Source organism: Mauremys reevesii, linkage group 2, assembly GCF_016161935.1.
Source record: "Mauremys reevesii isolate NIE-2019 linkage group 2, ASM1616193v1, whole genome shotgun sequence".
In the NCBI taxonomy this organism is placed as follows: Eukaryota; Metazoa; Chordata; order Testudines; family Geoemydidae; genus Mauremys; species Mauremys reevesii.
Window position 1 is genome coordinate 55,641,971 of NC_052624.1, and position 144,179 is coordinate 55,786,149.

General features: G+C 41.5%; 1 protein-coding gene and 1 long non-coding RNA gene across 3 annotated transcripts; one reads left to right on the top strand and one right to left on the bottom strand.

The window, feature by feature from the left end:
- Positions 1-9,680: 9,680 nt before the first annotated feature.
- Positions 9,681-25,953, bottom strand: AGR3 (anterior gradient 3, protein disulphide isomerase family member). Its single transcript, XM_039521138.1, has 8 exons — positions 25,826-25,953; positions 22,314-22,459; positions 18,671-18,734; positions 17,227-17,279; positions 16,474-16,550; positions 16,258-16,321; positions 10,707-10,790; positions 9,681-9,816 (listed from the first exon to the last, which is right to left on the bottom strand). The coding sequence occupies exons 2-8, from the start codon at positions 22,417-22,419 to the stop codon at positions 9,767-9,769; spliced, it is 498 nt and encodes a 165-aa protein (XP_039377072.1). The 5' UTR covers positions 22,420-22,459; positions 25,826-25,953; the 3' UTR covers positions 9,681-9,766.
- A 5,220-nt stretch (positions 25,954-31,173) lies between these two features.
- On the top strand, positions 31,174-100,580 carry LOC120396360. Of its 2 annotated transcripts, XR_005593078.1 has the most exons (6): positions 31,174-31,419; positions 32,692-32,827; positions 37,436-37,671; positions 38,572-38,820; positions 99,994-100,123; positions 100,463-100,580. It is a non-coding gene; the product is annotated as an uncharacterized LOC120396360 (long non-coding RNA). The 2 variants fall into 2 exon arrangements; XR_005593079.1 differs by lacking the exons at positions 99,994-100,123; positions 100,463-100,580 and adding an exon at positions 52,781-52,868.
- Positions 100,581-144,179: the final 43,599 nt, after the last annotated feature.

Genomic DNA, 144,179 nt, shown 5'->3' on the forward strand with positions numbered 1-144,179 from the left:
ACCCATGCTGATGCCCTAGCAACCAAGCTGGTGCATCCAGGAGCACCAGGGAGGGGGAGGGGCAAAAAAAAACCTGGTGGCCTCATTGAGAAACGCTGCACTAGAACAGACAGCACTAGGAGAGACTCTCTTATTACCAGTCCTGGAAGCCATATAGACCATATGACTATTAGCATTGTGTATGTTGGCATATTACCAGTTTCTACAAATATTTTTGGGATTTACCCTTTCCTAATGATATTGTTAGTGCTCCTGTTTTTTTTTTTTAATGGCTCAGTAGAGCATGTTATGAAATTATACACCACAGAGGGAATTTTTTTCTCCTCTCTCGGAGAGTCATCTTTTCTCTGTTGGAAGAACACACATCCCTTGAGGTTTTAGTGCAAGAAGAAAGGCCTTATGGCTCACTGCACAGCAACCCGTCTTCAAGACCTGAGTGCCCCTCCCCTTACTTGTATGGTATAACACTTAACCTTTTTTTTTTTAAATTCAAACATAATCTAGGTCCAGTAGTGTACATATTTGTGTGCCCAGAAATAAGAAACTCTCTTTATTTTTAGGCATTTTACTTTGTATATGTGGTACAGACAAATTAAACACATTACATTGTTGTAACACCTAGTATATGCCTAGGTTCATATGCATCATGAAGACTTAGTGGGCAAGGTGCTAACCTGAGAAGTGGTAGACTCCACTTCAATTCCTTGCTCTTCCACAGGCTACCTGTGTGACCTTAGGCAAATCACATAGCCTCTCTGTGCCTTGGTTTGCTATCTCCAAAAATTGGGTTAATTGCACTTCCCTACCTCATGGGTATAGTCAGGATAAATACATTACAAATTGTGAGGCACTCAAATATTATGGTAATGGAGGCCTTGTAAGTACCTAGGATACATACATGCTCACCCTTGCATCTTCTCATTATTCCCCAGAAGATGCAAATAATCTTCATACATTATAGCCTATCTTTTACTTTCTGTACAAGATGAAAATATTTTTTGTATCTTACATCTTTAGACAAAGAGAATTGAACAACCTAACTAGTACTATCGAATCATTAGAGTGTAATGTAGAGTATTTACACTCCCTTTGATTTTAACTATTTATTAAGTAAACTAATGAATGAATAGTGAAATCCTTACAAGGAAGAAAACGTTGAGCGAAATGCCAGACCTACAGCAACTTCTACTTTGAATTCCTTGGGGTCTGATTTTGTGTGTTGAGAACGTACAAGTTAATAAGAAATTAAGCATAGTCTATCCAGTAGAGGCCACAAAAGACTCACTTCTAGAGATAGGCTGATATTCCTTTGAATTAGCCAGTCCTTGACTGTTGCTTGATGTGACGTACATGAGAGAATATTTGCTAAAGGTCAGCTTCCTTAGAATGTGGAATTGCTTTCCAAGCTGGAGGAGTGGCAGGTGCCTCTTCCAAGCTACTCTAAAACAGAGTCCATGCAAAGTCAAAAACTCACCACTTTCCGGGGCGTTAACTTTATTAACAAAGAAAATAACAATAGCATAAATTTCAGCTCAAGATTTCTCCCCAGTTCACATCCTGGATATAGCTCAGTCCATACTCAAAGACCTTTTCCCCTAGACAATCACTCTCATCTTCCTTATATCTGGGTAGAGTATCAAGCCACCTGCCAGGAATAAATCAGCAGAATTCATTTGAACCTCCCACATGAGAATGAACATTTATTTGGCAGGGTAGGGTGTTTCTGAGAAACACTACAACTGGAGTATGCAAAGTACTAAAATACGTAGTGTAGGGAACAATCCTGCATGAATGTGGTGCCATAACAGATGACCCAAGTAGGTCTTTTCCTTTTTTATTTCTTTAAATGTGTGTAGAGACTTGCCTGAACCAATTCGCCAGATTGCAACACCAGGAAGCTGGCATTATTATCTTATGTGGGATGCCTGCAGGTATATAGAAGAAATGATACCTCACACAGTGGCTTCCCCCTTCTTTGAGACAAGTGGAGCACAATTCTGGCTTAACATCTACTTAGCGGATTCCATGGACCTGGGGAAGGAAGGCTGGGGGAAATGTAGAGGCACCCTTTCACGTGGTTCTATGATTCAAGGAACAGTTGCACCAGACCAGGTGCCTTCTGATCACTTAAGGAGATAGAACGCTTTCTCTATTCACGTGTAGCATCTCTTTATCCTAAAGGTTCACAAATATATCTGCCAATAACAGGAAACACTGCATAAGCTACAGCTATTTAACAATGACAGTAGCAGCTTGGGACACAAGTGAAGAGCATCATGTCCAATTGAAACAGCAAAGATAATGTGGTAGTTAATCTGAGTAAACAGATACTGGAGTTGTCCAGACACCAGTACCAATATTCCTACTCTTCTCAAAAGTGCTACAGGATTTTTAATTGCCATGAGGATTTCTACTTTCCATTTTATACTGACCTGAACAAGCCATTACCTCCCATGAAGGAAGGAAAAGAAAGCAATAAGTCTTGATTTGACTGGTCCCCTGGGGGTACAGCTCAGCATTTGGAACTTTCCTTTCACCAGTCTTTTGATAAGAACAGGTTTAGAACATGAAACAATTGAAATCAGGATCGGAGCTCATTCATCCGGTTCACGTTGCTTAAATGCTGAGGTGTCCCAAAGTCTCTGGTTTCCATGGTAAACAAAGCTGCAGTGTTTTTTCTTTTGTTCCGGTTCAGTGCAAATATTTGCACGCTGGGAAATGTTCAGCTCCACAGACTTATACATCAGCCATCTGCTTATAAAAGCCAACACCCTTTTGCTCGAGACGGATATAGGGGAGTATCCTGTTCCGTCAGTTTCCTAATTCCTGGGCCTCAGTTCATTGACTTTTAAAAATCCAAGTTCATTAGACCTTCCCTGTTCAAATTACAGCTGATAAGTCCAGAAAGGAAAATGTGTGAGAGGCAATAGAGGCTGCTGTCACAATGAAGCAAGTCTGTAGCAGCGCTAGAAGAATGCCAATGATGTAGATGCGTCCTCTTATACAGGCTTATAATATACATGTACTATATAGTATAAAAGGACGCATCTACATCATTGGTCTTCCTGAATGATAGCTCTGCTTTCCTGCTATTACAAACTTGATTCAATGTTTTTTAAAGCAGCTTTTATTGTCACTCTCTCTTTTTTTCCTTCCTGGCCTTCTCAGCTGTAATCTAAACAGAGGAGACCAAACAAACCTGGACTTTCTAATGTCAATGAATTGTGGTCTAGGAATAAGGAACTTGAAGGAACAGGATCCTCCCCCATATCACAAGAGAAGGAAATAAAAAAACATTGATAAATCGTTGTTAGCAATGAATAAGTAGAAGATGGGTTGGTAGAGCAGCAGCCAAGAGAGCGGGGGAGACAGGAGGGAGCTTTCTCCCTCTTCTAACTATTCCGTCCCTATCTTTTCAGGGCAGCATCAAAGGGGGAGGAGAAAGACACTGCTGGTCATGTCATGGACTACCATGTTGTTTAGCTTAAAACACATCTCTGAGAAACTACATAAATCTGAGATTTCAGCTTCTTGTTACAGCACCAAGTCTGGTACATGGAAAAGTAAATCTCAAGGAGGGAGAAGGGGCAGGTCAACTGTTCATTTAAAGAGACTTTAAAACTGAAGAGAGAGGAACACGGTGAACTCTACAAATACACAATGTGTTTGTTTTCTGAATACATAGCTCCACCCAATGGACTGGATCTGAAATCTCATTATCTTAAGGCTCCTGAAATCTTTTCTTTTATGCCATCATTTCAGGTCTCTAAATCCTCTCATTTTTTCTACTGCTATGCTCCCTCCTAGACCCTCTAAGTCACAGGTATTTTGATCTACTTGTGTTAATATTTATGGCATCTGATCTGATTCCTAGCCACTTTGTCTTCATGTCCAAGGAGGCTAAATTATCAGCAGTGACCATGCTTGTGATACTGCCTACTTCTCCACTATTGACTGCTGTGCTGGTGATTTGTTTGGGTTTATGCTGGGTTTTAATTTTCATATTCAAACTCTTTAGGGCAGAGAGTATGCATTCTTATGTCTTACACCATTTAGCACATATGCAGGTGCTGCTGTAATATGAATAATAATAGCCCAAAATCTTGCTTCCTGTGTAAATGTCCCGTTAAATATAGCTGATAAATTTTAATGGACATCTAGTCATATCATCAATACATGGAAGAATTAAAGATCAAATTCTGTCCTTGGCTGAAGTTAATGAGCTTTCCATGACTGAATAAATGAGAGAAGAAAGAAGGTGAAATCACAAATGGGATCTTCCAGCTAGTAGGCCCAATAAAGCTAATCAGATATAAAACTAAAATGTTGAAAAATGCTTCATTTTGTGTTGATCAAACCAAAATGTGTTTCAAAGGTTTTTTTGTTTTTTTTTAAATGTTTTAAAAGCAAGGGACATCCTGAAATGTACCGTCTTTCCGAGATAGACATCAGAATCTTTTCTTTCAGAAATGCAGATACAAACTTCTTCAATGTCTGGTTATTTTTCTTTTTCTGCAGAAAAAGTTCATCAAAATGGACTCAAAATCATGAATTGCCTTGGTCAACCTGAATCTGCATTTTTCTGCAAAAAAGTTTTCAGATTAAAAGTTTTGTCTAGCTCTAATAATGACTTATTTCAACTGGGTGAAGTGAGTATTATTGATGAGAAAGGTAGGGTTGAGAGAGGGGGGTAGGGAATTTGAAGGGTTACTCAGAAAGGGAGGAATGGCTTTATACCTAATGAGATGCACCTATAACAAAAATAAACTGTTTCATAAAGTGCTTTTAAAATGCAACAGTAGGGGTTGCAAGGCACCCTAACCAGCAACATGAGTGATTATTGTTTTAATAATCATGGACCGGGAATAGATGAGCCTGTTAAAGCTCAGGAAGCCCCTTGTTGTACAGACAAAACTACACAGGATCTTTTCAGGGGGCAAGACAAAGATGCCACATTTATTATGATAATTTGATTTATGACCAATAACTAATATCTTAATCCTTATACACACACATTATACCTATATATACACACACATCCATCAGATGTTCTGCAGCTGCTGCATAGTTACCAGTCCTGAAGATAGCTTGAGTTCGTGGCTTGATTTTGCAGCTTGGGTTTGTAGCTTATGGCGGCTAATTGGCCAGGAAAGCCAGGCACAAGGATGAGCTGGGTCTCTGTTGGGCATGCACTGATGCCCTTCCATGTTGGCAGTAGAATGTTACCCTCCAAAGTTTTCCATCTTACCCATCCTTTTTGTAGGCTTTAGTTTGAATCCAGAGTCTATAGATCTTGCTGTGTCATGCTGCCTCTGGGTTTGGTGATTGATCACCCATCAATTGCAGGCGTGACTTTCAGCCTCGGGCTTGGCTTTGATCTTCCTTCTATTGTACCTTTTCTTTTTAGGGTGGACTCTTCTTACTTTGTTAGGGCTCTTGTCTGCATCTTCAGCCGATGGTGTTTGAACTCTTGTTCACTTTATCAATATAACTTCTGTTTACTGTTTGCCATCCACTACACTTGTCTATATTGTAACTTCTGTTCACCGTTTGCCATATTGTAATTCAAACCCCATTTTAAAACGCTCACTCCATTTTGTAAAAGCTTCCTCCAACCTTCATTTTTGCAAATCCTGATGTGTGACTGAGATATGTATGGATGATGGAATCAACCTCCAGCCCCAGTCTGTCCTGATGAAATAGAGTTACGAACCCAAGCTGCAAAATCAAGCCACGAACTCAAGCTATCTTCAGGACTGGTAATTATGCAGCAGCTGCAGAACATCTGATAGGTGTAGGGGTGTGTGTGTGTATGTATAGGGATTAAGATATTAGTTATTGGTCATAAATCAAATTATCATAATAAATGTGGCATCTTTGTCTTGCCCCCTGAAAAGATCCTGTGTAGTTTTGTCTGTACAACACCCTCTCCTGTGTCATGACCCTTGAAGAGGCCAGGCTCACTGGGATTCTTTGCATTCAGGGAGCATAGAGTCTCTGCACAGCTGCCATCACTATTAGCACTAGCCTTTGTAAAACAGGTGGATCATGTCCTTGACCCACTACCCCAAATTGGCCACCAGCACTGGCTTGGAGCAGAGATTGCATTGTGGTGCACTGTCTTCTGGGGAAGAGCTTGCTTTAAGCTTAGCACCTGCTAGTGCTGCTTCTGAGGCACCTGACCTCCTCCCCACTTCCAGTATGGGGCTGATACTATATTCCATAAACCAGTCTGAGGGTTGTGCAACTGAAATCTGTACCAAAAATGTGTAACAGCAAATGTTAATCACTTGGCTGCATTGCATGTTTGTGCTATTAGGAAAAACCTTGCTGTTACCAGTTCCATTATTAAATTATGATATAAAACATACAAAGTGTGAAATGTAGCTGAGTTAACAATGCAATTGGAGTCTTAATTGGTGCAATTCTTCTGAAACTGCCCAACCTTAATGTTGCATGAATGCCTTCTTGTATGCATTGGATTTGGGCCCCAAATGTTTGCTGGCAAAATGACAGATGTAGTCTGTGTCCAGAGCTAATGCATATTTTAAGGTAAAATTATACAGATACCTGTCTCTAAACATTCCATGTATGCCCCAGTGGAATGTTTCTGCCCTGCTCCTGCGTGCACCAGTTGCAGGTAGTGGATTTCAATGACATGTTTATGGTTGACTGACTGGAGCACTGAAGGTGTAGGGGAGGTTTGTTTTTGATGGTGTTGTAGCCATGTTGGTCCCAGGATATAAGAGGGACAAGGTGGGTGAGGTAATATCTTTTATTGGATTGGCTTCCAATGTTGGTGGAGTGCACAAGGGGAGCATTAGTAGTCAAAGGATTAATGTTGCAAGGTCTTTGATCTTGGACTATGTGTGGGGGAGGAGTTCTCTGTTTTTTAGTGCTAGCTGTTGTAGCTTCAGCCCTTGAGAATGAAGCTGACAATGCCATTCAGTTTGCATTTAATGGCTCCAAGTACTTGCCCTATAGGAAGCATAGTTATAAAAATGTTACCAAAGACTGGGGGGAGGGGGGGAATTGCCTTGTTTTTGCCTTAACATCCTTGTATTCTTAAAACTGGCTTTTAATGTAGAACCTGAGGATATCCCCTTTTTCAGGATTCTGTTTTGGTTTTGGAATTATGCAAAATTCAGTATACACAAGGTAGGCCTGATTCTCCTTTGACTTAAAGTGGTGGTTTGTATTTTTAAATCATGGCAGAGTTGCTTAGAGCTAGAGATAGGAACTTTTAAAAAATTCTTTATAAATCAAAATAAATAACACCATTGACTTCAGTGACTTTCCTCTCCTGAGGAAAAAAGTGAATAAGTGTCATTTACCCTTTCCCACAATAGAAAAATCAGGGTTCACCCAATGAAATAAATAGGCATCAAGTTTAATATAAACAAGAAGTACTTTTTCACACAACTAACCTGTTGAACTCATTGCTATGGGATGGTGTGTGACCAGAAGTATAACAGGGTTCAAAAAAGAGGTAGATATATTGATGGAGGATAAGTCCATCAATGGCTATTAACCAAGATGGGCGGGGATGCAACCCCATTCTAAGGGCAACCCTAAACCTCTCACTGCCAGAAGCTGGGAGGGGAAGACCGGGGTAGATCATTCCAGCTGCCCTGTTCTGTATACTCCCACTGAAGCTCTAGTACTGGCCACCGTCAGAGACAGGATACAAGGCTAGATAGACTGTTGGTCTGAGGCAGCTTGGCACTTCTGATGTTCTTATATTCTGAGTAACACTGGTGTGACCAAATTCATGTTCCGTGGCTTTCTCCTTTTAAGTTGTATCATTATAACATTCGGTGGAGATGAGTTGTCTGGGTTTATTTTCAACATACACGTGTTTTTGTATTTTTCCAACAAAAGGCAAAGAATAGAATGTTCATACATTTATAAACTCAAATCAGTCTTGCAGCTCAGTGTAGCTGTTTCCTTTATTACTGTATGTATGATGAATGCCCTTTCCTTACTACAAGTTTTACACAGTGTCTGAATACATAGAGTACAAGATGAATGTATGAGTCATTTATGACTGGCCCAGTCACCCTTACATTTACAGTACCAGCTTAAGTAGAAGGCAAGGAAATAAGATTTTTTTGTTCAGACTCTTAAAATACAGTAACATCAAGTCTTCAATACTTGGTTTAAGAAGCCATGCTCTTCTGTTTATTTCATTCACAGCCTCTCACTGTATTTCCAATCACTGTGGGAGTGGAAATCATTATGATTGCTAGGCATATGTCTTGCAGTCCTTGGAATGGTAGGTGGATTTTTGGACTTGAGCAGAGACTATAGAGTATTGTTCTGCACTGAGGAGTCAGTCCTTGATACATGAAGGACACCAGGACTCACAGCTAGGGCTCATTTAAAAATTGAAATTTCATTGAATAATTTAGTTTTAACCGGGGGGACCCAACTGCCCCCCATTCCAGCTGGTTCTAATCATGAGACTTGAAAATTACAGCAAAGTGATCCCCCTTTTATTCTGGCTAGTCTCTGGATTTCCTATGCCTCACACAATTTGAATTGTGTATCAAATGAGTAAACCAAACAGGGTTAGGAGGGACATACTTGACAGTTTATTTTATTTTCAGCATCTTCCTACAGGTACAAAATTCATTTCATTGGGTGTCAAGATAATATACTATTAGTGACTGATGTAAGAAATTGAATTTTTCTTTAAGCATACAGATAATTTCTCTCCATATCTCTCTCAAACTCTGTTATAACAGCAAATCTTTTTATGAACAACATTTTACTTTATAGCTAGGAGTAACTTAATTACTTCTTAACAAATGAGTGTTCAAAAGAGAACTAGATAAGTTCATGGAGGATAGGTCCATCAATGTTAGCCATTGGACAGGGATGGTGTGCCTAGCCTCTGTATGCCAGAAGCTGGGAATGGGCGACAGGGGATGCATCACTTGATGATTATCATTCCCTTTGGGGCACCTGGCATTGCCCACTGTTGGAAGACAGGATACTGGGCTAGATGGATCTTTGATCTGACCCAGTTTGGCTGTTCCCATGTCTGAGTGTTATGGCCCTGAAGTTTATGTTGAAGCTGAGAATTCCTTCTTTCTAATCCATTGCATTAGTATATTTTCCTCAAAGTCAAAGGCCTTTTATTTAGGTTTTGCTGAATTTTATCTGACAGAGCCCATAGTGGTCACTTAGCTCCATTAGCTCCATATTCAGCATCAAAGTATATCTTCTCCTTTTAACAATCACATAGTCGTACAGAAGAATGCTGGACACAAAGACGAGCCACTCCTACACTGCCAACTGAGCTTCTCTTGAAAAGTTACAATGAACATATTATCCTTTTCTGCTTCAACCTCTCTAGGAAATGTCTTCTGATCGGATCCTCTCAGCAAAGGTTATTAACTGGCGCAGGCTACCAAGCAGTCATCAGATGGGATGGGTTACAACTTCTGGTCAAGCTTTACTGGACCAGATTTGAATCAGTGACCTAGAATTCAAAGGTTTTTTTGCATCGTTTTACCATCCCCCATGAATATATCTGTCCAGCTAAGGTTTTACATGTTTTAAACATTCAGTTCACTTTCAAAAGTGTTATATATACCTGGGAATATATTTTTTTTCTTATGAAATTCTGTGTACCACAATTGATTGCTATAAGGTTTAAATGCTAATACAGACAAATCAGCTAATGAGTATATTTCAAATGTGGAAGGGTTCCTTGTACCATTTCACCTCGTAGAGGTTATGGTGATTTCACTGCCACAAGTTACAGTTCAGTCTGAATGAGGCGTAATGCTTTCTTCATGTTCTCTATCACTGGAAGAAGAATAAACCGCAAATTAAAAAAAATATTTGAAGTACACTTCTATCTGAAAATAAAATCTCAATTTATCAAGATGTTTTGCTTGTGAATTAATTGATGTATATTGGGGCACAAAATATACTGTAGATCTTTTATTGTGGGATTTTTGGCACCATTTACTGAAACTGAGGGTGTAGAGTTTCATGGTTCATCACTACTAAGAACTTGACAAGCTCCATTTCATCACTTTTCACTTCCTTTCATTTTTCATATTTTAAAACTGATCCTCAACAGTAAATCTTATAATCATACTTGAAGCACTAACATACAAATCAGTGGTCTTCAGTACATCTAATATTCTATTTGGAGTAAGAAAAATGCTATACATTCTTATAGATGCTGTGATATGAAAGGGACAAGGTTAACTTGAAAAATTACTTTTCTGTCTGACAATGAGTAATCCTAGGTTGTACTTAACAACTCTAAATTTAAAAAGTTGAGAGAAAAATATTTTCTCAATTTTTTCCCTAGGCTGTTTACTTTGTGCATTTGACAGCCCTTTTGTGGATAGTAATTTTCACTGTTCCAGTTACACCCTGGTCCTGTAAACTTTTGAACACATGCGTAAATTGACTCACATTGAGTAGTCCTACTAATTTCAGTGGGAGTATTTGTGTACTTAAGTGCTTTGCTGGATCTGGACCAGAGTGTTCGACCCCTTGCAGGATCAAGCTCCTAATCATATTTTTATAGACTCTTTTAAAGAATTTCCCTAGGTATTTTTAGAGTGCTGAGCAGGAAGGACAATGAAATGCTGTCTGATCCTCAAGCATAGATCAATAGGTAGGGTATCTCTCACTGGTCACAGTGTGAAATGCAAAGCATTCACAATGTGGATACTTACAGAATGGTATGTCTTGTGGTTCATAAGTATAGAGTCGATTAGAATATCTTCCAGTGATATCAGCTCTTACTGTGAGAGAGGGGTCTGAAAAAGTAGAGACATTATACAATTATCCCATTGCATTCTCAGTAACAGCATCTTCAATATCTACTGGTTGTGAATATGAGGCAGTCAACTTAAATATAGTTTTGGATGATACTAATTTAGAGCAAATGGAATAATTACATTCTTTTCCACCCAGAGTTCTTATTACATTGATATGTACTGAACGAGTGAGAGATTTATTTTAAATATTATGTATTAATTGTTAAATAGGGATATATGTTATGTTCACCAGTATGTATATTCTATTGCATGTTTAAAGGAAAATATCTCAAAAAAGAGGCCAGTCTGATTGAATATATATTCAGTAGGGCTATCAAGCAATTAAAAAAGTAATTGCGATTAATCATGTGATTAAAAAATTGTCATTAATAACGCAATTAATCGCGTGTTGTTAATAGAATAACATTTATTTAAATGTGGATGTTTTTTACATTTTTAAATATAATGATTTCCATTACAACATAGAATACAAACAAGTTTGTTTACATTTGCAGGAGATAATGCTGCCAGCTTCTTGTTTACAATGTCACCGGAAAGTGAGAACAGGTGTTTGCTTGGCATTGTTGTAGCCAATGTTGTAAGAAATTTACATGCCAGATGTGCTAAAGATTCATATGTCCCTTCATGCTTCAATCACCATTCCAGAGGACATTGGTCCATGCTGATGATGGGTTCTGCTCAGTAACAATCCAAAGCAGCACAGACGAACACATGTTCATTTTCATCATCTGAGTCAGATGCCACTAGCAGAAGGTTGATTTTCTTTTTTGGTGGTTTGCATTCTGTAGTTTTCACATTGGAGTATTGCTCTTTTAAAACTTCTGAAAGCATGCTCCATAGCTCATCCCTCTCAGAAGTTGGAAGGCACTTCAGATTCTTAAACCTTGGGTCTAGTGCTGTAGCTATCCTTAGAAATCTCACATTGATACCTTCTTTGTGTTTTGTCAAAGTTGCAGTGAAAGTGTTCTTAAAATGAACACCACATGCTGGGTCATCATCCAAGACTGCTATAACATGAAATATATGGCAGAATGTGGGTAAAACAGAACAGGAGATATACAATTCTCTCCCAAGGAGTTCAGTCACAAATTTAATTAACACATTATTTTTGTAATGAGCATCATCATCATCATGGAAGCATGTCCTCTGGAATGGTGGCCAAAGCATGAAGGGGCATATGAATGCTTAGCATATCTGGCATGTAAATACCTTGCAATGCTGGCTACAAAAGTGCCATGCAAAAGCCTGTTCTCACTTTCAGGTGACATTGTAAATAAGAAGAGGGCATTATTATCTGCCGTAAATGTAAACCAACTCATTTATCTTAGTGATTGGCTGAACAAGAAATAGGACTGAGTGGACTTGTAGGCTCTAAAGTTTTACATTGTTTTTGAGTGCACTTATGTAACAAAAAAAATCTACATTTGTAAGTTCAACTTTCATGATAGAGATTGCACTATAGTACTTGTTTGAGGGGAATTGAAAAATACTATTTCTTATTTTTAGTCAATATAATAAAAAATAAATATAAAGTGAATACTGTATACTTTGTATTACGTGTTGTAAATGAAATCAGTATATATGGAAATGTAGAAAAAAATCCAAAATATTTAATTAATTTCAATTGGTATTCTATTGTTTAACAGTTTGATTAAAACTGTGATTAATCGCGATTAATTTTTTTGAGGTAATTGCATGAGTTAACTGCGATTAATCAACAGCCTTAATATTCAGTATGTAAAACTATGCACATACTTTGGATAAGGCATTCATATAATTTATGTGGCGCTTTCAGAGCCAGAATCATGTATTACTGTGATTCTCAGACTTTTTTACTTTCTGAGGGCTGACTTTTATTATCCTCTCTTTGAGAAAGGAAGTGAGCCAAGCTTTCTGACTAAAATTCTCATAACTTGACTTGTATGGTCCGATCACCACAGTATCTGAGCGCCTCACAATCTTTAATGCATTCATCCTTCCCAGAAAAGAAGGAAAATTCTATTATCCTCATTTTACAATAGGGGAACTAAGCCATAAAAAGATTAAGTGATTTGCCCAAGTCATTTAAGGAGTCTATGATGGTGGAGGGATTTGAACTCAGGTCTCCGCAGGCAAAGTTAGGGCTATAGCCACTGCACCATTTTGAAACTTGAAAATGATTTATTCTGAAGACCACCAAGAACACCTTGGATTCCTGGTGATCTACAGATCAGGGGTTTAAGAGCCACATTGAGCTCATCCATCATTGATTCTATATGATTTCTTTCTCTTTGTGACAGTTTATTTTAAAAAAATGAAAATTCCACCTTTGCCATGAAGATATAAAGCTGTGTGTTTGTAACTGTCGGTTTATATCCCCCTCATTGGCCCTTTCCTGAAGGAGGCAACTTGTTTGAAAATAATGACTATAGGGACCTGTCAACAATACTGTGATGTTGCACTCTATATGATTTTATGAAAGTATGCTGATGAGTGTGAATATAATGTAACTAAAATATACTTCATGCAAAAGGTTTCTTGTAAGGTATCATTACAAAACTTCTAAGCTACTGAATGTGTTCATCCTATTTGTATGAATGCATCATTCTTGTATCTGAAATTAGAAATATGAAATATAACTCTGAGGGCCTATTGTAATTATGCAAAGTGTGGGCCATTAATGGTGGTTTGGAATCTTGATGGCTCCCATCAGCCAGGACAATTGACTATAAATGGCTCTGTTTTACTTGTAAGTCTTCCTGTATATGTGTGTGCTGGCAAGTGGGTAATGAAGTCTTACAGTGACATGTGCTCATGTCTCCTGAACTGGAATCCATCTTTAACCTGGTGCTTTTCCATTTAGAAGGAGGGGTGGGAACGAAGAGAGGGAAAAAGGATTCCCGCCTTATGCAAAAGATATAAAGGGGGTTGACCAGAACAAAAGGGGTGGCCATCATGAGAAATCCCTTAGCTACCACCTGAGCTGGAACAAGGGCTGTACCAGGGGAAAGGATTGTGCCCAGACTAGGAAGGTGTCCAGTCTGTGAAAGAAACTTATTGAAACATGTCTGAGGGTGAGATTTTATCTGTATTCAGATAAAAAACTTGCGTGGTTTTTATTTTATTTTGCTTGGTAATTCACTTTGTTCTGTATCGGGGGTAGCCATGTTAGTCTGTATCCACAAAAACAACAAGGAGTCTGGTGGCACCTTAAAGACTGACAGATTTGTTTGAGCATAAGCTTTCGTGGGTAAAAAACTTCACTTCTTCAGATGCGAAGAATTGAAGTTTTTTTACCCATGAAAGCTTATGCCCAAATAAATCTGTTAGTCTTTAAGGTGCCACCAGACTCCTTGTTGTTTTTGTCACTTTGTTCTGTCTGCTATTGCTTGGAACCACTTAAATCCTACTTTCACTTTTTACTTATGAATTAACTCAGAGTATGTATTAATACCTGGCAGGGGCAAACAGCTGTGCATATCTCTCTATCAGTGTTATAGATGGCAAACAATTTGAGTTTACCCTGTATAAGCTTTATACAGGGAAAAACAGATTTATTTGGGGTTTGGACCCCATTGGGAGTTGAGTATCTGGGTGCTAGAGACAGGAGCACTTCTTAAGTTGCTTTCAGTTAAGTCTGCAGCTTTGGGGCATGTGGTTCAGACCCTGGGTCTGTGTTGGAGCAGACGGGCATGTCTGGCTCAGCAAGACAGGGTGCTGGAGTCCCAAGCTGGCAGGGAAAGCAGGGGCAGAAGTAGTCTTGGCACATCAGCTGGCAGCCCCAAGGGAGTTTCTGTGATCCAACCCATCACATCTTCATCCCCCATCTCTCATCCCCCACATGGGGCTTATGGCAGCTGTAAGGGCTGGCACTTAGAAAGAGGGACCAGGATCGACGGGGGTGGTGGTGGTGTCAAACACTCACTAGCATAATTTCCCCATTTACAACCTCTTCGACTTGAGCAGCCCTGGGATTGCATTGCAGCTTCAGAGCACCCCTGTCCCCATGTGGCATTGGATTCAATTCTTTTTGGGATCAGCTGGCCTGGTGCAAAGCTGGGTTATATTGCAGGCTGACATATCCCTTTTTTACCAGCCTAGTGACGAGCACATTAAAAATACACACTGCACTACTGTGAGACTCTTTGCAGGGACATACTATTGTAATGCTGTATGAGCAATTTATTAGACATTCATGGAGATTTCTTCCCAATTAGGCAACTCAGTAAACTCCTCCTCTTACCAAACTTGCCAATAGCTGTGGCTCTGCTTGGTTTTGGAGGGTCAGGGAAATATGTATATAGCATTGATTTCTTTTGTGGACAGATCTGTGGAGAGCTGCCTGGTGGACTGATTTTAAATCCAAGTTGTTTGTTTAAATCACTTCTCTCTCTCTCTCTCTCTCTCCTCTCCCCCCACCCCCCATAGCTTGTGGATACCTTCCCCTTCTGCACTATCTGCCAGTGCTGCACCTTTCATTTATTATCCCCTTTCCAGGATGTGGAATCACTGGCCCCTGCTGTCTCCCTCACCCGAGGGGCCGAAGGAGTCTACACTAAGTGGCAATGTTTTGAAAATGTCACACCATGTTCAAGCTCAACCCAGGAGTGGGAAGAGCCTATGGTAATGGAATTCTAAGATTGAAGGGGGGGACTCAAACCCAAGCTACTTTCACATACACTTCATCCCCAACTCTCACCTATCCCTTACTCCTCTAGTGTGCTGGATGAGATGACCCCTGCTCTTTCTGTGTGCATGTGCGCATCTGTCTGTCTGTGCTATCCCCTGCTGGAGGGGATATTTAGAATTTTCCCTTCTCTAAACTGTTAAGTCTTCAGATATGTAAAAAGCTGTTATAAAGAGGAGGACGATCAGTGCACATGGAGAAAAACTGAAGGTAGGACAAGAAGTAATGGGCTTAGTCTACAGCAAGGGAGATTTAGATATTAAGGAAAATGTTCTAACTATAAGGGCAGTTAAGCTCTGGAATAGGCTTCCAAGGAAGGTTGTGGAGTCCCCATCATTGGAGGTTTTAAAGACAAACACCTGTCAGGGATGATCGAGGCATATTTAATGCTGTCTCAGTGCAGGCGAGTGGACTAGGTGATTTAGAATATCCAAGTTGGAAGGGACCTCAGGAGGTCATCTAAATCCAAGCCCCTGTTCAAAGCAGGATTAATCCCCAAATTGCTCCCTTAAAGGCTGAACTTATAACCCTAGGTTTAGGGGGGCTAATGCTCAAACCACTGAACTATCTGATTTCTCAAGATCCCTTCCAGCCCTACATTTCTATGGTTTTGTTTGATGCCTTGAAGGGGGAAAGGGTTTGTTCTATACCATGCTAACTCAAAAATTAATAAATTAAAATGTTAAATATCCTGTACATCATGAGGAAGAAAATTCCTATAACACATACATACTATTGAAATGAGGTTTTATTTTTAAAGAAGATGTATATTGTGCATACCTACAAACATGATTCGAGGTACATATTGTCCATCAGGTGACAAGTTCTTATCTGTGGTTTCATGCTGACAGGAAAATTAAAAGCAAATTATTAAATATTCATTTGCACTTTGTGAAACTAGCATATAGGAGCATATGAAGCCATGGTAGATAATACTAAAGTGACAACATATGCTGAAATGCATCCATTTAAAATGTGCAATATATATCTCCTTACCATGAGGTTTAGCATGATGAAGTTATTTTGAGCCATTTCTTGTATTTCCTCATTTTCTGCAAAAACCTTCTTCAGTGCTAGAAAAGATGTTGTGATGGTTTTAAAAGCTGTTCTCAATCACTGCTTCCAAAATCTATTTTTCCTTCTATACTGTGGCAACATATGCATGAGACTTTCATGCTTTGCTTTGCTTTCTCCACATTTCTAATGAGACAGGTCCCAGATCTGTCACCACATTTTGGTTTTGTCCTGTGTCGGGACAACCTTCAGCTATACAAATGGAAGCTTTCTCCTGTTATTTCTGAAGCCTTTCATTTCAATGGGTGTCAAGCAACAGCTTGACAAAAGTGTATTATTCTCGGTAAATTCTTCTTAGGTCAATTTCAGCAGTCATGCCCCAGTCTCCTTCTCTGGTTACCAGTTCAGGAGGAAAGAACAATATTAAATCTGTTCAGTGAGTGAGGAGTAAATTCATGCATCTTAATTTAAACCGTCTAATACTGCATCAGGCTTTGCAGAACAGCTTTGTAAGGTATTTTTTCATGTTCTCTGTTGTAAAAGGCTTGTGGTGGGGTTTGTGAGCAGCCTGTTTTCATTATTTACTTTTTGGAAATACTTTCTATTGAATATGCAGCACATCTGAGAAAGTGTTGCAGATAACTATAGTAAGGGGCCATATAACAACCTAGATATTGGCAGATATATGTTCTAAAAATCCTCAAATTAATTTAACGATCAGACAATTGAAATTACCTTGGCAGTATTGACAGTCCTCCAGATGATGAATGACCATCAGTGGTTTGTTACTTTAATAACAACAACAACAAATACATAATTAGATCATCTGATGAGTATCCAAGAGACTCTAATTTTACAAACAGGCCTGGATATGCAACTGCTGTTTTATCTTATGTTACACCTAACTAATAACTAGACTGAGGCATTGGGAAGAATGGAGCATATTTCTGATCTTAGAAACAATAGTGTCATGCAACTCGTTCATAAAAAGGAACGCAACAGAATAGAGGCGCAAGATATATTGTAAACTAAGAAGTTCTCAGCTTGGAGACTGTAGAGGCTCATCTTTTTATTATTGCTTAATATATAGTTCCAGGAAGGCTTACAAAGAGAATCATTCTCTAGCCCAGTCTTGTGGACACTTACTACTGAGTAGAGCTAGTCAAAATTTCCTTGATCTGGTTTTCTACAAGGTTATAGATTTTTTTTTTATGGAAATTTTTTTTTTGATTAAACTGCCCCTCCTTTGAAAATTATCTATGAAAAGTTTCATTGAAAAATTGGTTGGGGTGGGAGGGGGAATTTGAGCAGCTACGAAATTGGCTTAAATTTTTCCCCAAATGAAAAATGTTGATGAAATTTAAAAATTTAGATATCTTTCAACATTTTGGGAGGGGGGAAAGTAATTAAAAAACCCAAATCTTGTGAGACAAATTTTTATTCTTTTTTTTTTTTACCAGTTCTTGTGCTCAGCACAGTGCTTATTACTACGTGTTTTGCCACTATGGCCAATAGCACTCAGTAGGATTTTCCTCCTTGCTTTCACAAGATATGCATCAGATTAGTTGCCCCTTCTTTTAAATCTGAGTTGGCCTGGGACTGTGCTTTCTTGCTGTAGAAAGAAGTGGGTTTGGAGGAGTAATCTGGAGGAGAGTGAGGTTATGAGGTGTACAGGAATCCTCAAGTGTACTTCCCACTAAATCTCAAAATGAACTCATTCTAGACGAGTTGTGAACAGTGAGGAACTGCCCATGTATTTAATACTATAAGCCAAAGGGGAAAGCATTGAGATAACAGTTAATGCAACAGATTGTTGCCTGAGGTTCTATTACTGGCTCATGCTGTTGTGGTAAAGCTGATGAATTAATCAGAGATAAATACCATCATGAAAACAAGTCTGTTTACTTTCTGATAATAGACATTTTTCCTGTGGCAATTTTCTATTCCATAGCACACGCATAAATGCCAACATCTTGTCTAACAGTGCTTGATGCAGTAAGCCACAGTGCGATTACCAAAAAGATGTTGCTTTTATTGATAGAATTTACAGTTTTGTTTTGTTACAAGATGCTTTCTAGATTAGCTAGAGTGGGATTTTTTGTTTTGCTTTTTCTGTACAGTATTTTGACTAGATAGTTCAGCTGACTTGACAACTTTATTTTTTCTAAATGTTCTTTACCTTTTTCTTGCTTGAAAAAGCCCTTCTTCGTAGGTTTGCACCCAAGTAATATCATCTCCCCAGCCTGTAATCACAATGGAGGGATTAACCAACAAAGTCTTGAAAATAATTTACGTTTTGGGCATTTAGCAATATCTTGCACAGAGATAGGATTTTTTTTTAATCTATGGAGCCTTCAAAACTCCATGTAGGTATTAAGTCTCTGAACTTTTGAGTATTACACTAATTTAACAGATAAGTAAACTTAGGCACAAAGGACCAGTGAACAGGTTTACAAAGGTATTCAAGTTTCTAAAAAGGCAGATAGGCACCAAGTTGGAATTTAAAAACACCTAGCCAATTACTTGCCAAATGTAAGCACTTAGGCAAGCACCTAGTGGAATTTACAGTCTTCATTGGTCCTCAGTGAATGTGACTGATCTGTATCTGATGCAGAACCTGAAGTCAGAAGACAAAAGTAGCATGAAAAAAGAGTTCCCAACCCTCATAGTTGTGGAGAAAAGTTTGAAAACGTGACCCCTAAAATTTCAAATACCAGAAGACAAAAGCATTCCAAAATCAGTATTTAAAAAAAGCTCAATTTTTAATCTAAATCTCATAATTTTGGGGCCTGAATCATGATTGTTGAACATTCGGAGTTGGCAGCACTAAATCTGTTCATGCAGTCTTTATCAAGAATTAATATTAAAAATATTTCCAGATGAATTACCAGCCTCTCCACTCATCCCCACCTAGTCATTTTCTGGTCTTGAGGAGGGTATTGTCCAATTGATTCATGTGCCTTATCAGAACCCCAATGTGTAGGTGGTTCTTGTTTAATAGGTTCAGACTCCTCAACAATGTTACTCCCTACTAAAGTTGTGGTGGGAGTACTATTGCTGCAAGGGTTGAATGCCAATTGATTTGGATTTGGAGCCAGCTCAAATCCTGCCTGATTCTTCTCTGCTGAGTATCTTGGTCAATCTCAACCATGTAGGATCTTGTCATAAAGCTCCACCTAGTGACAACAGCCAATATTCAATCTCTTTCCTTACCCAGTCTTGTCAGTATTTGATCTTTGACAAGATTCGGGCTGCATTCTAATGGGTTAAAGAGGAAAGCCTGAGATGTTCTAAATCTGGTATCTCTTGGCTTCCTATCATTTAAGGAGGACCATTTAGGTTAACGATGTATCTCACAGGTTGGTAATATTATTCCGATCTGTTTGATCAATAAGTAGCTGAGCTTGGCTTGATTCAGTGACTGAGGTAGGGGGTTGTTTTATAGCTAAGAAGAGCTAATATAAGGTCTCTTTATTGTAGTAGAGATTTCTTAGCAATCTGGACTGCTGGAAAGAGCAATATATTCCCTTATGAGTTCTGGGGCTGCAAGTTACATACTTAAACTTATACTGTGTCTCAGAAGCTTGGAATTCAGAGCAAGCAAGCTGTGACACGCTGTCAGTGACTATTTCTTCCACATTTCCAAAATAAGGAATTGCAAATTGCTGCAAAATTCAAATGATTCTAACTTCCATTTTCAATCCTGTCCTATGTGGAGTGACATATTAGGGCTTGGTGCTGGCATTTTTTTAAAGCCTTGCTGGTCAAGGACTGCAGGACTTCAGTATGATTGCAATAGACCTTCAGCTACAGAGAGTTCCCCTCTCTTTGCATGGAAGGATGAATGAGCCCTCGGGATACTTGGGATTAGATGGGAGTTATATGGTGCATGTGCCTTGTGCTAAGTCTCTTTGTGTGGGATGAATTTTGCCAAGTGTGAGTTATGGGAAGGGCCGGCACCAGCGCAGCAAACAGGTGCTTGGGGCGGCCACCGGAAAGGGGCGGCACGCCTGGCTCTTCGGCAGCAATTTGGCGGGAAGGACCTGCTGCTGAAAAATGAAGTGGCGGCGGTAGAGCTGCCACTGAAGTGCTGCCAATCGCGACTCCCCCCCAACCCCCGCTTGGGGCAGCAAAAACGCTGGAGCTGCCCCTGGTTATGGGTAGTTGAGGACTATAGAGTACTTAATCATTACATGATAGGGAGAGGCAGGGGAGGTATCTGGAGATCATGCAAAGCAAGTAATCTTATCCAAATTCCACAAATGGAGATGGAGAAGTGGCAAGGACCTTGCAGAGCTCCTAAACTATTCCTGTACCCTGGGCCAGCTCCAGCATTTTTGCCGCCCCAAGCAGCCCCCCCACCCAAAAAAATAAAAAAAGCTGTGGTTGAGAGGGACTGAGGGACCTGCTGCTGAATTGCTGCCAAAGAGCTGGATGTGCCTCCCCTTTCCGTTGGCTGCCCCAAGCACCTGCTTGCTGCGCTGGTGCCTGGAGCCAGCCCTGCCTGTACCCATATTCTTAAGGGAATTAACAGAGAGAAAATCATTGCATTTAAAGTTAAAGACTAGTTAACATTAAAAGTTGAAAATTTTGCATAACAAGGAACTTCTTAAGTGTGAAAATGAACAGCTAAAGGACAGGAGATAGATATGTGAGCATCCTCATTGGTCAGTCTCTAAATGTGCTTCTCTTCTGGAAAACAATTAAGCAAAAATAGTTGGGAGGGATGGGAGAGGAGGAAGTCTGTGATTTCCATGTTAAATGTGTCAAGTTGGGTTATTTGTTTCTACTACATTGTTATTAGTTACAGGTTCTGCAGGCCAAATGAGGCGGTGATGTGCCACACAAAGCAGTGCAGGTTGAGTGAATTAACCTGATAGGCTGCAACTGAAGGAGACACAGAGCTTGAAAGGCTGATTGAAGGTTGAACCCAGCTGAGAAGGAATAGGCAGGGCTGGTATAAAGCCAGGAAGTTAGCAGCAGAAAGCTGCTGAAGGGGAAGTGGTCTGCAGTCATTCCCTGGGAGAAGGGAGTTTGGGCTGATAAGCCTAGAGAGTGGGGAGGCTAGAGCGTGAGAGCAAAGAAATAGGAAGGAGGCCAGGGAAACAGCAGCACGCTCTGGGTGCAAGTAGGCCCTGGGTACTGGACATCGAGTGCCTGACCTGGCACCTGGAGTAGTAGGTGGGCCCAGGTTCCCCTACCAGCCACTGGGATAATGGCATAAACTGTCCCAGGCAGTCTTTGGCTCCACTGTCCAGATGCCCTGGAATGGGAGGGCTGTACGGTGACTTGGCTGGAGGGCTAAGTCACGAAGAAGGAATACCCTGAGTTCCAGCGAGAGACCACGGGGTGAGGAAAGGTGTGCCAGACCAGAGTGGAGCTAATTCCCAGAGCAGCCAGGAGGAGGCGCCCTAGTGGTGAGTGGACTCCCTGAGAGAGGCCCTCAGTGCTATCTGTACAACTCCATTGCTTCCTTGGGTTTGCGCAGGCATAACTTATTGGAACTGTGTAAATTTATTTCATTGCACAAGAAGAAACAGAGCCCTACTCACTGTTAGCTCTGCTGGTTTTGCAGAGCTAAAAGGAAAAAAAAATCAATAAGGGTGAGGGGTGGGAAAGAAAAGTGGTATGAGTGAATGTGCACAAGGGGTAGATCTGTTGAATAATGAAGTGCTCTTTTCATATAGCTCTTTTCAGAGAAAATAAGCACACTTCAAAAAAATTTCATATGCTATCAAATGTCTTAAAGTAGAAGAGTATATTGAATTTAAGCATGTGGCTGCATTTTATATTAACAATTAAATAAAGTGAACATACTGCACCTCTCGACAGCGTCTGGGGAGCTCTTTTTTCCTTTTTGATTGCCATCGCGAGGTTGGAAGAAACTGCGATTAGCAGGAGTGACAAAGCCAATGCTGAATGCATCATTTCTCTCTTTAAGAAATCCCCTTTCAAAGCAGCAGTGAAACTGGAAAACGAAGCAACCTTTTTAGTTGGGTGGGTTCATTGCAAGTTGCCATCTGGAAGATGATTTTAATAGCATTCTAATAATCTACACCACAAGGACCGTTTTGTTTGTTTCTGGAAATAGTGGACTTGCTTGATGACAATAGTCCGGAGTCCAGGGGGTCTACCCTCGTTACCTAAGCATCCTGCAAATTTGTCAGAAATATATCTGGAGAACAATATAGAGTTACTACTACAGTTTTGAACAGTGAAAAATGAATCAGTTTCACTTTTATTTCTAGTCAATTTCACATTCCAGTTGTTATACACTAGTCTATTATTATAATTATTGGGTTGAAAACATGGCAGGACAATGCTTCTGGGTTGTGTTTTCCTTTCCCCAAATTGTATTGTTGGAATTAATAATAATAAAAAACTAATGGCATTGGAACATTTCTATTGACAGTAGGTTTTGTGCTCCAACTCTAGTTGATGATATCCATTCTAAAAAAGTTAGCTGAAATTATAAAAAGCTTGTCTTCTGGTAGACTCTGGTGTAACAAGACACACTGGAGAAACATTAGGAAGGGATTTCCCAGAAAACAAATATTTTTGCAATTTAAAATTACAAAGTGAAAAACACATTTATAACTACATTTTTTAAAAAATTGCTTTTAATAATGAAAGAACAACAGTGCTTCCACTGAGAAAAGTATTTGAAAGTTTGAGTGTTGGTCTGACCTTTGTCCAAAATATCTGAATATCTTAACTCAGAAAACTTCATGGAAATTTCAGTATTCTAGGGGTACTTGTTTTTTGTTCATGGCAAAACTCGTATGAGAATAGCCACTCATGAAACTTCATGATTTCTGCTTCTGGTTAGAAGTGAGAGAGGCAAAATCTGTACAAACAGAATTTATTTATTTTTAAAAAGCAAACACTTTTGAACCTAGTTAGAATTTCAGTTTTACAAAAATGGTGCTTCCCCCCCTCCCCCCCGATCTGGTCCAATCATTGTTGGGTATTGTATCTCCAAAGCCTCTTGTGTTGTTTGAATGTCATTGGCAAAATATGCAGTGTTGGTGGAACTGCATGCTGTAGAAGAGAAAACTGAATCTCTGTATTGGCTCACTATCACTGTGATACTAATTTTAGTGGCAGTGCTTTATACATAATACAGTTTGTTGAGAATAATAATAAACTAAAATATTCCTGTTCCTGCTATAAATAAATCAGAGGGCTAACTCCTCCCCACCCTGGTATTTATTTAAGTTAAACATCAATGTTGACACCAAATTAATGGATATAAACTGGTCATCAATAAGCTTAGGCTTGAAATTACACAAAGGTTTCTAACTATCAGAGGAGTGAAGTTCTGGAACCAGCCTTCCAAGGGGAGCAGTGGGAGAAAAAAACCTAACTGGCTTCAAGACTGAGCTTGATACGTTTATGGAGGGGATGGTATGATGAGACTGCTTACAATGGCGTGTAATCAATCTGTGACTGCTAGTACAAATATCTCCAAAGGCCAGGGATGGAACACAAGATGGGGAGGGCTCTGAGTTACAACAGAGAATTCTTTACTATACCTCTTGCTCCTGGGTCTTGGCCACATGCTCCGTGTCTAACTGATCACCATATTTGTGGATGGGAAGGAATTTTCCCCTGGGTCAGACTGGCAGAAACCCTGGAGGATTTTTGCTTTTCTCTACAGGATGGGGGCCTGGGTCACTTGCAGGTTTAAACAAGTGTAAATGGTGAATTCTCTGTAACTTGAAGTCTTTAAATCATGATTTGAGGACTTCAGTTTTACACGAATGGGTGGGCAAGATTCTGTGGCCTGCAATGTGTAGGAGGTCAGAGTAGATGACAGTCCCTTCTGACCTTAAAGTTTATGAGAGAAGCCTGTGACTAAAAATTAAAAAAAAAAATCAGACCAAGCCAGAATTAAGCCTGTTGTAATGGAGAATACCTTAAATTTGAACTCAGTAGCTACATTCATTGTGGAATTTCACCAGGACCAACTAAGACTGAATCCTATCAGTGTAATAGTCACACCATCATCTCAGGATGGGCAGTCATTAAAGTTTTGGGGGCTTTTACACTGCCTATACGCAAGCCCTTCAATGCCACAAGTATCACTGCTACTAACTCCAGTTCTGACAGGTGCATTCCAGTACTGGTTCTCCTACACCTGTCAGTCTCAACACAAAAAAGCAGATTCTCTTCAAAGAGGCCACAATAGAATTTGCTGCTAACAACAACAACAACAACAAAATCCTTGCAAGTGTTATCCTTTCCTAAGGATTCCATAACTATTAAGAGACTCCTCTGGGTTTCTAAAACAATCAGTAATGTCACCATAATATTTTCCCTCCCAATCCTGGTCCATAGTGGTTCACTTTGTTTCTTCTGGGGCTTTAAGAATCCTACACGTTTTTCTTTGTTTTACATACCCCACCCTCAGTGTTGTGTGTAGCAGATATACACACATTCAGGAATGGATGAGAACCCCTTTGGAGCTCTTTAGCTTGCTGAAGGGCTTGAAGTTCAGTGCTGAGAAATGGGAGGTCTCCCACTGCTCCACAAAGAGGGACTAAGACTACTGCTTTAACCCTGGGACTGAAAAATTATTGGGAACAGAAAATCAATCTCAAATTCTCTTTGGGGCTGTGCAGATCACTACCCATGGCCATTAAAATGATAGGTCTGTAATCTACAGCATAAACTCAACAAAAATATTCCATGTAGCCATTGCATGTGGGGGTTAATAATCCTTAGAATTAGATAGATTTTACTATTAATCTTTGATTAGTCTGTCACTTATATTTTGTTTTATATTTTCAAAGTGCTGTGAAAACATTAATAGTTATGGCTTGGTGAAACAGTCTCAGATTTCTGATGATAGAACAGCTATGAAATGTGCAAATCAGTAATTTCCTTCAAGATGAATAAGATGCTTCTTATAGTCAAGAAATCTCAGGAAATAAACAGTTTTTTTTAGCTCAGGGCCAACAGAAATATTTTTCTCACACTTAAATAACCTTTTTTTTTTCTTTTCAGAAAATCATCATAAAGAAAGCCCAGGATGGCTTCTATGAAAGATAATTGCCACCATTGTTGATGGATGAAGCTTAAAAATCCATTTTTTATATTATGAGATCCACTGCCAGTGTGCTGGTTTAAATGGTGAATTCGTTATAGGACACACCCTTGAAATCAGTCCCACTTCTGTTACATATTCCCTTTAGAAGAATTTTTTTGCCAGTTAACCTTTTTTATTCTTCTTCCCCATCAGCACGCACATTATAGGTAGATTATATACCTTAGAGATAACATAGATTTACTACTAATAAATGCATATAAATGCTGAAAACTGTTCGCTCACCTTAGCTGATCAGTTCTGCTGATAAAAGTTCCTCTTTCTGGAAGTGGCTAGTTTAAAAATTGGTGTGATTTATACACACAAGAATATCTGACCTGCACAGTTCTATGAGCATAGCAACAAGAGTGTATTCACCTGCAAAAACAACAGGAACCAGTTAGTCAGAAACCAAGATTTTTTTTTCTTCCCACACCCCTTTTACCCTCCCCTTTAACTTTTCACTCTTGTGAATTCTCATGCCTGTACACGAAATACTCCGATTTCTCTCCATCTTGGCTTGTATCAGGTGTCATCATATTGGGACGCAAAATAAATAGTGACTTGTGTGTGTCTGTGACTTTTCCCCCCCCAATAGTTTGGGTCTGGCCTCAGTCCAGTGAAAAAAGAAACCATCAGTGAAAGATGAAACTGTATGTGCTATTGTTCCCAATGAATGGCTGGGTTCACTGGTGCTGGCAGATTAGATATGAAGTTAATAGGAAGACACAAGGGTTACTTTGTATGGAGGAATGTAATTAACAAATGAAGGAAACTTATTTCTTTACATTTAGGAGGAATACAGAATGCTACTTTAACTTAAAGAAAAAATATAATCCTTAGATTCATGATCTTTAAAGTTTAAAGAGAGGAGGTTTTTTAGACGTGATGCCTAATATAATTCTGACTCAGCTTGACAAACATAGCAGTATCAGAGGGATAGCCGTGTTAGTCTGGATCTGTAAAAGCAGCAAAGAATCCTGTGGCACCTTATAGACTAACAGACGTTTTGCAGCATGAGCTTTCGTGGGTGAATACCCACTTCTTCAGATGCAAGAAGAATTCACCCACGAAAGCTCATGCTGCAAAACGTCTGTTAGTCTATAAGGTGCCACAGGAAACATAGCAGTGCTTCATTGTCCTTGAATACAAAAGGAATTACCTAGGTTATCTTTGTCTGCTCTGGTGCAGCTTTTGCATAGAAATCGAGATGCATCAGAAGCAATCTCTCGAATCCAATTGGATTCTTTCTCTGACCTTGTATATTAATTAGATCTATATTGTAGTAACCAGTGTAAGATCATGTGTCATAAACCAAAATGAATTCCTCCAGTTCTCTCTTAACTGAATTTTGGCTCCAGCTTTTAGCTCTGCTACTTTGGCCTGTCCTTGGTTATAGCTCATTGATGTTTGAAATTATCACATGAGGACTTCCCTATAGGATTTAAAAAAAGCTCTAGAAAAATTACAGCTTTGTTTTATAGGATTTCCTTTTGGAAAGTTTCTTTCTCGTTGGTATCACCACACATGCATTTTCTCCTTATTTGCAGTTACAGTGAATCAACTATTTTTGCACTAAGCTATGAAAAGGTGACTTATCATTGTGTCTACAAAAGCCATCTTTAATATTTGTAACTGAGTGCACAGAAGTTTGTTTTTCAAGTATTTTTGCATTTAATTACACAATATTTTCACTACCTTAAGGATCAAATACAAAGAGAATGTGGACTGGTTAGAAAATAGGAAGCAAACCTTTGGTTTAAAACAAACCGTTTTATTTTGTGTGTTCATTTTAGACTTTGGTCTAAAGAACCTTCTCTCCAAAGCTCTGAGCTACCTTGACTTACACTTTAAAAGTGTAATCACCCAGAAATGCAAAACATAAAATCATACAAAGCCTCTCTGTGTCTTACTCTCCACCTTACTACAAATTGCCTAGTAATTAAAGAACTGTTTGGAGAAAAATAGAACTGGAAAATGTTGTAAGTGTGTTTAAGGATGTTGCTGGATAGATTTGACAGGCTTGTTCCTCACCTCCTGGAGGTACTCTACTGCTGTTGGGATTCAAGGCATAGTAGTTCAGTCAGATGGAATTATAACTGGAGATGGGCTAAATTCAAAGCTGCTTAAATTATCAGGCATCTGCCCTGTCAGATATCTTCTGCGCTCCTGTCTATATATCCTACACAGTCAGGCCTGTTTCTCATGCGCAACCAGTAAGTACAGGCCCAGGAGCACAGAAGAGAAATATCTATATTTTTGGCATATAGCTAACATGATTGTGATCAGTCAGGAGCTGGAAGTACTTGTTAGCCTTATTCACCTTTTGGCTTCTCCTTATCTCCCTCCACCCACTTGGTCCACTTTCATGGCACAGGCACAATTCTATTCCTCTATAAAAGTTCTGCTCTTATAGCACCTTTCATCTGAGGGTCTTGAAGCACTTTAGAACTATTGAATGAAGACAGTGTCTCCTCACCTCTGTGGGGTAAATATAGTTTTCTCAATTTTACAGATGGGGAAACCGAGGCAAGGAGGCTATATGACTTGCCAATGGCATAAAACTTCATGGTAGTGCCAGGAGCAGAACCCATATTTCTTGACTCTGAATCCCATTCTCTAGCCACAAACTTCTGACACTGCTGTGCTTTTAATGGGCTTTAAAAGCTCACTCTTGGGTATAGCTTTGGCAGTCTGTGTGCTGATTCCAGCAGGACAGGGAAATGTCAGTCAGATATAGAGAGACCTGTCAAAAGGATGTCTGTCATAATGGAGGGGCTGGACACTGGAGGGAATTGACTTGAATGTTACAGAGAGTCATGCTAGGTGCCTTAAGTTTCTAAACCCAGTCACTGCTCATGAGGTGGAACTCTCTAACCTGCTACTATTGCATATATGCAGCATTCAGGTCTGTATGAGTTTGAAAATGGAGCTCATACAAGCAGAGCCAGCCTTCCATCACAGCTTGTCAGCTGGACTTATCTAAATATCAAACAATGACTAGTATAGGTGCAGCAGCAATTACCTACCAGCTATCAAATCCTTACAATGAACATGTACTTGTGCTGACTGCCCTGTCAAACTTGGGCTTTTAACCACGAATGTTGTAGTATATAGATGGTGAAGTGGAGGGGGAGGTACTTTGCTCCCCAATCTAGGGAGGAGGGATAGCTCAGTGGTTTGAGCCTTGGCCTACTAAGCCCAGGGTTATGAGTTCAATCCTTGAGGGGACCATTTAGGGATTTAGTGGGGGATTGGTCCTGCTTTGAGCAGGGACTTGGATTAGATGATCTCCTGAGGTCCCTTCCAATCCTGATATTCTATGATTCTAAAGGATTTGTTTCTGAAGTAGCAGCTAACTAGAAATGTACTATACATATACAAATGCTGCACCTATCCAGTTCTAAAATCAGAACATGTGAATCAGTTATATGGGAACTAGGCTGTAAATAAGCCTGAATAAGGCACACATAGAGGGTTAGCCTGTTAGGAAGAGGAGACTTTTTTGAAAGTTACCAGACAATAGAATGCTATACATTGTCTGAGTAACAATTTAATGAAGGTTTAGATGACTATGGACCCATCTAAGGAATTCCTTGTGAAATGCTACCTTAAAAAGTGACCTTTGAATTGAATTTTGTCATTTTTTAAATAGTGAGAGACTAGTATAACCTAATATTTATATAGAGCTTTGCATGTTCAAGACCCTGTCCAGATGTTAGCTGATTACGATTCACAAAACCTCTAATGCAGCCGGAGATGGGTAAGGGGTGCTATCCCCATTTTACAGTTAGGGAAAGTGAGGCAGAACAGTGAAGTGACTTGCCCCTGGCCATGCAGTGAGGCAATGAAACCATGAAAATAAGAGCTCAGGATTTCTCAACTCCCATCTTGGCTCATTCTGAAGTCCCTTGGCGCCTTGGTTAGGCTGTATACAGTTCTTCAGTCATAGTTTAAAGCCAGAAGGGACCATTATGGTCATCCCGTTTGACCTCCTGCATAACACAGACCTAAGACCCTCTCCCAGTAATTTCTGCATTAAGCCCATGCCATTAAATTGTCATGCTGTGCAGTTGGGTTGTGTAACTTTTATTCTTGAGCTGTTTCACTCAGTTAATTCACATTATAAAGTCAGGGTACCAAACAACTTCTGGAACCTCCCCCTCCACCCCCCAAAACCCAATGATTTCTCTCTGCTGTGTGCTGTTTTGTCATATGCCATTGCTTATCTTCTTAATGCCAAATATATGATCCCTCTGTCACCTTCAGTTGTGGCTGCTAGATATCTGAACGTCTACTGTTGCAAGGAAGAGAGTTAACATTTGATTAAAATGATACCAGAAGTCTCTTCTTCTGTTTTTGCATATGAAAGCACTCCACCCTTCTATTTTCCGTGCACAATTAAAAAATTCACTCTCATAGGATATCACCAAGATTAAGTTCTTTATAAACACCTGACTAGATAGTGTAAACCATGGAAATGAATAGGGTGTGTAGTACCGTAGCACTACACTAATATAAAAAGAAATTACATTTTTACAACCATTTTTCATTTTAGCTTCTGTGATTTTGAATATCTTTCAAACGTGAACATTTCTTATCTCACAAGTGATGTGCTTTTCAACTTGCCAAACTTATTTTTATTCCTTCCTGTTTCTTAGTGGATTTTGTTCAAGCCATAGCTGAGGGCTCATTTCTTAAGTACTTTAACTTAAAAAGAAAGAGGTAGGAGAGAAGATGTAGTGGATTTGTTTCTAAGTAAGATCAGTGATTTCATTACTTAAGTGGATAGCGCCATCTGCTGGTACAGTAGAGCCATGCAAACAATGAGAAGCAATGAGAAACTCAATGGAATCTGGCTTAAAAACTGCCCGCATTTCTTTAACAGCTGAAAAACAACTGCTTGTTGTTTTGTAAATGGGTCATAATGAGTTTCCTCGATGATAATTAAAATAAATCAGGTTTATGAAGGGAAAAGAAAATGTATTACAATAATTGATGAAGGGAATGATCAATTCATGGTTCCACTGATATGTAACTCCCATGTGAAGCTTTTTCTTCCTCTTCTCAGTTCTGAGTTGTCCCAGAAAGATAATGTCATCGAGGCCAATGTATGCCATTGCTCATTTTAGCATGGGAGTGAAATCCTGATCCCACTGAAATTAATAGGAGTTTTGCCATTGACATCAATGGGGCCAAGATTTCACCCTGGATTTTCAAAAACTCCTAATGGAGTTATGCACCCAACTCCCATTGACTTTCAATGGTATTTGAGTTCCCAATTTGCTATATATCACTTAGCCCTAGTACATTGTGAACTCTACTGTAATCCTAGTAAGAATGTACAGGTACGGCCGGGAACACCTAACATACAATACTTACCAATGTTAATCAACCTTGGGCTGGCTGGCTGCCCCAAGAAGACTAGGGAAGGAGCAGAATAGAATTAGGGGCTTCCATTACAAATTATCCAAATTACGTGGGCTGTGCAAGTGGAGAGGCTGCTTGCACCCCTTGTGCCCGGCTCACAGCCTTTTGCACTTAAGGGCCAGTTACAGCTAAGTGAACGTCCCACTTCAGCAGCTCATTGGCCCAGATGGAAGACCTGTCTGAACGTATTCTCAGAGAGAAAGTAGTGATGATAGAAAACAGCATGTATAAAGAGGGTATTGTTCTCCACCCTGCCCAGCAAACCATGCTGCCTGGTCTTTAACACCAAAGAAAGTGCTAAAAACAACCCCCAAGCCAAATTATCCCTCTCATCCACCTGCTGAGAAATCAACTGGAAAAAACTTGTAGAACTATACAGGAAATGCCTTTTTTTTTAATGTACTGAGTCAGTAAGTAACACAGACTGTATTGTTAATTTGTAACATACACCTGCTATATTGCTCTTAAAAATTTAGAAGGGTTGTCTCTTGAGAATTAGGTTTGCACAAGCAGTTATGTGAATAGTTTTACAATGTGTTTAAACTAAAAGTACTGACATTATGTTTTGGTATTTGTTTTTCCTATTCTTTTACTGTAGAAGGTTGAAATCTAAACTCAAATGATTAGTGGTCTTGTAAGAAATCAGAGGTTTTGGTCTTATTTACAAAGACTGAAGTCAAATGTCTTTGGACTTTCAATCTGTGTAAAGTTAAACTGAGTGCAGTTTTGGTTTCTGAATCTGGTTTTTGTATATTTAGTTTTCAATTTAAATCAAGCTAGAGACATTCTTAACATAATGGAGTAAGTGGAAAGTTTCAGGAGTATCACTTTTCAAAGTCTTTAGAAAAAAGAAGGCATAAATATGATCCTCAAAAATAAATAACAAATACCAAAAAATGATCTTGTTACTGTGACTGTTTATATAACATTAGAGAAGACCAGACTTACTTTTAGTGGTTACAAAACTTCTCTGGTGAAAGCCACAGAAATGAATGTTTGTGAAATCTTTTAATCACTGCTAAATAACATCTACTAAAGCTCTTATTAGTATATATCACAATGTGGTGTATTAGTCTTCCATGGAAAAGGGTCTATTTCCTCTGGTACCATTCAGATGTGAATATAACCAAAAGTGTTCTATTTCCACTTGACATCCTGAGAGTCCAATCTCTGAATGGTCTTTTCCTGCTGTTGTACTTCCTCAGCTCATTGCTAGAAGACCATCATAAATACCAGAGAACACATCGACCAGGTGCTATAACTGTATAAAACTGAGAATTGCATATGGGCTAAGGAGGATTTGGGGGATGGTGAATGAGGGTCCATCAGACTCTGGGGGTGAAAACTGGAAGCACACATCACTATTCTTCAAAATGCACAGCATGACTTGCATCTGTATCGTAGCTTCCAAAGGCCAATCCACTGAGCTATGGAACTGAAGATGCTAAACTACTAACACAATCATATTAACTTGTATGCTAATAATGTTATGGCCTGCCTCTCAGCTTTATCCATAGAAAGAGAAGTATTTTAGAGTTACATGTGAATAATTAACAGATAACAGATATTTCATTTCCATCTCTTTCTTCTGTGATCTTTAAACACTTGCACATTGATAGCTTCTCACTGAAATGATGATACTGTAATTCTGCATTTTTCTATATTGCTTTTCATCCCTAAAGGTCTGGCAAGTTGATATAAACAAACTATACACGAGGACTACTTTGCTTTGTCAGTGAAATGCATCTGCATCTGTGGGGAAACACATCAGTGGCTGAACAGCACCAAGCCGCACTACACAACATTTTGGGACAGCAAGTAAGTGAAGATAAATATTATATTTCATTGAAACCACTGTAGAGTACTACAGTGGTTGGTAGATGACTATCCAAGTAGCAATTCAGTAAAGGCACAAAGATTAACCCCTCTGTCCTTACAACATGTGCTGTATTGACCACAAGTGGATAGGAAGGTCCTGGCTTTGTCTTCTCTGAAAGATGGCACCTCGAACAGGACAGTGTTTCCTACCACCATGGCTGAGTATTGTTTGAGAGCTGGTTCTACAATTTGGCAGGCAGTGCTCGCCATTCAAACCCTACTTTGTGCTTCACCCAGAAAGGAATCTGTCACCTAGATAACAAATCAGGTCAATCATACTTAGATTGTGGGAGGTGAGGCACTCAGAGCCCAGATGGAGTAGAAGCAGTAATTCAAAACTGCTCTCTCAAAATCTCTATATACTTCTACATAGGGATTTGTAACAGGGTGCTGGCTTAAGAGGCACTGAACCAGCCTCTGTTAGCTCAGAACCTGCTAGCATAGCTCCCATCAAGGGGAACTGGCTGGAGCTGGCAGGGTGTGGCTCATTAAAGGAGCCTGAGAGCAATCACCTGTGAGCCTGCTGAGAGGAAGGCCTATAAAGCTAGCAGTAAGGAAGTAAGGGGACAGGAAAGTGAGGATCTGTTACTCCCAGCTGCGGTAAGAGCAAGCTGTTCCTTCAGGGGCTACCTGACTGGTATTGAACTGTATATAGCTGTATATACATGGTGGTCAGAAAATACTGGGAAATAAAAGGGCACTGGTGTGTGAAAAAGTGGTCTCCAGTGAATTTGTACCGCGAGCAACGAAGCGCTCATCTACAGGATTAAAAAGATTTTAATAACTCCAAACATATAGATGCATTTTAAAAGGTATTTAAAACACCTCCTTAGTTAGATAACTAGACTACGGAGCACAATGCCCAGACAGATTATACACTGAACAGGATGAGAATACTTCCTAAAACATTTATGGCCTGATTTCTTCAGAGATGATGAACACTCACAGTGCACACTGCTGGCAGTGATAACAGCAGGTGCACATCATCTCTTGGCATCAGGCCATTAATAACATCGTAATCAGGTAAAATGTGTATTAAAACAACACAGTGCAGGATCAGCTTTCAGAACAACTGCATACTAACTTGCAGAGTTTTTCCATCCATTCATCAGTGAAAGTGTCTACTTGGCTTAGGGGTCTGAATGACAACCAGAAAATCTCTGATTCATCTCAATAAAGTAGCTGAATGAAAACTAGATGATATATGCTTTGTGTCCCCCCCCAGGGGGGGCCATTCACCATTGTGGAAACTCCACTTCTGGCATTACAAGATGGTTCACAACAGATGTGCACTTAAAAAAAAAAGTGCTCCAGGTGATGCTAGAATGATTAAAATACAAGTTTTGCTAGTTCTGAGCCACAGTGATTTTGTTCCTACTGAATAACTGTTCTTTGTTGGGTTTGTATTCTAGTTACTTTCCATAACAATTATTTACAGTAAGTCTAATACCATAACTGGAAGAACACTTATTGAATTACTCCTCTCAGTGGTTTACATTGGCTGTAAGTTTACTCTGTTTCCCAGCCTAATGCCTAAGCTCCCCTGGCTCACATCTTGGCCTTCATCTTGTTTCAATACTGTTGTCTCCTACCCTCTCCAGTTTGTCTGCTGCTTTGGGTCACACTGACTCCTCCATCTTTGAACTATCCTGCAGTGTAGCCCTTGCTTCCTTAATCTTTCTGCCAGGATTACTTTCTGCCCCTTCTCAGCTGCTCTGAAGTTCTAAGATTCCCTGACTCTCTGCCGTCTTTCCATCTGCTTCCCTTTGCCCAATAAGATTTCCCACTCACTTTAGGCCTCCCAAAGCTTATAAGGAAAAAATGGAACATATCACTGAAAATGTGTGTTGATGGATATGATCAGATCATCCATGGATGTGGTTGACTAATTCCTTTAGCATAAAAAAGTTGGCAGATACTGTATTTAATATTACTTAAGCAGCTCTAATAGATACAGCCAGTGCGCATTGTCTGTTGCCAGAGCTTTCTAGGATGTTGGACTTTCACATATGACTGTGTGTAAAATAATCCTGTAAAATATCACTAAGGGAGGGGCAAGTTTATTTAGATTGGGTTTAATATTCTTAGGGCTAGATCATGCTAATAACATTGAGCAGTACTAAGGAGTGGCGTGGGGCAGCACTGCTCCAGGGGGAGCACTAGGAGGCATTCTGCCCCCCTCCCCATCTCCCAGGGGCTTCCTGGTGTGCATGAGAACACACACACTGCTACGCTTTAAGGACAGCAGCTGTGATGCACTGGGGTTCACCCAGACCAGTAAAGGGTTCGGTCATCACCTGTGTTCCAACTCTGGATGCTCACAGCCCTGACTCCAACAGCCAGCATACAAGCATGCAGGTCTCAACCTGGCTTTCACCACAAAGAGTAACATCTTTCTTCAGTGTCCACTCCCTCTCACTTGAACGCTCACCCAAGTGTATTAAGTTCTCTGCTCCTTTGAAAGAGATGGTACACAACAGGCTTACTGAGTTGACAAACCCACCATTTCAATCAAAGCACTGAGTTGGTTTATGGTAAAAGTAAAATAACTTTATTAAGAAATGATATCAACTATAAGAAATAAGGATAGAAATTGTTACAAACAAACCAAAAGTAAAAGAATACACGTCTAAAACTAAAACTCAACCTAACAAATAGTCTTTCATTCCAAGAAGTTTTTCTCACATAGTAATTCTTCCAGCATGGCCGGCCTGTTCTTTAGCAAGGGCCAAACACACTGGAGTCCTCAGGTAAAGGATAACTTAGAGGTTCTCTCCCCTTCTTTTTATAGTCCAGTAAATTTTGAAATGTGTTCTTTGAAAAGTAAGCCCAGATGGAACTTCTCTCTCTCCCGCTAGGATATAGATGCCATGCTATCTTCTTCCCTCACTTATTAGCCTAAGTGCTTTGTCTACCTTACATGTAAACTTCCTTTCATTGTCTCTGCCTGATGGCTAGGGTGGTGAGATAAGCAAATATGCATTCCTTTGTCTAGGAAGGACTGGGCTTATGCGTTTGCTTGCCAAGCACATATCTATATCTATATATATATAGAGAGAGAAACTTTTTACACACCCCCTACATCAGTTGTGGGCAACCTGTGGCCCGCAGGCTGCACGTGGCCCAACAGGATAATCCACTGGCGGGCCACCAGACCATTTGTTTACATTTGCACGGCCACCCGCAGCTCCTATTGGCTGGAAACGTTTGTATGCCCACTGGGAGCTGTGGGCAGCCATGCAAATGTAAACAAATGGTTTGGTGGCCTGCCAGCGGGTTACCTTGACGGGCCACATGCGTGCGTATTTTGGGAACCTGCGTGTTAACAGTTTGTATATAATACCTTACACGACACCTTTTAAATACAGATTATGCCAACAGTGTGTGAGTGTAGTGAGTGTGCCAGGCTGACACAGAGCAGTGAACCACCAATGGGCTTCTGTTGTCCCATGGCAAACCAGCTCAGATCAGAGGGTGAATGGGTGGTGCTATAATTGCACCTGCTTCCTTTGGGCCATTATGCTTTCTGGGGGGAGCAGTTTGGAAGCAGCCCTTGTATTATCTAAGTCCAGTAGCTGCAATTAGACCCTTAAGTAGGCCATATATGGCTTTATTTCCCCTTGCATTGAGCTGCTATGTAATGGTGAGCCACAATCTAGTCCACTGGAATAAGACTACAAAACCTAGAAGCATTGATCATACTGAATCTGTTCTAATGCAATGATACAGTAAGTTTGTATAAATCAGAGAATTAAATGCAGTAAGGTGATAATTAAACCCCTTTCTTTTGGGGTATATGTTGTCTGTACCCAATTCCATATATTTCCAGTTTAAAAGTGAACGACTACCTTTTTCACAAGGGTGTTTGTGGGTATTGCCTAAGGTGTATCCGGCAGCCATCCTCCATGTGGAATGTGTGCAGGATTGGGCCGAATATATGAGTAGTCTGAATAGATTACAAACGGTTTTAACTGTGAACCTATCAAGGTTGGGTAAAGGTTCTAGTATGTCATCCAAGTAGTGTGCTGTTTCTTCACAAGCTATTTAACGCTTTAGTGACTCTTGTAGGAGGCAGAAAACAACACCGTCTTGTGGTATTATTTGCATTTCTAGGTGGTGGAACTATTGAGTGAATAACAGAATTTGTGGTGTTTCTACTCCATATGTGACTTATTGAGACAACAAAAGTCTAGAAAAAACGAAGGCAAGCACCAATATATCTGGGAGTTTGGCAGGTTGGCGTTCCTGTTGAGCAAATATGGAATTTCAATATTTATATCTTTACAAATCCTTAAAGAATACTGATGTGGTCCATGAGATAAGAACTTGATAGATACAGCTCCTCTAGTTGGCAGTGTTGCATTGTTAATAGTTAAAAGATTGATGTTTTTGTTTCAACTTCTTTGGAGCCTCCTAATGTGTTCAGGACAAAAACTTTAAACAAAAAACTACATGTAAATATTCACAAAGCTAAGGAAAAATGTTAAAAATGCATTTAAATAATGATTTTAGGGTTTTTTTTGTATTCATTTTTTTTTGTGCATACAGTAATTTGAGGCAGGACAGGAACAGAAACTCAGACCAGATTTTAGGGAAGAGAGCCAGGAAATTCAGCATGTATTTGGAAGAGCCTGAGAGCTCAGAAATATTCAATGAAACTTTCTGACTGCCACAAGAAATGAAAAGCGGCTGCATTCCCCTACGGTCAAAGTGTCCTATTAAAGACTTCACAAGCAAGATTGCTCTCCAGAAACAGATTGGAATACTTTTCTGCAGCTGTGAAAGTGAGTCAACCAGGCATCTGTTGAAAGAGATGTCTGTTGCTGCAGTATTTTTATGATTTTCTGCAGTGACATCACTCTCTGCTTTAAAATGTAATACTATATAAATAAAAAACACCATAAAGGGGAAGTATTTGGGTCTTGAGTACAGGCATTCCTTTACCTATTATAACTAAGGGTCCATCCTAGGGCTTAACTCCCATGAGGCATTGACTCAGGAGGACATGAGAACTCGGTATGACTTAGCATTGGGCTCCCTTTTAGCCCACTATTCTTCTACCAAACCTTCTTAAGGCTTGATCCTGCAAGCTGCTGAGAACGTATTTACCTTTAAGCACCCCCACTGATGTCAATAAGACAATTAATGTGCTTAAAGTGTGCTGGGTCAGGGTCAGATGGTGCAGGATCAAATGCTTAGTAAGCAGTTACGAATGCAGCACTCATGCTATGAGCTGAAGCTGCCTTTTCTGTCCCTGTTGGTGTTTGGCTGTTAGGAAGATGTTCTTAATGAGCACCCCTCATCAATCTAAAAAACCAAGGAGCTTCATTAAGGTCTAGATTCCAGCTCTGATTTAGAATTACCTCCATAATTCAACAATATTATAACTTCAGTGTGATACAGCCTTAAGGTCGCTGCATGGGCCTTGTTTCTGATATACAAAAATTAGAGTAAGTTTGAGTTCTTTCTGTACAATTCCATGAAGTAATCATTCATCAATCAATCAGTTATGATATCATAAAGCATTTTTAACTCAAGCAGGGAAGGACAAAATATCAATGAATTTCGACTCTCTCTTCATGAAGAGCCTGTTTTCACACAGTTATTCTCTATAATGTAGACTAAATGAAATTCAGAAAGCAATCTAGAAGAAAATGTTTCAAAACAGATTTTTTTCTCCAAAGGTCTTAGAGGAGTCATGGTCTCTCTAATTATATGTCATGTGTCAGAAGCAAAACAGAGATATTAGTGTCTAAGTGAAGACAACATCACACTAAATGGAGGACACTTTAAAGATGGGAATATCCAGGAAAGTGGACACATTCACTGGCATCAATTTATTCTTGTGATCTTCAAAATTCTATGAAACAGGAAGATCAGACTCCGGCATCTATTGCTTAAAACCTCACCTCTACAGTTACACTGAATCTAAGGTAGGAATAGAAAGTAATTTTTTTCTGCTTTTTTATACTGAAAGCCAACATGCCTGACACAGAACCAGTTTTAATTCTGGACTGGCTTCTATCTGGCTACAGATAAAAAAATTAAGTCAAGGACTAATAAGAGGTAGATAATAACCTAACCCAATGCTCAGCATTACCATAGGTGAGGCCTGGGGTCAGCCTGGGATGCACAAAGATGATCCATCAGCTATTGCACTGAAATCACTTGGACTTTCCTATTTCATTTCTAAATTACCTCCACAAATTGGGTGCTGCATCAATACAGATGTTAGTAGTAACTTACGGCCTCAAAAACACAGGAGAAAGCTCTCTTTTTGAGCTTAAATGGGCTGAGGTGATTTGAATAAGAGCATTGTAGATCAGCATTAGCAGGAAGAGTGCTGTATAGTCAGTGAGGCTGGGCTTCCAAATTTAATTAGCCAGGATGTGGTTATTTCATGTGCAACTGCTTCACAAGTTGTCATTATAAATACACATAATTTTGCAAGTGGTCTGAATATGTGAAAAACACAGTGAAACTAGATGCTTTTGGCACCTACGCTGCAATACCCTGATACTATAATAATATTGGTCGATGAAGGGTTTCAACTTTTTTTTTTTAAAGGTTAACTCACTGACTCTCTCTATCCTATATTAGTCTTAGACTAAAGAATATGCTTCATTGCTTTACATTCCTACTGCATTTGAACAGAATGTTTTCAGATTGCTCAAGCACTGTGAGATGACATCTTCATCATTTAATTGTCTCTGCTTCTCTTGGCAGCACAACACATAAAAGCCTCTTCCAATTAATTGCCATCTCTCTGTTTAGTAAAATATCAGCACGTTAATAATGCCACATTTCTGGTTTTGAACACGATTCCAGGAAATACATCACAGATGTTTCTGTCAGGGAAGTGATGCTTTGGGAATGGTGGGATAACAATAGGGGATGTGATTTAGGGTGTTATCCCATCCTATTACTGCTGATCATCAAAGCTTTGACACCGGAGTATCAAGAAGAGAGCTCAGACTTGGCAGGAGAGATATAATAAGCACAAAAGTGAATAGGTGAACAAGGGTTATAATAGTCTCAAATGCAAACCCATTTCTGTTGGACTGGATACAGAACAATGGCTGAATTTTCTCATGTGTTGGGGACAGTTTACTCAAAGCTCCATATATTTCAACATATGGTTAAATACCATAACCACATTACTGATACATACATTAATCTTACTAAACTCCTAAATCTATGACACTGGTTAGAAATGACCAACAGGATACACCTGCTCTGGTAACTGTCGTTTCACAACCCTAATTGTAATAGCTTCCAGATAGCACAAGAAGCATGCACTCGGCTCTTCATAAATGGTTTTCCAGAATAGGGGATATTCTTGCAGTGGAGCAAGTGAGACACCTCAGAAAAAGACATTTATAGATTCAGGCTGAAAACATGGCCGCTGTTCATTTATTATGATGAATATTCAGTTGTGGTAGAAAAACCAGAATGTTTCTTCTTCCTTTTCCTGATGTTATGAAGGCTGCATCACTGTTTTATACAAATCTAGCTCTCTGCAATTGTAATGCATATTGCTGGAATAGTTCTATCCTCCTGCCCTCCTTTTTTTTTTTTTTTTGGACACTTATGCTGCCTTAAAAAGAACTATTTTGTGGTTAGGGTATGGGCCTACTGGCTGAGACAGCGGGGTTCTGCCACAAATTTCTACACTGAGCTTGGGCAAATTATTGAACCTCCTCTGTTTTCTACAAAAGGAATGATTGCCATTTTGCAATCTAATAGGGATAGCCTGAGATCGTGAAAGCTTTATAAAACTGAAAACAAATATGGATCCAAATATGGATCATTTATATCAAGTACCTCTCCTAACCTTAAATTACCAAGAATCTGAATCTATTTTCCAGACCTTTCCCTCACATAAAAGGGTGAAATCATGGCAACTGCCTCGCTGACATCAACAGAGCCAGGATTTCACCCAAAGTAGTCATCTTTTTAGCACATTGCCATTGCTCTATTTTGCTTAACAATCAGTTTACAACTGCAGTTTTGTCCTGGAAAGCAGTTCCCTTATTATGAGTCACTGTGATGATACCAAGTCTGAGTATTTAAGTTCCAAAAGCCCGAGTCAATTTCTTGACTGCTTATCCACAAAGTTTCCTGCTGATTCATGATCTCAAAACAAATAACCTTTGCTTCTGTTGGGCCTATATTGCTGTTGGACATAATGAAGTTGATTTGTAAATCCTCTCCTTTAATGCTTTTTCTATGGGACAGAAGCCTCTCTTATTATGACCTAGGTGAGGTTTTGAGGACTGGGAAAACAAAGTTTTTGTTTCCTTGACCTTTGTATAAAATGATTCCCCTTTTCCTAGGTTACCAATATTCCCCCCCCCCACACACACACAAATATAAGCCTCCTAGATTTCATTTGGCTTCAAGCAGTTTCCATGTAATCTGGGTTTTACTAATACACTCACTTAATGTCTTCAGAATGTAACTCTTTTTCTTAATTATTCCTACCTACTTGTTCCAGTGGTTCAGGGCTCCATTTTATAAAGAAAACAGCTTAGGCTCTTGCTCCCAGAAGCTAGAAAGAGTTTCTGTTATTTGTGAAGAGAAGACCTTAACCATCTCTAAGAACCTCTCTAGTAAATTATTTTTTTTCATAGACATATTTTCCACTAAAATATGATTCCACACTGAAAAGTGACTGTACAAATAGCATCTTTTTTAATGTTTATGTGTATTCAGTTAGGCCACAGATGTTCTTCTCTTTTCATACCCTTCTTTGCACTAAGGGTCCAATAGAGTTATGGGAAAAATGAGTGAGTGAGATTCTGGCAACAAACGTGCTTACTTTGGGCTTGTTTATACAGGTACAGCCAGTAAATTAATCTGAATGAACTAAAGGTGTGAATTTGAAGTGGATTAGTTTAAACAGCATTAGAATCTCAGGGTTGGAAGGGACCTCAGGAGGTCATCTAGTCCAACCCCCTGCTTAAGGTGGGACCAATCCCCAACTAAATCTTTAAACGGCCCCCTCAAGGACTGAACTCACAACCCTGGGTTTAGCAGGCCAATGCTCAAACCACTGGGCTATTCTCCTTCCCCTTAACCCTGGTGTGAACATCCTTATTTGGAATTAAAGTGGCCTTAATTCAGTTTAGTTTAATTCACTTTGGAATTGAATTAAATTAACAAAATTAAGGCACTTTAATTCTGGGTATGTCTACACTGCCGCGCGCACATGCACACACGTGCACACACACGCACACACACACACACACACACACCACTACAGCAGGCAATCTCTGAGCAAGGGTTAACTGACTCAGGCTTGTGCTATGGGGCTAAAAATAGCAGTGGAGATGTTCCTGGTCAATCTGGAGCCTGTGCTCTGAGACCCACCTCCGTTGTTGGGTTTCAGAGCTAGGGGTCCAGCCAGAATGGGAACATCTATACTGCTGTTTTTAGCCCTGTAGTGCAAACCCAAGTAAATTTGACTTGGGCTCTGAGACTAGCTGACAGTCTCTCTCTCTCTCTCTTTTATTCCCCTCCTCCCCCCCCACCCCAGTATAGACGTACAATCTGGTCCATACAGGGTTTGAATGTGGTTTAAGTAATCCACTTCAAATTCACACCTTTAGTTCATTCAGATTAGTTTTACTAGGTGTCTGTCTGTAAACAAGACTTACGTTTCAGATTTAGAACCAAATTCTGCCCTCAGCTATACTTGTACAACCCCACTGAAGACAGAAGGAGCCTATTTCTTCCCCAGGTTATGTGGGAAGGACTCTCACCGCAGTAAATGAGTGGTGCAGCCATGTAACTGAGGGAATAGTTTGTCTTGCAGAATATTTTAGTAGTGATATGTGAGCCAGAATGATCGCAACCTGATTTTTAGATCGAGGTTGTGTTTACAGGGCTGGCGGTTGGAGGAGTGTGGGATACATTTTCACTTGTAAACTGAGCTAACGATGTACAGTGTACCATTTGAGAGGCATTGAAAACTTGCACTTTACTCTGACATTCCCTGAGTGGGGCAGGGGAGGAGAGGAAAATTACTTTGTTTCCATCAGTGGTTATAGGATTAGAGTGATGAGACTATGAAATGAAAATAACAGCTGCCAATGACTGAGTTCGCTTGCCCATGCTGACAGAGTATAGAATTCCAGGAAAGGCAAGTTCAAATAAATTTAAAAAAAAAACCCCAAACCCCAACAATCTTTAGTTGCAAGATCTAATTAGAGAAGGAAAATCCAACACAAATGACACAGCTGTGGTCAATGGAAAAAGAACAACTGTAGCATATTGTTGGAGAACACGAGTTAGAGTGAGTACTCAGTTCACAATGAAACATTACAACATGAGCTGGTAAAAGCAAGTTACGGAGAGGGAACTGGACTGGTAAGGAGACTGTTAGTAGGATATGAAGACTTTGAACTTCTTGAGGTCCTTGTCTGAAATTCTGCTGAGGCTGGCAGTGATAAAAAGCAGCATATGTGAAAAGAGATTAGTCTCAGTACATTTCATCATGGACTGGTGTCCAGTCAGACACTAGACCCACCGCTGCAGTAGCTATTCAGTGGGTGTGACATGGATACCGTACATTTCATGGCTAGTGCATTCAGCACAGGATTAAGACAGTGTGGAGACCAGTACATCCATACTCTACCTGCTCTGTGGCTATAAAGCTGACCACAGTCTCCCCTGTGGCAGCATCCTATTAATTGCGGGGGGGAGGGGGAATAGGAGTAAGACATGAGTCACAGAATTAATATCAAACATCAGTGGGTTGTTGTACCATGCTCTGACCTAAATGCTGTACTGAGTTCTGTTCATCATGTGGGAAAAACAAAACCTTTCCCTGGTTATGTTCTGTTATGAGAGTTCTGTTATGTGCGGTGAATTACTCATCATGCTGGGATAATGCCGAGAGAGAGGTAGTGTGAAAACCAGTTATTTATTCCCTGTTTTTTTTAATTAATACATTTATTTGGCAAACAGTTTGAACTGCTTTGACTTGTTTCAGAGCTTGCTTTTCAGAATTAAGGAATCAAGTTTTTTAATTGTTCTAAGAGAAGTTTGGTTCCTGGTTCCTAACTGAGCCAGTTTGTATTGATCTATAAAAAATATTTATATAAAGGTAGAATTACATCAAATTACATATAATTCCTCACCACATTCAAACCACAAACAAAGCAGGGAGGATTAGAATAGGATGACGCCACATAGTTTGACTCTGAAATTGAAAACAGCCATTGACCTAAAAGGTCTGGGTGATCTAACAGTGCACAACTAGAGCTGTAATTACCAATCGTAGTTTGTTGCCTTATGTATGGCATCAATCTCTTTCAACAACTGGGCCGTGTAGGGTGGGCAAATAGTTCAGGAGTAAAACTGATCTTTTGCCCATGGTGCCATCTGTAAGTGAGCTTTTTAACTATATTTTGTCGTAAGTATTTTTGTATGCCTCTGCACTTCATGGAAACTACGTGTGGAAATGGAAATATTAAAATATCACCAAGAGGTGATTCTCAAAGTATTTCCAACTTGGCCAGACATGGGAAGTACTAGAAAAGGTCACTCACCAGGCGTCACTGAAATTGGTGGTGTGATTGTCATTGGGGGAATGTTAATGCCCAGGGGTTAATATATGTAGAAGGGAGAGAAAGAAAGAAAGAGAGGGAGGAAGGAAAATTATATTTCTTCCAGGAAGCAGTGATGGTTAATCAATGAGACTACTTAATTATGTAACTATACCTATGTTTATTGTACCTTGTCTTCCATCCTACCTTGCCCCTGTTCCATCTGACTGCATTTTAGCAGAAATCTAGCTAATGAGCTCTTTGATGAGGGGACTGTCTGACTTACTCATTTGTAAAATGCCCAACACAATGGGGCCTGGTCCTGGACTGGAGCGTCTAGTCACTACCATTGGGTGAATAACAAATAATAGCTGCAAAACAATTGAGCAACTATACAAGTAAGAGGAGTGGCAAAACTTGGAGGAGGCTACAAAAACATGAAAATAAAAGAGGAGCTGCAGACAGCGGGTTTTGGCAATGGAGGAGAATGAGAACAGAAATACCCTACATCACAATCAAGTTTGGGACCACAGGTTGATTCACTGATGTGTTTTAACTACCCTGCAGGTAAGTATGGATCATCACAGACATTCCGAAGTAGTGCAGAAGGCAAAGTCAGGATACTAAAATTAGACTCCAACTAAACGAGAACGCATCCTAGGCCTACTCCTTATCAATATGGAGGAATTAATGCTAGGCCTCCTGGACTACAGTGCTTGAATCCACCATATCCCAAAGTTCTGCCTGGGGAGGGGAAGGGAAATCAATGTAGCCAGATCCTTGGCTACAGCCAACATGCACAGAAAGGAAGTGTTTCAGAGTAGCAGCCGTGTTAGTCTGCATCCGCAAAAAGAACAGGAGTACTTGTGGCACCTTAGAGACTAACAAATTTATTTCAGCATAAGCTTTTGTGGGCTACAGCTCACTTTCTTCGGAAAGGAAGTGGTGTGCAAAAGGGGTTTTAAAGCTTTCCTTTGCACAGCCCTGATTCTGGTGTTTTTACATACCATTTCCCTCACTCACACCAGCCTGTAATGCCATGGAGGACTGAAAATGTTGCCCAAAATTGGCACCTTGTGAGCCTGACCATGCCTCCTTTTTTCTGGCCATGCTCCCTTCTCCCCTGGAAGGATCTGACCTGCACTAGTGAAGTGTATGGAACTTCTAGAACAGGCCTTAAGCTGGAGGTAAAGAGTGTGTGATGTGTATATAAGCCCTTATGTCAGCTCAGTGTCATTTCAGGATCACTGGGGTGAACCACCCTGAGCTGGCTAGGCTGAGTTTATGGTTTACACACGACAAAAGTACATACAGCATCAAGCAGCCTCAGTACACCCACGGACCTGGCCCCATATTTCCGCTGTCTCTGAAGTTCATAAACCAGAACACTGCTTATAAAAACCATCCTCCAGATGTCCCAGAAATATCCTTCAGAGGAAGAGTTTTACAACCAATAAAGCGCCAAAGTACAAAGACTGAGATGTATTGCCTCACTGTCAAAACTACTGTACGTTTCTGGAAAAATGTTTTATAGTGTAGCACTAAGGGAAAAAGACGTTTCATTTGACTTGGAGATGGGAACACTTGGGGATAGCTATATAAAAACAGACACCAATGAAGCAAAATATTATTCTGTCTTGTGGACTTCTTCCCTGTTTATTGGTACTAGAAAGAGTTATCTGTCTTATGTGATTATTAGGACTAGAAAGATACATCTACCTGAGTGATTCGGGGTTGGAACTTCCCACTGTGGCTTATATGCACTTGGTCTACTTGATCTTGGAAGAGAAAACGGACAAGACCCCTGAAAGAGGTCATGCTAGAAGAGAGAGGTCAAAGGTCACCTGAATTAGACTGTGAGGGTGGAAGCAAGGATGAAAATTCAGCAGAAGACTGTCAATGGAGAGTCTGTCCACTAAACAATGGAGAAGACTGTCACTAAACAGAGAACCTCCAATAATGGCCCATAGTCAGTGAAATAATTCAGGAATTAGGGTTCTTCTGGGTTCCACCTGCTGGCTAAAGTATGGGAATAAAGGAACGGAGCTGGGTGAGAACTGGATTTTCTGTTTCATGGGAAATTCTAAGGTTTCAGTATTTTTTTTTCTATTCCCAAAATGGAGTAAAACCAAAAAATGTTGTGCAAAATTAATTTTTGGGGGGGGAAATCAATCAAAATGTCTAGTTTCAATTAAGTGAAACAATTCATTCTAATTTTGGCTTTATGTTTATAAATTTTAAAAAAGTGGCAGTAATTTTGAAATGGAAAGCCAAAATGTTTTCATTCTGAAAAGGTCAAAATGGAACACTTTGACTTTATTGAAATGCTTAATTCTGGTTTTGTTTCTCAGTGAAATTTTATTGAACTGGACATGTTTCTGCAAAACATTGAGCTTTTCACAAATCAACATTTTCCAATGGAAAAACATACATCAAAAAATTCCCTGCCCCTACAAAGGAGTGCATGGGAAAACATCTTTTTAAAATTATTTTTTTCCTGCCTCTTCTCTTTGCAAGTCTTTGATAATGCCTCATCCTTTTTTGCCTTAAAAGTGAAGGTTCACAGTAGATGATTTTCCAACATCCTCTGTAACGAAGACTTGCTGCAAAGAAATTATTTAGCTTAATCCCTGGAATGTCCTTATTCTCTTTAATTGCTCTCTTTTACTACTCTGATTTCAGCAGACATGGCATTTATCTCACTCATTTTTATCACTTTGGCTTTTTGCTCTTTTAAATTCTTTTAAAAATCTCCTTATGTGCCTCTTACACTTTAACTGCCATGGTGCTTGCTCCTTCTATTGGCTTAATTTGGGTTATTTTCCATTTTCTGTTAGATACCAGGTTGGTTTAAATGACCTCTTGAGATTTGAGCTTTAACCAAACCAGGTATTTGGTGCCTTCCTACTGCCTTTATTGTGAGAAGATACACAGGCCTTGTCTGATGCTGTTACAGGGCATGTTCGTAGTGTTCCTGCTGAGTGTAAGGATTTTAATTTCCCCATTTTTAACTCCTAGTGTCTTTTTGCTTCTTCATGTATGTTTTTGGAAATCCCCATTTCTAAATGTTTACTATCCCAATGTTTTTGGTATGAGTCCACCCAAAATACATTGTTTTGTCTTATCTTATGGTCACCACTGTGTAGTGTAAGTCATCAAGTAGGAACGGAACATTGAGCAATGTAAAACTCTGGCTTCCTACAAAAGGTGTTAGATCCTGCCCACCAAGAAGGCCCACTGAAACTAAATGAGCCATTGTAAAACATCAGAGAACAAAGACTTTGTTAATTGCTCTCCCCACATCCTGAAGAGGAGACATTTATGGGGACTTGTCCTATCATCTTCAACTCTGGGGAAAGGGAATAAAAATCCCTGCCAAGAAGCTGGAGCTCTGTGCTGCTTGGACTTTGGGAGGGCAAGATTTCTAAACATAAGTAAGGGAACCCCAACTGCTTAGCCTGGGTTAGCCCTAGAGGATATATAGAGCTTGCATAGTACAGGAGCCTCTATTGCCTTTTGGAACCTAAGACTATAACACATTTGTGTGTGTATGTTTACCTGCTTTAACCTTGTAACTAATTTCTTATTTTTAGTAAATAAATCTTAAGTTAATTTATTAAAGGATTGGCAACAAGTGTTGTCTTTGCTATAGGACCAAAGGTGCAACTGATCTGGAGTAAGTACTGATTCTTTCGGACTGAGAGTAACCTGAGTCCTGTTGTGATGTTTGGTGTAAGGGACCATCTATCCCAAAGTCAAACTTGCCTGAGTGTCAAGATAGATCAGAATACCCCAGGGGACTGTCTGTGACTCCATAATAAGGCTGTTATAGTCCTTGAGGAGTTCACACTTGATATTGGGTTGGTAAAATCTAAGTATAGAACTCACAGTCAGTTTGGGGGTTGTGCCTGGTTTGTAACAATCTGCCCTGAGGTTGACACTCATGCTCCTGAGCCACTCCAGACAGCCTGAAACTGCTAAACTGGTACTGGGCTTAAGAGCCAGTCTTCTGATTCTTTCCACCAGTCAGATGGTGTAGCCACGTAGGCAGCTACTCTCATTAGGCCATCTGGAGACTGGGTCTACTGCAGATCCTTATTCCTGACAGGATGTTTACTATCTTCCATAATAAACAACAAAACAAAGGAAAACACTGTAAATATCATCCAGATCAGAGTAGATTCATAACTGTTTTAAAAAAAAATACAACCCCCCCCCCCCCGTTTCTTCGGTCATTTGTTGGGTTTTACCTGAGCCCGAACGACAAGAAAGTGTTATGAAAATGCCACAACCACCCACCAAACCTGGTAAGTGAATGCTGTGGTGGATATAACACTAGCACAGCAAAGTAATTATAAATGAGCTACTCTAGGGGTAGGCAATCTATGGCACATGTGCCAAAGGCAGCACGCAAGCTGATTTTCAGTGGCACTCACGCTGCCCGGATCTTGGCCACCGGTCCGGGGGGCTTTGAATTTTAAATGGAGCTTCTTAAACATTTTAAAACCCATATTTACTTTACATACAACAATAGTTTAGTTCTATATTATAGACGTGTAGAAAGAGACCTTCTAAAAATGTTAAAATGTATTACTGGCACGCGAAACCTTAAATTAGAGTGAATAAATAAAGACTCAGCACATCACTTCTGAAAGGTTGCTGACCCCTGATTTACACAGTTACAGAGGTTTACAATGCAAACACTCAATGTAACCTTATAACATGGGGTACAGATATTAAAGTGAGATTACTACATGCTGCATCCTACAAACATTTCATAAAATCTGAACACATTTTCATAAACTTAACACCTATTTTAACAGGACTAATGCACAGGTGAGCCAGTCTGGTTTCCAGCTACACATTGGTCAGTGCTCAGTTGAGGCCTAGAGGCCGTGGCATGAGATCGTACCTGGTATGCCAGCGTCACAGGCGGCTGCTCAAAGCATTCACCCATGGCTGCGATAGCACCTGCCCCTGCCTCGCCTCACTCCAGGTAATCTGGCTCTGACCCTCCGTTCCAATTCCTGACTTCTGACCCTTGGCTTTGGCCTCTGGCCTTTGACTCCTGTTCTGATCCTCGCTCCCCTTCCTGATTACCGACGCCTGCTCCCCTCACTAGGCACGACTGCTGCTGTCCCAGTTTCTGACACAAACTCTTTTCATACAAAGAGTTCAGTGTGTCCCACTTACTTCTCTGTTTTGAAATCCTAATTCTACAATAATGATGCTGTTATAATTTCCATAGCAACTAATTGATATAAAAATGACTCCATACAGGGACTAAGCATCAGGAGCAGACGAACTTTTAGGAAACAATTATATTTTCATGCAGGTAGTCAGTAGTACTAAAGAACATGGGACAAAAAGTAGACTATATTACATTAGCAGAATGGTTTCTAAATAGATTGACATTTCAAAGAAAGCACTGAAAAATAGTGTCCCCTTAAACTTAGAGTGCTGGGACTTGCACGCACAGTCAGTATTGTTAGCTGTGCATCTCTCCCCTGCCAATTTGGTTGTGGCAGAAAATGTACCCACTGAAGTGTTTCATGTTACTTTTTATAACTGCTTCCTTGTTCATCATTTCAGAGAACAGGATGTGTAAGAAAAGACTGACAAACCTCTAGCTGGTATAAACCAAACTGCTCATACCACAGCACCTAGACCTTTTTTCAGCTATGAATAAAATACAGATCTGGCTAAAAGGGTCTAGACAGGATTTCCTTTATGGAGCACTAGCTGTTTTGTGGTTGGAAAGCAGTAACATAATAGAAACAACCCCTCCCCCTCATAATAGATTGTCCATTTTCATTGGCAATTTTATAGTTCTGTTAAATTTTTATTTGTATTACAAAATAGAACATGTTTTAAATGTGACAAGGATCCCCGGAGTTTGAGGTTTCTGTGTACAAGGGAGGGCAGATTTTGGGTGGCTGAAAAAAGGGGCATGTACCCCAAGCATAGTCCGAGTTCAGCTTCATGGAGACCCGTTGCACATGAGATGAGGATGGGAAACAGGTGGGCTGGAGACCAAACACGAGGATCTACTGTTATATGGATTCTCCCATCCTCGCCCCACTGCAGAGAGCATGCAAGGAGCTACAGGGACTACGCTGTCCATTAGATTGGAGAATGTTCTGTGCGGCTCCTGCATCGAGGTTGAGGGAGTAGTCTTAGGGAGGGTATCTGAGTGCTTGAATTCACACAATGGTAATATAAATCTATTGCTGGCAGATAGATTTGGGATTTATGGTGCACCGTGGTGGGGTTTCGTGTCCCTGTCTTATAGCTTCCTCTGCTCTGCTCCTCTAACCGCACCCCACACCGATACTAAATTTTGTAGACTGAAACATAGGGAAGAGTCTGGCTAATTAGCACAAAAGTATTGATAAATGTTAGCTCTCCATCAGCAATACCTCCCATTTCCCAAAGCATGGAACTCTGGGAAATTTTTTGCAGGTACTACTTGTGGGTCAAAGATGAATAAGATCCCGACCCAAATCCCATGGTAATCCAAGATAGTGTTTCCACTGACTTTAGAGGTAATTGGGTCAGGCCCTAAAAATCACACAGATTGATGTAGAACTTGGTTTAATGGGAATATTGGAATGGTTTAACTGTAGATCTTGTGCTGCTTTAAGCTACAGCCACATGTGTCAAATAAAACCCAAACTGACAATAAACACATCCTGCTAGGGTTCTCATCAGCTTAGCGAAAGTTTGCTGTTGTGTGTCTGAGGTAATGTGTTTTGGTTTGGTTTGGTTTTGTTTTAAAATGATTGCTGTTTGAAGAGCCCTTGTTTTACACAGGCAATCTGCCCTTGCTCACTTTGAGACTGATGCAGTCAGAAACTTTTAATAACCAGGAAGTTTGGCTCTTAAAGTGAAATGTGACCCAAGCAGCTGAGCTGCAAATAAGAAGTTGATTGAAAAGGCATCTTCATGAAATGAATAATTGGAAATATCTGGCCTCATTTTAGACATTTATGGTAGCATACTGGATCTTTATAGTAAACAAGAAGAGATGACAAGAAACACTTTCAGATGTGGTCACAGAGCTCTGAATGCAGTTAGAGGAAAGCAGAGTTCATTCTTCCATGTGGAAAACAATTTTTTCCATAAATTTCTGTATGTACAAAAGTAAAATGCATTACGTGTCTAATGTAAGACACATGGCAATATTCAAGATCTGTATTTAAAATGCTGTAAAGCTGGATAAAGTAAATTAGTATTTATATTAGGATAGCATTGAAGGACCCAATCAGGATTGGAGGCTTAGTGTACTAGGCATTGTACAAACACATCAGAGTCCCCACCCAGAAGCACTGACAAAAAACAAAGGATGAGGAAAATGGTTACAACATACAAGCAAAAGGTCAGAGTGCCATCAGGTGTGTGTCTCATTAGTTTGAGGGTGGGATAAAGACACTTGGGGTTAAATTAGGGCAGAGGAAAGGATTGTTGGGTGTCTGCAAAAAAGAGAGGAAGACTGACAAGGCGAGGAGATAGGAAAGGGTAAAAGAGAGTAGAGATATGGAGGGATGAAGATGGAAAAACACAGTGGCCTGTGAGAGTGAGGCTGGGTTGCTAAGGGCTGCAGTGGCAGGAGTGGGGTGAGATGTAGGTGACGAAAAGCAGCACTGCAAATGAGAAAAATATCTTGAGACTAAATTACAGAGTTGGGTGAGTGACGCTGCCTTGAGGCTGCTGCTACTCTTCTCCATGTGAAGGAGGGCAGGGGAGTCTGTTAGGCCCAGTGCCTTGCGGGTTCATCTGGGGATGGAGGGGTTTGCTAGCCAATTGTTATGACATGCACAATATAAAATGGAATAGCTAAGTTGGTTGTTAAAAGTGAAACGTGAATGTAGAGGTGAGTATTTTATAGATGGTAGCATAACAGCCCTGGGGCGGAGGGCATGCATCCCCAAGGAGTTACTTTGCATGGGTGTAAGTGATGACAACACAAGATACAAGGCAGGTGGAATCAGGTCTATTCTGCCTGCCTTCCACAGGAAGAATACCTTCAGGTAGCCCCAGGCAAGAGTGCTCGTCCTCCCCCACTCATAGTTCTGTGCTATAGAGACTTAACAGAGCCCTTAGGGACTGGTGGTTGAGAGCTCAGCAAAGATATTTGGCCAATACACAGCAGCAGTTTAAAAAGCAAATGAGATGCTTGAGTTCATTTAAAAAAAACAACTATAATATAATGGAGAAAGTGTTGCTCTAATGTAATCATGCAATGTGAATTCAAACTACAGTGCTTCATGTGTTGACGTGCAGCGACTTTCTGCTATTGTGGTAATTACAGCAAGTTGTTATTTTTAATATATTTTTCCAGATTTGGGTAATGCTGAATACAAAACTTCAGAGTGTTTTTAAGCTGATGGATTGGAGAGGCAGTGGTGCAGAACATACTGTAAGAGCAAAAAATAAAATTAAAGTGAAAACGTTTTACATATTTTCAGTGACTTTTTAAAAAATGTGTATCATTTGTGTCACTTGAAATACCTACCAATTATTTTAGTTTAAAAATATGCTAGTTTCAGGTAGCTCAGAGGCAGGGACTTTAATCTTTTTTTTTTTATACAGCACCTAGTACGATGGAATCCCAATCCTTATTGTGGTCGTGGGGTATTATTGCAGTATAAATAGTAACTAGTAACAATAGAGTGATGTTTAGACCATCACATTCCTTTTTTCCTGAAAATCTTCCAGGACTGCTTGAGTTAGAATGTGTTAAAATGCAGCAACCACCTAATGTTCTAGTGGACCCACTTTCAAGAAATGAGACCTTCAATGAGGCGATGAATATTCATACTTTATTAGAGAGGATCAGCATTATTTGTTGATTTTTATTAGCTGGATAAGGAAGAGCCTGCATCAGCTCACAGATGACTCTTACAAAGCCCTGGCTGGGATGATTTAATTGGTGTTGGTCCTGCTTTGAGCAGGAGGTTGGACTAGATGACCTCCTGAGGTCTCTTCCAATCCTAATCTTCTATGATTCTTCAAAATTAGGTGGGGTGTGAACCTTTTAATAGGAAACCAGATTTCTGTGTTGTCTGTAAAAATGACATCATTGCATATCTGACTATTTTAATCTGGATTTTGCTGTTAATTCCTCTTGGGTTCAGGGGCGGCTCTACAAAGTAGGCTGCCCCAAGCAGCGCGGAGCGCTGCGCCGCCCTTCCCCAGTCCCGCGGCGGGTCCCCTCTTCCCGTGGCTCCGGCATCCTGGGGAGGGCGGCATTTGGCTCCGGTGGAGCTCCCGCCGGCATGCCTGCGGCAGGTCCACCGGAGCGCGGGACGAGCGGACCTGCCGCAGTCATGCCTGCGGGAGCTCAACCGGAGCCCCGGGAAGTCCGGACCCGCCCCCCGCATGACAGCGGCAGGTCCGCGCGTCCCGGGCTCCGGTGGACCTGCCGCAGGCATGCCGGCGGGAGCTCCACCGGAGCCAAATGACGCCCTCCCCAGGATGCCGCCCCAAGCGGGCGCTTGGCCCGCTGGTGCCTAGAGCCGCCCCTGCTTGGGTTACATCCATCTTCGCTGTGTTGACTCATAATAACAGCACTATACAAAACTTTCCAGGAGCAGCTGAAGACTTTCTAAAATCACTTTAAGACAAAATGATCTTTCAAAGAGGAAAGCACTTAAGGAAAGCTCAGGAATCAGCAGATTATGAGGGGAAGTACAGGACAGGGCTAAAGGAGGTGATTGGGGAAAGGATGTACACATAGTTGCTCCTCCTCCAACCCCCCAGAGATCGACAGAAAAGGTGGTGGATATTTAAGGTCTGATTCTCAGAGTGCTGAGATCGAGCAGGTCCCACTGATTCTGGAATTCAGGGTGCCCAGTTGCATGTTATGGAATCATGACATATTCAAAGGCTATTGTTTTAATTGGATAAATGTTATATATATCTTTATGGTCTTGTCAGGAACACAAGCACTGATTAATGCTCCAGATAAAGAATGCTTCCTGCAGGAACTAAAAACAAGGAGGGAAGGGGGAAATTAATACAAATTCCCAATACTGAAACAATGCTGGTAACAAGTCTTCTGAAGTTTTACCCACCGGTGGGAAAAATCACATAGATTGGTCTGGCTTGGTTCAAAGGCCTTAGTGGACAAAGAACTTGAAATCCTAAACTGATGGTGTCAAATTTGCAAATGAACTGAAGCTCAGCAGTTTCTCTTAGAAGTCTGGTCCTAAAGTTTTTTTGCTGGATGATGGCCACCTTAAGATCTGCTATTGTGTGGCCAGGGAGGTTGAAGTGTTCATTTGCAAATTTGACACCATCAGTTTAGGATTAAACAAAGACTGTGAATGGTTTGCCAACTACAGAACCAGTTTCTTCTCCCTTGGTTTTCACACCTCAACTGCTAGAACAGGGCCTCATCCTCCCTGATTGATCTAACCTCGTTATCTCTAGCTTGCTTCTTGCTTGCTTATATTTACCTGCCCCTGGAAATTTCCACTCTTGCATCCGACGAAGTGGGCATTCACCCACGAAAGCTCATGCTGCAAAACGTCTGTTAGTCTATAAGGTGCCACAGGATTCTTTGCTGCTTTAATATACAAAGAAAATGTAAATGAGGAGGGCAGGAAGAAATCACAAGGGGAGAGCAATTGGCTGTAAGAATATAATTGTTCAGTCTGTGCATCCTAGAGCTGTCTGAAAGTTTCCCACTGGAACAGTTTTTCCATCAGAAAATGCTGATTTGATGGAACTGTAATGTCCTACAGGAGTGTGTTAATTGCGACAAAACTTTTGAAGGAAACCAAACAAACACACAGGGAGATCTTGAGGGTGCCTGGCTCTCCAGGCTGTCCAGCTTTCCACTTGCCCAACTTCCCAGGCTCTTTGTCTGGCAGGTGAGTGGGTGGGTTGTTTGACTCCCCAACATATGCTGCCTTGGTTCTGATTAGGAACACAAATATTTCAGAAATGCAGAATGGAAATAGCATTTCCCACATAGCTCTAATGTAATTCTTATATACTTTGCTTAGATCTGCTCCAATCAAGGCAAGTGTAATTCATGTAAAAGAGAGAAAAATGGAAAAAAAAATTATTTAAAATTTTTTCCAGTTTTGTTTGAGAAGTTTCACTTAAGTGGAGATGGGAAAACACCCTCTCTCTCTCTCTCTCTTTTTTTTTTAATCCCACCCATTATCCTCACTCCAGTCAATGATTATTACCACTGGATAAAGGGAGGGGTAAAATGTAAAAATGAGAAAAAGTAGGTGGCATGCTTTCCTTTTTTTAAATTTCATTCCCCCAAACCAAAATGAATAATTACTAACTCGCTCGCTCCCTCCAAAAATACTCCCCCCAAAAGAAAAAAATAAGTGAAAGTAGAAATATTCTTATGAAAATTTCCATTTAGTTAAAGGCCATTTTTCATTAAAAAAAATTGTTTTACGATGGAAAAAATGTTAACCAACTCTAACTATGCTCTTTTTGATCCAAGTGCATTGATTCAGTTGAGAATTTTTCCACTGATTTCACTGGGCTTTTGAATCCAATCCCATATGAGCAAATGTTGTCTTGTTGTTTCCACATTATGTTAAAAGGAGATCCAAGGCTTTATGAAACTTTTTCTTAGATGTATTATGCTACATCTAGTTTCATTTCTGCATGTCTTTGATTTGTGTGTATGTGGCATCAAAAGGTATGAAGTAGAGAGAAGTATGGGTTTACTTCCCTTTTAGAGTGGTTTCATGATAACGTCTCTGTTGACTGGTGTTTTAATATATAACAGCCCATTGGGCTGTTTAGTTTTCAAGATGGAAGAAAAGACTTATATTATCCTATTTTCATGGCAACCTTCATGGAACATTTTCCAGACTCGTGATGAATAAAAAAGGTTTGCAGCCATGGGATCCCATTAGAAAAATTGATTTAGTAATATTTTTAAAGAAACCTGGCTATTTTAAATAGTTTTTCTAAGGTCCTGCTGAGGCCCCCGACCAACACCCTAGCTGCCAAAAATAAACTCTCTCTTCTTGTCTCTGCTCTGGAGCTACTTCTGTAGATGGCTTGGTGAAAACGGGAGGAGCAGCCATGGGGCGGGGGGTCATTTAGCGTGACCAGATGTCCCGATTTTATAGGGACAGTCCTGATTTTTGGGTCTTTTTCTTATATAGGCTCCTATTACCCCCTACCCCGGTCCCGATTTTTCACACTTGCTGTCTGGTCACCCTAGGGTCGTCAGTCACGAATGACACTTCCTGTGCCTGTGGATATGCTTGAGCAGAAAGGATGCTCTAATGGTCAGTTCTAATGACAGGGAAGGATGTATCTGGAATCTGTTGCTATGTCTTTAAACCAAGGCATTAATGGTCCTATTAATTGTGCAGGCTGAATTGATTTTTTTAATACAAAACTTATTTACTTCCTTTTGGCAGAAAACTCAGAAATACTCAAATTATTGGATAGCTATTTAACTACCAGCTGGCCACTCCAGTGGTATCTGAGCATGAACTGAATTTAACATCTTAAGACTTTTTATCATCTGTTAATCACTGGGCCATGTAGTGTGTCTGATGCAAAGCCGTAATAGAAGATATTGTACCTTAATGACACTCCCTTCTTGTGGCCAGAGCAGAAACCTGGCCATGGACTTGCCTCTTCTTTCTTGCCCATATTGGGATGGTCCAATAGTGGGAAGCAATCCTTGCACTCAGGTCTTAAATAGTAGCCAGCCTATTGTGGGACCTAAATTTGAAGCCATTTTTTTATACCCTCCCTATCTTATGCATTCACACAAAGGATGGCCACAGTATGGCTCATAATCACTCAATCAAATAAACCAGGGGTACGTTGTAAGGGACACACTGTAGCTGGAAATATTCATAGATGACAGAATTTCTTGGTAACTTTTGTTGTGCTTAGTTAAGTGCAGTTGTCTACCCCGCTCCTTCAGGAGGTGCAGAATGTACTTGCTACCTTTATGGGTAATTTTACAGTGAATGGAAATAAGGACAAAAATGTTTAGACCTGATTGAGGAGGACATTGCACATGGGCAGACTGCAGCCCCAAGCCCCACCGAAGATGCAGAGGTTTCATGCTGGCCTAGCAGCCTGTACACATGCTGTCAATTGCAGGATTGGGTCCTTGGCCTGTTCCACTTTATCAGAGAACATCCTGTAGGTATTTTAGTTGTCTTCTGGTGTAATATCCAGTTAAGGTACTGGAATAGTCTAATATTCAACACATAGGGGACAGGAGTTACAGAGTTTTATTTATTTATTGTGAGGGAGGGGAAGTAAAAAGAACGGTGAAATAATACAGTAGCAATTTCAGCAGGGAGTTGTTAAAAAGGATATTATATGTTTAGAATTAAAGGGCTCTGTTGATCTACATGTGGAGGGGACTCTCCTCACCTGGATATGTCCTTCCTGTGCAGAAGAGGGATCAGTGCTCATGGTAAAACCCCTCCTTATTTTGATCTGGTAGTCTCTGTGGGATCCATGAGGATGAGAGGAGTATGGCTTATACATGTCATCACCCAGGTCCCACAGTGAATTGTGGGAAAATTAATGCAGCCCCTTTAAAGAAAATTACAAGGATGGTCCTCTTTATGGAAGTCCCTCATAGCTTGACTCCAGAAATAAGGACCAGAATAAAAACACCATAATCTTCCCAGGAAGTGGTGTTGATTTGCTTGTCTTTCATCCTCCTCCTCCTCTTTATAGTTTCCTTTAACCTCTTCATCTAATGAAAATACCTCTGTGCTAAGGTCAGCTGGTACCCACAATCTACTTTGGTCACTGCTTTGAGCCTTTGCTGCGATTGTAGTAGTCATCCAGCTTTCAAAATCAAGATGACCCAGAATACACTGATCACCTCAATGCAAACATTGATTGTCAACTTAAAAACATACATGGGCTTTAATAATGTGTAATAGCCATGGTCATCTCTCTCAGTAATAAAATGCTTACTGTTCCTATTCTTTCCTTGCTGTGATGCACTCCCAGGTAGCATTGCCTTCCAGCAGCACATTTTTAATGGAGAAAGATATGGCTGGGAAAAAATTTGGAGTGGCAAGGGATATGTTATTTCAGTGAGAAGAGATGAATATCACCACTCAAGCAAAGCCAGTTCACTCCAACATGTGATGACCAGCTGCTGGAGCACATGGATTTAACATAAAGGGAAAGTTTAAAAAAAAAAAAAGTTCAGCATGTTTACTACTCACGAAAGGAGGTACATTGATAGCATTGGAAATTCTTAGGTCAATTACCTCCCAGTGTAGACCAGGGCTAAGGGAAAGAGGCAGGGCCGGCTCCAGGCACCAGTGAAGGAAGTGGGTGCTTGGGGCGGCCAATGGAAAGGGGCAGCATGTCCAGGTCTTCGGTGGCAATTCGGCGGCGGGTCCCTCAGTCCCTCTTTGAAGAATGCAGTGGCGCGATTGAGCTGCCGCCCAAGTACTGCCGATCGGCATTCTATCTGCTTTTTTTTTTTTGCTGGAGCCAGCCCTGGAAAGAGGGCAGATAATTCGCTAGGCCTGTTTCAGTGTTGGCCTTTCAGCTGACGTGGACAATCCAGTTAACTGTCACAGTAGTTTGCCTGTATGGATACTTGTCTGCTAGAAGTTAGATTGAGTCCACCAACTCATTTCACATAGGCCAACAAATTAGCAACACCATTTATTCACTATTGACCTGAGGCAAATTTAAACCAGCAGCCTAGAGATGAAAGGATGTATATAGTACATGACTGGTCTCTTGAGATAAGGAGAGGAAAGTTTAAAGATGAGAAATTGTAGACATTGATTATTTTTCTACTCTTCATCAAACAAAAGGGGTTGTTTTGAATGAAGAGATTCAGAGGGATTAGGCTTCTAAAATAATTATTTGAGGAAGTAAAGTACTTGGCTTCAACAGGTTATCTGTAGAATATCTAATTTATGCATTAAAATAATAGTTTGTATTTGCACATATTTTGTGTTTATGGTGACATTCACTCTGAATGTGCCAACCTGGCCTTCCTGTGCACCGCTGATGCAAGTGTGAGAGATGCAGGTGTAGAGCTTACACAGTAAGCAAGTTTGAAGGGTGGTTCTTGATCAGTTTGGCTCCATCCCTGCATACTTTCATCAATACACCTACAATTTGTGAACATTGTTTTAATTGACTGGCCATATTTGCATACAGTAAGCTATATTGTATGTTGAGGAACTGGTCTGGCCAGCAGAGGACACTAGTGTTAAGTTTTTAGAGAGATTACATAAGAAAATATAAAGCTGGGAAAACATTTCAGGGAAAAAAAGGTCAAACAAAAATATGTCAAGAACCATTACTGTACATCTATTTATATTAATTAGTGAGAGAGATAAATGAACCCTCGTCATGTGATCTATAAAACTCCTTTTTAACAGCCATATTAAACAATATAGTTCCTTATTTATGACAGTGTAATTACCAGTCTCTTTCAAGACACACAAATCTAAAAAAAAAAAAGATACTCTCCTAAAAAAGGGCAAACAGCTTAAGTCAATAGCTAATAAAACTTTAGCTCCTTAAATAAATTCTGTTTTATTGGTCTGTTCTGGAGAGAAGTTGTTTTGTTTAACTAGATAAACATGTCAGTTTTTCCAGGACAATCAAGTGATTAGAAAAAAATCTGTAAAAGGAGAATAAAGGCCAGTGTTCCTCCAATCTAAGAACAATTGCTTTTTTCATACTGATGTGGTAATCTTTTATGTAGATATTTGTCCTGGATTCTGGAAGTCAGGTGACGGTATGGCTAATGCACACTTTTGGCAGACAATTTGCTCCTGAACCAGCAGGGCTAAGAGTGCTGCAGTGGTACTGTACTTAGACCAAACTTTTTAAACATGAGTGACCAATATTAGGCACCTATATCCATATTTAGGAACCCAAATAAAGTGGCTGATATCCAGTCAATGGTAGCTGCCAGTGCTGCACACCTTTGAAAATCAGGCTACGTTTATTCAGATGCCTAAATGTCCAGATGACTGGAAAAAGGCTAATGTAGTGCCCAGCTTTAAAAAAGGGAGGAAGGAGGATCTGGGGAACTACAGGCCAGTCAGTCTCACCTCAGTCCCTGGAAAAATCATAGAGCAGGTCCTCAAGGAATCAATTCTGAAGCACTTAGAGGAGAGGAAAGTGATCAGGAACAATCAGCATGGATTCACTAAGGGCAAGTCATGCCTGACTAACCTAATTGCCTTCTATGAGGAGATAACTGGGTCTGTGGATGAGGGGAAAGCAGTGGATGTGTTATTCCTTGACTTTAGCAAAGTTTTTGATATGGTCTCCCAAAGTATTCTTGCTGGCAAGTTAAAGAAGTATGGGCTGGATCAATGGACTATAAGGTGGATAGAAAGCTGGCTAGATTGTTGGGCTCAACAGGTTGTGATCAATGGGTCCATGTCTAGTTGGCAGCCGGTATCAAGCAGAGTGCCCCAAGGGTCAGTACTGGGGCCAGTTTTGTTCAATATCTTCATTAATGATCTGGAGGATGGCGTGGACTGCACCCTCAGCAAGTTTGCAGATGAAACTAAACTGGGAGGAGTGGTAGATGCGCTGGAGGGTAGGGATAGGATACAGAGGACCTAGACAAATTAGAGGATTGGGCCAAAAGAAACCTGATGAGGTTCAACAAGGACAAGTGCAGAGTCCTGCACTTAGGATGGAAGAATCCCATGCACTGCTACAGACTAGGGATCAAATGGCTAGGCAGCAATTCTGCAGAAAAGGACCTAGGGGTTACAGTGGACAAGAAGCTGGATATGAGTCAACAGTGTGCCCTTGTTGCCAAGAAGGCTAACGGCTTTTTGGGCTGTATAAGTAGAGTCATTGCCAGCAGACTGAGGGATGTGATCATTCCCCTCTATTCGACATTAGTGAGGCCTCATCTGGAGCACTGTGTCCAGTTTTGGGCCCCACACTACAAGAAGGATGTGGAAAAATTGGAAAGAGTCCAGCAGAGGGCAACAAAAATGATTAGGGTGCTGGAACACACAACTTATGAGAAGAGGCTGAGGGAACTAGGATTGTTTAGTCTGCAGAAGAGAAGAATGAGGGGGGATTTGATAGCTGCTTTCAACTACCTGAAAAGGGGTTCCAAAGAGGATGGATCTAGACTGTTCTCAGTGGTAGCAGATGACAGAACAAGGAGTAGAAGGGCCATGGCCTCCTGGACCCCCGCCCCATTCCGTCACCAGAGTCCCCATCTCAAAAACGTTCTATTGGAATTGGAAAAGCTTCAGAAAGGGGCTACAAAAATGATTAGGGGCATGGAACAGCTTCCATAAGAACAGAGATTAATAAGCCTAGGATTTTTCATCTTGGAAAAGAGATGACTAAGGAGGGATATGGTAGAGGTCTATAAAATCAGGTGGAGAAAATAAATAAGGAAGTGTTATTTACTCCTCCTCATAACACAAGAACTAGGGGTCACCAAATGGAATTAATAGGCATCAGGTTTAAACGAACAAAGGGAAGTATTTCTTCACACAACACACAGTCAACCTGTGGAACTCTTTGCCAGAGGATGCTGTGAAGGCCAAAACTATAACATGGTTCAAAAAAGAACTACATAAATTAATGGAGGATAGGTCCATTAATGGCTATTAGCCAGGCTAGACAGGGATGGTGTCCCTAGCCTCTGTTTGCCAGAAGCTGGGAATGGGTGACAGGGGTTGGATCACTTGATAATTACCTGTTCTGTTCATTCCCCCTGAAGCACCTGGCATTGGCCATTGTTGGAAGATAGGATACTGGGATAGATGTACCTCTGGTCTAACCCACTGTTGCCAGTCTTATGTTGTATTAAACATAAAAACTGGAAAGTAAAATATTATAATGGTAGCATGGACTGACACAAATAAAAGAAAGAACATCAAAGAAATTGAGAGTTAAGTATTTGAGCCACCCATGATCATGAGTCACCCATCTTGTCCTCACATGTCATGGATTGGTAGCCAATCATCTGTTGTTATACCTTGGAACAATAGTATATGTTAACAGCAGTGGTAATTAGAAATGAAACTCTCAATTTCCCAGCATATTTAAATTGGACTATAGAACATGTTACATTGTGTCAGACACAATAAGGAGACATTAATAAGCATGTTTTGGAGTATGATGTAACTGTTCCTTCATGAGTTTTTATGATGTCTCGCCAATTAATAGGCATCAGGGTGACGCCAGTATGGCTATACTGCAGAATCCATCTGAAGAGGAGTTAAATTACTGGCTTGGTGCTGCTGAACTAGGCAGGAGACCTGAATTTAGTAATAGATCTCTTCCTTTCAGAGCCAGTGGATCAGGGTATATTAGATCATATGTTTGGGCTTCCACTGGAGGGAGAGCGGTGATTTCTCCCTATACAAGCTACTCCTGGTGCTGAAATTTTCCTCATAAGGAACCTAGGATCACCATATTAACCTACAGATGGTGTTCTGAAGGTGTCACAAATGGTGTCCTGAGAGTGGAAGGTGCTTAATATGAGCCAAAAATGATGTCCCACTATGAATGGGCTGATGATCAACTCATTTTGACCTTTTGGTTAGGAAGGGATATAGGCAGAAGGGGAAACAAAACTCAGGTCTGAAGATTGGTTTTTGTCTTGTTTTAAAAAAATCTATTACGGAGTCCATACCATACTTCAGAAATAAAACAGGTTTTTTCTTGTTTGCTGTGATTCTCCTGTCTTCTTCCCCCTCCAAAAAACCCCAAACCAAACAACCACCCACAATTAACTGTTATGATTAATTTGTCTTGCACTATCTATGACAACTTTTGTTTTTAACTGTAAGTTTAGAAGCCAGGTGTCTCCTTCAAGTCTTCACACTGTGAATTAATCACCTATTCCCAAGACATCGAGCATTCAGAGGAGACATACAGCTGTCGTATTATGGACTGTAGGAAAAATAGTGCATCAGGGGCTAGATTTTCCAAAAAGCTCTGCTTCCATTTACTCACCAAAATTAGTGGCCAGATTGTTCTCCTTGGGTGCTGAGCTCTTATGAAAAAACCTGGCCATAAATTTCAGAACAGAGCAGCCAGGGCTGAGTTTCTATGAAAATCTGTCTATTAGATGGGTGCCTAAAATGAGAGTTTACCTCTTTTGAAAATTGGACGTGGCTGTGGGACCTGAGAACTAGAAAATATGATCCTCACCTTTTTTTAAAATGTGGTCTTATGTCAATCGGTGTTTCATAGGCTGCCACTTGTACATATCCAATTGATACAACAGTGCATTCATTTGGGCCCGGATAGTCTCCTTTGTCAGTGCAGAAAGTCCCAGACACAGCAGAAGAGTTGTGATGCGTCTGCTAAAGTAAAGGATGATAGGATACCACACAGCACAGTGCTGCCACTGCTCCATGTATGACCACATAGAGAAGCTGCCGGCGGGGAAAGAGGCTGTGGAGTCAGAGGGTCTACTGCTCTGGGGAACCTTTGGACTTTCTCTTTGGAGGAGAGTAGCCCTGTTCCTGTTCCACTTCATCAGGGAAGAATCCTCCCCTTGACTGTATGGCATTCTCCATGGCTAGTTGAGGCCTAGTCTACACACACAATTGTAGATCAATTTAACTGACGGTCTGACTTATTTAACTAAGTGCAAAGTTGTGTGTGGACACACTTACATCAATTTTAAGCAGTGGCGATACGCTAATTTAACTAATTTAGTTTCTAAACTGATTAAGTGAAATCAGTGCACAAGTTGTATGTAGACAAGCCCTGAATTAATCTGCCTGTGATTTCATGGATTCACAAAGTTTAAGGCCTGATGGGCCATTAGATCATCTAGTTTGATCTCCTGTGTCACACAGGCCATAATTTCACATAATTACCTCTGGCTCTGTGGGCAGGATCTGGGCCTTAAGGAACAGTCAAAATTCATTGTGTCCACTGAGCTGGGTAAAATACAAGCCCCTCCAACCCTTTCCCATTTCTAGAATTGAACTCACAACCCATTTCTGAAATGTTCAGATAACTTCACTTTTGTTGCTAGCTACCACAGGAAATGAAGACCCAACATCCCAAAGAAACACTCTTCTTGTAGTATTTCTCGTGACCAGAAATAGAAGTACTAGAAGTTTCATAAAAAAGTCTGTTCTGGTGAGGTTCAAGCCAGTTTTGAAGTTCTAAGAGTATGGATAAGAATGTGAATTTTGAATGCTTATCTGAACTTAATCCAAACTGATGCTTTTAATAGAAGATGGTCTAGACATTTGAGATGTGATTGGGGATCAAACTCCTGAGGTCTAAGTTTGGCTCTGTCACTTACTCCTGCTTTGCCTTTTGTAAATCACATACAGCCAAATTTTCAAAAGTATTGGATAATTTTCTCTGCCTTTATATTTGGTTGCCAACTTGAGATACCGTGTGCCTGATTTTCAGAAGGACTTGCAAATCCTCAGGACCATGTAAAATTAATCACGAGGGCCCAGATCCCCAAAGGGTTTAGGTGCTAACTTCCATTGATTTTAATGGGAGTTAGGCACATAACCATATCTTTGAGGATTTGGGCAAAGTATCTAGAGCTGGGCATTCACAAATAAAGGCACAGAAAATTAGTAAACATCACTAGTTTGCAGGACTGTGTTGCTTCTTTTGGGAGTCAAAATCTTGAGGATGAAGAGCTGATCTCCTCTTCTTTTATAAGCCTCCTTTCTCTCTGCACCACAGCTAGATTAAATGCCATCTGATAGAAAAAGGGTAGACAACAGGAAATAAAGAAGAATGTGTCCAATGTGGATGAAATCTTTGTGGTTTGCAAATTAATTGGAATTGGAAATAAATGAATCCATGATAACAGAAAACTTTGGAAATAGTGCAAAATTGAGTACTGTTAAATTAACAAGAACGACTGCTTACCACTTATCTAGTGCTTTCCATCTTCAAGGTGCTGTGAAAATGTCAGCTAAGTGCTACCTGCATCATATGGCTAGAGAAACTGAGGCATAGAGAGGTAAAATGATTTCCCATGACCACCCAATGAGAGCTGGGACTAAAACTTGCAGTTTCCTGGATTCAAAACATTTCTAGTTTACCCAAACTAAGCTTCAGAGGGGTAGCCATGTTAGTCTGGATCTGTAAAAGCAACAAAGAATCCTGTGGCACCTTATAGACTAACAGACGTTTTGCAGCATGAGCTTTCGTGGGTGAATACCCACTTCTTCGGATGCAAGTGGTGGAAATTTCCAGAGGCAGGTTTATATATGCAAGCAAGAAGCAAGCTAGAGATAACGAGGTTAGTTCAATCAGGGAGGATGGGGCCCTGTTCTAGCAGTTGAGGTGTGAAAACCAAGGGAGGAGAAACTGGTTCTGTAATTGGCAAGCCATTCACAGTCTTTGTTTAATCCTGAGCTGATGGTGTCAAATTTGCAGATGAACTGGAGCTCAGCAGTTTCTCTTTGAAGTCTGGTCCTGAAGTTTTTTTGCTGCAGGATGGCCACCTTAAGATCTGCTATTGTGTGGCCAGGGAGGTTGAAGTGTTCTCCTACAGGTTTTTGTATATTGCCATTCCTAATATCCGATTTGTGTCCATTTATCCTTTTCCTTAGAGACTGTCCAGTTTGGCCGATGTACATAGCAGAGGGGCATTGCTGGCATATGATGGCATATATTACATTGGTGGACGTGCAGGTGAATGAACCGGTGATGGTGTGGCTGATCTGGTTAGGTCCTGTGATGGTGTTGCTGGTGTAGATATGTGGGCAGAGTTGGCATCGAGGTTTGTTGCATGGGTTGGTTCCTGAGCTAGAGTTACTATGGTGCGGTGTGCAGTTGCTGGTGAGAATATGCTTCAGGTTGGCAGGTTGTCTGTGGGCGAGGACTGGCCTGCCACCCAAGGCCTGTGAAAGTGTGGGATCATTCTCCAGGATGGGTTGTAGATCCCTGATGATGCGCTGGAAGGGTTTTAGCTGGGGACTGTATGTGATGGCCAGTGGAGTCCTGTTGGTTTCTTTCTTGGGTTTGTCTTGCAGTAGGAGGCTTCTGGGTACACGTCTGGCTCTGTTGATCTGTCTCCTTATTTCCTCGCATGGTACTGTAGTTTTGAGAATGCTTGGTGGAGATTTTGTAGGTGTTGGTCTCTGTCTGTGGGGTTAGAGCAGATGCGGTTGTACCTCAGTGCTTGGCTGTAGACAATGGATCTTGTGGTGTGCCCGGGATGGAAGCTGGAGGCATGAAGGTAGGCATAGCGGTCGGTAGGTTTTCGGTATAGGGTGATGTTAATGTGTCCATCAATTATTTGCACCGTAGTGTCTAGGAAGTGGACCTCCCGTGTAGATTGGTCCAGGCTGAGGTTGATGGTGGGGTGGAAGCTGTTGAAATCGTGGTGGAATTTTTCCAGAGTCTCTTTCCCATGGGTCCAGATGATGAAGATGTCATCAATGTAGTGTAGGTAGAGAAGGGGCGTGAGTGGACGGGAGCTGAGGAAGCGTTGTTCCAGGTCAGCCATAAAAATATTGGCATATTGTGGGGCCATGCGGGTGCCCATAGCGGTGCCACTGATCTGGAGATATATATTGTCATCAAATTTGAAATAGTTGTGTCTGAGGATAAAGGCTGTTGATCTTTCTAGGTAAATAAAAGCTTATTTTAGTAAAAGGACTCCCCAAAGCCTGATAGCCAGAGTTGGTATCTGAGACTCCAATTTCATAAGTTTTTTTTTAAAAAATGATGTTAGTTCAAAAAGTATATGTTCGATGCCATGAGCTCTTAGCCAGATCTTTTTCAGGTTTGGCCCCAATCTCCCCTTTCATCGCCCATCTCTCTTTCCCAGTATCCATTGCTCCAAACCAAAAGATGGCCAGATATGAAATGCTGCCAGTTAGGATGCCAAAGCTTCAAAGGGATCTCTCATCAGGGAGGGCAGACAAAGACTCTTTTGTACAGTTTTTGGACAGAGATTCTGGATGCTTCCAGGCAGACAGCGACCTTTGAATTTGCCTTCGCTTCAGTCACTGACTGCACCATCTGGATGTTGCATAGATGTTTGTGTATTTTCCCCAAGACTGCATACAAAGCAAGAGTGCAGTTAGTGAAATGCTTCTGCAGTGTGTGTCCATATAAAATGAGACATCATTTTATATGGACACACACAAACAAACTGATCTCTGCATTTCAGTTAATTCTGCTAGGAAGTTTCTTGACCAAAGCTGCTAGCTATCTAACATGTTGCCCCTCAAACTAATGTCAAAACTACATGAAGCAAAGATGATAAAGTTGTATTAGAAATTCAACAGCACAGTAAAGAGGCCATTTGATTTCTTGGGTGTTGGGCCACTAGACATAGTGATTGATAAATTTTTTTAAAAGAGTAACAAAAACATTTATTTGACACCACTGTGAATAGTAAAAACAATGAGAAGTCCTTGTGGCACCTTAGGGTACGTCTACACTACCCGCCGGATCGGCAGGTAGTGATCAATCTATCGGGGATCGATGTATTGCATCTAGACGAGACGCGATACATTGATCTCTGAATGCGCTCCCCGTCGACTCTAGAATTCCACCAGGGCGAGAGGCAGAAGTGGAGTCGACGGGGGAGCAGCGGCCATCGATCCCGCACTGCGAGGGTGCTAAGTAAGTCGATCTAAGATGCGTCAACTTCAGCAACGCTATTCTTGTAGCTGAAGCTGCATATCTTAGATCGATCCCACCCCACCCCCCCCACCCCCAGTGTAGACCAGGCCTTAGAGACTAACAAATTTATTTCATGGGTTATATCCCACAGAAGCTTATGCCCAAATAAATTTGTTAGTCTCTTATGTGCCACAAGGACTCCTCGTTGCTTTTACTGATACAGACTAACATGGCTACCCCTCTGAAATCTGTCACTGTGAATAGGTCATATAAGGCTGGAGTAGAGCTGGTTGAAAGCTGGAATTTTTGTTGTGTTGGAAATCCTGAAACTCTAAAAATAATTATCCCATTTGGGAATGAAAAGTAGAATTTTTGAAATTTCCCATAGAAGGAAAGATGCTGAAAAGTTTCATCTAGAAATAATCTAAACATTGTGTTTAGAAAGATGAATTTGAGCCCAGATTCCAAAACTCCTAGCTCAGTCATGGTGATCAGGACTTCTAAACCCCCACTCCACATGAATGTGCTGGGAACCTAAAAGCCTTGGAGTCACAGCTGAACCAGGAGCCGGGGAGCTAGGGTTCTCAAGGCTTCCAGAGTCCCTACCACAGAGCTGGGAGTTCAGCTGGGACTTCTAGGCTACCAGCTACCTGACGGGGAGCCTGAAAGCTCTCCATGAGATTAATGGTTTCGTTCCTCTTCCTTCCCACGGCTATGTGGAGATAGGAAACTGCAACCTTTACTTGTTCCAGGGCCACATCTCAACTTTCTCCTTTGAAGAGATCAGTCAGATTCACTTCATAGAGAGTTTCTTCGGCTGCTACATTCCTCTTGCAGGGATGTCCATGGCAAGGTACAATTTGGCCCTTACTTTCCAGCATTTAAATTAAAGAGGAACAAAATCCTGGTCCAAGAAAACATGCAGTGTGACCTGTGGTTAGGGATGTCATTACAATATGTTCTGACTTCTTATGAACATGTGTGTGGAATATTCAATCTCCGAAGAACCTCGTGTCGCCTCTCAAAACCAGCACATCCTTCTCTGATGTGCAATGACTTTTAAAAGAATGGGGTTGGGGCAGGCGCAAAGGCAAGTCACAGCAGAGCAAGGAGAGTGGGAATTTTTTTTACATGGGTTTATGCTTACTGTATGTTGTGCTTAGTTTTGCCTTTCTGGGATTTTTAATATCTTTATTAAAGATTTGGCAAGAACACTGCTGCTCCCACTCTCTTGGCTACGGCAGCACCTCTGGGTGATGCAGGCTGTCACCACCACAGTGGTGGAAGTGCTCTAAGTATATTGCTTCCTGTTTTGCTTTGTACTTAATGGGATGGGTTCTTCTGATAGCTGCTCTGATGGCCCCAAGCTGACATCTTCCAGAGCAACTATAACAGCTGTAAACACAACAGCAGTGACGCTGCCCAGTGTTAAAATGAGTTATAAGAAAATAATTGAACTAAATAGAAGCAAAGGCCTTCCCAGTGGCTAGAGTGAAAACAGATCTTGGCAATACCATTTAAAGCTAAAATCTCTCCCATTCCGCCCTCCTTCCTCTGACTGAATTCCCTTTGAAACAATTATAACTGCACCCCAGCCAGCTTTCTATTTGTCTAGATTCATGAAAAAGAAAGTTGTGAAAAAATAAAAATAAAAATACCGAGCTCTATTTGTCATTTTTGTTTTATGGTGGGACTCTCACCCTTTGTCGGTAGCTCAGCAAGGATGGTGAAGCTGTTTTAGCAGGTGTACAGTAAGTGTTAAAAGCTTAAACTAGGTCTTAATTTACCTTCAGTTACAAGTGCCCAACCACAATGAGGATGAAATCCTGTCCCCTTTGAAGTCAATGGGAATTTTGCTAGCATTCAGTGGAGCTAAGACTTCACTCTGACAACTTTGTAGTTCGATGGGCTAACTGATTGGAAAATTTTGCCCACCTAATGTAAATGAACCAAGAGAACTTTTTTAAAACGTCCTAAGGTCAGAGTGGACTGTGACGGTTTCAGTCACAGAGACTCCTTTGGGACTGTCACCTGATGTGCTGAAATTACCTCTGCATGACCGAACAAAGTAAGTCACAAAGCAAAATAAAACGAAGTGGGTATTCACCCACGAAAGCTCATGCTCCCAAACGTCTGTTAGTCTATAAGGTGCCACAAGACTCTTTGCTGCTTTTGCAGACCGAACAAAGTAAGTCACAAAGCAAAATAAAACAAAAACATGCAAGTCTAAGCCTAATACATTAAGAAACTGATTTCAGGTAATATCTCACCCTCAGAGATGTTCCAATAAGCTTCTTTCACAGACTAGACTCCTTCCTAGTCTGGGCCAAATCCTTTCCCCTGCTACAGTCCTTGTTCGTTCCAGCAGACATCTCAGATGGTAAGCAGGGATTTTCTCAAGACTGGCAGCCCCTTTTGTCCTGCTCCACCCTCTTCTATAGCTTTGGCACAAGGTGGGAATCTTTTGTCTGTGCTTGTTCCCCCCCCCAATCAATGGAAAAGTACCAGGATTAAGATGGATTCCAGTACCATGTGACGTGGCCACATGTCACTGTAAGACCCCTAGTCTCCATTCCTCCTGGATTGGTCCACATGTACATAGGAAGGTTTGCAGGTAAATAAACCATTTACAACCTAGTCAATGGGAGCTATTAAGATTCTAAACCACCATTAATGGCCCACACTTTGCATAATTACAATAGGACCTCCGAGTTATACTTCATATTTCTAGCTTCGGACACAAGAATGATACATGCATACAAATAGGAGGAATATATTCAATAGTTTATAACCTTTGTTATGATACCTTACAAGGGACCTTTTGCATAAAGCATATTCCAGTTACATCATATTCACACTCAGAAGCATATTTCCATAAAACATATGGAATGCAACATCATATGGGCAAACTCTCTCTTCTCCTCCCAACATTGTCACTGGCATTTCTTGATGGTATTCAGAACTGATGTCCAATTTCTCATGTGCTAGCCACACCAGGGCACATATGATTCAATATTTTGTCATGCCTGTGGGCAACTGGAGAAGTTTGGTACTTCTTGGGGGCATCACTGAAACCTATGGAGACAGTCTAATTTCCATGCTTCTCAAGTCCTGCACAGGGAACAGTTAGAGTGTTGTAGCTTTACTTTAAGGATGATTAATATCAAACTTAGAACACAAGTCTGTCACATATTATCTTTATCTAGCTGTCTTGAAAATGAGCAATAGTGATGAGATAATAAGCTGTAACAATGTTTCAAATGTCAGGAAATTAATTCCCTTATCATATAGAAGATTTTTTTTAAACTGAAAAGTAAGGTCTATAGACTAAGATGATTTAGGTCTCCACTTTTAATGAACACATATAGGAAGATTACATTCATGGCACATTTCATAATTAACATTAGCTCTGGAAGCAACATTCAGTATTAATATGTCATTGTCTTAGTAGAGCGGTAAATCCGAAAGCATTTTAGTTATAGAAACAATTTTAATTACTTAACTAAGTAAGGTATCTGGTGGGTGGATAAGGTATGATGATGATGATGAAACTGAAGTACATCAAAACTGTCAGCTTCAGCTTCCAAAACTATAAATGGTGCTCATTGTATGAGCAATAAATATACTGAATTAAAAAAAAATAACCAAAACCCCTGATACAACAGAGTTGATTAATCTTGAGACAGACATAACTTGTCCAAATTACCTAGACCAGGGGTTCACACAGTAAAATTTTTCGTGGCCTCACAGTGCAGCCACTAACTCTTGGTAGTGGCTGCTCTGACAATTTTTCCTAAAATACTTAATTAACTTTAGGGAAAATAAATAAATAAATATGCACATATCCATGTCCACATCATTAGAATGTATTTATGTAGGGTTTTTTTCAGATTCAATAATAAAAATAATGTACAGTTGTCATTATTCTTTACTGGACCTAAACAGAATAGAAACACAAATAAGGTGCTTTGCCTGTTTTGCATTTTTTGGTTGATTTTTTTTTAAGACTTGCTACCTAGTAAGTCTGCTATTGGGAAAAGTGATATTTGAATATTTGTTAATATTTTTCACAACGGATTTACTCATCCCTGGCAAGCTGGGGGACAAATTAAATCCTGGATGGGGAGGTGGGTAAGGAGGCAGGAGGACCAGGGGCAATGGGGGACTAGTGACAGGGGGGTGAGCTTGAGGAGACAGCGGGGGTCATGGCAATGGGGTGGGATGGGTCTGGGCCTGGAGCCTGGGGTCCTGCTGCATGAGTCGGGGCTGGCGGAGGCAGGAGCCAGCGGCGATGTGAAGGGGTGAGCCTGGGTTCAAAGCCCAAAGCCCTGCAGCTGGGGGACAGAGCCTGCTGCCCACCCACCATCCCAGGGCTGAAGCCCAAAGCCCCATCCCCTCCATCCCCAGGAAAGTGGGGAACTCGCACTGGTCACCTGGCTCCTACAGTGTTTGTGGCTCCAGAAGGGGGCGGGGGCAGGGACCAACCCCTGCTGGTGACCCAGGGGAAGGAGCCGCTGCTTTGCCCCGTTCCCTCCCCAACCACCACCCAGGAGGCTGTGGCCACAAGAAAAGTCCCTGGTGGCTCCATCTGAGATGCACTGATCTAGACAGACTGGGGACTGGGGGTACGTCTTCATTACCGGCCGGATCAGCGGGTAGCAATCAATTTCTCGGGAATCGATATATCGTGTCTCATCTAGACGCGATATATTGATCCCCGAATGTGCTCCTGTCGACTCCGGAACTCCACCAATGTGAACGGCGGTAGCGGAGTCGACATGGGGAGCTGCGGACATCGATCCCGTGCCGTGAGGACGGTAAGTAATTCGATCTAAGGTACTTCGACTTCAGCTACACTATTCACGTAGCTGAAGTTGCGTATCTTAGATCGATCTCCCCTCCTAGTATAAACCTGCCCTGAGAATTGGATGAGAAGCCTGGATAAACCCACTGGTGTTTTACCTGAGTAAAGACGTAATATTTGGGGTCTAGGATTAGAAGCTTCTGTCCAGATATAAAGCTAACCACTGTCATTGAAGCAACTTTTTATGTAAGGCCAAAATGCTCAGTGCCTGAAATTTGGCTCCTAAATTGATATGTAAATAGTAAAAGTAAGTAAGTAAAAGTGGCCTGATTCTTAAAGGTGCTTGCGCTCCTGCAGCACTCATGGGCATCTTCCATGGGTACACAGCACTTCTGAAGACCAGGCCACTCCGACTTAGATGCCTACATATGTACTTAAGAGCCTTAGTTTATGAAATCCAATGTCAAATTTTTGGTCTAAATCATTCATATTAATGAATAGTTTGGAGGATTTAAATGCTAACAACTTTAAACCAAAATAATATAGATTTTCCCCCCTTGGTCATTACAACTAAATTGTGTAATTAATTACAAAACATACTTGGTGTCTGAACATGATACTGCACATTAAATGCCATTGCAACCTTTAGAAACTCAGGCAGCTGGATACTTCAGGGTCCTATACTATACTGGGTACACAGGGTAAAAAATGCTCATAAAGTGTTTTCAGAATAAGCATGAATAAGCAGGTCAGTTTGCCTGTCCAGTACTGTCCCTTAAATAAGGCACATTATATTTCTGTTGCTCATTCATTTCAGAATGTGACTTCAGCAGTTTTACAGAGTGACAAATGGGTGTGAAATGTACTGACAAAACGTATTTAACTTTTAAATGGTGGTGGTGCCTAGAGACCTTGATTGGTGCTAAGTTATGGGAACATGTAGCAGCCATGAAAAGACTGATCCAACGATACACGAAGGAATAAAGACATCGTTAGCTTTTACAGTATGTTATACTTTAACACACTGTAGCCAGACCCATTGCCAGTAAACACAGATGTACAGTGGTCAATTTTAGCACCAAGGTAAGATCTGAGATACCACAATATTATATACTTAGAATAGAAAATAGTTTATCTCTGCTACTGAGGAGTCATAACTGTTAGTAAATATTGACTTAGTAATAGTGAGCACTGAGTGCCAAATGAGCATGAGAAGATGTGATTGTGAGAGTTCTGAGGAAAATCGTGCTTATAGCACACCCAGCCCAAGGGATACTTACGTATCTATTGTTTAATCAGGAATTTGCTGCTTTAGAAGATTATTTGGGTGAAAATCTGCACCCGAGAGACCATTTGAACAGAAATGATCCTGGAGTCTATGACCGGGAGTGATGAAGCATATTGGCAGTCAGCATTTTAGCGGCTATGGAAACTGATTCATGTCATTAGTTAAAGTGCCCTTGGCTCACATTACATTAGGAATTATCGTTGTTGGTAGGGTTTGCATATTAGGGCTCACATAACACTATATAGGCACAAGTAGGCCTCCAGGAGAGCCCTCAGTTTAGTTGTGTGACGTCCTTCACAGAAGGTTTTTTAAATTTGTGGGTAAGACCCATGGATGCTCCATTAACCCACTGCAGAACTACAGGGAGCAGTGTGTATGCACCTGCGTGAGGTTGTTAGTAGAGATTCCCAACGTAGGAGATATGCATGAGTGGGGTGGTTTAAATTCTGTCCTAAGTCTGCAAATTCTACAAAGCTAACTATAACCCTCACAATTTTTTGGCACAATGGATGGACCCAGAAAACTGACTTCTTCCTGGAACATATTTGAACTTGGCTATATATTCATTTGGACCTGCAACCTTTCAATCTTTGTCCTCTAAGACAATATCATTCCTCTGCCCTGAAGATATTTCCCATCAATATTGGGACTGTCTCACAAAAAATGGGATGAGCAGTAACTCTCAGTTAATAACTATATAAAATGTAATTTGCTTCTCATTACACAGTGTGTGAGACTGAAAGGAAAATTTATTGTCTTCAGGATTCTGTGAAAGTCTTTTAAAATAATAATAAAAATAATTTCTTAGTAAAATTTTGAAGGGAGAAGGTATGGGAGCAGAATATAATAGAATATGTCTCTCTCAACCACTGGTGAGTATGAATTACAGCCTCCCTCTCCCCTGCCAGACGTTGCCATTTCCAGCCCCACTGTGTCAACCAACATGGTGGCCATTTCTTCTACTTTACATAGGCATATTTTTGCAAGGCCATTTTTGCAAGGCCTGAAAACAGTTATTCATCCTTTTGATTTCTCTTGAATTTATATTACTCTACTTAACTGGCATTAGGAATTTAACCAAAAGAGGAGGAAATCTACAAAGGAAGTGGGGGGAAAGTACAGCTTAATTTAAAATCCCAATCTGACTCTAAAATAATAAACTGAAATCCAATCAGTGTTAGAAATCATGTCAGCCTGATCTGAAAATGCCCGGGTGGTAATGAAGTTCCTATTTAAGCAAAGAACAACGCTCCATGAAGAATGGGGACAGGGCATTAGATTAATACACTTAACCTGATAAAGGGCAGGGAAGTGCAGTGCATCCTTTGAAGGGTTGTTCCTTCAGGAGCACTCTATACACCTGGGGGCCTCCCTGAAACCCATGCCTATACTAAGGGAACTAAAACACCTAAGGTGCTCTAGCTATGCTGGCAAAACCCCATAGTATAGATGAAGCCTACAGTGATGGGAGAGGTTTTTCCATTGCTATAGGAACACCACCTGCCTGAGTGATGGTAGATAGGCTGACTGAAGCATTCTTCTGTTGACCTAGCTGTGACTATACCCAGGGTTATGTTGGCATAGCCACAACACTCAGCAGTGTGGATTTTTCACACTCTTGAGCACCATAGCTATTTCAACCTAAATTTTAAGTGTAGACCAGGCCTGAGATTCTCTCTGGGGTCTCTCTGGTGATGCAGACCTGCAGCCTCTCCAACTCAGTGCTGTGATTCAAAGCCCCCTGTTAGCAGTAAGAAAGTAGGACCTGCACTTCAAAGGTGGTGCCAATCCTAAATCTGTCAACCCAGACCTTAGCAACAGAAATGATTTCCCATTAAAGAGGAATTGGGTGAAGGTAACAATTCAGAAGTGATTTTTTCTTCCAGGCTCAATTAGGAATGACTTATGAATGCTCTTTAAGGTACAGACTGATTTTTTGTTCTGTGTTTGTACAGCACCTAGAACTTTGGGGTTCTGGTTCATGGCTGGGGCTTCTAGGAGCTCCTATCATACAAATAATGATACTCCCAGTTTTCTCAGACAGCTCTTTAATCTTTGATGAGTGATACAACAAGGGAAGCCGGACAAGACTGATAATCAACTTTGAATAAGAGAACTGATGTCTGACGGTTGCAGGTTTCAAGGACTTGTCTTCTTTTATGTATAGACATTTCCAGTGATGCAGTGCAGATATGTTTGTTCTCTCTTGCCCTTCATGTCGATGAGGCCCGGTTTAGTAAGATTGTTTAGAGATTTATAGATGGCTGGAGAATCTAATTCTTGATTGACAGACCATTTCGCAAGCAAGGCAGGGAAATGCTTTCATTGTTGGTAGCTGTGTCTGTAACTCCTTTCCTTTCTGCTTGCACAATACCTTGCTTTCCTGTTGACTATACATCAGGCTTCAAAATTTCCTGCACCAGATGTTACTTTGCGTCACCCAGTTCACAGGAATGCTGATGTAACTGTTCACCTGCTGATGCCTCTGTTACAGTTTTTATGTCTTCCCTTTTGTGCATCTTACTGTTTTCCCCACTTACATTTCTTTGGGCGCCTGCAATCCTCCACGCAGATTAGGCGTCCACTCCATTACTTTGAAGATGCTTGTGCAATATCTTTGCAGATCCTCATTTTTTTATCTTGCCATTTGATGTGCATAATAACTTAGAGGCTGTTGAGTAAATGATTTTAGATCTTTGATGTCCTGGTGAGAACTACAGATGGAAATCACTACAGCATGAAAAACAGGCACCTCAGGTATTATGTCACTACTTGGATTACAAACCCTTCAGGGAGGGGACTGTGTCATCCTATGCATTCATATAGGGGCACAGACCTTAGCTGAGCCTATTGAGCACTGCAAAATGATGATAATAGTACACTGGTTCCAGACCCCATGCTGCACTCTGCCATATTCAGAATACGCTCTTTTTAAATTGGATAATGATCTTTGGAACAAGGACAGCGTTCCACAACGTTCTTCTCAGGGAAGTGGCGTCCTTTACCTTTAGCACATTGACAGCATCCCCAATGACAGTGAGGCTATGTCTGATGTATATTCTTCTAGGCATGGGTTGGTATGTGTTGATTTTCTTTGCACTAATGGTGTTGTAAGAGCATAGTTTTAGATGCTGCTACAAGCTAGAAGTCCTTTGGAGCTTGGGCAATAATAGCCTGCTCTCATTGGATTCAATGAAATTACCCTTGTTGAGTTCAGTGGCAATTGGCTCATATCCTAAGAACACAACCCTACAACCTCCTCAGCTGCCTTTCTGGGGTCTTTAAATGTGCTCAGGTTAAAGAGTTTACCAGATGTCTGAAATTTAACAAAATGTCTGGCATATCTAGTAGAATCGTTAACCATTGCAGCAACAAAAGAGTCCAGAGGGTCTGTGCCAAATCCATAACACGTCCCTTTGATGTGTAACGTGCATGTGTGACTCTGGCAGACCAAGCACCAGCTGATGCCAAGGTCCCCATGTTTCAGGTGAACATTGACAGATACATGGCTAAAATCTGTCTGGCTCGCACACGGGTTAATATTGGTAGGATAGGTGTTAGAATTGTAAGAAAGTGTTTAGTGCTTAGACTCTGTCAAATGCTTGTGAGTTCCTGCCTGCATTAATCTTACTGTAGTATTATATCTGACCGGGTGCAGTGTGAGCCTCTGTGGCTGTATGGATGGCCATACAGGAGAGGGACCTCCCCAGGAAGATGAGTCATGCAAGTGGACTCCTCCCATCAGCCGAGAAAACATGGCAGGAGCGGGTTAAAAACCCCAAACAAAAGGAGCTAAGGATCTCTGTGTTGCTAGGACTTAGGGGAAGAGGGGCAGGCATGGAGCTTCCTAGGCATAAGCAAAGGATTCCCAGCTGCTTAGCCTGGGTTAACCCTAAAGGATAAATCGAGTTTGCTGACTAGGGAAACCTCTATTACAGGGGTGGGCAAACTTTTTGGCCTGAGGGCCTCATTTGGGTATAGAAATTGTATGGCGGGCCATGAATGCTCACGAAATTGGGGTTGGGGTGTGTGTGAGTGTTTGGGCTCTGGCTGGGGGTGTGGGCTCCAGGATAGGGCCAGAAATGAGGAGTTCAGGGTACAGGAGGGGGCTCGGGGAATACAGGCTTCAGCTAGGGATGCAGGCTCTGGGGTGGGGCTGGGGATGAGGGGTTTGGGGTGCAGGAGGGTTGGTGCATGGGGTGGCTCCGGGTGGCACTTACCTCTAGCAGCTCTCTGAAGCAGCGGAATGTCCACCCTCTGGCTCTTACGAGGAGCTGTGGCCAGGCTGTCTGCTGTGTGCTGCCCCATGTGGAGGCACCAGCCCTGCAGCTCCCATTGGCCTCAGTTCTCCGCCAATGGAAACTGCAGAGGCAGTACTTGGGGCGGGAGCATTGTGCGGAGCAGAGCCCCTGGCTCACCCTACACGTAGGAACTGGAAGGGGACATGCCACTGCTTCCAGGAGCCACGTGGAGCGGCCCCCAACCCTGCTCCCCATCTGGAGCACCAGAGTGGGGCAAGCCCCAGAACCCGCTCCCCAGAGAGAGCTCAAGGGCCGGATTAAAATGGCCGGTGGACTGCATTCGGCCCACGGGCTGTAGATTGCCCACCCCAGCTCTATAACTTTTAAAATGCAAGACTCCTTTGTGTGTCTATATTCACTTGCTTTACCTTGTAAATAACTCTATAGCTTGATTTTTCCTATTTAGTAAACCTTCATATAGTTTATTATAGGATTGGCTTCAAGCTGTCCTTGGTGTGAGACCTAAGGCACAATTGTCCTACGGCTAAGTGACTGGTCCTTTGGGACTAGGAGTAACCTGACTATTGCTGTGATTCCTGGTTTTAAGGGCCATCTGTCACAGAGATATGATCAGCTGGGCGGAAGGACAGACCAGAGCATCCAAGGAGACTGTCTGTGACTCTGTTTAAGACTGTTCGTGTGCCTGAGCAGTCAGCATTTGGTGCAGTTGGTTGGTGAAGTCTAAGTATAGAACTCATGACAAATTTGGGGTTTGTGCCCTGGTTTATTAAGATTGTCCTGAAGTTGGTACTCACACTCTTGTGCCACCAGGAGTGCCCTAAAAGTGTGTATGTGGGGGCCCCACAGGTACCTGAACCATGGTCCTGCCCCTTCCCCTGAAGTCCCATCCCTATCCCACCCATCCCCCAAGACCCTGCCCCCACTCGCTCCTCTCTGCCCTCCCCTGTCACTTGTCCTTACAACCTGTAAAAAGTGTGGGGTGGGGGCATGGCCCCCTGCGCTCCCCCCATTCCGGAGCCCCATGTGTGCCACCTTTGGGAGCGTGACACAGTGCATAATGGTGTAACAGTGCACTGATAGCAGCATTTTCCCTCAGCTCATAGAAAGATAAAAACGTGGTGGCTGATACAACATTTACCAATATTCAAAACTCGAACAATCCAAGGCATCAGTAAATATTAGGCCTATTGAAAACTGCTTCACGTATGACACAATCTCCTAATAGTGCACTAAAGAAGAAGAAACTTAAATATAAGTGAAAACTTAAAAGCATAATCCTTCCTAGGTGTTAGTGATGGTTATTTCCATCCCCAAGTGGCATTAGTAGTCAAAATTTTTAAATTAAACTACAGGCTTTGTGCCGTTTCATAGTAAACAGGATCCTCTGCCTGCATAACACTGTTAGTGCTTCTGAATCCACAATATCTCCTTTGTGATAATAGCCACTATTTTACAGCCTGCTCTCGCAGAGGCAGGAAATGGTATTCAAATTTTGCCTGTTTAGCCCACATAGAGATTTAGCCAGAGATAATAAGATGCTAGCTCAGTGTCTATTATCCGTTCAAATCGGTGGCCTGCACAAAAAAAGAAAGCTGAAAGGAATATTTCAGTAATTTATAAAATCTCGCCAAAGCCATTATTTGGAAATCATTAGCACTCAGTCATTTTGCCTGCTAATGAGGAGTCACTGAAGCCTCGACAATCTGTACCTTGTATCAAGCAATTATGACTGCAAGGGAGCTCAAGGAATTCAGTTATTTGTTGTGAGTTGTTCTCACAACAGATTCTCTAAATAGCATAACTAAGTCTTTCAAATGTTAATTTGTTAAGAAAAATATAATGGCTAATAAAGACAATCAGATTTGTACTGTAAATATTGGACTGCGGTACTAAGGCTATCACGGCTTGTGAAGAAAGTGTGGTGGGACTCTATGGAACTATTAAGGCTGTAGTAGTGTTTTCTTTTTTATTAGAATAAAGAGGTGTGATATCACTCAACTCAATTGGAATATAGGGCCAAATGGAGATTGTGCCACACACGAATGGGAGTCAACATTAGAACATTTGCTATAAATCCCCAGCCTTCAGGAGATGTGTACCTACCTTGTTAATAGAAAAACTGATGTAGTGTTAGACAGAGAGAAGGCTCTATAGCTCTGATGGTGTCCTGGCCAAAATTTCAGAGCACACCTTTTTCACCACTGAAAGTTACAGGAAAATTCCAGCCTGGAGCTTCATTCCTATATTAAAGGGATTTGTTCTAGGAATTTTAAACAAAAACTTTTGTAATAACACAGAGACTTAAAACAACAACAACAACAACCTCTGCCCCTCCACCATTTAAGACCAAATTCTGCCACATGTTTATATCTCGCTTTTGAAACTCCCCAGCTCAGGTGGTATGGGTAACCACAAGTGACTTTTTCCATCTGCATTTGACTAGACGTTTGCAACAGTTTCTCTCACATCCAAATGCCAGTGTAATTATTTATGATTCACTGCCCAACTGGATTATTAAAATGCACAGGGTGTTGGGCTATCCTTAAAGGTCATTCAGCAACTTCAGCTAGCTCATCTTGCATCTGCTTGCTTTAGCTTCAAACTGTTTTATTACCTCCTTTCTTTGTCAGCTGCAATGGATTCCCATTCCTATTTCCAGTGAAATTCAAGATGTTGATTTTGATCTATAAAGCTCTGTACAGCTTGGGTCTGAGCTATGTCAGAAATCTGTTTCTCCTTCTATGTACGATTGTGATGTTTGAGATCAGCTGGAATGAACAGACTAACAGACACCAGATTTAAACAGGCATTCTCTAGAGGGCCTAAATTTGTAATGACATCATAGGGTGTGGTTCTGCGGGTCTCAGGCTTTTTCTGGAGGGATAGTTGAGCATGAGATATAGTGGGTGATTTTACTTCCATTTAAAAAGTGTTTGATGTTTTGACTTAATATATTTTTTTAACCTGAAAAATGCTCAATTTGTGAAGTCAGTGATTACATGTAAAAATGCAACACAAATGACTTCAAAACAAAATTTTTAAAAATCACAAAGCCCTAGATACCTAAAGGTTTCTTATAATAGTCCTACATCATTCAGTCACGACTGTTTTTGTCAAAGGAGCAGTTAACTTTGTCCTCTGAGTGTGCAGACTTCCAGTGCTCACAGTTTCCATTTCATCCAGAAACACTGTGAGAAAAATCTCAGCACTTCCTCTTCCAATTTCAGCTGGAACCAAAAAGTTCAGAGAAGTGAATACATGGCAAATGGGTAAAGGAAGGGAAGATAACTAGACTGCTTTGAATCTGAAAAAAGCTTGATTCAGGTTTGATTGGAATTTGGGTTCTAGGTCGGTGTTTGTTCATACTAGTTAAACTGGGTCACTGATAGCAAGAAGAGATGAGAGGGTGACTGAAAGCAGCAAAAAAAATAATGTGAAGGCTGCCTATAATTTCATAGTTCTTCACTATTTGATTACCCTGTTAATAAAGGACAGTCCTGTGAAGAGTACAGGGTTCTCTAGAATGGGGTGGAACACAAACAATCAAAACCGCAACAGTCTAGTTCAAGATAAATATGCAATGGGCACTTCATCTCTTGTTAACCTGATTTGCTCCCTCTGTGGTCTTCTCCCCACAGTGGTCTCACATATTGTCTAGGCACATTCCAAATCCCGATATACATCTCAGCAAAGTAGAAATAGTGCTAAGATAGCACATACCATCTTACTCCAAACAGCAGGTGTCAAAAGCCCAACTCACTACAGGCATATCAATGCTTTACATTGGTCATCAGTGACTTCCTGAGCAAGTGCTACCTAGTGAGAGGAGGAAGGGCAGAACATATCAAATCTGACTACCTGAACCACTGCAAATAAACAACTTGAGAAAAACAGCCTGGGATACAGCTCAGTCCATCCTGTTGGTAGTGAAGCAAAGCAGCAGAAAATGCTGCAAATGAATATGAGGGGCGAGCCCCCAAGTGTTTAACTTGCACTGATCTCTAGGGAAGTTGTCTAGACCTGATGATCTGAAGAAGCTGTAGTACCCAACACAGAATTTTAAAATTAGCTGCTTTCACAGATTGGGCCTCTGTAAAATCCACTATTAAAGCAACAAAAAACACAACGCCTACTAGGACCCAGTTCTACCCTCCTTACCTTGATTAGAATCTTACTTTGGACCACACTAAGACACACACCACCCCTCACATTGGAGAGCAAGTATTTACACAAATAGTCACAGTGTGAGTAAGCAAGTCAGAGTCTGGCCATTGGCCACTAGACCCCTTTCCTAGTGCAGCTTGTGTCAGCTCAACTGTGTTGCCTGGTGCAGTGTAGAGGCGAAGCCAACATTCCACCCACCCTCTATCCAGCTGTGTGGAAAGGAAAGTCTCCATCTGCTGGGCTTGGCAATGCAGGTAGCCCATACCTGGGCGAAAGGGCATTCTTTATGCCCTAATATATATCCCCTGTGCATGTGTGGGGCCAGGCTACAACTCAGCTCACATTAAGGTTCTACTTAGGATGAGTGTGGGTGACAGAATCCTGCCTGTACATTGGAGAAGCTGACAATTACAAAGACTTGAAATACATCATGATTTAAAGTATATTTCTCAGCGACGCTATTTCTTCTGTACTGTGAAAATAAAAATGGAAGTACCGTATCTCTATCTACTGGGTTCTAACTAAAGCTGTGTTTGTGCTCTCGATTCCAGGGCACAGCAAATTCTGTGACCTTTTGTTTTTTTCAGTTTGCGCATTTGACAACACTTTTTGTATGGTCATTTTCACTGTCTTCCTCTGTTGTTTGTGTAAGTCTGTCATTCAAGAATAGGGGTGTTAACGGTGTCTCTGTAACTTGTCTGGTGCATGGCAACTCATTTTGGTTATGTACTGCACATGGAAACAATGGAAAGAGGCTATGGGATGCATGTGATTATAATCCTGAGCTCCATTTCCCCCACTGTGTACCCCTACAAATAAGGGATCAAAGCTCTTGTCACCCCACAAACACAGCTACTTTTCCCAGTTACAAATGTGAGTACTTATAGTAACTAGAATAAGTGCTGTGATGGCACAATCCCTTAACCCTAGGTACAGTGCTAATCTGGAGACAGACCAACAGATTTGTTCCACCCCAGCAGGGACGAGAGGGCTTCCTACATTCAGCAACCAGACTTAATGCACATGGGGCCAAGTTTTGGTACCTGGAACTCAGGAGAAGAATTCCCATTAAATTCACTGGGACCAGGATTTGACTCAGAATGGTAGATGATGTTTTGTTGCATTGACTATCAATCTAAATGACCGCGTTTTGCTTGGTAATAGCCCTCTTTACTGATTATTTGGACATTTTAGTTTGTCTGTTAGCCTAGCCTGATTCTAATCTCAGTGGTACTGGTGCAGTTCTGGAGACACTGCACTGACTTCAGTGGTGTTATTTCTGATTTTTTGCAAGGATAACTGAGATCAGAAACCTGCCCTGAGACAGCTCACCTTGTTTTAAGGAGGAGATATTGTCTATATGACTGCACTGCTGCTGTGATTCAAAACTCTCTCTTCAATTAATAGCCTTTATTAACTCTACTGTGCCAAGAAAATAACACCATGCATTAAGCAGAGTACAGCTGAAAATGCTTTGTTTTAAGGAAATTAAATTTCTGATGAAACAGTGAACAAACTTCAAGAACCAGAGGGGTGTTCCAATTCCCATTGAAGTCAGTGCTGAAAGACTCCCACTGACTTCAATAGGAATTGGATCAGGCCCAAAGAATGGAATAATTTCCTATGGAAAATGGAAGTCCCACTTGGGCCTTTTGAAGTATACTTCAACCCCAATAAGTATCAGTGTAAAGATTAAATTTCCTTACTCAACTATTTGCAGCATGTGTGTATTCACAATGAAATCTATCATACTGACAAAAATAAAGCGTTATTCCTTTTTTACTCCTCTTAACTCTGCAAAGTCAACACAGCACAAAATAAAAAAATTAAATTCCATCTGCAGGGTCAGACGTTGCATATATATAAACAAGGACATAATTTGAAAACAGTAGGATTGCATAAAAGTAACTGAGGGCATATTTCTGGTAGCAGTATCTCTAATTACCAGTACTTGGTGCATGAAAAGTAATGGACATAGCTTGACCTTAAGATCCTAAATTAGGTTTTTATTTAAATGGGAAAACCAAGTAAATATGTATTGAAATAGTTCATAAACAATAAACATGAAATTTCATTATGTCACCTTTCAGAGTAGAAACACACTTTAAAGCTAGACAGTATGATAGTGAACAAGCTAAAGAGGCAGAGACATGGATTGGATGATCTGAATTCTAGGACGCTAGATTATGTATAAAATAAGATTCCTCATTACAAATTCTTCACATACCCTCAGAAGTTAGCACAGGTATTTGAGTCAACATCATGGAAGCCAAAGAAGATGTAGTGTCCGAGGGAGGGAGCTACTAGGAATACTTCTCTAGGGGCCGTGATGGGGTATACAAACCCCACAGTGGCCAGGAAATGAGCTGTTGCGGGCCAAGTCAGCCCTGTCCTTCTACACCTGTAATTGGTGTCAGTCCTTGTGGGAGGGGTTAAAATGGGAGTGCACAGCTCAGCTGGGTACTGGCTGGGAGGCGGAACAGATCTCCAGCTCTCACTTGGTGTTAGAAGCCTGGTTGGGTACATGAATTAAGTAAAGTGCTGACTCCAGGAGGGAAGGTAAGCATGATGTGGAGCTACTGTTGTAGTGCACTATCTATGCCCTGCTTGTGATTGCTGCGTAAGACTGCTGCAGGTGATGCCTTGCCCGAAGGGGCCGACAGCTAAATAAAGACCCTTTGTCTGCCACACCTGACTGGGGACCCAGTAGTTCTTGGCCATAAGCCCAGGAGTGATCCTGTCACAGGGGCATATTTGTTAGAGAGTAAAAAGAACTCTGCACTTCCCCATTATGAAAATCAATCAAAAATTATGCCTAATTAAAAACCATTAAAGATGTCTCTGGTATCTCCTAGAGAAGATGCATCTGAGATAATGTAACCCCCATGCACCCCAGCCGTTGGTGGGGGGGCTTGAATCTGTGACCTCTGAAGCTTAGTGCATGAGCCTCTACTGCATGAGCTAAAAGCCCACTGTTTCTTAGCTAAGGCTGTAGAGCAGACTCAAAATCTCTCTTTCTAAGTGGTCTCAGTGCCACTAGATGGGACGGAACACCATCCCAGGAGGTGTGTGGGTTACAATAATTCAGAGTTTACTACCTTAATGTTGAGACAGCTAGTGTTTACCCTGTGATGCTCCCAGATTTAATATGGGAAAGGGCAGGAGAGATGCAGCAACAGTGGATATCAGCACGATGAGGGGGCACCTCATGCTGATACTGTTCCAACAGCCCAGAAATGTTCTTGTGGGGCCCTGGTGAAAATTCCACCAGCCTCAGCAAGATGTGTTCATACGGAATGTTTTTCGTTAATAAGCTAAAGCAGTTAATCATTGTAGGCTGAATCCTACTGTCTTCAGTATGGGCCCAAATCAGCAGAGTTCTTAAGCATGTGCTCAACTACAAACTGCTGGACTCAGTGAAGACTACTCCCATCCTTAAGTACTTTGCTGGTTCAGGGTCTTTGTCCATAGGAATTTTGCCTGAGAAAGGACCACAGGAACTACCACATAAAAGTCAGCAATTAGCAAGAGCGCCACATAATCCATTGTAAATTTGCAATAGAACTACTAGCTGCAAAACATTTTTTAGCACTGCACACAGTGTTGTTAGAGGAGAGGTAGCTGGGGACTTAATAGCATAGAAGGTATTTAATGGGGATTCTCAGGTTGTTCACTGAAGAACATCATCTCTGGTATACAATATGAAGCAAAACACAGAGATAGAAATAAGTAATGGGATGGTTACTGTAAATCACAAGTTATATTTGGTGACTTGAACACATTTGGGAACTGCTAATGATTCATTATTTGTATTCTAAAATTCAGGAAAGTGTGATCTATATAAATCAGAATGTGATGACAGTCTCTCAAGAGGAAGTGGCCTCTTCTTTTAAATTACCAGATTTTTAGCTTCCTTTTTCTTATACACAATCTTTTTCTTCTAGCAATCTAACACATGCAGAATCGAAGTGTGATTTCCTGTGATTTTTTTTTTTCAAAACTGAATTGACCACAGCGCTCAAAGTTCTTGTTTTACAAGTCAGTGTTGATTTTGGAGAAGGGGATGGAGAATTAGTGATGAGATTCTGACATCCCTTCTATTACTCCACAGTGACTTCAGTGGGATTATGTATGGAGTAAGGTACTATAAAATATGAATAAATTGGTTTCAGAAAAGGTAAAACTCAATCTCAGCTTTGTATAACTCAAACTGAACATTATTTCTGGTAATCCTAATATGTTCAGATAACTCTTTTCTTGTTCATTGCTTTTTTTTTTTTTTTTTTTGCATTTCCACAGGAAAGCCAATACTGGAAATCCTGTAACACTACAGAGAGAGGCTGTTAGAACATTAGGTAAAATGGGGCAATAATATCTGGTAACATTGCCATACTTATCTTTCTTAGCAAAAGCCTCCTGTCACCACTAGATGTTGGTAATCTTCATTTCAATTTGTTCTCTCCATTCCACAGCAAATAAATACAACAGCAGTTTTGTGATGTCTGCTTTTCTTGTTAAAACACCCAAATAATGCATAATTAGAGACACCTGAGAGAGTTTCCCAAAAATTATTCCTGTTTCTGACAGGAATTATTATATTTGAAGGAACACTTATTTGCAAAACTTGCACTAGAAGGTTTAGATTGTGTTGGATTTATTGCCCCAAATATTTAGTGGAATTGCAGCTCAGAGGTTCCTTTTATCACCCACTTTCACATACAAACACACCCCATGTAGAGTTCTCCATCTGGCTGAACACTTCCCAAGCTGTTGTAGTCAAGCCCATCTCACTGGGCCTCATGTGCTCTCATCACCTCACTATTTCTGTCTGGATGGGATGGCCACTGGAGACTTGGCCCCTGTGAGAGTGGGTCTTAACACCCAGTGCCTCTGGGCAATAAACAGTCCCAGTGTTGTTGGGGTGAGGTGGAATCTCCCCACTTTTCTCCAAGCCAAGTTCCCTTCTTCACACCTGCTGAGGAGAGGTGAGTTGTCCTTCATCCTCATTCACCTTCAGGTTCAATTACTTCTCGAATGACCTCCCTAAAACTGTAATCTATGTGGAAAACATCCCTCTCCTTTCTCTGCATTTCTCCAAGTAATTGTTTTACACCCATATGGGACTTTTTTTCATCCTCTGCTGGGCATCATGAGATTAGCAGTACTTTACCTCCTTCAGTTTGCCTTCTCCCAGCAGCACCTTTGAATCACAGCACTTTCCAGATGTGCCTCATTTTCCCTCTTCCAAGTGAGTTTTGACTCAGCACTATTCAGTTGTGCCTCTTATTCTTTGCTTCCAGCAGGATTTCTGACCAAAACACATTCAGCATTGACTTAGTTTCCCTAGTAAAGGTAGGCAGTGAGCTCTCCTTCTAGGTCACTGAGTCTGGCCTAGGTGGGTTTGCATTTGAACTCTTGGGAACTAACCCTGTTGCATCATTCCCCAGTAATGCCCCAGAAGGAATATCCTCCAGTTTTCATAATGTCAGCATCCCAGAACCTTCTTTGGTGTTCTCATTGCCCAACCTATAGCCTGAATCAATGGGGTTCATCAAGGGGATCTTACTCACATCTGTTTCAAATTGCTTTACAAAGGTAGGTAACTATTCTCAATCCAAGTAGCATAAATGGATGATATAGTGGTAATCCCCAACAAAGGTGTCTTGTTCTCATGCCCATATTCCCCATGTGGCAGCTCTTTTTTGTTGCTGACCAGTCTCTTCCTCCATCTGCAATCCTCAAGGAACTTCTTGTTGCTGGTAAAGAGGTGGTAACTATTGCCTCAGGTTCACTCCCTCATGGCTTTTGGATTGGATTTAGACACAATTCTCTTGGTCCTCTCATGGAAAGAAGGAGTATTTTGTCTTCCTCCTTTTCTCCTCAGTTCTTCTTGAAAGATGGGGAATTCCTAGTTCTTCCAACTGTTCTATATGTTGACATAGGCCAACTGGTTTAGTGGTTGGAATCCCCATCCTGTGTTTGGCCTACATGCTCTCTGATATTCCAAACTTTGGCTAGGGCAGCCCATGTCTGGCTGGAAGCCATATAGGAACCTAGACAGACAGACGACAAGACCAGAAACATCTTCCATTGGTTCCAGCTATTCCAAGAAACAAAGGCTAAGGCTGTATACATAGCAATGCATCGTAATAAAGTCTTGCTCAGACTTTGATTTGAGCTTTAGTTTGGGTATTAACTGTTCTTGTTCAGTTTTTTAAAAACATAGTGTATCTTAAAAGGTTATTTCCAAGTTCTGACTGCTTTTAAGCTGCAGTGTATAGTAAATAAATGTTCAGTTTACATGCACAAAAGAGGATGAATGCATATTTAAAAAAAACCACATGAAAACATTTGAGGAATGGGACATATTTGATTTAAGAAAATAATAATGTTTCTTGAACTCTCCCTTAAAACACAAACCAAATCTCTTCTGAAGCTCAAAAAATAGTTTGAATAATCCCCCTTACCCATTACAATAAATGTTGTATACTTCTGCACTTTTTGGTTCTGATCAGAAGCAGAAGTGCTGAAATGCTGCAAGAAATGCTATTCTCATACTTTTCCCAAGCTTAGTTCAAATAAGGAAGTACCAGAAATCTCATTTGAAAGCCTGCTGTTGCAAAATTTCTAACACAAGTTTGCAGACCAAAGAGGTTCAGAAAATTTGGATAAATTATAAATAAAGATAAAATTTCTGGATACATTTCCCAATACAGCACTTTACTGAAAACTAATTTGGTAAAGATTTTCAAATGTGACTAGTGGGTTTGGGTGCCACAATTTTTGGGTGCCCAATTTGAGACAATTTTAAAAGCCTGATTTTTTTTCAAGAAATGCTGACCACCTTCATAAAATCAACCCCTTTAAGTGATCTCAGACAGAGCATTTGAAAATTGAGGCAACTCAAATCACTACCAATTTCTGGAAATCTTGGCCATTGAAAGCAAGAAGAGTCTTTCCCTTAACTTCATTGGGCTTTGAACCAGACCCATAATCTGAAACTCTGGCTGATCACCAGTCACTATAAAATCTCTGGAAGGTTTGAAACATGGAATTTATAAGTATGAATTTTATGTTGCATATTCTCTTACTCTCAGATGCTGATAAATATATTTTTCCTGGCATAGCTAGTGAAGACTTACAAGAATCTTTCCATGTAACTTCAAACCTTTTTTACATGGTACAGAAAAGAAATTCTGTTAGATGTAGTTAACTGGAGAAAGGTCTCTGACTGTACTCACTAAAGTTCAGTGATTCTGGATACATTTCCTTTCTCCATCTAATCAAAAGGATAAGCCACTGAAACAAATGACTTTTAAGGTAACAGTGGAAGAATGTAATAGATGCTTAAGTCTAGTGTTCATTAGTCCCTTACTCAATGTGTAGCAAAGTTTGCACAATATTTACATCGCTCATATAGGAAATGTTGCTACATCATATTCTATAGTCACATTACAATCATTTAAAGTAAATAAAGCATGATACTTGGGATTGCTAAAATATCATATAACCAAGACACTGCAGTAGATCTAGTGGAACCCTCACAAGTGTTTTAGTAAGTGTCAGTTATTTTAACTAATTAGTAATATTTAATTACTTTCAGCTTGAATTTTCATACTGGTATACCAGTTTCTCAGTTATTTGCATGCTATGTACACAATATCCATGGATTACCATACCACTAACTACCACTAGCCAAAGATTGGGGCTTGGTCTCTGTGACCAGGAGCTGCCTCCTAAGCACCTAGGACCTGATTCTCTACTCTCTCACACCTGTGTTTTTCATTGCCTTTGGTAAAGTTCCTCCTGATTTATACCATTGTAAGTGATTCAGAATTAGGCCTTTGATGTTAAAGAGAAGCTTCTGGACACTTGAGGAAGTGGAGAATAAGAACCAATTCTCTGTTTATAAGAATGTCAGTATCTGTGTTTCCGTATGACAGAAATACATCTCCAGTGCCATGGTTATTGCCTATTATCTATATTTGTTTCCGGTAGTAACTACCATGTGCTAGGTGCTGTATAAATACCAGAAAGAACATGGTCTTTGTGAAAAGCTCATGCTACAAAAGAGGCAAAGCAGACAGATATGCAGGGTAGAGGAGAAGGGGAGCAAAAAAGCAAGAAAGGTGAAGGATTGGTGATTTAGCACCTCCTGATAACTCAAAACTAAGGATGCTTAAAAAAGAAAAAAAAAAACGACAATAGGTTAGGAAGCAGCAGGGAATGTGTATGAGGTGATGTAGCCTCCCTCTGAGCTAGATGGGGAGGAACCACTCTCTCTGCCCAACGGGGGGGAGTCAGGTGGGGCAGGACGTACAAAAGGCAGAGCCCCCAGCTCAGTTGGAGCAGAGGCCGGGAAGGAGATAGATGTGTCTTGCTTGCTACAGTCTGCTGACAAGCCAGGTGGCACCCTGGATCTGGAGAGGACTGAGGCTGGGAGGGAGCTGGTGGCTGAGTACCCTAATGAGATAGAAGATCTCAAGACCATGGAACCTGATCTGGATTTCTGGTGAGGAGTAGCCCAGAGAAACCAGACTTCAGTTTGGTGTTGTTGTGGCTGAACAGCTGGTCAGTGTGTTGTGAGATGATCCCTGCTGACCCAGTGGTGGGACACCCTGCCCTGGTCTGGGATGCGGTGGAGTCGGGTGGGCCCATGTCCCCCTACCCCTGCCATCCCACACCATAGGCCATGAAGCTTGCATTTGTCTGTTGCCTGCCAGAGCCAGAACAACAGACTGCTTGTTAGTGCTGTCCTGCCTAAGGGTTGGATCTTATAGACTGCTTGGTAGCCCTGCCCTCCCTAAGGGTTAGAGCCCACAGACTGATTGCTTGTTATGTCCCTGCTTGAGGGCCAGAGCCTATAGACTGTTGTTTGCCCTGCTCTGCTAGAGGGCAGAAGCCTATAAACTGATAACTGGCTCTGCCCTGCTTGAGGGCCAGAGTAGACAAGATTGCTTGTCAGTTCTGCCCTGCCTGTTTGGTGTTCCATCTCCTGAGAGGGTTGGGTGCTAACCACTGCCTTGCTAATTCTCCCTATTAGACAATGAACCCAGTGATGTAGCGAGGCACCACTGCCTTACAGAGTGTAAGAAAAGGAGAACCTTCATTTCAGTTAGAAGAGGAGAAGGAGAGGACAAGGTGTAGGTGAGGGAGGGGGATGTTGCTGTGGATCTTGTCAACATTCTCTCAAAACAAGTTGTCAAAATCCTCTGGGGAGCAGGAAGAGGTGTGGGACAGGGGCGAGGGAAGGGCTAAAAATCACTCACTAGATGAGCAAGTATAAATAGTGTGTCTAACAACTTACTGTAGTATATGTGTAGCCTGTGACATTATTGTTTGCTGGCCTTTAGCTTCGCCAGATAATGACATCTCCCAGTTTGGGCTGTGCAGTTTTACCAAAGGGTCACTGTGATGTGGTATATCCAGACTGGCAGTGAAGGGGTTAGCCCTCTCTTCCTGTGGAATTGAAAGACCACAGCTGCACACCCTCTGAACAGGGACAGCCAGTGCTCTCCTCTGGCCATAAGGGAAATAAAGCTGGCCTCAGCTATAGTGAATTGCATCATCCTCCCAGGCACCATATGAGGGGATGGGCCCTAAAGCTGAAGAGTTGGCTTGTACTTTGTTCCTTGTGTGAAGGTATTTTCTGAGGAAAGTTCTTTTTATGCAGTACCTGAACTGTGGCTGCGCAAAAACCACAGTTCAGAGAGTGAAGGGGGAAGCCCATCTTTGATGCTGAGTTAAGTCTGGATTGTTATAAATAGGGCTGTTGATTAATTGCTGTTAACTCACGTGATTAAAAAAAAAACAACCTCTGATTAAAAAAAATAATTGCGAATAATCACACTGTTAAACAGAATACCAACTGACATTTATTAAATATTTTGGATGTTTTTCTACATTTTCAAATATGTTGATTTCTATTACAACACAGAATACAAAGTGTACAGTGCTCACGTTATATTTATTTTTTATTACAAATATTTGCACTGTAAAAATAAAAAATAAATATAACGTGAACACTGTACACTTTGTATTGTGTTGTAATAGAAATCAACATATTTGAAAATGTAGAAAACATCAAAAAATATTTAAATTATTATTATTGTTTAACAGTGCAATTAATTGCAATTAATTTTTTTAATCGCTTGGCAGCCCTAGTTGTAAGACTTATTTCTCCTGTTTGTTGGTTATGTAGCCTTGGCTTGGCTGATCTGTTTTAAGAACACTCTTCTTCCATCAAGACCCCAACGAGGTATTGTTGGCAGGAGATGTGGACATGATCAACAGCAAAGTAATACAGATGATTATTATTTGCTATATTTCTTAGTCTATATTTCCTAACTAGCCCTTGTAGTAGAGAAAACCTGGAGTACTGGGCCTCGTACAAGATCTGAGGCCTGAACCAGAGGCCGTGAATTAAAGATAGGCCAACTGTTAAAGTAGATGTTTAAAAGTTTATGAATTTAGTAGAGTTGTTTATCTTAGACACAGATCATGATATACTGTGTAGAGCTGGTCAGAACACTTCAAACATTTTGAAATCAGTATGAAAATGTGTTATCGTATTACGTATTAGATATTTATGTAAATGTATTTTAAGGCTGGTACAGATAAAATGGTTCCCCAGGATAATGAATAGGGATGTTTTGTTCAAGAAATCAGGAATCGAGGAGGTAGCAAACAGATGTCATAAATACCTAAGGTGGTGTGTAAGTTGTGTATTCCAGACGTTTGCCTCCACCTATACATGTTGGGGTACTTTGCCTTCACCCTTTGCCCAGCCTAAGGGGCAGAGGAAAATCCTGCTGCTGATTGAGCTGAACCATTGTAACAAGCATAAAATCATAGAACTATAGGGACTGCAAGGGTCATCTAGTCTAACCCCCTGTCAAGATGCAGGATTTGTTGTGTCTAAACCATCCAAGACAGATGGCTGTCCAGCCTCCTTTTGAAAACCTCCAGTGAAGGCTGGTAGTCAGAGGTTTCAGATCACCCCAAGCATGTGTTTGCATATCTGAACACTTTGAATAATATCCTCCATGAATTTATCTAATTCTTTTTTAAACGTTATACTTTTGGCCTTCACAGTATCCCACAGCAATGAGTTCCACAGATTACTTTTTCATGTAATCCACAGCTCCTGCTGCTACTTGTTTGTATTAAATCTGCTGCCTATTAATTTCATTGGGTGACTCCTAGTTCTTGTGTTATGTGAAGGAGTAAATAACACTTCCTTATTCACTTTCTCCACACAGTCATGATTTTATAGACCTCTATCATATTCCCACTTAGTCATCTCTTTTCTAAGATGAACAACCCTCATCTTTTTAGTCTCTCCTCATATTAAAGCTCTTCCATATACCCTTATCATCTTTGTTGCTCTTTTCTGAACCTGTTCCAGTTCCACTATATCTTTTTTGAGACAGGGCTACCAGAACTGGACACAGTATTCAAGGTCTGGGTGAACCATGGATATATAATGTCATTATGATATTTTCTCATTTATTTTCTATCCCTTTCCTAATAGTTCCTAACATACTGTTAGCCTTTTTGACCACTGCTGCACAATTAAACAGATGTTTTCAGAGAACCATCCATTGTGACTCCAAGATTTTTCTTGGGTGGTAACAGCTAATTTAAAACCATCATTGTGTATGCATGTATAGTTGGGATAATTTTTCCAATGTGCATTACTTTGCACTTATCAATGTTGAATTTCATGTGCCATTTTGTTGCCCAGTCACTCAGTTTTGTGAGATTCTCTGTAATTCCTCAGTCTGCTTTGGATTTACCTACCTTTAATGATTTTGTATCATCTGCAATTTTTCCCATTTCACTGTGCATTCTCTTTTCCAGATCATTAACGAATATTTGAACAGCACAGATCCTTCGGGACTCCCTGTTTACTCTCTCTATTGTGAAAACTGGCCATGTATTCCTACCCTTTGTTTCCTATCTTTCATGGATCAGTATCTGGTTGAGAGGACCTTCCTTTTTATCACATGGCTACTTAGTTTATATTTATATGTATTTGTTGATTTGTTTTATGTATAGGTATTTGTGTGGGTGTTTTTTAAAAACCTAGACATACTATGAGGCTGTAATTTTATCTTCATTCTTGTGGTACATCATTTTTGTCATTATGACCTCTCAGGTACCCCTTCACACTTGCTTAAGGAGACAGTGTGTGATTATACAGGCCTAATATTCAAAAGTCGCTAGTGGTTCTGAATGTTTAAGTTGTTGGGATCCCTACATGAGGCACCTTAAATGGGTCTGATTTTTTCATAAATTGGGTGGTCGGCACATCCTGAATATTAGGTCTTTTAAAGGTGTTTCAAGTTGGGTACCCACCATCACTACCCATTCTTGAAAATGTAAACCAGGGCTATCTTTCATGGAGCATTAACAGTTATTATGGTGCTGTCTAAACAATAGAGGAAAGTATAATTCCTGCCTCATTAGGCATGGCATTTTTAATTAGTCAGCCCATGCTATTCAGACAAATATATATGGGATGATCAGGTGATGGTCTAATTTTAAAAGTGGTACAAATGTATATTTTAATGCTCTTCTGTCGGATTAACATGAATAGGTTTAACAGGAAAAGTGTAAGGAGGGATTTGAATGAACAATGGTATTTGGCACATAAAGGAGGGACAGAGTTACAGGAGGGTGGTATGGAAAAATCATGAAGATGAAAGTGAAAAGAAGACACAAAAGGAGCATTGAGCAGGGTGTGTTAAAAGCATAGTCAGAGCATGGGAAATTTGGAAGATGTGAGAGCTAAGATGATGGTTGGGCATCAGTATCTTGACATCCATACAGAGGGCCAGAATGTCAGCTGGTATAAATCTCTGTAGATTCAGTATCTGGCTCAGAACTGATGAATCTACACTCACATGGGAGATGATAAAAATCCCCCTCCCCCTCAAAAAAAAATACTTCACAGCATTTCCTTCCAATTTTCATACAGATTTCAAAATGTTTGAAAGTTTCTGACCAGCTCTACATGGTATATCATGATCTGGGTTTTTAGACATCTGTGTTCCTTTCAAGTTTTTCTAGATGAATGAAGCATTGTATTTCAGTACAGATTACACTGCTTTCGGGGCATTCCTGTAAAATATCATCGAGTTTCTCACCTCTTGTCTTGCACTATTTCTTTGCTACAGCATATTTGTTGATCCCATAACTATTTAATATGGGAGACCACCTACATTGCATCATGCCTTCCAGCACTTGCAGCTTTCCAAAAAATGCATTCACTGGTTTATCAACACTGAATAATAGCATATTGTGTCTGAATGAACACTTCTATTTTTCCTCCAACAAAGCTTCTATTCTTCCTCTACCTAAATTCAGCATCTGGTTCCCAGCACAGTCATATTTGACTTTGACTTTTTTTTTCTTTTTTTTAAGAAGAAGCGCCCAGAAACAGGAGAGTGAGGAAAAAAATAAGGCAGATCTTTCTGTTGGTCATGGGTGTAAATACCCTGGGCCTGATCCTCAGCTCGTGTAAATTGATATAAACAATTGTTATAGACTTCAGCGGAGATATGTTGCTTTATACCAGCTGAGAACCTGGCCCATTTTTAAAATTTGCTTTTTGAAGTCATCCTCTCAGTTAGTTTTTTCCCTTATGTGGCTTCTATCTTCACTTAAGGAGAGTTCTAGGAAGTTTGAGATCATTTGCTTTTGAAGTGGACATCACTGGCTCATTTCTGCTATGGGCTATCTATTATAGTAGAGCGTCAAACAATGATGAAATTGTTCAGAGTCTCACCATTTACCAAGGTATTTCTTTTCTCATGATCTACATCAACATTGGAGTCTGGAGAGGGTGGAGATGGGATGTCAGGTAGTTTTAGGCTCATGTGTAAAATGAGCTTTTGGTTTTCCAACCCACCCCCCTCAATAAAATGTTCAAGGAAAGCAAACAGTTTCCACATAGCCCCAATTTTTTTGTTGGAAAAAAGTGTGGATGGAAAATTTGACAAGCCCTGATGTAGGTGCCCAAGTTCTCATGGGTTATTTTGAAGTTCCCAGCCATAGTAAAACAACCCCCCCCAACAAACAAACAAAACAGTTCCCACCTCGTAGAGAGCCTCTGAGGGCCTGTTCCAAAACCCAGCAAAGTCAGAATGTTTCCATTGACTTCAGTGGGCTAGTATCACAGCTGAAGAGCTTTCTCCCTAAAAGATTTCTGAGAGGAATTACCGGTAATTTCCTCCAAACAGAATTAAAATGGGCACACACTTATTTCTTCCATCTTTGTTTCTGGAATTGTATTTTTGGTTTTTGTATGTCGCTTTTCCCCTCCTATCTATTTGTGGCAGAGAAACAGTTAGTGACTCACTGCCCCTTGCTTTTTTCTGTGGCCAGTTCTTGCGTTGTCCAATATATTTCTCTTTACTATTTCCTGTGGGTTTTGGGGTTTTTTTTTGTTTCATTCTCCCTCCCCACATTCATCTTTCTGGCAGCTCTTTCCTTTAACCACATTTCTTTCTAATGCAGGTCGGTATCCCCCTCCTAGCTTTCCTGTGTCACTGTGTCCGGTATCTTTGTTGTTTGTGACCCTGTTACACCATCCGGGAGACCAGAGAGATTGCTGACACAGGCTGACTCTTTCCTACCTGGGATCTGTTGTCTCTTGGCAACGGGGGTCTGTCAAGATAAGCATTTGTACATTACTGTTGGTACCATGGTGTCAATAGAACTGAGCATGTTCCCAATTTTTAGTAAAACATTATTTGAGGAGAAAAAGGCAGCTGTTCACATAAAGTTTTTAACAGCCAACACCCTGATTGATCCTGAGTTAAACTCCCAAACACTTTAAATGTCACTGGATGGCTTTGTTCTAGATTCATTTCTGGCTGCATGCTATAGGTTGCTGATGGTATGAGTCTATTGAGTTTTAAACAAACCCAGGTTGTCTGTATGCTAGATAAATACAAGAATGTATCTTTTGCTCAGTATTTGGCACAGTATTAACCATACTAGCTGGTTTATTTACTACACACAAATTATAACATGAGTCAGAAGAACAGATGACCTTAAACGAGAGCTGCAGTTGCTGTGCTGCAAGAAGGATTAGAGCACTGTAATGGCAGGCTGCAGTCTATCCCACTGTACTCTGAGTGCATTTTATTACAGCTCTTAGCATAGTCTGGCTGTCAGGTTTATGAGATCATTGTAGCTTTTTAATGAAGGTTCATCACCAATCATGTCTCCTCTTTTTGATTTAATAAATATCAGTGTCTGATGGCAGACTGGCAAGTTTAAACCTTTCACCCTCATCAAGTTTCCAAGGGTTAAGGGGGGAAATCAGCTGTCTGTGTCAGTATATAAATAGCTTGTTAAGGGGGAATTATTGATTCTTTACTGAGAGGGCCCGTTTCAAATGTTTTCCTGATTAAAAAGGAGAGCACGTCCCAGTACTTGAACCATCACCTGGGATACCAGGAGGCTAAGATTCCTGGCTCAGACCTAGCAAAGCTAATGCAATGTATGTTTTCAAGGTGAAGAATAGAAACTAGGAAGTCTCTTCAAGCCGCCTCCATCCAATCATATCTGGATGTGGGGAGGCTGTCACCTGTCTCCAGGTCTGTGCCCTCTTACTGGGTCTACCCAGAGCCCACTTAATCCAATTGCATTTTTAATGTACTGAATATGTTGGTGTAATATGGTATCTCACTCTTGGCTGTTTTTTCTCCCCAAGGCTTCAACGCTAGTTTGTCTCTGAGAGAGAGAGACAGACAGACAGAGACTTACCCCTGTGTCAATTAGGGGCAAAATTCAGCCATGATGTGCAAGTTGCATGTCAGTCAGTGAATGTAAGGTAATCTAAGGAACAGCCTTGAAAAGTTACAGGAAAAGCAACTACCAGGCGGGCTTGGGAAATGGAGGTAAAATAGCCCTTCCCCCCTACTTCAGCTTCACTCTCTTACACCATCTGCTCTTCATTGACTAAGTTACAACATCTTACTCCCTTGGCCTCCATTACACTCACTGAGGGACCAGGTCCTGATCACTCATGTCAAATGGGAGTTTTGCCATTGATTTCACTAGGAACAGGTTCAGACTGTTCAACTCCTTTACACACATGTGTGACTAACTTTCACCACCTCCCACATCATCTCTGAATTTGGCCGTAAGTCTCTATTGACTCATAAAACTGACAATGTTTTGAGTTCCTAAAGGCCAACTGTGGCTGCAAATAAACCGTATGCTGTTTCTTTCTTATCTATTGGCCAAAGTAATCTACTGCAGCACATGATTTTCTAGATGACATTTAACAGAGCTAACCTTTTCAGTCCTACTCTCCAAATCAGCTGCAGGAATAAAGGGCATTCAGCCCCCTCATATTTTTGTTCCAAAGTACACATAAAATAACCAGAGTATTTTAGCATTTTACCTCCAGCATTAGCCAATATTGGGGGGAAAAAAATCTTGGCCACCACAGACCCAGCAGAAATAGGTTAAACTTAAAAACATTGGAAAGTAATGTTTGGAGACTGCTCTTTGTAACATGAACACATCAAACACATTTCACAATTTTAAAAAATGGTTTCACTGGAGAATGTTAGCTTCACAGATGTGTTTATTTAGGTGACCTTCTATTTCATCTGTGAATAAAGGCTACAGTATGAGAAAAGGGTACAAACATCATTAGTACTCTTGCCTAATTCAGTCTTCCTTGGATATAAGAATTGGGTGAATCTTCTGCATCAAATGAGAAGTGACCCAAACATTCATCCAAAGTTTGAACCCAGCTAAAAGCCTTGATTACATTTTTGTTCGTATTTAATACATAAAAACAAAACTCATGCACAGATTCTGGGCCAGATTCTCTCCTGCAATGCATCCCATTTGCGCCACTCTGGAAATATGACCAGAAAAGAACAAAAAACCATCAGATCTCCCCAGGTGGAGATTTCTCCAGCTCTTATGCTACATACCTCGTCATAAGCCCCCAACATAAGGAATATGGCCCGAGCACTACTTTGACTCTTGCCATTCTTCACTGTGATAATGGATCCTTGGGGCAATAGCTGGCTTTTTTATCTTAGAGAAGCCCCCAACTGTTCTAAATTACTCCAGTGCTGTATACAAGCCCTAGAACCAAAGTGCCTCCAACTGGCTTCTTTGGGCTGCCTTTCCCCACTTGACAGAAGACACAGCTTAGAATCTAGCCCCCTGTTTTCAGCCAAGATTGGAAACATAAATACCAAAATTCATTGTGAGCTTCTCTTCCAGCACTACTTGTGGTAAAAGTCAAAGTTTCATGATGCTTCCAACCCAAACAAATTAGGTTAAGCATCTGCATCCCGTTCTGGATCCTCAGCTGCACCATCAAACCTACTTGGCTTAAACCGTCACTGTATAGAGTATTAAAAATTGTACTAGCTCGTCATGATTGTTATTGACTATCTCTCTTTTTTTTTTCATAGTCAGGATCATAATATAATAACTGGAATTGCTATCCTCACCTGCTTGTAGAAAATGAAGACATGAAAAGAATTCTCACTAATTTATATTCCCAAGTGAAATATAATAATATGGAAGAAAACAGCAAATATGGTTTGTGGTTGTTGTTTTTGTTTGTTTGGTTGGTTTGTTTTAAAACTACTTATTTGGTTTAGATCAAGTTCCTGTGTTCACAATGTTGGGTTTGGACAGTTCATTTCAATTTCATTTTAAATAAATATGAACTAATAAAATAATCAGGGTAACCTATGTCAGTGGAGGGTTGAACTTTGAATTCAAAGCACTGAAGCTCCATCATGGAGTAGCTCTTCATATTGGCCCTAAACCAAAGCCCACTGAAATCAAAGGGGCCCATCCAGGGACTTCAGTTGTCTTCAGGATCCATCCCCTTGGCATTAAGTCTAACACTCATTTGTTCTACTTCTAACACAGGATGGATCCATGTTGGCAAAAAAGCAAGCCTTCCTGAAGGATATGCAATTTTCCTAGTGCCTGTGACCCTTTGGTTTGCACTCTCAAAATCTTGCTTGTTTGGTGGTTTGAATTTGCCTAAACTTCATTTTTTGAGTAAAACTTTAAAGAAAAGAAAATTCTTGCCTCAGGTCAATTCTTTGCTGGCTTAGAGAAGGACTCACAAAAACTATTTCACGACAATATGCTCTTTTGTTCAGAGCATTGGCTCTTTTGCTAGCAGCTTCTTAAGTATACACCCAGCGTGGGGGAAGAAAACTAGGGCTGTGCCAACGTAAAAAGTCATGAGTGGCAACAAGTTCTACCAAGTTTACACAGCTATAATTCTAGAAGAATTTTTCTAATGCGAGCCATCATCTTCATTATATGAGGCTGACATTTTAATTACATACAGTCTGTGATTCAAGCACTACCTATAATTGGCATGTCTTGATTGTTGTGGCTTGGAACCATAAAGCCTAGATTTTTAGCCAACATGATGGGAAAAGGGACTCATGTGAGGAGCCTTCATTAAGCACTTCCCAATAAGGTTAGGAACTGTAGCCATGAGAGAAGCTAATTCAGTTTTCGCAGTTCAAATATGCCAAGAGAGGAGATAATTTTTTTAACATAATTACTGTCTTGAAGAGTGAGAGAGAGGGTTCCTTGCAGCCCCCAAAATTGTTATTTCTGCTATGTGTTACTGCTTCCTCTCTCTCTTTTTTTTTTTCACCCTGTAAATCTGGAGCTGAATTGTATGCATACAGCCATTACCAATGATTGTCGTCATAGGCCCATAGCAAGATAACCACAAAGGAAGCAGAATGAGACCGAAACAGGGAAAGAATGAGAATAAAAATACATTAGTTCCTCCAGGGTGTCTTGAAGCAAAATAATACATGTCCATCACACTGTATCCTCATTATATCACCATCCTTTGGAACCAAGCATTTTGCGTGTTAGAGGATGTAGTTAATGAGGATAATTTTAATAGGGTTTAATTTAGTTGGAGCCAAAGTCTTAGTAGCCTTTGTGTTAAAACAAAGAAATGGGGTAAGCACTGGAAGTCTTAGTGGAGCCTCCCAGTTTGTCATACGGTTTTAGTTTAGTAGTTTATTATAGCTGTACCATTTGCCTCTATACAGTTAAATGTTAGCCTGCAATGTTATTGCAAACTTTGCTTCACAGGAGCTATAATTTGATAGTGAAAATGTGCTCCATGCTAAAACTTCAAACTGGGACATGCAAGGTTCAAACTCCAATATGACGTGGGGTTCTTTTCCCTGCAAATTTTTTGGGACACTTCCCCATTCTCTGAGTCATGAAAGGGCAAAAAACCCCTCCAGCCAAAAGCTACTTTCACCAGTGGAAAACCAATCCTAGATAGAAATGTTAAGATGCTGTCAGTATAAAATGACATTGTAATGAAATCTAACTGTCCAAAAATAGTTGGCAGTGTCACTTTAAAAGTATCTTTGCTTTTCAGACTGAAGCTAATTTTGAAAGCCTTTAGGCTCCAATCTAGCAAAGCACTTCAGTATGTGCTTAACTTGAAGCATGTGCTCAAGTGCTTTGCTGAATTGGGGCCTTAGTCTATAATATAGCATAATGTCTTTCAATCTTTTAAAGGGGAAAATTCCTGCAAGCATGGAAAATCCCAAATTAACTTTAGAGCCATTAAAAATGGCATTTGGTTGTTATATTTCAATGCTACAGAGGTGATACGATGAGATACAGCAAACTTGTCCCAAAGTAAAGCTTTTAAACATGGTGACCCTGCATCCCAGCTATGATCAGTCAGCTCCCTGAAAGGTCAACCCAGGGACTGCTTTAAGCAGTAGGCTGATGATCATGAGACAAATTTGCAATCCACTGCAATAATGCCAACTGTAAAAGTTCAAAAATCATGAGTTAGACCCTCCAATCCAAATAATGAGATGTAAAAAAGAAAACCTAATTAAATCCATGGGCTTTTGGGGTTTTTGGTCTACCTTCTGATTTTGAACTTCCTACCCACAACAGCACCAACTGCTTCCACTTCAGCTACAGGAGTAGCTAGTGGGATGGGGGTAAGTGTGTTTCCCTAAGTGGACCAGCAGATACAGGATCATTTACAAACATGTAATATTTTATAGGAGAATAATACATAATCTTTATGGGCACTGTTACAAAGGAGCTGTGACAAGTAATAGCAGAATTTAGTCTGCCTTAGTACCATAGCTTGTGATGTCCTAAATCATCATAAGTAAGGATAGTTTTGTGGTTGTCATGGACCTCTTCTATTCCTGGCTGTGCCAAAGACTTCTTGTATGATACTGGACAAACCACAAAGGCCAGTGTTTTCCAAAATGGCTTCTGCTTTTGTGCACCACTTTTGTGTGTGTGTGTGTGCACCTGAATTTAGATGTAACTTGTGATTCTTCAGAATTGTTTGAGTTCATATGGCTTCTTTTAAAGTCAATGCAACCTCCTTGTGATTGGTATGCCTTAAAATCCACATTTAGATGTCTAAATTTTACAACACAAAAAATGGAGAACTCAAAATTAGAGGTATATCTGGAAAATATTGACCCTCATCTTTTAAATTCAAATAATACCTATCTTAAAAAGTCACCACGAGGCTTAATGTATTCATAATTGTAAAATGCTTTGGGAATCTCAGATAGAAGGATCAAATATATCCTCTAGAGTGTCAAAATTATTAAAGTGATGTTTGACATGTATGCACAATGTTCAGCTAACCATTTAGACGTTTCCTGCATGACACTCTGAAAATGTTCCTCTTGTACTCATCTTTGCATTATGTGAACAGCTTGCTGTATATTGTGTTTGAAAAAAGGTGATATCTTCATACAAATCTCAGATTATGAAGGGTGACAAGAAGAGGTAGCCTTGCAGTCACTACGTCAGAAAAAAAGATAGGATCTCTCAGGAGACCTGGTTACCCTTCCACAGCAAAGTGGATTAAGAGAACTAGTAGAAAAATCCAAGTGGAAAAAAGGGGTAATTAAATGCATGCTAGGAATAGAAAATAAGATTACAGGCAATGTTCTGGAAATAAGGTGGTCTTTACGCTGTGGAAAATAAAGCAGATCCACAAACAAACATCAAATGCTTTTTCTGAACAGTTTTCAGATTTTGACCATTATAATATCATTAGTTAAGCATGTCATGAGATCTAAATGGACAGGGCTAAGTTCTGTTTTTTGAGATGTACGTGGAACTCCCTTTGACTTCAATGAGATCTGCACCTATACTAGTTCATAAGCCTTTTTTTTTTTAGTAAAAGGAAGCACCAGAGAAGGAGGTCAGCTTATGAATGGGTATAGAGAGGGAGAGGTGGGACACAGCCCCTTCCCCCAACAGAGGGAGCAAGGAGAGGCAGCACAGCCAGCAGAAACAGAAGGGAAGAGGCGGGGACAGAGTCTCTCTGCTTCTGGCCATGCTGCAGCCACGCCGCCTGGTCTGGCCTGCTGAAGCAGGCTGTGTCCGCGCTGCCCAGCCTGCCAGAGCAGCTCCAGCCAGGCCAGAGACATCCTCCCCAGATAAGGTGGGAAGGGATGGGATGGGGAGAGTGTGGGGGTCTCGGGCTAGGGATGGGGTCATGTGGGGGATGGTCACAGGGGTTACTCCCTTGACCCCCAGCTTCTCCCCCACAAAAAATTTCCCCACCAGTTGCTGTCCTGGCCTGTCAGGGTAAGCAGCTGGCGCACCGGGACACTTTGTTTACTTAGGTTTACCTCCATGCCTGCGGACGCTCGAGGTAAACAAACCATCTCATCCCACCAGCGGCATATCCTGAATTCAGCCAAAGTTTGCTGACTACTGAATTATAGGGTCGGCTTATGAATGGGTCATACATTTTTTCCATTTTTACTTATCCATCTTGGGGAGAGTGGGGGGAGGTCAGCTTATAAATGAACCAGCTTATGATCGAGTATATACGGTATATACCCGAGGGTAGAATGTGAATCCGACAGGATATTATAGTATTACTTTATTAGTAATAGCCAGAACTGGAACCCTTGATTGTAGCAAATCAAAATTCTGGGGGTGTTTGAAACTGATCCGTACCCAGTCTGACAAAGAGCCACTAGTTATATATCTCTCTAATTGACTGAACCAAAACTATATGCCAAAACTCTGAAATTTAAAATCTGGATCCAAATTTTGCATCTTGAGACCATCTTTGAAGTTCGTTATTACAGTACAGTCTTTATAATTACTATGAGGACAGGCCACATTCTGTGTTGCACCCAGAGTGGTGGGAGCTGTCTGGGAGCAAGATACAGTGATTCTTTGCCACAGCCCTAGGTACCAAGCATCAGCTCAGGATAATAGGAGCATACTGCATTCCAGCCACTGTCTTTCTTACCCCTCCCAAATACTGTACTACAGTGATTGATTGGTTCGGAACTGATTCAGAGGAAAGACCTCTAGCTACTGAAATGCCATGAGTACCACTTCCTGCAGCACCATGGTTTATCCTTGGAGGTCCCCAAACCAAGTACTGTCCAACATTGGAGGTCTGATGAGATCACCACCAGACGTGGAATAGCTTTATGCTTAGGGGTTGTTTCTCCTTCAGAAGAAAGTAGAAAAATCACTGGAAAGTGTTGTCCTGTTTTAACTTTCTAATTATCAATATATTTTTTCCTCTCAAACAAGAAGGAGGGGATTCCCTAGTCTTTGTTTTTAAATCTGGTCCCCGTCTCTTAATGAACTTTATTTTCCTGTTTCAGTTTATCATGGATTAAGGCAAAACAGCAACAGAGTCATCTGAGATTACTTAGTTTACTCATACAAATCATTCTTGTGTAATAGATCAAGGCGGCTGACTCCAGACAAGTTAATGGAGGGGAAAAAAAGTCATTTGTTGACAAACATTTCAGTTAACATGTGGAGAGTGTATGCTTAGTCATCTCAGTCTACAGCTCCCAGTGGTCAGTCTGAGGAGGGAGTGGGGGGAAATAGCAGTGAAATTAATCATACTGACGCCTCTTTGTCTGATATTTTTTGGCATACTGTGGAAAGTTAGCTACAGTGAGATTTGGCAAGAAGTTCCGATTTTTAAGGAAATCGGTGTTTTGTAAAGCATCATCTTTTAACTGGTCATTAATCTTTGGCATGCACCATAGTCACATATTAAATCTTCTAATTCAAATATTAATTTGTCACCCAAAAGCAGTTACAAAATCTGACAAGGAAGAAATCAAGTCACAGACAGCACTTCCAATGCAGGCTGTGAAAGACTGGATTGAGAGCCAAACATGGGACTGATCAGGCCTATGTATAGACACCCAAGATATGTATTAAACGCAGTTTGATGAGAACACACCCCGGTGCATGTCTTTCCTTTCACTGTCATCTGCTGACGTTAAACTGCAAAGCTGCCTGTGACGTCAGTTCTGCATTATTCTCTGCTGACTGAAAGATTCTCCCTAGGCAGCTAGCCAAACGTTCTAAGAATCACTTTTCTCTCCGCAGCAGAAAAATGTCACAATTATGAATATCTCTTTGGGTAATTTTCTGACTCACGTTGTCTCTTTGCGTGCTGTTCATTGTATAGCCCCAGTAACCTTTCCTCTTGGAAAGGCGTTCTTGTTGGTTCTCTTAGAAGAAGGGCTATTGGGACCAAGTCGACAGATTAGCCATTTAATATTGGACACTCTAGTTCTCATGATTTGGTGGTCTCTGGCTAAATCTCTGAGGTAATAGAAGATGCATATAATTTTCTACATATTTAAAGTACTTTAGGTAACTTCAAAATATTCTGTTCTGTAGAATATTAAAGCAGATTAAAGCTAAGGGACACAAACACCTGAAGTAGCTGAAATAGCTCAGGCAAAAGACCATTGAAAGTATGTCCCTAATCCCACAAAGACATAGTACCAATGAATTCAAGTTAGTATCTGAACACAATGTAGTCTCAGTGGCCATGGCCTCTAGGTGCTCCTATAATACAGATAACAAATGACAGGGACAGGTTTTAAATGCATGTTTGCTGCTAGCATCCCTTGGGGAGCTAGTGACCACAAAGGGGGGAAGAAGAAGAGAGGCCATAAACCCACATCTCTGCTCTGACCAGCAAAGCTGGATTGCTGCACAGAGGAGAGCATGCTGCACCCTTTGAATGGGTGATACTGTGTGTGTATTCTCCTCCATGGGTTGGTGAGCTCTAGGAAGCTTTAGGTGGGATATACAGTCGGATTTAGGAGTTACAGCACTGAGCATCAGCATATTTTAGGCACCTAGAAAATCACAGGAACAACACTGAGATCCACAAAGCTGAGTTAGGTATGGAGGGTCCCTACACAATGACTGTTATTACACAATGAATGAGGAGAGATGGGTGTCCAAGCATATGATCCAAAAAAGCCAGCACACTTATTTGAACTGCCTAAGCTAGCCACTGGGAAATGCCAAGGAGAAGTTGTGTGCTACACCCCACTTCTCTCTGAGACAAACACCTGAGTTCAAGCTGCAGGGAGGCACCAACTCTACTTAGCAATCCATGAATGGAAACCTACTGCAGCTTAGGTGTCTAGGGCATTTCTTGAAGGAATGAGCTAAGTGCAAGTGTTGCTCCAAGCAAAATGGTTGGGGGAGGTGGTGCTGCTACCCCCCTTGTCACTTTAGCTGTGGTTAGAGCACTCACCTGGGATGTGTGGGAGACAGGTTCCACTGTAGATAAATCATTGAATAGTCATTTTGCTAGAGACAGTGAGTCTCTAGGACACCCACCTGGAATACTGGAGACCCCCACATCCAGTCATTCTTACAGAGTGGAACAGCTTCAACAGGTGAGATTTAGGAAGCCCACATCAGAGTATCCCATAGCTCAGTCATTACAACATTCTCTGGAAATGTGGAAGACCCCTATACAAATCCTTGCCCCCTCTCTGCCAGAGAGGGGGCTGCTGGGCTAAAACATGGTGAGATTTAGGAAGCCCACATCAGAGTATCCCATAGCTCAGTCATTACAACATTCTCTGGAAATGTGGAAGACCCCTATACAAATCCTTGCCCCCTCTCTGCCAGAGAGGGGGTATTGAACATGGGACTCTCACCTCCCAGGTAAGTTCACTAACTGCTGGGCTAACAGTTATAACATGGTGGGTAGCAACAGCAGCAGCACTTCCTCCTCCTGCAGCATTGGGGGAATTTTGAATGGGACCCAATCTGTAGGTGGCTCAGAGGCTGCCTACTGGATTGGGCTTCTCACATAGGACTGGTGACCAAGCATGCATCTTCCCCCAGTTCATGATTCACTTCAGGGCTTAGGCAGAATATAGCTGTCTGAAAGCTTAGAGAGAGGCAGAAGCATGCATGCCCAGATGGAAAAACTTAGGTGCCTATAGGGTTCAGCAGGATATTGGTGGAGCCAGAACTAGGACTTCAGTGCCTAGGTCTGGAGCTTAGGTGTTGTGATAGACTCAGGCCAGTTTGGTATAGCAGACGGCAGATATACTGGCCACTGGATTAACAGTTTTCTGTTCCCTGACTGACCAGAGCAGGGGCTGCTCCAGACTAATGAGAACACCTGACTGTAATTAACCTGCAAAGAGTCAGGTGAGGCCATTAAGTTAATGTGACCACCTGACTCTAATTAAGGCCCTGCTGATACTATAAAAAGGGCTCACTCCAGTCTGGCAGAGGAGAGCCAGGGGAGAGGAAGTGTGGCTGAAGGGCTGGTTACTGAAGACACCTTCAAACCATCATTAAGGGAGCCCTAAGGTAAGGGTGAAGAAGGGAGAAGCAGGAGATCTGTGGGGAAGTGGCCCAGGGAAATGTAGCAACTCTGGCAGTGAAAGGTGGAGGGATAGCTCAGTGGTTTGAGCATTGGCCTGCTAAACCCAGGGTTGTGAGTTCAATCCTTGAGGGGGGCCACTTAGGGATCGGGGCAAAAATTGGTCCTGCTAGTGAAGGCAGGGGGCTGGACTCAATGACCTTTCAAGGTCCCTTCCAGTTCTAGGAGATTGGTATATCTCCAATTATTACCTTTAGGTTGCCTGCCAACAGCTGCTACCATTAGGGTCCCTGGGCCGGAACCCGGAGTAGAGGGTGGGCCCGGGTTCCCCCCAACCCATCACTACAGGAACATCTCCTGGGAGGGGAAGTCAGGCACCTGTCAGGACAGGAGGCTAAACAGAGACTGTGGGAGTTCTCTCACCAACCCACTTCCTGGCCTATGATGAAAAGGGCTCAGTAGACTGTAACCCTGGCTCTAGAGAGAGAAGGGCTACGTGGAGGGTCACAGTGAGCCACTGAGGCTAAGCATAAACCGCCTAGAAGCGCAGGACCCACGGGAGCAAAGTCAGAGCTCCACCACAGTGTCTAAGAACTTTTGTGGATTCCATACATTGTGCTTTTATGCAGCTGCTGCAGCATCATCCCCCAACTAGGGAGCTATAACCATAATGAAACTACTATAAGGTGGGTGAACAACTGGTTGGAAAACCATACTCAGTAGTTATCAATGGTTCACAGCCAAGCTGGAAGAACATATTGAGAGGGGTCCTGCAGGGATCTCTCCTGTGTCTATTCAAATTCTTCATACATTTTATGACATTATCCAAATAGAGTACACTTACAAAGTTTGTGGATGATACTAAGCTTGGAGGAGTTGCAAGCAGTTTGGAGGGCAGGATTAGAATTCAAAATGATCTTGACAAACTGGAGCAATGGTCTGAAATAAACAGGATGAAATTCAATAAGGACAAATGTAAAGTACTCCACTTAGGAAGGAATCATCAATTGCACAAATACAAAATGGGAAATGACTGCCTAGGCAGTACTGCAGAAAAGGATCTGGGGCTTACAGTGAATCACAAACTAAATATGAGTCAGTGTAACACTATTGCAAAAAAAATGGGCATCATTCTGGGATATATTAGCAAGAGTGTTGTAAGCAAGACACGAAGTAATTCTTCCGACCTACTCAGCACTGATAAAGCCTCAATTGGAGTACTGTGTCCAGTTCTGGGCAACACACTTTGGGAAAGATATGGACGAAATGGAGAAAATCCAGAGGAGAGCAACAAAAATGATTAAAGGTCTAGAAAACAAGACCTATGTGGAAAGACTGGAAAAAAATTGAGAAGGCTGAGGGGGGACATGATAAGGGTTTTTAAGTACTTGAAAGGTTGTTATAAAAACAGGGATGATAAGGAGAAAAAATTATGCACTAAAGACAGGACAAGAAGTAATAGGCTTAAATTGCACCCAGAGAGGTTTAGGTTAGTCATTAGAAAAAACTTCCTATCCATAAGGGTAGTTCAGCACTGGAACAAATTACCTAGGGAAGTTGTGGAATCTCTGTCACTGGAGGTTTTAAAGAACAGGTTAGATAAACACCTGTTAGAGATGGTGTAGATAATATTTAGTTCTGCCTCGTTGCAAGGGATTGGACTAGATGACCTATCAAGGTCACTTCCAGTCCTACATTTCTATGATTTGATAAGAGTTTAGACTACAGGATGTGCAACCTGACTATAAGGGAATTAGGCAACAACTATCTGATAGACTCAGGACTTGTCTCCACTATGGGGAGATCAGATTGATTTAGCAGATCTAGTGAAGTCACACTAAATCGATGGCAGAGCGCTCTGTGGTTGACCTGGTACTCCAGCTCTCCGAGAAGAGTAAAGGAAGTTGACCAGAGAGCGTCTCCCGTCGACACAGCGCGGTGTAGACGCTGGGGTAAGTCGACCTTAATTAGGTCGACTCCAGCTATGTTATTCAAGTAGCTGGAGTAGCGTAACTTAGGTTGACTTACCCCAGTAGTGAAGACAAGTCCTCAGAATGAACCAGATCATGCCTCTGGTTGCCTGAGGTGCGTTTGTCCTGGTTGCAAGGCTAGCTGCTCCTCTGTCCCCTTCTGGTTTCTATGTGCACGCCCTGAGGTGTCAGGCCTTATGCTGCAGTACCCTGTGTTTCAACTGTTCTTACCCAATGGGTCTGATTGATTTTGGACACCTTCTGTTCCTCCTTTTGGAAGGCTGCGACTTAGTTCAGAGTGACAGAACAGCCTTCTCAAAACTAAAGTACTTTTGATTTTTCAGTAAGAACAAAGCATAGAGGAAAAAGGATTTTAAAACAACAAATAGTCTTCACATATGTCTACCTTACCTAATGCATCACCAGCCCCGTGATGGTAATATAGGTGTGGCCTAACTTCTTCAGACATCCCAGTGGGTGCTGCTCTCTGTCTGGTTCTCTGGACAACTCCCCCTTCTTGAGAGAGTGTTCCATTTTAAACTGCTATAATACTTTTGATCTTCTGGTTCTCAGATTTTTCATGTCCTGGCATTGTCTTTTAACAATCCTCATGTGTTTGTAGGCTTATTTTGAATTATTTTTTTACTTTCCTGATTGTTTTTAATTGATTGTTAAATCAATATATTCATACAGTACACATCCCAATAACCAGGTCAGTATAAGAACGGCCATACTGGATCAGACCAATGGTCATCTAGCCCAGTATCCTGTCTTGGACCTAGCTTAATGAACTTATCTAATTATTTTTTGAACTCAGTTATACTTTTGAGCTTTTCAATATCCCACAGCAATGAGTTCCATGAGTTGACTGTGCAGTGAGTGAAGTACTTCCATTGGTTTGTTTTAAACCTGCTGCTTATTAATTTCATTGGGTGACCTCTAGTTCTTGTGTTATTTTTCTCCACACCATTCATGATTTTTAGACCTCTTAGTTGTCTCTTTTTCCAAGCTGAAAAGTCCCAGTCTTTTTAATCTCTCCTCATATGGAAGCTGTTCCATATCTTTAATCATTTTTGTTGCCTTTCTCTGTTCCTTTTCCAATTCTAATATATCTTTTTTGAGATGGGACATACGCAGAGGTGAAAGTAAGCCGGTCCAGCATACCGGCAAGAGCCAGTACACTGTGCTGGACTGCACTGGCTTCCACGGTGGGAATTTAAAGGGCTCAGTGCTCTGGCTGCTGCGGGGAGCCCTGGGCCCTTTAATAATCTCCCCTTCCCCCCTGCAGCTCCGGCAGCCAGGCTCAGGCGGGAATTCAAAGGGCCCAGAGCTCCTGCGGCTGCGGGGAGCCCCGAGCCCTTTAAATCCCCCCCCGTAGGTCCGGCAGCAGGGCTGGGGCCGGGATTTAAAGGGTGCATGGCTCCCTGCAGCTGTGGGAGCTCCGGCCGGGCCCTTTGAATCCCGGCCCCAGACCAGCTGCCGGAGCTGTGGGGGGATTTAAAGGGCTTGAGGCTCTGCGGCGGCCGGAGCCCTGGGCCCTTTAAGTCACCCTGGAACCCCGGGGGCTCCCAGCTACCTCTGCAGGGTGATTTAAAGACCCTGGGGCTCCCAGCCACAGCCTGTGCCCCAGGGCCTTTAAATCTTAAAAGGCCCCGCCTCTTCTGGATGAGGCCACACACCCCCCTCAGGCAGGGCCGGCACTTCCATTAGGCGACCCTAGGCAGTCGCCTAGAGCGCCAGGATTCGGGGGGCGGCATTTTGTGCGCTCCCCATGGGGCACACGGGAGCTTCTGGTTCCACTCCTGTCGCACCGCCAAAGAAGGACCTTCTGCTGACGTGCCGCGGAAAACAGCGGCAGGCAATTGAGCAGCTCAATGACTGCCACTGTCGCCTGCAGCATTTCGGCGGAGGGTCCTTCGTCGGCGGCCCATACCCTCGTTATTTTATCTCCCAGTTAAGTCTTGTTTCCAACACCAAATTTTGTTCACTGATTTCTGATTTTATGCATTTCTTGTTTGAAAAGCATGATCTTAACACAACCCTTCAGTTATGTTATTCAGTAAGACTTCTTGTTTGGCCTAATTCAGTCGTTGTCTCTCTTTCATACCTTTCCCCATCAAGGTTTATTGTTCTAGGTTATGATGACATCACACTCATTTTTTGCAGTTGATTTCACAACTAAGGTAAATTTGTAGCCCAGTTATCACAACACTGGTGAGTGTAGCATGAGGCTACAGAGTCATTCTCCATTACCCTCTTTGGCCCAGAGGCTATTCAAGTATTTGATATAAAGGGCAACAGCTTCAACAGGAGAGACTGAGAGACCTGCCCCAGACTATCCTATACCCCAGTGATTAGGGAACTCTCAATTCTTTGCTCCCCAAGTCTCCCACATCCCAGTGAATACACTAACCCCTAGGCTAGTGGTTGTAAGGAAGGCACTAGCTCCTCCGGGTCTAACACCACTTTCTCCTCCTCCAGCTGTTTTCTGAATGGAACCTAAGATCTAGAAAACAAAATTTGGTCAAAACTATTCGGCAAATTCATGAATCATTTCAGATTGATGGAAACTACATTTTTCAGCAAATGTACTTTTCATACAAAATATTTTGCCCAGCTATATAGATGGTAACTGTGTCACTTCAGACACTGTTGTGTTACAGCTGTGAGTAACTGTTGCCTTTTTATAGCTTGTTACTGTAATTGTTGCATGTACTATGGGGTGAGTGATAAAGGAGATTAGGAGAAGCACAGACAGGGAACGAGTAAAGATGAATGAAGAGGCAAAATAAGGAAGAGGAAAAAGAAATAGTGTTAACCTTTTTGTATCTTTTGAACTAGAAAACCAAATGCAATATGAGTTATAATTATGAAACAAGTGCAGGAAATTAAAAAAACAGGATTTGAAATGAGCAGAAAAAACAATAGAAAAATATGTAAGTGCTTGGAAAAAACCTGAATCCTAGGAATTTATGGATAGTGGACAGGGAAAGTATGTAAACACAAAAGAAGCAGAACAGAAATTTAGAGAGCAACAAGGGAGGGACTGAGGTGAAATGGTAGGGAGAAAATGAGAGCCAAAACATACACTCAGGTTAGACTAAAAATATTTATCTAACATTAATTAATAGGAAAGCAACTATAAATCTCTTGAAATGTGTAGAATGCCAAATGTTTGCTATTGTACTTCATGCTGTTTATTTTAATGCTGTTATGCTTCATGTTCTTCATGCTGGCAAGTGTATTATTTCTAATCTCATGATTGGAAAACTTTCTGTTGCAGGTCACTTTGCTGTCATTGCTGAAGGATATAGCTCTTCAGCACTGCTGAGCAAGAGAGGCCAGACATGGAACTGTTTCCCTCATCTGGTGTTCAGATAAAGTATAAGAAAGATCCAAACAGTTCTGGTTTATAGCTGTAAAACCAAACTCTAACAAGACTTTGCAAACTCCAAGCTATCCCAGTTCTCCCATTATACAGGGGAGTCTATACTGAAACCTGATCAAACATCCTGAATGTTCCATGGTTTGGATAAAAACAACCCATATCCCCACCATCCCTGATAGAGGTCGGTTTGGCAAAGGCAAAATCTGAATAGGTTTTTCAATACTAATATAGAATACAGCTTCCTTGGGTCATCTCTGATAAGTGTTTAGGATGCTTGCTTGGGTCTGGGATGTAAGGGCTTTTGGTCATCATGCTTCGTATATCAGATATGTCCTCTGTTGATGGCTATATGTATTTGTTGACCATAGACCACTGTCTTTTGCAAAGTGTATCTGAGGTAACACAGAAAAATAACTGGGAAGAATCTACTGTAGAATAAGGACATGGCTCCAAATTCACTGCTGATGCAACTCCATTAAAGTCAATGAAGTCATGTCAGCTGGAAATTTAGCCCATGAATGTCTTTCTGGTGTTCAAGAACCTGGACTTTACAAGAGAGGCTTCTAAATTGCTGACATGAGTAGAGAATCCTTAAGGATTTGATTCAAAGCCCACTAAAGTCAATGTGACTCGATTAACTTCAATCAGCTGTGCATCTGAGAGACCACATAAGTTTCATTTAAGAATGAAACAAAAATAATGATATATGGCACACTAATGAGCAGTTGTTCCCTCTCTTCCTTTCACTATGGCTAGGACAGGTTGCCTTTGGAAGTTACTTTGTTTCTTGTGTTAAAGATGTAAAAAAATTGCACTCACTTGGCCAGAATATAATGTGTTTCCATCTATTTGGCCCCTGCCACTTGGAAAAAGGTACAGAGAAGGGAAGCAAAAATTATTAGGGATATGGAACAGTTTCCATATGAGGAGAAATTAAAAAGACTGGGTCTTTTCAGCTTGGAAATAAAGATGACTAAGGTGGGATATGACTGAGGTCTATAAAATCATGACTGGTGTGAAGAAATTGAATAAGGAAGTGTTATTTACCCCTTCACATAACACAAGGAATTAAATTAATAGGCAGCAGGTTTAAAACAAACTAAAGAAGGTACTTCACACAACACACAGTCAACCTGTGGAACTCATTGCCTGGGGATATTGTGAAGGCCAAAACTATAACAGGATTTTAAAAAACTAGATAAGTTCATGGAGAATTAATCCATCAATGGCTATTAGACAAGATGCAACCCCATGCTTTGAGTGTCCCTAGTCTCTCTTTGCCAGGAGCTGGGAATGAGTGACAGGGGATGGATCACTTGATGATTACCTGTACTGTTCATTCCCTCTGAGGCAGTTGGCATTGGCCACTGATGGGAGACAGGATACTGGGCTAGATGGTTCATATGGCCATTCTTAGTAATGGCTCATTTCAATATCTTTATGTTGCCAGCAATACACTGTATTTATTTTATGGGGAGAGATATACAATAGAGTTTCTTACAAAAGGACTTGCACATTAAGCCAGAAATAAGTCTTTGGGAGTTAAAGGATTCAGTGCTTAGGTCTTTGAACCCTGCCATGTTCAGACTTTATATCAACAGGTTCATTCTGCAAGTATTAAGCCTGACATTTTAAGCCCTGTGAGAGGGAGGGAAATGGGTTAGGGTTTCAGTGCTAAGTTTTTTCAGATATATTTTTAGATATTTTATGACAGCAGTGTTGGCATGCTACTCAGTGTGCATTGTTTGTCTGGATGTTTATTCCTCGTGGCTATAAATGAAGGATACCACCTAAAATAACCCATAAACTTTTGCTGCATGGTAGGAGACATTTGAACTTTTTTATATCAGTAAAGATGGTCTACAATCATTACTATTGTATTTCAGGATAGTCTTACTTTGACAGTTTCATTCAGATTATTAGTACATGAATGAGCTGAGCAGCACAAGGGTTTATGGCTTTATTTATGGGTCAGGCATGAACATTTACAAATTACACAGAAAGAGGATATTAAATGTTAAATATTTTTTTAAATAATTTTAATACAGATTTCATCATGTTTTTAAAAAAATACCTAAACTCTAAATATTTTGTAAAACTGGGTGTAGTGATTTGTGCATAAATTGGTTGAGAAACTCCAAGTAAACTGAAAATTACTCACTACTTTGCAGTAGGCCAGATCCTCAGCTGTTGTCAATTGACTTCAGTGGCGCTGTGCCAGTGGAGCTCAGGCAATTTACACCTGCTGAGAATTTATTTTCAGTGTTCTCAGGGATCCTAGTGCAAAATGGCACTTTCTGAAATTGAGCAGACATGGGACCTGGAAAAGTATTTTCACACACAAACCTATTTGCGGTTTTTAATATCATGAGCTAATATTAATAACTCTGTTATCGAGGATGTTATTTAAAATCTGCAAAATATGCATGGAAAATCAAAGACAGATTACAGGTAGCCACGCTTTTTTTTTTAAATGAACCAGAATTTTAAAATGATTATTTAGAGCATAAACAAATACTGGTGAAAAAGAGGGCAATTTTTCCTCTGTTTTTCAAGGAAAACTGAGATCTAAATCTTACCTTTGCATATTGGCCAGATGTTAACACTCATGGCAGGACTAAGTATTAGCTAGACCATTCCTGACAGGTGTTTGTCCAACCTGCTCTTAAAAATCTCCAATGATGGTGATTCCACAACTGGCAATTTAGTCCAGTACTTAACTACCCTGACAGGAAGTTTTTTCCTAATGTCCAATCTAAACCTCCCTTGCTGCAATTTAAGCCCATTGCTTCTTGTCCTATCCTCAGAGGTTAAGGAGAACAATTTTTCTCCCTCCTCCTTGTAACAAACTTTTATATACTTTAAAACTATCATGTCCCCTCTCAGACTTCTCTTTTCCAGACTAAACAACCCCAGTTTTTTTCAATCTTCCCTCATAGGTCATGTTTTCTAGACCTTTGATCATTTTTGTTGCTCTTCTCTGGACTTTCTCCAATTTGTCCACGTCCTTCCTGAAATGTGGCACCCAGAACTGGACACAATACTTCAGTTGAGGCCTAATCAGTGCACAGTAGAGCGGAAGAATTACTTCTCCTGTTTTGCTTACAATACTCCTGCTATACATCCCAGAATGAGGTTTGCTTTTTTTTGCAACAGAGTTACACTGTTGACTCACATTTAGCTTGTGGTCCACTATGACCCCCAGATCCCTTTCCACAATTCTTCTTCCTAGGCAGTCATTTCCCATTTTGTATGTGTGCAACTGATTGTTCCTTCCTAAATAGAGTACTTTGCATTTGTCTTTATTGAATTTCATCCTATTTATTTTAGACCACTTCTCCAGTTTGTCCAGATCATTTTGAATTTTAATCCTATCCTCCAAAGCACTTGCAACCCCTCCCAGCTTGGTATTGTCAGCAAACTTTATAAGTGAACACTGTCATTATCTCAATCATCGATGAAGATATTGAACAGAAATGGACCCAGAACTGATCCCTGCAGGACCCCCCTCGTTATGCCCTTCCAGCATGACTGTGAACCACTGATAACTACTCTCTGAGAATGTTTTTCCAACCAGTTTTGCACCCACTTTATAATAGCTCCATCTAGGTTGCATTTCCCTAGTTTGTTTATGAGAAGATCACGCGAGATAATATCAAAAGCTTTACTAAAGTAAAGAAATACCATGTCTTCCACTTCCCCCCTATCCACAAGACTTGTTACCATGCCAAAGAAAGCTGTTAGGTTGGTTTGACATGATTTGTTCTCGAGAAATCCATGCTGACTGTTACTTATCACCTTATCGTCTAGATGTTTGAAAATTGATTGCTTTATTGTTTACTCCATTATCTTTCTGGGTACAGAAGTTAAGATGACTGGTTTGTAATCCCCCAGGTTGTCTTTATTTCTCTCTTTATAGATGGGCACTGTATTTGCTCTTTTCCAGTCTTCTGGAATCTCTGCTGTCCTCCATGACTTTTCAAAGATAAACTTGATAATGGCTCAGATATCTCCTCAGTCAGCTGCTTGAGTATTCTAGGATGTATTTCATCATGCCCTGGTGACTTGAAGACATCTAACTTATCTGAAAAAACAGGAGTACTTGTGGCACCTTAGAAACTAACAAATTTATTTGAGCATAAGCTTTCGTGGGCTACAGCCCACTTCATCACAAGTACTCCTGTTCTTTTTGCGGATCCAGACTAACATGGCTGCTACTCTGAAATCTAACTTATCTAAGTAATTTTGAAATTGTTCTTTTCCTATTTTAGCATTTGATCCTACCTCGTTTTCACTGACATTCACTATGTTAGAGGTCCAATCACCACCAATCTTCTTGGTGAAAACCGAAACAAAGAAATCATTAGGCACCTCTGCCATTTCCATTTTTTCTGTTATTTCCCACCCCCTCCTTGAGTAAGGGGCCTACCCTGTCCTTGGCCTTCCTCTTGCTTCTAATGTATTTGTAGAATGTTTTCTTGTTACCCTATATGTCTCTAGCTAGCTTGATCTCATTTTGTACCTTGGCCTTTCTAATTTTCCTTCTACATACTTGAGTTATTTGTTTATATTCTTTGTAACTTGACCTAGTTTCCACTTTTTGTAGGACTCTTTTTTTGATTTTTAGATCATTGAAGATCTCCTGGTTAAGCCGGGGTGGTCTTTTGCCATACTTCCTATCTTTCATACACAGTGGGGTGGTTTGCTCTTGTGCCCTTAATAATGTCTCTTTGAAAAACCTGACAATTGTCTTCAATTGTTTTTCAACTTAGACTTGCTTCCTATGGAATCTTACCTACCAACTCCCTGAGTTTGCTAAAGTCTGCCTTCTTGAAATCCATTGTCTTTATTTTTCCGTTCTCCCTCCTACCATTCCTTAGAATCATGAACTCTGCCATTTCATGATCACTTTCACCCAAGCTGCCTTCCACTTTCAAATTCTCAACCAGTTCCTCCCTATTTGTCAAAATCAAACCTAGAACAGCCTCTCCCCTAGTAGCTTTCTTCGCCTTTTCTTTCATCTTGTTTCTTAGTGATAGTTAAATTCATTAATATGTACTATTTGCCTCCACAATCTATTTTTGTATTGAAAAATAAAACTGCACACACACATATTGAAAACATTTCACTTTAATGGCACATTCCACAAAGCAGAAGGAGCTACCAGCTTGTTTCTTGATAAATATATTAAGTTTTAGGATGAAAACGTGGGCAAGTGGGAGTGATTTAACTTTCGTTTCCTGTTGTAGGTTTCGGCAAGGCTGGTTGTGAAACATGTTGGTACAGATGATTTTGATAAAAAGTTTCCATTTTTGTGTGATTTGACCCAGCATGTTTTTTGGGGTGACCTGCTGGATGGCTCTCTCCCCAATCCAGCGAGGCATTTAGGCACAAGTTCAACTTTAAAAATGGGAGTAGCTCCAATAAAAGTAACATTCAAGTTCACTTCAGTGTGACTATAGCTGCTTTGCTGGATCAGGGCCTTGGATAGTATCTCCAGATCATGTCACCTGCTCTGACCCCCTGCATGCTGCTCTGGTAGGGTGCAGGGGGTATAAAGAAGGAACTCTGGAGGGAATCCCTCTGGCCAGGGCCGGCTCCAGACCCCAGCATGACAAGCGTGCGCTTGGGGTGGCATTTTGCCAGTAGGCGGCTCCGACGGACCTTCCGCAGTCATGCCTGTGGGAGGTCCACCGGAGCCGCAGGACCAGCGGACCTCCCACAGGCATAACTGCGGAAGGTCCGCCGGAGCCGCCTGCTGCCCTCCCAGCGCACCCTCCGCAGGCGTGTCTGCAAGAGATCCCCCGGAGCCGCGGGACCGGCAGCGTGCCCCCTGCGGCATGCCGCGCTGCTTGGGGCGGCCAAATTCCTAGAGCCGCCCCTGCCTCTGGCACAGGAACTGATATGAGTTACCCTACACTATCTATGGTGTGAGCAGCAGCCCAGAATCTCCTTAGTGCTGTACCTTTTTTCCTGCCTCCAGCCCACACCTGGCCCATCCTGCAAAAGTTGTCTTATCTCTGGGAGAAGGGTGGGGCTTAGCACACACCTCTTAGCTTGGCACCTCCCATTGTGCTTTGGTGAATCCCTTTCACCTATGTCTTCCCATTCATTGTATAGGGAGCCTATGCACTGAATTCAGGCTTTGTGAATTCCACTGATTTTCCAGGTGCCTATAAGTTAGTGACACTGAGAATTGTGATACCTATGCCCAAGTTTCTTTATGACTCTAGCCCAGGGGTCGGCAATCTTTCAGAAGTGGTGTGCCGAGTCTTCATTTATTCACTCTGATTTCAGGTTTCGCATACCAGCAATACATTTTAACGTTTTTAGAAGGTCTTTCTATAAGTCTATAATCTATAACTAAACTATTGTTGTATGTAAAGTAAATAAGGTTTTTTAAATGTTTAAGAAGCTTCATTTAATATTCAATTAAAATGCAGAGCCCCCCGGACCGGTGGCCAGGACCCGGGCAGTGTGAGTGCCACTGAAAATCAGCTTGCATGCCGCCTTCGGCACGCATGCCATAGGTTGTCTACCCCTGCTCTATCCCATGATGCTAATTTACTGAATTCTGCAAAAGAGGGACAGAAGCTTAGCCTAAATCTAAAGGAGGGTGACTTTTATCTGTAGCACCCTTCCACCCCCCAAAGTTCAATCTTCAGCAAGAAGACAATGATAGGGTGTGAATAACGAATGACCAAGCCAGTTCCAGAAAGGAAGACATTTTTCTGTGGAGTTGCTACAGATTTTGCTCTCCAGCAATCCTGGGTGGAATAATGACATGAAAAAGCTGAAAATGGGAAATTGAGGAGATATGCATTCCAGCTGCTTCTGGAGTCTACACAGGCTGCACCTTGACAACTCTGTCACAAATTATAAAGGCTGCTGAAAGTTAAATGCTATCAAGGAAGAAGAAGATTCCAGGGATGCTCTGGGATAGCTTTGGAATGGCTATTATGTGGGTGAATTGGAGAAGAGAAACTCACAAGAAACACCCTTGCACAGTCCATATAAAAGTCTATCACAAGTGCTAACTGGTTTTCAGGAAGCAGATGGCCTGCTCCCTCTGTGTACCCCTCCAGAGGCAGCAACTGTGGGCACTCTAGCGTAGACAAGTCACCAGCGGCAGCTGTTGTGTTGTTTGTTTGTTTGTTTGTTTTTACCACTGTGTCTTTCTGTCCTTTCCTGGCATTTTGTGCACATTAGAGTTCCCAGCATTGCTACCATTAGTAGAGCTACTCTGTTTGTAGTGCAGTCATGGGAAATTTTGAGAATACTTGAATGTGGATAGCTCTATAGAATAATTTCCAAATGAAAATCATTGTCTGGAATTCTCCAGAAACAATTATATTAAACAAATCTTAAAAGTTGGGCCAATTTTAATGCAATTCCTGACTTTGTTTTTTGTTGCTCCAGGGTAAGAGTTGTAGGTAAGAAAGCCAGAATTGGAATCATAGCAATTTTAAAGAGGATTAATTAATCTAATATAATAACACATCATTACTGAAAAATGGTCCACATTAAAAAAAATCATACAGCTTATTCAAGCAATGCAAAGCTTTTCGATTTATTTGGTTAGCTGCTTGTGTGCTTATTCTTGAGGAATTAGTTTAAGACAGATGACAATGATTCATAAATCTTGCTGTGCTTCTGGACTCGTTTGTTACTGGCATCTAATTGCAAATAGAGATTTTGGGTATGTGGGTGTGTATGTGCATCTGTGTATGCATACAATTTCTGGATGCTATGGTAAAGACATCCAACATCAAGTTACAGGGCACCTGACTCTGCATGTCACCCAGAAAGTGTAAAAATAATTCACTGTGTAAAAAGTGAACGCACAGTTGTTTAATGCAACATTTAAAGTCCATGAGAAGGACTAGATGTCAGTGTTCTAACCTTAGTAGAGAAAGGTACAATTTTCTTCTCATCAAAAGCCGTTTGGTGATTGAAGGACTGGGATACAGTGGGACTTAGGAATTTGGGCACTGTGTTAAGGCATTATCTGAACCCATGTGGTGCTGAGCAACTTTAATTCCCACTGATCTCAAGCCTGAAATGCAATGTGATTTGAATATGCTGCCTATACTTCCGCTCTAAATCAGGTTGTTTTTTTAAACCGTATGGCTGCTTTCCTCAATTATGGCTTTTTGGGCATCTAGTAAGGGGTTCTTAAATGGTTCCCAATTATCATTCACATTTTTCTGATGAAATTCTTCCTCCTAACTGATTTGTCCCATAATTCTTTTCACCTTTGTGAAACTGGTCCTACTGAGGCACCAAGTGTATATTACTGGTCTGGACTTTATTCTGCTTGCACATTATAAATGTGATCAAGTCATGATCATTTATACTTAAGCTACCATTAAGTTTTAGTTCTGTGATCAGTTCCTCTTTATCTGGTAAGGCTTCCCTTACTTGTTTCCATTAAATCAAATGTAGGCTTTGATGCCCTCTGAATATGATAAGTATTTGTTTATTAATCTATAAAAACATCTATGTTTTCTTACTGACCATTTTTCCCATCTGTGGTGGGAGTAATCAGTCTGCTCCTTGGATTTAGTTATTCAGCATATCAGATTTTGCTGGGGTGTATTTGATTATTCACGACTGACAAACACTAAAGAAAGATGCAATACTCTGGCTGTGTCTAAACTACAAATTTATGTCTTCTGTATCCCATAATTTTTTCATAATCTCACAAGGCCGCACAGTCCTCCTCGCTGTCTGCCATCTCTGACAGAAGCATGGAGCTTGTACAGCTCTGCACTATTGTTATGAGCATTACAAGCACAGGATGCATGATCCTGGAATGTTTGCAGAGCCACGAGGAACATGAGGATTCCTTGAAGGATAGATTGTTGTGGGACATAGCAAGAACCAATTCAAGATTGTTGGTGGCATTCATGGAACAGCTGCAGATGGTGGAGCACTGCTTCAGGGCCCAAGATACAAGCACTGACTGGTGGGATCACATGTTAATGCAGGTTTGGGCTGATGAGTTGTGGCTGCAGAACTTTTGAGTGTGCAAGGCCATATTCCTGGATCTGTGTGCCAAGCTCTCCCCAGCCCTCCAGCATAAAGACACCAGTATGAGAACTGCACTGACAGTGGAGAAACAAGTGGTGATCGCACTGTGGAAACTTGCAGTGCCAGATTGCTTCTGGTCAGTTGGGAATCAATTTGGAGTCTGGAAATCCACTGTGGGGGCTGTTGTCATGCAAATGTGCAGGGCCATTAATCTCCTGCAGGACTGTGACTCTTGTCAGTGTGCAGGAATAGTGGATGGATTTGCAGCAATGAGGTTTCAGAACTGTGGGGGAGTGATATTGCACACACATTCCTATTTTGGCACCAGACCACCTTGCCACAGAGTACATTGACAGAAAGAGCTACTTTTCTATGATTATGCAAGTGCTGGTGGATCACCAGGGATGTTTCACCAACATCAATGTGGGCTGGAAAGGTGCATGACACTTGCATCTTTGAGAACACAGAACTGTTCAGAAAGCTGCCAGCAGGGACTTTCTTTCCTGATTGGTGGATTACCATTGAGAATATTGAAATGCTAATAATGATCCTGGGTGACCCAGCCTACTTCGTGCTCCCCTGACTCATAAAGTGGTACACTGACCACCTCAAAAGCACCAAGGAATGATTCAGCTATTGGCTCAGCAAGTGCAGAGTCACAGTTGAATGTGCCTTTGGTGGTTGGAGAGATGCTGGCATTGTTTACTCACAAGATTGGACATCAGTGAAGAAATGGTTATAGCTGTCTGCTGTGTCCTGCATAATATATGTGGAGCAAAAGGGGAAAAGTTTCTGCTGGGGTGTAGGGTGGAGGTGGAGTGACTATCTGCTGAGTTTGAACAGTCAGATACAAGGGGTATTCGAAGAGATCAGTACAGAGCTATGAGGCTAAGGGAGGCTTAGAAAGACCATTTTTAATAGTGAACCAGAGTAGTGTGTGGTGTTGTAGTGTGCTCTACCTGGCCCTGCTCTTCTGTGGCCTGGTTTGAATTGTGTGGTGATTGCTGTACATGTAGGAATATAACATTGTTATGCACCTATTCATTTTGTTTGTGAATGATCCTACGAATTGTGTGACGCTGTGCAGTAACAAGCAATTGGCTACTTTCAGAACTGTTGAGCATATGTTGTAAACTAATAAAGATGAATTATGTTCCAAATAACTGAATTTTATTCTGTAACAAAATCAGTGCAAAAAACCCTCTGGGCAAACTTAAAAACGTATATTTAAAACTTCATAAATTAAGAGAACAGAACTTATTGAGGGGAAAGAACATGCATGTCCATTTCCTCTACACATACACCAACCATGGCTTTCACAGGTCAGTGTATATGAAGCTGTGATTGTCTTTCATGTTCCCTGGGGTTGAGTGGTTATAGTGGTGCAGTGACCCTGATACCTTGGGGAATGTTGGGGGTGGGGGGTATAAAGAGGTCCTTATATTGAGTTCTCAATGGATTGCAGACTGAGGTGAGCATGGGATTATTGAATCTGTAGGTCCACAGGAGTCTGCAGCATGTGTTTGTTGCCTGAGAAACCCCATTATGTTGTGGTGCATCTCCCTCTTCTTTTCCTGCACCTTGCTCCTCTCCACTCTCTTTCTCCAGGCTCGCTGCAATGTTCATCCTCCAGGCCCTGTGCTCACTGTCCGATGCAGCACTAGCTTGTAGGATCTTGCTGAAGATGTCATCCCGAGTCCTCTTCTTTCTCCTCATCTGGCTTATGCATTCCATGGGTGTCGAGGGGGAGACCTTGAAGGCCACGGTGACAGCAGCTGCAGATAAAACACACAGAGGAATCATTGTCAGTGTATTCACTATGGAAAGTGAAACTTAAAATGCTGAAATCACTCCTCAGCATTTAAGCGCTACTACTTTAAACCACTACATTCTCGTTTCTGCTTGGGATTGCTTGTGCATGGCACCTGTCACAGCACCAGCCATGGTGAATATGGCTCTCATCTATCACCACTTCCTCCTCACTGTTCATGGCCAGGGCCTATGGCTTGGGCACCTTGGAGCTAGCCACAGTGCTGTGGGGGGCAGGGAGGGAAACCAACTCTTCGTAAAAGTGGCAGGTCTGTGGCTTGACACCAGATTGATTGTTAGCCTCGCTGGCCCTCTGGTATGCCTGCCGTAGCGCCTTGGCTTTCACACAGCATTGCTGTTGGTCACTATCATACCCCTTCTCCTGCATCCCCCCCAGCAATCTGCTTGTAGATGTTGACATTTCTACATCTGGATCAGAGCTCTGCCTGAGCAGCCTCTTCTCCCCACAGGCCCTGGAGATCTAATGTCTTCTGTCTATGCCAGGCAGGAGCACATCTGGAGTGTGCAGCTGGCATGGTCAGTTTGGCAGTTGCAGTCATCAATGGAAAGCTACTAGGTGTGCTCACTAAACAGGGCAATCAGGAAAAAGAATTTCAAAAATTGGCAGGGCTTTAAAGGGGAGTAGGGGGCTTCTGGTCTCTGTGACCCCTGGGCAGTGAACTCACCATGATGACCAGAGCAGTTAGTGTGGGGCATTATGGGACAGCTGCTGGAGGACAGGTAGGATCAATATAACTAATGCTGTGTCCACATTCACACTGTGTTGACCTAAGTACATCAACCGTGACTCTACACTGCTGGGGGATGTGGTGGTGTTAAGTCGGCATAACAAGGCACTTATGTCAGCAGGAGCCGATTTAAGTGTAGACACGTACAAAACGAGGTCAATACAAGTTGCCATGCTTTGACCTAATTGTGTAGTGTAGACCAAGCTTGACTGCTTCACGGTGCCTAAAACAAAGCTTGTAGCTCAATTCCGTCCTCTAACACCAATTAATTAATGTCCTAATTCAAGAGAGCAGACCCTAGCTCCATTCATTTAAGAAAATTACCTCTCAGTTGTTGAGTCAACTTAGACCAGGCTTGGGGCCATGCCAAGATACGGGCAGTTTACTGTTTGCTGAAAGAGTTTCTGATTCTTCCCTCAAGAACAGCATGTGAACCTGCTTTGTGTTTGACTGGAAGTTCCTCAGAATTGAGCATATGTGGTTTGGCAGTGTTTAGTGGTAACATGTAAGTACCAGTAATTCACTCCATCTTTCAGCTATGTCTCAGCAAAATAAAGGCCTGTTGGTTATCAGGTACGGGCCTGCTAGTCAGGGGCTGTATTTGTGTGTTTCTTGGGAATAAATGAGAGACAGATGCCAATAAAGCATAAAAAGTAACTAGCATCACTCTGCCTGAAGTCCTGGTCTTCAATTATTATTATAAAAGGAAAAGAACGAAAATAAGAGTCTTGTAACAATGGTGCTGCTGCACTTACATGGTCATAATTCCCTTTTTAGCTGAAATTTCATTTTCTAGTGCTGTGTAATCAATTGTTTCATCTTTGGTTATTTGAAAGAACCTTTGACCAGGTGGCTCGTAAAAAAGACACCAGATTGCATATGCATTGAAATGTTTCTCTCAACTAAAGAAAATCTTTCCATAACTGGAAAGTTCCTGTACTCTAAACCCCCAAAGGGGGATTTTGCATTACGTTATTAGATTCACAGACCTGTTGATTTTAAGGCCAGAAGGACCCCTGTAATTACTGAATCTGACCTCCTGGCTAGCAAAGACCATGGAATTTCACACACTAATTCCTGCAACGCCCCCCAAAACTTTTAATTGAACTAGAGAAATGGCAACTCTTGATTTAGAGATTTCAAATGATGAAGAATCTACCACATCCCTTGGGAAGTTGTTCCAATGGTTACTTAAACTTACTGTTAAAAGTTTGTGGCTGGGCTTCTACTACTAGAGGCTGAGCTGGCTGTTGCCAGACCTGCCACTGGAACAGGGGTTGTAGGTACCTTGTGGCTGCTCCAACTAGACTTCCACCACTGACTTTCATCAGATGGAATCGTTTCCCCACTGGCCAAGATGTTGATCAACAATGCAGCTGCTATCCTATAGGTTATTACAGTGGCTATTGTTCCTTTGTTCCTACTATGAAGTTGTTTTGGCCAGTTAATCAATGCAGTCACAAGATCATCAAACACACCCCTACTCCATATGTTTCCCCCCTCCCCTTTGTGTTTCTCAAAGGAAAGTCACCATAGAAAAGACTGCCCACTAAATAGCAGACCCACCGAGTTCTGTTGTTTCTTGAGGTTTTGCATGCCCAAGCAAATTAGGATCAGGTTTGACCCTAGCTGTGTAAACATGTTAGTGACAGCAAAACAATTCAATCGTAACCCTCATCTGAGTTCATCTGTACTGAATGAAATATTTGCTTACTAGATTTTAATGCACATGTCACTGTAAATTCAAAAAAGTGAACTTGTTGGAACATATCTGAAACATGACAGCTGACTTTTATTGCCTCTTCTTATGATCAGCTGGAAAATTTAACCAGTCATACTTATTTGTCAACAATTAATATAAATGTTTTTGTCAGAACACTTTCAAAGAACCCTCCTCTCTTCTTATTTTTCAACTTGAAGGCATTGTACTGTTGATCCTCACTATAGCACAGAGTGTTATGTTTTTAGGCTACCTCATCTCTTTGTTTGTGGCAGCAGGTATGGCAAATCATATACCTGTTTTTTGTGTCCAGACATGGAGATGAAGGGAGCTGTAATAAAGTATCCACTGCTGACAATAGAAATATATAGTTCCAGGATATCTGATCAATAAATTACCTTCATGGATTTCACTCAGTGTATAACTTCACGGGAAAGTGTTTTTGGAAGCATTTCCAAGTGAGAATTGGAAAACACTGAGAATCCAAAAAGGTCCACTGCAGCATCTAAGTCTGGGGCAGCATTGCTCCAGAATAAAGAAAAATGACCTACAGACAGTAGAGGAGGAAAATATTTGCTCTGACAGTTAGATTGCATATAGTGGGACAGTACATCTGGTGTACAGAGTTACTGTTTTAATTAAACCTTGCAGATGGATTTTTTTGGTAAATGCAGGGGGAAAGCATCCTTATCTAATTTAGTTTTAAATACAAGTGGATGGAATATCACTAATAAAAGTATAATTTCCTAAATACATTGGTTGGAGAAAAGAAACGTGTTTTACTCTTGACACCTGTTGTTACCTCTAATAAAATAAAACAAACAACTGAAAACGTTGAATAAGTTAGACTGAATATACACCTCTACCTTGCTATAACGCGGTCCTCGGGAGCCAAAAATCCCTACCGCATTATAGGTGAAACCCCATTATATCTGGGTAGCGGCGGCAGGGCTCCAGCAGTGATTTAAAGGGCACGGGGCTCCCCGCAGCGGCCGGAGCCCGGGCCCTTTAAATCACCGTCCGAGCCTGTAGCTGCAGCCCCGGGGTAGCGGCGGCAGGGCTCCAGCAGTGATTTAAAGAGCCCCGGGCTCCGGCCGCTGTGGCCAGCCCGGGCCCTTTAAATCGCCAGCCCAGCCCCGCTGCCGCAGCTCTGGGGTAGCGGCGGCAGGGCTCCAGTGGTGATTTAAAGGGCCCGGGGCTCCCCGCAGCGGCCGGAGCCCGGGCCCTTTAAATCGCCAGCCCAGCCCCGCTGCTGCAGCTCTGGGGTAGCGGCGGCAGGGCTCCAGTGGTGATTTAAAGGGCCAGGGGCTCCCCGCAGCAGCTGGAGCCCCAGGCCCTATAAAGCACCACCAGAGCCCCACTACTGGAGCCCCGGGGTTACCACGCTATATGCAAACCCGTGTTATATCAGGTTGCGTTATATCAGGGTAGAGGTGTAGCATGATATCCTATTAAAAGGGTAACCCTAATTAGCAAAACTATCATATTTTTTATTTGAAAAATAAAGGATGGTGTAATAGGGTAGTCTACCCATGTTTTGGTCAGGGGGCTAGCTTTGTTTTGTGAGTCTTATATTAGAGGAATAAAACTATGACCATGAGGAAAAGCCTAGACAGACTTGGGTGTGGTGGTAGGCTAGGGAAACAAGCCAGCAGCTTGAATGTGGTTGTGTCCTGTTCTCCTAATGATATTGTCACAATTAAAAGACTGAATATATTTAATTAAAATAATTAATGGAGTAAAGTGGCTCTCAGAAAAATAGGAATTTGAAATGGAATAGTCATTTTTTAGGTCTTTAAGGACAGCTTCTTGCTGTACACTCTTTAGTTCTATTTTAAATACGTGAAATGAAGCCACCATAACTTCCCCAGAAAAGCCATTCCCCAGGTTAATCATTTAGGATTATTCATATGCAGCCTATATTTTCATCTGCTTACTTAATAGTCCAGTTCCTTTTTACCAGCTTCCTTTCCCTCCTCACTCTTCAGATGTTTGTAGGTGGTTCTCACCCCCCGGTTAGTGATTCTTTAGCTAAATGATAAATATAAAAACATTTCATCTGAAATCAATCCTTCCTGCCCATTAATTTTAATTGCCTTTGGTTTATCAAACACCTTCTGTCCCTGTCTGCCTAGAACTGATTGCTTCGTTCTCTAGTTGGATAAAATAAAACCAGACCTCCAAGTCTGCCCCAAATTCAAACTAACCATCATTTGCAAATTACAAAGGTGTTTTATTTCCTGTTTTTTATTTGTGTGCACAGTCCTGGGAAGAATGAAAACACAAGCAAGAAGGCTCAGAATATCACAAAAGAGGTTGTAGTGTTTCTAGTATGAATGACAGTAGCACGTGCTGACAGTACCAAGCACTCTGATGATGGTGGGATGAGCACAGTATAAATGCTTACACAGATACAACAGGCTCTCACTAAACTTCTCAGGTGGTTGCTAGCCTCTGCCTGCACAGCCTGGAAGGCTGAATGGCACAGATTGGATATGGCTAAGCAGCATGTTTTGGAATATTTCCCTGTTTGAGCTGGGTGAGATTTTGGGGGTGTGGAGCGGGGATAGTTTATTTGCCAAGAAATTTGGTTTTCTGTCAGCCCAAAACCATTTGTGAATTTAACATGAATTCACTGAATAGTTTCAGACACAATTTTCTGGGTAGGGACTGAGACACCATTCACAAAATGGCCAGAAGAGGAGGAGTCCTCCTGATAGCCCCCAAGCCTGGTGGCTAGGGCACTTACCTGGTTAATGCCTGATGTGGAACAGGGATTTGAACTTGGATCTCTCAAGGTATGACTACACAGCAAAGAAAACCCCATGGCTGGTCTGTGCCAGCCCTCATGTCCCAGAGCCCATAAGTGTACAGTGCACTGAAATAGCCCCACAGCCAAAGCCCCATGAGCCTGAGTCAGCTGACATGGACCAGCTGCAGGTTTTTCTTTGCTGTGGAGACATACCCTCCTAGTGCAGGAGTGCCCTAGCCACTGGGATCTGCTGAAGCAGGGCTCTCTCCATCTTTCCTGTTGAAGCTCTTCGACTTGTATTCATTGGAGCAGGGATTTGAACTTGGGGCTCCCACCTCTTAGGTGAGGGCCTTACCCTGCCTTGGGCTACAGAGTCAGTCTCACCCTGTCTATGGACCAATGACAATTCATTGTCATTAGGAGCCGCTATGAATATAGTCATTGGGCTGAACCGGTTTTTTCCCTCCTGATTTTTCAGAACTGCCAGTGAATTTTGGTTTTAAATCAGCTCTTCTCCCAGCTCTACTTATTTGGACTTCTTGCGTTTCACCCATCACTACTTACAATCCACTTTGCTCTGCAGATTGCAGTATGGGGATGACATGCTGGGCTACTGAGGCAGCAAAGGTTTTTCTCTGCAAAATAGTGACCTGTTGAACTGCTCCAATACAATTATCTAAAGTGTTCTTATAGGTCCTTCGGTTTAAGGTCCCAAAGCGGACAGTGGTAGGCGTTTGATCGAACCTTAAATTAAGGCCAGGAAATAAAACTGGGACCTGTTTGAGCTCTAGAGGTGCCTTTTTTTAAACATTTTAAAGCATTATATACTGGGGGCACTGTCTACACTGAAGAAAAAATAATGGGACAGGGAAAAGAGACTGAGGTAGCAGGGGAAATTTTCCAACACACTCATCATATTTCACCAGTTGCACCTTTTTCAGGTCTGTGTCTTTGCGCGCATCACATGATCTAAAACCAGAGGTACAATGAGACCAATGTTTTGTTTATTAGTTGTGGGAGCTGAGATGTTTGGGAAGTGTCTGTTGAAAAATTCACAGAGGGGCAAAGGGGAGAATGAAGGAGGGCCTTGTGGTTAGCATCAGGCTGGGAGCCATGTTTGGGAAGATGGAGCAAGTGACTGAAGTTTAGGTTTTCAAAAGCATCCACCCATTTTGAGGGCCCAATAAGAGTCACATAGCACCCCTGAAAATCTAGTTGGAGAACCCAAAAGTTCCAATGAAAATCAGCATCTCTGAAAATTGCGATGTAGGCACTAATATTGAGGTGGCCAAAATTACTTTGGTCCTTAATCTTTTTGTGTCTCAGTTCCCCCATCTGTAAACTGGGGATATACCTACCTCCTAGGAGTGTTGTGGGGAGCTATTTTTTCATATCTGTAAAATGCTTTGAGGACCCAATACATTAAATAATATCAGAATAAAAACAGAGAGAGAATGAAACTTTTTCAGCTCTTCGTTAAACTACTGGTTTGATGGCTTGTAAGATCCTGGTAACTATACTGCTCCTACTGCAAAAAAGATAAAATAAGTACAAATGCTGTATTTTTTTTCTTCCAGGGCCTAAAACATCTGCTTTAGTAGTTTCTAGCTAGAACTTGGAGAGAGCAATCCCTGAGAGTCAGGCTTGCCTGGAATCCCCAAACATGGAATTCACTTATTGTCCTGAATTTTTGTTTTCTTTTTCTAAAGAGAAATCAAGAAGAGAGAAAGGTACTTACTGGGGTCAAATGAAGTTGTGGAAATTGCATAGTGTATGGATTTAAGATTTTTCTGCATTGAATGATTTCTGGTCTGTTGGAAACTTTGTCAAAGCTAAATCAGAAAACCTTGCAGTTTCCACCACACCTACAAATTTCCCCCCATGAAACACACAAACCAAAAAACATGAATACACATGAGGTGGAAAAAACATAGGCCTAATTCTCCTGTTCTTTACACTGGTGTACATCAGAAGTAAATCTATGTACCTGAATGTAGTTACTCTTGCTTTATACCTACCTAAGGGAGAGGAGAATCAGACCCCTTGGGTTGTAATTTGAGTCACTGTACTTCCCCCTGTGGAGGAAAGAAGGTTTTGAAATGACGATGCTTTAGCTAGACAACCCCTTGCTTAAGGCAAATATCAAATATCTTCTCTTTCTAGCATGGGTATTTTATTTTGCACTATGCAGTAAGAAGGAGTGGAGAATAGTGAGAAAGGGATTAGAAAAAAGTCTGATGTTCCCTTACCTGTGCTTGGTCCAAAAGACTTTATTGTCTCTCCCACTATTTAACTGTCCCCTTGTGGCCAGAAGTTGCTCATCAGAGAAGCTGCTTAATTGCTGGTGTGGTTTGCCCCTCTCCCCGATACCTGTCCCTTCTGCGGTGTCAGGGAGACCCTGGTGTTCATTTATCTGCAGTGCACCAGGTTGCAGCCCTTTTTCTGGATCCTCCAGAACCTTCTTCTTAGGTTCTGGCTGCACTTTTCCCCTCACCTCCTGATTTATGCACACCCTGTCCATGGCCCCACAAAGTCGTGGACCTCCTGGATGACCTCCTTATCATCCTCCTCCTGCTGCTGGCCAGAGTGGCCATTTATAAAACCAGGACAAGGATGTTGGACAGGGAGGTGCTCTGCGACTATGGGGCCTATTTCCATTCCTTCCTTCAATCTCACATCTGGGCAGAGTTCCTCTGGGCCAAGTCTGCTGGCTCCTTAAACACTTTTGAGGAGCAGTGGGCACTGTCCAGGGTTTTCTGTTCGGTGTCCCCCTCAGGATTCCTGCTTATGGCCCTGTGATCCTCACTCCCATTCTTGTTTGATCATTTGTTGTCCCCTGTATTTAGTTGAACCCTGGGTTTCATGGTTTCTCCCCTCAGGCTGGGGGGAGGGGCCTTCACCTTCCTGGGACTTCAGTAGCTGGCTGACAGCTAGGGGAGGGACTCTGTGGTGACCCTAGTACTATCAGTAGTAGTATGGGTAGGCAGCAATTGCTAGGATGGTCAACTGGTCCTGGTACCTGGAAAAACTGAGGTTTCATGGACATAAAAGCCATGTCTGGGGATGGCGAGGCCTGATGGGCTGTACCAGAATTTTGTGGGCCCCTGCTGATGGCTTTGCACTCCTACTACATCCCACCACCAGCAAAGAACATGAAGGTGGGTCCTCCAGGCTGCCTAGAAAGGCCTCACAGATGCAGCCAATCAGAACCTAGCAGGGTCAGATAAAAGGAGCTGCAGACACTTTGCAGCTCAGTTCCTGGCTGGGAACAGAGGGGTAAGGCATAGTGTGCCTTTCTGGCCAAAGGAGCTTGAGGGACAGCCAGAGTTTGGTTCTTGCTGAATTTGTTTAAGATGGAGGACTTGAAAACTGTAATCCTGAGGAAGGGGGAGAAGGTAAAGGAGGGAGGAGGAGGGAGGCCCAGGGAAATAGCTGCAATGAATTGAAGTGAGCAAGACATGGCTGCTGTTTGTAGGGTTGCTGGGTTATAACCTGGAACAGTGGGTTGGATGTAGGTTCCTCCACCAAGCACTGGTGAAGTGGTGTATGACCCAAGAAGGGGACAAGCCTCTTCTGGAAGCCTGAGCAAAAGTTTGAATTTAAAGGGCACAGAGCTGGAAGTGAAGATTTTGTTGAGGGCAGATAATTTTTGCTGGGCTCTTTGCTACCCCAGAAGAAGTTCAGGTCACAGTCAAAATGGCCAGAGTCTGAGCCTTTGAAGACTACCCAATCAAGGCTGAAAACCTACTCGGGGTACCAGAGTGGGAAAAGGACTGTAATACCATACCCAGGCAATTGGAGGTGCTCAAGAGGTTAGTCCCCCTGTTACAGTGGGTTATAAATGTCATCTGAGTTTCAGAAGAATTGTAATGACAAACTTGCAACTTTACATTTTTCCAGGCTAACTTTGCAATAAAAGGGGCTATAGAACTACAAATTCCCAATGGAAGCTGAAATCAGTCTAGTGCCAGTCCTAAAAATCAGTCAGGTTCATGGCTGCATGTTTCAGACTGTTTCCTATCGCGTCACCTTACCTAACCCAAGCCTTCTAGAATAGTTAGAAAGGAAATACACATTTGCAAGTCCTATTGGAATCCATGGCACTAACTCATGCCTATCAGAGGGTTGAGTTTGGCTTAAGGTGACAAACCCCACTGCCAAGATTGAAGCTGAAACAATGAGTAGAAATATCTTCAGTTCTGAAGTACAAAGAATCTGTGTGATACAGCAACACTCAACAAAGGCTGCTGTATCGCACACTGATACTTTATATTTCATAGTATTCACAAAAGCCTGTAAGTAGATAAGATATTAGCACCATTGACTTAAGGTCGTACAACACTTGGAGTCCCGTTCACAAATACACTGTTTACTGACTTCTGTGTCAGCAAACTGGTGGCTTTTGGGCATAAGAAAAACTCGGAGTGACTGGGATGTGTCTAAGCAGACTCACTGCTGACTTATTCTCTCTGGCCTGGAAGGAGTGACACTATGCCCTGAGTCTGATGCAGGCTCCCTTTCTCAGGGATTTAGCTTTCTTCCACATGATACTGGTAACACAAACTCCCCCACTCAAACCTCTCTCTTCCCCTGACTCAGGGGCTTCCAATGATTAGCAGCTCTTCCAGAAGCCTATCTGCCTGGGAGTCACCTTGCTTCCTCTAGTCCCCCAAACCCAGGGGCTTCCTGCTCGAACATCCATGCTAGGCAACCACTTGCTGGTTTTTATCGTGATCCCTAGCTGATCAGTCATAGGTGAGAATGGGCACCCACTCCTCTTAATGGGCCAGCCACTTGGTGACATTGCCTTAGAGTATTTCCCATAAGAAAGATGAACAGGGAATAAAGAAAGGGAAACAGCATTTTCTTTCTCAATTGTTCATCAGCATGCCCTGAGACTAGCCGTTTGTGGGTGTGTTGGTGTGTATTTTTTTTTGTTGTGTGCAAACACAGTTCTAACCCTTACATTCAATATTGGCTTGTAAATAGCAACCATTGGAAGATGTGATATATATGCACAGCTGATAGCAATAGCATTACTCCTAGAAAGGAAGAAATAAAAACAAAAGGAAGAAGCTAGAGTCAAGAATACCCCCTAGGAATGAGACAGAAACAATTAGAACTGAAGGGTGAGTTCCAGTTACAAGCAAAAGCCTTGTTTACGTTGGAATCTCATGTTACTAATTTCCCTTTAGAAAAAGGCTGCTGTTCAAAAGAAACATTTGCCTATTGTCATTTGGTCTCAGGTTACCAGCACATCCGCAGAGGTGGCCTTACCACAAAAGGTTCATTGCAGTTTGCTGTGGTTTGTTTAAAAAAAAAAACCCAGCAATCACCATGAAGTACAAAGGCTTAAACACGTATGCCATTAGTTAAAAAAATAGTCCTTGATTCTCATTGTTGTGCTGTATGCCCTAAACTCTGAATTTCCTGACCCTTGATTTAGATGATGGTAAAGTTTATTTTGTCTTTGTTGTGGTGACTTTTTTTCTTCAGGGTGTTTCAACTGTTATTCTCTGTTACTATTCAGTCAACATTGCTATGAACTCCCTTTGCATAAACTGAGCCCTCTGCCTCCATAATTCTAGCAGTTGTAGTTTGCAAACAAAGGAGTAAGAGATGAAATGAGGAAACAATGTAGGATCCAGACTGAGATATTAGAGGTAGGCTAGAGAGTAGAATTCAAGTTTGAAGTGGTGTCAGGACAAAGATTTGGATTCTAATTCAATGGTGCTGAAAACTTGTGAGCTGTTCTCTATCATATCTGGTCCAAATTGTTTTCCACACAATATCGCATTTACACTTGACGCAGAAAGGGGTATTTTCTGGGGCAACCTAGAAAATGTCTATTCAGTGCAGTAATAAAAATCATGTCAGTGGTTGGAACTTCATCTATTTCAAACTCCTAATATTGTTAATACCAGTTCCATTGACCTGGTGTTAGTGAGATAAAAGTTTTTCATACATTGCCGTAGTGCAAACAGAGCTTAACTGGCACTCTTGCTGGAAATATCAGCAGAGTAGTCAAATACTGAATGGACTTTGAGACTAAACTTCTCTAGTAGTAGTTTTTCTTTTAGGATAGAGTTAAACACTTCTGTAAGAAAATGCATACAGCTACTGCTCATGCTATACCTCACCTGTGGTTAGATGACTTCAGTTGACAGGGCTTTCAGTAGAGTTTAAAACCCTGGCACAGTCTCTACTAATTTAGATCCTGATCCTGCAAGCTGCTCTGAGTGCAGAGGTCCACTGCATGGAACCACTTTCATGGCCAGGATCTTAACATGAATTATATTGCTAAAGGACTCCATAGTCAAGCAACATGAACCTTATATTTTCAACTTTAACCAGACTGAGGTGGTTTGGGCTTTTTATTTATTTATTTTTAAGATGCTACTTGCTGTTTCACCATAAATGGGTTAGTTTTTATTTTTAAATGGAAAATCCATTAATTGTTTGAGGCCACCATTTGGTTTCCCTTATATTTCCAAATGAAGTTCCCACTTACATTTAAGCTGTACTGCGGAAACATTATGAAATCAGCTTGCCCATCCAGCCTAATATTATGAGCTCACTTTAAAACATCAGTGGTAGCTGAATGATGGAAAACATATTAATGTAACAAATTGTTCAAATCTTTAGGAATCTTTTATGTCCCATGATGGCCTTGTAAATGAAATAATTAAATGTAAAAATGCATATACAGAGCAGGAATCTGGTTTGAAAACTCACTAGAAGATTATCTTGCAAGCACAGCAATCCAGCAGCGTGAGTGCCACAAACCAGAGGGTGATGGGAACTCTGAAAGGAATCAAATATTCCAGAGGAATGGACTATGGAAAACAATCTGCAAGCTGGTTGTGACATTGATGTCGTGGGAAACTTCCCTCTGTCTTGAAATATTTTTATTTGTCTTTGACAAAAGAGTGGGCGTGAAATAGAAGAAGGCATACATACAGGAAAGTAACTGTGGGCCCCAGAGGGGAAGTGCTCTCCCAGGATTTAGTCAGGTGTAATTTCCATTGAAGCCCTTATGGGGGAACCACTCTCCAGGCAAGACAGCCTGGGATGAGGGAACAGATAGTTTCTAAACAGAAGGTAGAGAGTCCATAGGCCTGATACAAAGGCATTTGACATCAATGGGAGTCTTTCCACTGACTTAAATGGACTATGCATCAGGCCCAAGAAGTAAGTAAGTGTGCATGTGCGTGCATGTGTGTGTGTGTAAGAGGAACACTGCAGGTACCTGTGGTAATAAAAGGGCCACCTTTCAGATAGGTTGCTGACAGCATCATGCTGGGGAAGGAGGCCAGCAAGCCGCACCTAGGAGGAAAGATGGTCAGGTACAAAAATAAATCAAGGGGAAAGTATTAAGGAGAGTTTGACAACTTTGAGGTGTGAAGTTCAGCTTCAGCCACCTGCCCTCATAAATGTCATCTGATAAATAATGGGGTTTTATATTAGCTGAAAACATACCTGGGAGCAATAGCTTTACTGCAAACAATAGTGAAATACTTGAAATATGCTTTGCCCTGAGACATTTTTAATAGTAAAAAGCTTACAAACTATTGAAACATATTAAAATGTTGTTTATTTCATGAAATGCCAACAAAAAGTCCCTCCAGCCCACTCTTTCCTCTCTCAATCACTTCATCAGCATACTGAAATGAAATTAATCATATACTCTACCTGATCTTGAAAAACACTCCCAGCAAGGAACATGTATTGAACTGATTTTATCAAGTAGCGTGAACACAGTAGGTGGACACAAGAAGTTGTGTGGCCAGCTGTTGAAACATGGGGTAGAACATTGTTGCTCCTGGTCTTCGTTTTTCACAAACCTCTGGAGCACTAATACCACAGGCATTATATGCTTCAAATGCATGTTTCGGGGCTAGACATAGATTTCTGGTGCCATGATCCAGTGGTTCAGGCGTTGGTCTGGGAAGGATGAGACCTGGGATTCTATTCTAGCCTCTGCTATATTACGTAACACAAGTCATTTCCCCTTCTCAGTGCCTTTCTATTTAGGGGAGGGTTTTTGTCTTTCTGTGGTTGTGCAATGGCCCCAATTGCAGCACTCCAGTAACTTAATAATTGCCCAATATGAACCACCTCTGCACAGCCTGCGGGCAGGTTATTCAGTCTTGGCCGTGTTAATCTGAATGGGCAAAGATTGTGCGGCGCATGGAAAAGTTAATGCTGTATTTGTAGTGCTAGGCTACTATGTATCCATTTAGAGATTGGAGAGGAGCTAAGACAATCAGCTACTCATTCTTTTGTTCTAGGTGTTTGTTATCTCTTTCCTTCCTCTTCATTCTCCCCAGAGCCCTCATAATCACATTGCACACTGCTAATCATGTGATTCATTTCAGATGGAGACATGTGATAGTCACCTAGAACATTACCCTTTGGCTTTTGGCTACTTGTCTGCTCTGATGCCTAACTTGCCCAGTTTTATCATAAAAAGCTGATCCTGTTTTCACCAAAAATACCTGTCCCCTGAATTTTTTCACTGCAAAAATTCAGAAAATGATGTTATCTAAAACTAATTGCAATTTTGTGAAACCTGCACAAAAGCAAGGTTAGCCTTTTTTTATTATGCAACATTCTCCTCTTTGCAAATTAGGCACTGGGCCTTTATGGTATTCCGTGTGTCTTTATTATCAGCTGTGAAGTCTCCTGTACTGTGTCTTTATAAACCTTTTATGTTCTTGGAGGCAGTGACCAAACAGAGTAAAACATGTAAACAGCCATTGTTGTGTCACTCCTATTGTTTGGAGTACAATGCAGTCTACTGATCTAATTTCTCCAAAAGGAAGGAGATTAAGTAGGAGCCATATAAAGTAGACACATCATAGCATTGAAACCATTTTTGGCAGAAATATTCTGACAAAGATAGAATTGAAGGACCCTACAAAATCTCTGATTAAAGTTGAGTTAGTGTTGTTGACCTGATGGATGGGAATTGCATCATTGTAACTGAAGTCAGAATTTGGCCCAGTATTTTCAGCAACATTTGGACCCTAATTGCTTATCCCATTAAAGTTGGTAGTTTGCTGGGACTTGAGGGAGTTCATAGTCTTCTAATACTATGTGACCCTCCAGCCTGGTTGTCATTAAAATTCTTCAGGGGATGTGGAACTCTTGGTACACCTGACTGATATGTAATGCATCACTTCACTCCTCATATTCCAGGAATTTTGTCTCAAACCCAGGCCCTCCAGGTTCATGGGAACAGACATACTCCAACTCTGGTAGCATGCTGTCAATAGTTTACCTGAAGGAGGCCCAGAGCAGCTCACTGGCCCTACTGAAGTCAGCAGCAGGAACAGGAAGCTGTCTGAAAAGCTGGACTCCATCCTGCTCTAGATTGTTTATCTTATGCGTCCTGATCTCTGCTTCTGTTTCCCTCGCTTGATTTCTTGGCATTGTGACCCAGCTTGAATTCTGGCATCTGACTTATAGTACCTGACCTCCAATTTGTCTCCTGTCTTTGGTTTCCCCTGGTATCCTGTCCTGGCCTGACTCTGGTTCGCACCTGTGATTCTGATCTTCAGTTTGTCTCCTGGTATCCTGATCCAACCAACGCTTGACTTCTGTCTCATCACTGCGGACTCTGGCTCAGACTACTAGTCCTGGCCACCCATGACCTGGCTGTGACACTTTGTTTTAGAATTTGGGCCTAACAAGGTCCTTTCTCTGCCCATATAGTTCATAGAACCTTCACTGATTCATTAATCTATATGTATTTCTTAGAGCCACCCTGCTCTGCTTATTCCAAGAGCTATGAACGGTAGAAGAATCCCGGAAAAGTTTGAATGTTTGTCTTAATTTTTTTCATTCTTGCCAGATTATGTCTGGCCCAGCAAGGGTGGTGATGAGCAAACAGCATTTCCATCCCCTTGCCCCCTGCAGAAAGACTGGGTGATGTTTGGTCTCTGTGCTTCCTGAATCTCAAAGACTCTGCCAACAGTGGTTCTAACCTCCTGAAATTGGCTGAGGTGCTATAACCATCCCCTCTACCCACCATATTGGCCAGCAGAAATAGCTTTACAAGAGGGAGTGCACACCGCATCCTCCCGGACGACTGGACAAGAATTGTGCTTTCCTTGCATTCTCAGAAATTTGAGGAAGGAAAAACAGACTTGTGTCTTAAAGGTGCATAATAATCCCAAATGTCCAGACCTCTACAGAGAACATATTTTAGGTATAGTTATTCATGTGCAGAGGACAAATTCTATTTTCAAAGGATTTGGGGATTTCAAAACTTTTTTTCCCCTGATTTGGATCAAACACCCAAAATTTCCAAACTCTCAGGGAGAGGAGGACTCTCCCCCCACTCCCTCCCAGTTTCAGATCAATCTTTATTTTCTTTGATGTCATTTTTATTTTATACTATAGAAATTATCACTCTTTTATAAAAATTGTACTATACATTATAACCAAAAAGTTACTTCAAAATAAATGGACAGTTTGATAAAAACATAAGAACATAAGAATGACCCTACTGGGTCAGACCAAAGGTCCATTTAGCCCAGTATCCTGTCTTCTGACGATGGCCAGTGCCAGGTGCTCCAGAGGGAATGATATTGTTGGAACTCTTTTCCTGAAACAAATTTTGGAGAACTCCTCATGATTTCACAAAGCATTTCAATTTTGACAGAATTGCATTTTACATTGGAAAATGGTTATGTGAATGTTTTCTTCAACCAGCTCTAGTTATACTTGATAGCCTTGCTTTTGCCCTAGGAAGGGAGGGACAGATTGTGGCCAAGCATAATATGCCTATGGAATCATAGAAATGTAGGTCTGGAAAGGACCTTGAAAGGTCATCTAGTCCATGCCCCTGGACTGAGATAGGACAAAATATACCTAGATGATCCCTCATGAGTGTTTGTCCAATGCATTCTTTAAAACCTCCAGTGACAGGGATTCCACAGCCTCCCTTGGTAACCTATTCCAGTACTTAACTATCCTCCAAGTTAGAAAGTTTTTTTTTCCTTGTATCTAACCTAAATCTCCCTTGCTGCAGATTAAGCCCACTACTTCTTGTCCTATCTTCAGCAGACATGGAGAACAATTGACCACTCTCCTTTTTATAACAATCCTTATCATATTTGAATACTCTTATGAGGTCCCCCCTTTTCCTTTCCCAAGACTAAACATACCCAGTTTTTTAGGGTTTTCCAGCCTTTTGTCTTTTTTTGTTGCTTTCCTCTGGATTCTCTCCAATTTTTCTACATCTTTCTGAAAGTGTGGCACCCAAAACTGGATGCAGCACTGTAGCTGAGTCTTCACAAGCTCAGCTGTGTAAAAAGAACCATTACCTCCCATGTTTTAAAGTATGACACTTGTTAGCACACTCCAGAATATTTACCTTTTTATTTTTTTTGGCAACAACATCACTGTTGACTCATTCAATTTGATCTACTATCACCTAGTTCCTTTTCTGCAGTATTGCTGCCTAAATCAGTTATTCCTCATTTTGTAGCTGTGCATTTTGATTTTTTCCCTCCTAAATGTAGTTCTTGTCTTTTTTGAATTTCATCTTGTTGATTTCAGACTAATTCATCTATTTGTCAAGGTCATTTTGAATTCTAATGCTGTACTCTAAAGTGCTTGAACCCCTTCCAGCTTTGTGTCATCTTCAGATTCTTCTAAGCTTACTCTCTACTCTATTTTCCAAACCATTAATGAAAATATTGTATAGTACCAGACCAGGACAGACCCCTCTGGGAATCTCATGGATATGACCTCCTAGTTTCACCATGCTGGGGAGCAGACAGAAGTAAGGCCCTTTTACTCTGCATGGCTGTGTTAGCACTGCCTGCATCATGGCTGAAATACAGAAGAATGAAAAGTCTGTACACTCCATCTGAAGTAAGTGGGTGGAGTCACTACTCTGCCTCACCCTCCCCACAAGGTGCTAATGGGCAGAGCTGAGCTAGCACAAAGGGAGAAATGGCCTGTACCTAGCAAAGAGCTGTAGTATCTTATTGTTCCTGGGAATATGGGAAGAGCAGGGAAGGAACTGTGTGATGCTGAGTCATAATTTCTTCTTAAGGCTTTTCTTAGGGTTACCATATTTGAACAGTCAAAAAAGAAGACACTTCACAGGGGGTGTCGGCCCTGCCCAGATTCCACCCCCACTCCTCCCATGCTCCGTCCCCACTCTGCCCCAGGTCCCGCCCCTTCCACGCTCGGCACCACCATTGCACCCCTCCTCATCCCGTGCCTCGCCTCTGGCTTGCTGCGTCCCTCCTCAGTCCCCCACCCACCACTCACCTCTTCCTATCTGCCACTCACCTCCTCACTCCCCTGCCAGAAACCCCCATCCCCGCCCCAAGAACTCCCACCTGCTGCTGGCTCGCTGCTTGACTCCTCACCCCCACCTGCCCACCCACCGCTGGCTCCCTCACCGCTCACCTCTTCAACCTCCACTGCCCGCCACTGACCTTTTCACACACACGCCCCACCTGCCGCTGGCTTGCTGCCCACCTCCTCATCCTCCCTGCTCGCCTCCTCACCCTCCTGCTCATAGCTGTCTCCCTCGTCGCTCGCTTCTTCACTGCCCCCCGCCCACCACTGGGTTGCCGCTCGCCTCTTCACCCTCCCCACCTGCCACTTGCCTGCTCGCCAGCCAGCCAGCCACTAGCTCCCTCACCGCTCACTCTTCACCACCCCCGCTCGCCTACTCACTCCACCACCCATTGCTGGCTCACCACTCCTGCTGCAGGTCCCTCGGCTCCTAGGATCAGGGGCAGCCAAGGGGTCTCCACACGCTGTGCCTGCCACAAGTGCGAGCTCCGTGGCTCCCATTGGCTGGAAAAAGCACTTATGGGAGCTGCCGGAGCCGCAGAACGAGGCTTGCAGGCGCCGGCAGCGTGCAGAGAGCCCTCTCCTGACCCGACCCGACCATAAGAGACAGAAGGACCTGCCAGGGGGCGAGGTGGGGAGTCCTGGTGGTGCTTCCCTGGGGTGGCTCCTGGGAAGCATCTGGCAGGTCCCTCTGGCTCCTAGGGTCGGGTTGGGTCGGGGGGGGGTGAGGGCAGAGGGCTCTCTGTGCGCTGCCAGTGCCTGCAAGCTCCACTCCATCAGCTCCCATGCTAGGGTTACCATATGTCCGTATTTTCCAAGATTTTTTAGATATTTAAAAATTCCTCCCGAACAGCGATTTAAGAACTAAAAATCTGGACATGTCCGGGAAAATACGGACGTATGGTAACCCTACCAGACCAAGCTGTTTGATTAGATTTATCCATTATTATTTCTAAAGGGGCTTTTTTTCTCCAAGATACAATAGAACACGAAATAAATGCCTACAATGTAGAACACACTATAGTGACTCCTGGAAGATTTAATTATGAATAACTAGGCAAGAAAATGCATGCATCTATGGCATTTATAAATATTATTCTACTTAATGGAAAAAGATCTTGAGGGCTGATAAAAATCTGTCTGGCTGAAAGTCATTTGTTAACTGCCAGCAAATACGATTCCCAGTGCAGCTTCAATGATGGTCCAGCTGTGTTAGAAACCCATGTATTAGATATAATTAAAATATTGTAAATCACCACTGCAAATGGTTTACAGCAGTGATAATCCTCTGAGTCAACTGCTACTGAAGTCTGCAAGTTTATGAGAACTCCAGAAGGCCAAAAAAACCAATCTACTTTTGAGAAGAATCCATTTCTCTAGGGTTATTTCTAAAGTATTTAGCTGTAAAAAAACCTCTCAACCAAACAGAGGGCAAAGTGCCTGAGAGTCAGCATGGGAATCAAGAGAGTGTCTCTGGCCAGACTATAAACAGTAGATGGAGCAGGCCTTCAATTCTCTACTAAAAGAGAAATCTGATAACTCTAAGGCCACGTCTACACTACCTGCCGGATTGGCGGGTAGTAATCAATCTATTGGGGATCGACGCCCGTACTCCACCTTGGCAGGAGGAGTAAGCTGAGTCGACGGGGGAGCTGCGGCAGTCGACTTGCCACCATGAAGACGGCCAGGTAAGTCGAACTAAGATACTTCGACTTCAGCTACGCGAATAGTGTAGCTGAAGTTGCGTATCTTAGATCAATCCCCCTAGACCAGCCCCAAGTGAAATTATCTATTCCTCTTGGCTTTGAGCAGCTGTGACGAGCATTAACCCTGGCATAATACTGAAGAGGAAGACTAAAACCCTCTCATATCAAACGGTTCTTTTTTTGGACACTCGGTATGCAATATTATGTAATGTGAATGCAATCAAACAGAAACAATGAGTTTGATATGCACAGCATCTGAGTTGGAGGTAGCTTGACAGTGCTTCCCCTTTGGGCCATAAGCATGTTAGTGCTCTCAAATTTGTTGCTTTAACTTAGTTTTTTGGGCATAAGTATGGCCTCTGATAGGAATGAAAATACATTTTGTCCAGTTTAGAACCTACACAAAAATGGTAGGTTCTAGATTTAGACCTTCTGAGGTTCAAGCTCCATATTGTGTTGGTAAAGCATGAGTTCTGGGATGCTGTGTATTTTTGTTCT

Excerpts from the sequence above, each read along its gene's own strand:
- AGR3 (XM_039521138.1), bottom strand. The coding sequence starts at position 22,419 with ATGATGCATTCAGCATTGGCTTTGTCACTCCTGCTAATCGCAGTTTCT. Across the intron at positions 17,280-18,670 it reads CTTTTTCAAGCAAGAAAAAG|TAACAAACCACTGATGGTCA; the intron begins GTAAAGAACATT and ends TTGTTATTAAAG. Across the intron at positions 16,322-16,473 it reads TCATCATGCTAAACCTCATG|CATGAAACCACAGATAAGAA; the intron begins GTAAGGAGATAT and ends TTTTCCTGTCAG.